The sequence below is a fragment of the Ictidomys tridecemlineatus genome, chromosome 4 (genome assembly GCF_052094955.1).
Source record: "Ictidomys tridecemlineatus isolate mIctTri1 chromosome 4, mIctTri1.hap1, whole genome shotgun sequence".
In the NCBI taxonomy this organism is placed as follows: domain Eukaryota; kingdom Metazoa; phylum Chordata; class Mammalia; order Rodentia; family Sciuridae; genus Ictidomys; species Ictidomys tridecemlineatus.
In genome coordinates this window covers 139,932,191-140,076,369 of record NC_135480.1, presented here as the reverse complement: position 1 = coordinate 140,076,369, position 144,179 = coordinate 139,932,191, and the positions used below count along the sequence as shown (strand labels likewise).

General features: G+C 35.8%; 2 protein-coding genes across 6 annotated transcripts; one reads left to right on the top strand and one right to left on the bottom strand.

The window, feature by feature from the left end:
- Nucleotides 1–33,666: 33,666 nt before the first annotated feature.
- On the bottom strand, nucleotides 33,667–74,386 carry Abhd17b (abhydrolase domain containing 17B, depalmitoylase). Of its 3 annotated transcripts, XM_021725626.3 has the most exons (5): nucleotides 74,253–74,339; nucleotides 65,144–65,178; nucleotides 41,425–41,894; nucleotides 37,912–38,091; nucleotides 33,667–35,202 (listed from the first exon to the last, which is right to left on the bottom strand). In XM_021725626.3, the coding sequence occupies exons 3-5, from the start codon at nucleotides 41,889–41,891 to the stop codon at nucleotides 34,983–34,985; spliced, it is 867 nt and encodes a 288-aa protein (XP_021581301.1). In that variant the 5' UTR covers nucleotides 41,892–41,894; nucleotides 65,144–65,178; nucleotides 74,253–74,339; the 3' UTR covers nucleotides 33,667–34,982. The 3 variants fall into 3 exon arrangements, with proteins under 3 accessions (XP_021581301.1, XP_005324159.1, XP_040141605.1); XM_005324102.5 differs by lacking the exon at nucleotides 65,144–65,178 and having other exon boundaries at nucleotides 74,253–74,386; XM_040285671.2 differs by lacking the exons at nucleotides 65,144–65,178; nucleotides 74,253–74,339 and adding an exon at nucleotides 74,024–74,105.
- A 572-nt stretch (nucleotides 74,387–74,958) lies between these two features.
- On the top strand, nucleotides 74,959–137,163 carry C4H9orf85 (chromosome 4 C9orf85 homolog). 3 transcript variants are annotated; one of them, XR_005733909.2, is made up of 5 exons: nucleotides 74,959–75,431; nucleotides 109,803–109,909; nucleotides 129,277–129,353; nucleotides 134,298–134,411; nucleotides 135,327–135,391. XR_005733909.2 is itself a non-coding variant. In XM_005324103.5 (4 exons), the coding sequence occupies exons 1-4, from the start codon at nucleotides 75,330–75,332 to the stop codon at nucleotides 135,463–135,465; spliced, it is 462 nt and encodes a 153-aa protein (XP_005324160.1). In that variant the 5' UTR covers nucleotides 74,966–75,329; the 3' UTR covers nucleotides 135,466–137,163. The 3 variants fall into 3 exon arrangements, 1 of the variants encoding a protein (XP_005324160.1); XR_013438072.1 differs by having other exon boundaries at nucleotides 74,961–75,431; nucleotides 129,271–129,353; XM_005324103.5 differs by lacking the exon at nucleotides 129,277–129,353 and having other exon boundaries at nucleotides 74,966–75,431; nucleotides 135,327–137,163.
- The last annotated feature ends 7,016 nt before the right edge of the window (nucleotides 137,164–144,179 follow it).

Sequence of the window (144,179 nt, the reverse complement as noted above, 5' to 3'; positions counted from 1 at the left end):
CTGGCTTCAATATATTTAGGCTCTTTGAGCTATGGCATTCCCCAAAACAAGGGGCATTGAGTTCACTCACCAGACATTTGTTGAGCTACTACCTACAGGTTAAGCACAGTCAACAAGATGGACACAGAACTTTCAACAAGATGGAGAGGGCCTTGCTGTCATGAAGCTCACACTCCAGAGTCAGATTTCTCATGCTCCCAAAGGGCACATCCCAAGCATGTGCTGTATTTCATCATATAGAAAATACTCACTACTCACAAGTGACATTTCAGAGTGAATGTGTTTTAATACCAATACTGAGATTTTCCTTCCACAAGGGATTCTTTCTTTCTTTTTTTGTTTTTTTTTTTTTGGTGGGGGGATGGGGTGGGGAGGTGGAGGGTACTGGGCATTGAACTCAGGGGCACACAACCAGTGAGCCACATCTCCAGCCCTAGTATTTTATTAAGAGACAGGGTCTTACTGAGTTGCTTAGTGCCTCCCTGTTTCTGAGGCTGGCTTTGAACTCCCAATCCTCCTGCCTCAGCCTCCCAAACTGCTGGGATTATAGGCCTGTACCACTGTGGCCAGCTATTTTGTTTACATTTTTATTTTTTGTGGTACTGGAAACTGAAAGCAGGTGCTCTACCCCTGAGCTACATCCTCAGCTCTTTAATGTTTTTGTTTGTTTGTTTTGTTTTGTTTTTGAGATAGGACCTCTCTGTTTCTGAGGCTGGCCTCAAACTTGTCATCTTTCTGCCTCAGTCTCTTGGGTTGCTGGCATTTCCAGGAGTGTGCTACCTTGCCCAGCCTATAAAATGCACAGCTGAATAATATTAAAAAACAAGGAATTAAAAACTTAAAACTCGGTTCCATTCCTCTGAAGGAAGCCTCCACTGCCATTAATGAGAACCAAAGCCTTCGCAGTGTGCTAGGCCCATCAGCCTTGGATTGGTTTATTTTGATTCTCAGAAAGCAACAGATGCAGGAGCTGCAGGCACACTTCCTGAAGGATCCTTTTCCATCCCACATATTCTAGTGGCCCTGGCCTCTAGCTTCGGCCTAGAGGAGCAACAGGTGCAGAATTGGTTTATGGTGCAACAGAAGATATACCCGAACTCTGAACGAGGTATCACCCATTTGCATGACGCCTCAGCAGGCCCTCGCACTCATCCTGGGCACACTCAACCTGGGCAGGCCCATCCTGGTCTAGCTTCTATTGTACATGCCCATCCTGCAAAGATGTCCACTACCCCAGCCCAAGAAGACCCAGAAGCTTCTCTATTCAGGCCCAAGCAGGTGGGAACCTCTGGGGCAGTGCCCAGGAGAGTGCCTGGTGCCTCAGGGAAGAGGATGAGGAACTAGAAGCTGCCTTGAAGAGACTCTCCACTGCAGAGCCTGAGGAAGGTGACCTTGAAGAGCAGACAAATCAGGTCCAGGAGATTTCTGAGTGGATGAGGGTTCTGCACCTGCCACATTCCACAAGTCCCACAGGTTCTCACTCTGGCTACTATTTCATCTAATTGTTGTCCCCACCTATCATTTGAGTCACCTGGGAGTGTCTGGGTCTCCAGTCTAGGAGTAAAATGGGTGTTCCTGGGTGCACTTCCTTCCTTTGTTGCTGCCCCCACCCCTAGCCAATTTTATCACTATCTTTCCTAATTTATGGGGATCTCAGTCTACAACCCAGTGCAGCGGCTGCCTGCATCTCCAGGAATGAAGGACCTCTGCTTTCCCACAAGGATTTTCCCACAGTCCTCTACTGACAGCCATATCCACATCAGATCCCCATCCCCCACCTGCATTTTTAGATACCATATCCAATACAATTTCATCATTTTGAAATAGTTTGGAGCTTTGTCTTAATTTAGGTATCTTTTCCTCTTATTTCCTTTTAGTCTTTGCTTTGTTACTTGTTTGAGGTTATTTTTTCTGTTTGATTTTCCTCGATTTTCAATAAATTTTCTTGTTTTGCTTCAGTAGAAAAAAAAACACTTAAAACTCTGATATGAGTCATGTATTGCTACCCACCATAAAGTCTCTGCAGAGGGAAGACATAAGAAAGACCTATTGTGTGTGTCACATTGGTCTTTGAAGTATATAATGCTGAAGAACCATTTCTACTAATATTTGATGAACTTCGACAAATTTGCACTAAGGATTAGGCCATGTGAACTGTCTCAACAGGAGGTTTAAGCAAATTAAACAGAAAATAGTTTCCTACAAGGGGGACGTTGGACTAAAGTGTACTCTTGTTATAGATGAGTAAACTGGGACTGCCAAGCTGGCTCTAACACACAGAATTCAGGTAGAGGGAAAGTAGTCGCTTAGGACATGGGAATGGGGGTAAGTTCACAAGGAACAGTGATGACTGGTTGCTAGATTTCAGCACCTCATCAGTAAAAGCTCACTTCCTCCACATGGAGAAAAAGTCAGGGGAAAAAAAAAAACTGGGAAAGTAGCTAGGAGTCATACTTCAGCTGTAAAAAACAGGAAGCAGCAGAAAATGAATGTCCTTGTGGCCACCACAAAGGGCAGAAAGGAAGGAACCAGTACAACCAACAAATAAAAATGGATCTATGAACGATAGAGGACAGAACCGGGAGTTCAGACTCTGGGGATAAAATAATGAGTAAGTCTCTGTTCTGAAGAATTCTGAGTTTAGAAGAGGAAACAGATTCCAGGTGCTGTGGTGGTGCACACCTGCAATCCCAGCAACCTGGGAGATTGAGTCAGGAGGATGGAAAGTTCAAGGCCAACCTCAACAAACCAAGTGAGATCCTGTCTCTACATAAATAAATAAATAAATAAGGGTTGGGTATGTGGCTCAGTGGGGGAGCACCCCTGGGTTCAATCCCCAATAGCAAAAAGAAAAAAAAAAAGAAACAGATTAATTCCACTGAGTGAGAAAAGGGGATAAGAGTCAAATTGAGGAAAACAGTGAGCCCCAGGGGAGGCAGGTGAATAATTCAGTCAAATTACACAGGCATCTTACCCAGAGAGTATACTGCAGGTACTGAGGTATAAGTAGGAAGTAGGGAAGATCACAGCATTCCAACCTGGAGAACACCATGGGCAAAGGTAATAAACTGAAATTACATAATAATACTGAAGCTTAAACACCAAGGGGGAGTGGCAGATGGAGATTGTGAGGAAAGCCAGAAAAGCATTTTGTTTTGTTTAACTTCATTTGGAAAACACTTTTAAGCTTACCAAAAAGTTATAAAAATAAAAAGGATCACATAGAACATATGCTTATGTTCATTTATTGCTAACATTTTTCCCCCATTTGATTTATCCTTCTCCCTCCCTCAAGAGGGTCACAAATTTAAGGTCAGCATAGGTAATTTAGTGAGACCCTGTCTCAAAACTTAAAACAATAAAATAAAGAAGAGCAAGGATCTAACTCAGGGGTAAAGTGCCCCTGAGTTCAATCTCCAGTATCAAGAAGAGGAAAAAAAAAATTGCTTTGACTTGCTCGATATAGAAAAACAAACTAAAATGCAAAAAAGCAAAAGATGTTTTCAATCACGAATTCTTTCAAATTAAGTAAAACAAATATATATGGAAAGTAAAAACCAATTTTATTTCTATTTCCATATTTAATATAGTTTTAAATAACTGGAATGAAAAATCAGCATCTCCCAGGCGCCCCCTTGTGGCTTGACTTCATGATATCCCCAATTTTGGACAGAATTGACCTGGAGAATTTTATGAAAAGTTCCTAAGGCTGCATCTCAAAATATCAGAGCAGCAGAAGGGCTATACATTTTTTAAAGCTATCCAAAGTGATTTTGTTGACCAGGCATTGAAAACATACAGCTTAAAAAAAAAGTTTTTTTCCCCCTGAAATTTCAGAAACAAAGTGTTTAGAGCCACAAGGAAATGTAAGAGAACATTTTGTCCTTTTGTTTCATTTGACTTGTGAAAAAGTTGAAACCCAAAACATGAACTGGCTTGCCCAAGGTCACAGAGAATGCAAATGTCAAAATCAAGAGCAGAACCCAACGTCTCCTGGCTCTAAATTCAGCATGATTAATTGGAACAATGCTGTCTAATCCAATCCATCTCGACATGTTTATCCCATAACCCACTGAGAGTTCTACAATGTTCCCTAAACCCCACATCACCTCTGACTGAAGAGAGCACCGCGAAAAGTTGGCAACCAATAATCTTCGGAGATAAACCCTTTCCTTCTTAATGTTTGGCATACCTTAAAGGTTGATTTTAAGAAGGTACAGGGAAATAAGCAGGAGAACTTGTAGGACAAACCACTTAAACAAGTTGAGTTTTGTCTCCAGGAATTGTACATAACTGACACTGGGGAAGTGCACAACAGGGACCCTGCCCTACAAATATCAAAGCACAGCTGTCGTTCCACATTAAACTTTTGTTTCTTTGGGTCTTGATATTTGAAAGTAAGCCTAAAAGCACAGCTTTCCTGAGGGAGGATGGGGAAAGTGTAACAGAAAAAAAAAAAAAAACCCACTTTCCAGTCTGCCTCTGGGCATTTACCAGCTGCAGAAAAAAAGGGAGGAAGGGAACACCCAGGCAAGGTGTTCAATGAGGAATGGAAATTGTAAAGCAGAGAAATGGTCCTGACATCATTTGTCTGACCCCATCCTTAATTACAGTTTTCTGAGATTGCTTTAGGTCCTTTGCGTCTAATCTCCATGTGCATATTTACTTATTCCCCACCTGGGGTGTAGCTCAGTGGAAGAGCACCTGCCTACATGCAGAAGGCTCTGAGTTCAATCCCTTTTACAAAAAGTAAAAATTTTAAAAAAGAAGTTCATCTAAAACCTTGCTTTCTTAAAAGTCAGATTGGTGGCATGGGTGTCCCCTAGGAGGTTGTTAAAAATGCAGAAACTTGGGGCCCCACCCTGGACCTACTGAAGCAGAAATAGCACCTTAACAAAATCCCCAAGTGGTTCATATGCAAGTTAAGGTTTGAGAAATGGTATTCTAAGAAATAAAATTTCAGAATCCTATGGGTGGGTAAGAAACTGAAGTTTACCTAGGCCAATTCTGATTTTCTCAAATGTATTGAAATCTAGGGTCTCTTGGAACATTTCCATGATTCCACATAGCACAGGTGCTGAACATATACACATTTTAAGTTTGAGGATTATAGCAGAACCCAGTTTCCTTCTCTTTCTTCCAATCTCACACTTAATTTTATATGTGGCACTACATTTATTTTCACATATGATAAAAAAAAACTGTATAGCAAACAGTTCAAGCACTGCCACTTCAAGAAAAATATTTAAGAAGCCAGAAGCTCTCAGTATGTGGACTAGAGCAAATTATTAGATATTCTTGAATGTTAGTTACTTCAGCCAAAAAAAAAATGGAGACAGTATTCCCAGGCATGGTGGTCCATGCCTGTAGTCCAAGCTCTTCAGGAGGCTGAGGCAGGAAGATGGCAAGTTCAAGGTCAGCCTCAGCAACTTAGAACCTGTCTCAAAACAAAATTGAAAAGCTGGGAATGCAGCTCATTGCTTGCCCGGCAGATACAAGGCCTTTGGTTCAATCCCCAGTACTGGAGGTGGAGTGGAAATGGAGGAAATATTGTCTGCTTGTTAAAGGATCAAAAATTCCTAGTGTGTAGAAACAGTGCTGCTAACTACTGACTAGTTCAAATCAGGACTGTGATATCAAGAGCATCATTTCTCTGAAAACTTTCTATTTATCCTCACTACCTCAGCTCTGGACCAACATAATATTTTTTTTCCAGACTTCTTTTTTCGTGATCCCTGTCTCTACTACCCTTCAAATAGTCATTTAGCCTGAAACTAGAGGGATTTTTAGAAGAGTTCCATATTGCTCACAAAATTTGCCTACCTTGAACTGCTTAATGGCTTTCTAAGAAGGCTCCTTAAAGAAAGCCCCACATCCTTCCAATAACTCAGTCCACACTCAAATGAGGCCATTGCCACTTTCTCTATAGTCTCTTGTCTCGCCACCCTCTAGTTATACCTCTGTTGAAAATTAGGACCCAGATAACTTAATCAGAAAACATTATCTGTCTCCCACTATTTCTTCTTGGGACTGTTATTTCTTTGACACTTGATTTCTTGATTCCTTTTTGGATAATAGAAAATATTATAGTCAGGCTGGAGATGAAGCTCGGTGTTAGAGCACTTGCCTAGCACACTTGAGGCCCTGGATTCAATCCTCAGCAACATACATACGAAGAAGAAAGAAGGAAGAAGGAAGAAGAAAGAAAGAAGAAGAAGAAGAAGAAGAAGAAGAGGAGGAGGAGGAGGAGGAGGAGGAGGAGGAGGAGGAGGAGGAGGAGGAGGAGGAGGAGGAGGAGGAGGAGGAGGAGGGGGGAGGAGGAGGAGGAGGGGGGAGGAGGGAGGAAGTAGGGGTGGGGACGACAGTGGCTAGGGATGTGGCTCAGTGCTAGAGTGCTTGCCTAGCATGTGTGAGGCACTGGGTTCCATTCTCAGCACTGCATAGAAACAAATGAATAAAATAAATGTTCATTAACATCTAAAAAAAAACATTTAAAAAAAGAAGAAAAAGAATAAGGAAAAAAATACAGTCTGAATAAGTGGCAAGCACATATTCAGTTCCATATTTTAAAATAGTTAGTCCCAAATAACCATCAAAATGACAAACTTGATTTTAAATTAAATCTTGACCCTCTCCACACTGGGGCCTGATGTTTGTGGAGAAAAAGGTGCATCATGGCTCCTTCTCTTCCTTTCTCTTGTGTTCCTACCTTCTCTAAACACCCCCTTCCAGCAAAATCCGGTTTCTGACTCCACCAGGGGGTTTAAGGGGAAAAAGGGAGGTGAGGTGGTGGGAAGATTAAAGTTATTTCTCAATGATTGAGATATCAGAAGCAAAATATAAAAGTCAAGCTGCTCCCACAGCTGGCCTCTCCTGACTGCAACTGGAGACAACTCCTGCCATTTTGCCTATAGACTTTTGTTGGAGGGGTGGGTGAGTTACCTTCATATTTTTTATTGGTTCATTATAATTATCCATAATGATGGGATTCGTTGTTACCTACTGGTGCGCGCACACACACACACACACTATATATATATATATATATATATATATATATATATAATTTGGCCAGTGTCATTCATAATTTGGCCAGTGTCATTCCTCAATATGTCCCCTTTCTCTCTCCTGTTTCCTTAAAAGTATGACTTGATATGAGTCCACCATGTTCCCTGAACTCCTCAGGATACTTATCAAATTCTGACTCTTTGCACTGAAGTTCTTCTCTTTTGTCTGGAAGTAAGAGTAATATCCCTTCCTCTGCCTCTTGGAGGAATCAGAGGAAACAGTTCTCCCTCCAAATATCATCTCCATAGATCTTTCCTACATCTCTGTTATCTCAATCTTTTTATTTTTATTTTTTTATGGTGCTGAGGATTGAACCCAGAGCCTTGTGCATGCAAGGCAAGCACCCTACCAACTGAACTATATCCCCAGCCCAAAGAGTGAGTATTTTTAACTAAAGATCTTATATATCACAGATAAGAGCTGGGGTTTGTTTCATACATGAGAAAATTAGAAAATCCAGTAAACATATGAAAAATACTCAACCTGAGAAATGATGCAGAAATTATGAATTAAAACGAAGAGATACTATTTTCCCCTTAAGGTGTGACAAGGCCAAATGTTGAGACAATAGAAAAAAGGTTTAACCATGGCTGGTAGCAGGACAAGTTGGTCCAAACTATTTAAGAGAGAACCTATTATTACCTTGTGAAGGAAAAATGTATGTGTATCCTATGATTCAGGATTCATTTTAATCATATTTATATATTTGTTTCTATAGTATACCTAGAAGAGCACACACTGGGTGTGGTGGTGCACGCCTGTAATCCCAGTGACTCAGAAGACTGAGGCAGCAATTTAGTGAGACTCTGGCTTAAATCAAAAAATAAAAAGAGGCTGGTGCTGGAACTCAGTGACAGAGCACCCCTGGGTTCAATCCCCAGTACAAAAAACAAAACAAAAGATATAGTGAAGAAATGATACATGTAGCTGGGTGATAGACACATGATTGCTTATTATATTCTTTATAAATTATATTTTATATTTATAAATAACATTAATAAATGATTTCACATGTATAAAGCATTTGATAAAACAAATAAAACATTTGATAAAAAAACAGCAGGGGTGTAGTTATTTCCCCCTTTATTATAAAATTTCTTTGCCATATGTCATCATCTCTGTTACATCAAGGTGCTTGAAAGGGCTTATGATTTCTTGAGTCCAATTCTGAGAAACCATTTTTCTCGTACACTAAATCTGATATTATACGGTTGGGGGAAGTGGAAGATAAGAACTGTGCTCCAAGCTGGCTCTGCTGTTTACCAGCTGTTTGCTCTTAAGTGCTGGCCTGGCTGGGCAACTGTAATCCCAACAACTCAGTGAGACTGAGTCAGGAAAATCACAGGTTCCAGGCCAGCTTGGGCAACTCAACAAGACCCTGTCTGAAAGTAAAAAGTAAAAGGGGATGGGCATATAGCTCAGTGGTCGAGGCCCTCATGTTCAATACCTAGTCTCTCCCCGCAAAATGTGTTTGCCTCAGTTTTCTTGTCTACAAAATAGGACTAACAATGCCATCTTACAGGATTGCTATGAGAATTAAATGAGATAAATAAACATGCACCATGTTCTTGGGACACAGTGCTAAGAACACATTAGTTTCCTTCCCCATCATGAAATAAATAGGTAAGAGTGAGTATTCAAAATGGCACACAACTATTGCCATTCCTTGGAAATTAAATTTAAACCTATGCATTATTTTAGTCTGCTCATTGCTTCCTTGGACAGATATTCACTGAGTGGCTACTACTTACATGCTATTTTGATAATAGATAAGTAGCTTCAAACACACAGATGAAAAACGGCGTCTCTTTCAACCTCAGGGCTAGACCTAATGGAGAGAAGTCTGACCCAGGCCGTGCACTATGTAAGAATGGAGTTGCAGAGACTTAGGCTCTGGGCAAGCAAAATGTTTAATAAGTAATGACAATGTGACCCTTGGCGCCAGCATGCTACTTAAGGCCATTCATACTCCCCATCATCCGCTGAGTCATTGCTAAGCCAGGGAAACATGAGTTCCTGAAGTTACCTGGAGGGTTGGTTATATCATCTCTGGTTAAAATGGATCCTGAAATATATGTCACCTCCTGGGTGGGGAAGGAAAGGTTTTAACTCCCGGGAAGTGAGACAGTACTTTGTTCCAGCTTACAAAAAGAAGATCTGTTAATCTATCAGACTCCATTTCCAGAATCCATCTCCTGAATGACTTAAGGCAGGGCTAAGGAAACAAAAGCATATTTTTAATTGATTGTGTCTTTCTTTGAGCTGAGATCCAAGTTGCCTAATAAATTTTTAAATTCCCAAAGAGCTAGTTGCATTCAGAATGTCTCCAAAAAAGATGTTCTAATTTGAGATGTCATAGGCATCACAGCCATAAATCATCACCAACCAAATTGCGGCTTTGACTAATTGTGGGCTGTATGAAAGGATGTCCTTTCGCCCTTCTCATCTGCTTTCTCTTCTTCACTTTATCAGGTATCAGTTCTCAAAATTAGGACTATGAATCCAATCTATCCTCCTATTAATAATTCAGATGTTAGATCATAGAAGTACCACAGGGCTTCGGAACTGGCGACTGCAGCTCAGAGTTGCCTTCATTGCTCAAGGTCATACATCTTAGCTCAGGGTTTCTCCAACTGCAGTGAGCATCAGCATCACCTGGAGGATTTGTTAAAAAAAACCAGACCACCACTGGGCCCCATCCCTGGATTTTATAGCCCAGCATATATGGAATGAGGCCTGAGAATTGACATTGCTAACAAGTTTCCAGGTATTACTGATGCTTCTGGTCCAGGTCCAAGAATGACTCATGAGAACCAGCTGTGTAGGTAAACTAGAGGCCAACTCTCAAGTAGTCAAGTACTTTTTTTCCCAATGGGCTCTTTTTCTAGGGAAGAGTCTTTTGTTGTTTGTTTATTGCAGTGCCAGGGATTGAACCCAGGACCTCCTGGATGTTAGGAAAGCACTCTAACAATTGAGCTACACTTCCAAACCCTTAGAACCCAATCTTTTCTTTGTGGGTGGGGGGTACCAGGGATTGAACTCAGAGGCACTTGACCACTGAGCCACATCCCCAGCCCTATTTTATATTTTATTTAGAGACAGGGTCTCACTGAGTTGCTTAGTGCCTTGAATTTGCTGAGGCTGGCTTTGAACTCGAGATCCTCCCGCCTCAGTCTCCCAAGCCACTGGGATTACAGGCCTGCACCTCCATGCCTGGCTAGAATCCAGTCTTTTAATGCTAGGTTGATTTTTTGTTGTTGTTGTTTCTGCACTAGGGATTGAACCCAAGGGTGCTCTACCACTGGGTGACATCCTCAACCCATTTTATGTTTTATTTTGAGACAGGATCTTGCTAAATTGCTGAGATTGGCCTGGATTTGCCATTCCCTGTCTTAGCCTCTGGAGTCACTGAGATTACAGGTTTTACACCAACAAGAACAGTTTGTTTTGTATTAATCTTTCACATTGGTTGAATATTTCCAAACTAGGCACTTCAAAACTAAGCATTTTGGTAGTGAAAGTCCATTCATGTGGCAAGATAGAATTGCAGGTTTATGACAAGCATTTCAGAGAGACCTATTAGCTGCAACCTGATTTAATACATTCTTCAAAATACCACTCCTCATGGAATGTTGGGAAACATTGGTAATGGTGTCAAAGGACAAAATTATTACCATTTAGTTTAAAAATCTTAAAGAACCTTATTTTCAATTCTAGAATCAGATATTTCGTTCCATAAATAGACTGAGGGCTCCTGTGAGCTGAGCGGCAGAGGTTGGTTTTATAGATAAGAAAGAGCTGAGGGCTGGGGTTGTGGTTCAGCGGTCGAGTGCTCGCCTAGCACGTGTGAGACCCTGGGTTCAATCCTCAGCACCACATAAAAAAAAAAAATTAAAGGTTTAAAAAAAAGAAAGAAAGAACTTAAAAAAAAAAAAAGCAGAAACAAAAGGTGGACTGGTCATTCTGAAGGTACATTTCTTGTAAGGCAGGATCAGGCAAACAGAACAAAAGAAAACTAACCAACTGGTTAATATGAGGTTACTTCAGGTTACCTGTTTTTTTGTAAGGATTAAAGCAGAGAGAACTTCATTATCATGTCAGTTGAAACTAGTCTCTCTGGGAAATTTGGTTGTTATCTCTCATTTTTCCTGGTTTCTTGGATAGTCAGATAACAACTTTGTTTTAGCATGACTTTTAGTATGAGAAATTTCATTTTTATTTTGAGTCTGGTCTATTGGGATTTGCCTCAGAAGCTTAGTCCAAAACAAAGGCTTCCTGTAATATTTAATTTTTGTGTTTTTCCAGTTGCTTTTATTTTTTTCCCATATTTTTATTGGTACATTATAAGCTGTACATGTGGTGGGATTTGTTGGTACATATTCACACATGCGTTTCCCATAATTTTAATTTAGCAGTAGAAAGATATAAAAGAATTTATTCTGCTCACTCCTAACTACAAAATGAAAACTTATACCTCCACATTTGATTTTATTTTTCTTTACAATACATTTTCAAAAAAGAATTCTCTGTTTGGCATAATAGTATTTTGCAAAAGGAGTATGGCTGTTTTCATTTGCTATTAGCAATTATTACATTTGAGAAAAAAGAGGTTAGAGAATGGGAAATCAATTTCCATATGATTAAATGTCTTCAATGTATTCGTAAAATGAAAGTAAATATTTTAAGGGGGAGGAAAAAAAAGCAAGTCAAAGGTGTCTGTCAGGCTGTACTTGGTGTACTGTTCAGGGACACATAAAAATTAGAATGGGCGGAGCAGCTAAAACTCTTCGTCTAGTAGATATGAACCCTGTGACACAGAGGTGGTCAGAGATCTGATAACTGAGCAAATGAGGATGGAGCTCAGGGCTCCTTAATCCTGGATTCAGGGTTTTTGTCACTGTGACCAGTTCATCATCATCATTTTTTATTTATAGTTTAATATTTTGATGAAGCCAGGAAATAAAGGGCTAGTGTTGAGTAATAAGACACCATGGCATACTTTGGTACTCCTTGGTTATTTGTCTTGATATGAACTGTTTCACATCTGTTTAAAACAGTTATCCAAATATTTATTAAAGATGATAAGGCAGACAATTCAACAGGGTCCATAGTGATAGGTATGGAGACTGAGGCAGGGGGACAGGGATTGGACTCAATTCTGACTCCTCCAAGGACAAGTGGGATTTGGAGCAAGGTGGGGGCCAACAGGATGGAAATTACCAAGAGGAGACATCAAAACATGAGTAACCTGACTTGATAGGATTATTGTTGCAGGCAGGCCAGGATGATGATGATGTCTTCACCCATAGAGGGTGAAGACACCAAAGGTTGGGGGGATTCTCACTAAGCAAAGTGGGTTTTTTTTTTTTTTTTTGGTTTTGTTTATTTTTAAGTCCTGAGGATTGAACCTAGGGCCTAGCACAAGCTAGCCCTTTCTCTTATTTATTTGTTTGTTTGTTTGGGGGATACAGGAATTGAACTCAGAATCACTGGAGCACTGAGCCACATCCTCAGCCCTATTTTCTATTTTATTTAGAGACAGGGTTTCACTGAGTTGCTTAGCGCCTCACCATTGCTGAGGCTGGCTTCGAACTCTCAGTTCTCCTGCTGCAGCCTTCCGAGCTGCTGGGATTACAGACATGCGCCACTGTGCTCGGCTCTCTTTTTTATTTTGAGATAGGCACTTGCTAAATTGCCCAGGATGGCCTTGAACTTGTGATCCTCTTGCCTCAGCCTCTCAAGTAGCTAGGATTATCATCAGCATGTGCCACCAAGCCCTGACCACATTTAGCAAGAGTTCTTTCTCACACTGGATTCTACAAGGACAGAATGGGAACCCAGGACTGGGCCTAGTCAAGCAAAGAACTCAGGAGCCTGAGTGAAGTTTGGATCAAACTTTGTCACACCTAAACCAAACCTTAGTTTATGGTAAGACTAGGACAATAGTACATTTTATAAAGTTCCTTTGGTCCAAGGAACATAGTAAAACTCTCATTCTGAAAGGAGAGACCCAGTAAGCGGTCACTAGCTGGCTAAGTAGACAAGGAAAAGATCTTTTCTCACAGCTGTTTAGCTACAGTTCAAAGCTTCCGTATCTGGACTTATTCAGTGACACAGACATTCTCACATGGCAGGGATGTTCAGTTGCCTTGGAAGGACACCGATGTGTAATAGATCAGATGTATTTGCAGCCAAGGAGCAGGAAACTGTGCCTATCAGGAAGCCCATGACCTCTGATAACGAACAATCCTCACTGATAGAAGGTGTTGTCCCAGGAAGAGAATGGAAAATCCCTTTCAAAAGCTACTTTGACCATGGCCAAAATTTGTAATGTGTCCTTCCTCTGATGATTTGGAGCTCACTTTAATGGGCCTGAAAAATCTGAGAATAAATCATTGTGAAGTGATGACATAAATTATGTATGAGTACCAATTGAATATTCAAGTATAATGAGTTTATGGAATACAAGAGAATGTTTCTTTGGCGACACTGCAATACTGCTATTGTTGGGTTTAGGGCCCAGCTGATTGCTTATAGGGAAGCTTTGTGTAAACTTGGAAAAGGCACCCCTGGGTGATGCAGCTCAGCGGGTACATGATTTGGCAGGCAGAGCTTGGGCTGGATCTTAGCTTCCTTTTGTCCCATTGGCTGAGTGCCTTTGTGCAGTGCACAAACTGCATTCCCTTAAGTGGTAGCCTTGGCTCCTATTTGAAGTCTTTAGAAAGATTTCAAGGCTTGAAGCACATGCATTGGTTGTTTGAGAGTATATCTGAAACATGTAGAAGTGATTTGCTCCTTCCCGTACCACAACATAGTTTGTTTGCAAGGTGTAAAGTGTCAATTTTTGACACTTAAGCTTAAAAGTGCCATGAAAGCAGGTAGAGCTTTCATGATAGAGAATTGAGATCCTGCCTTATTGGGCATGAGTACCAATTGAATATTCAAGTATAATGAGTTTATGGAATACAAGAGAATGTTTCTTTGGAGACACTGCAATACTGCAATCCTGCACATCTGGTGGGGCCACCCTTCCAGAGCCAGACATAAACAAGTCAACACTAGAAATTCTAGAAATTTAGAATTCTAGCACCAGAAATGACTAATTTTTCTATCTGCTGTACTGTCACTGAAAGGGGAGAGCTGTGTTATGACGAGAACAGAGTTAAAACCCTCCATAGTACCCACCTAAATGGACCAAAACTTGGGGGGGGGGCATTAGCAATACAAATTACATGGGCTTGGCCAGGTATGGTGGCACCCATTGTAATGCCAGGGACTGGAAGACCGAGGCAGGAGCACTGCAAGTTTGAGGCCAACTTCAGCAACTTAGCAAGGCACTAAGCCACTTAGAGAGCTCCTGTGCCAAAATAAAAAATAAAAAGGGCTGGGGATGTTCAACGGTAAAGTGCCTCTGGGTTCAATCCCCAGTACAATATATATATATATATATATATATATATACACACACACACACACACATAGGTTTTAATGTCATAAAACTACTTTTAGTAGTTTATGGTGCAGTGAGGGCAGAACCACAGGAATCTGAACCACAGGAATCTCTATTTCGAGAACAAAATGGATAGATACACATCATCCTATTTCTCCTGTTAAGTACAGCCTCTATATATTTTTTAAATATTGTGTATAAAATAAAGATGGAAAAAAGGTGGGCTTGATGAGGAATTTCAGGGCTCAAGGAAGGACATGGCAATATGGATTTTCTTCTTGCTTCATCTACCTAGACTGGCTGTAGAGAAGCAGGCAGTCAAAACAACAACAACAACAACAACAAAAACCCTAAGTAAAGTCTACTCTTTCTCTAGCTACAGGACAAGGAAAGGGATGGCCTAGTAAAAGAGATCACTTTTAGACATAATTGCTCTATTTTAGCCAAATACAACAGAAAAAAATGTGACCCACCCACATCACAGCAGCCAAGGCTAAGTGGGCAGCCTGGGCTTATGCAGCTGCTTAGTTGTGTAGACCATCCCAGGTATTTTATCACAGGGATGTATAGCCGACACACATGTACTAAGCAAACCCAAGGTAATAGAATCCATTCTATCAGTATATCACTGAAGTTGCCCAAGATTAATTTTAAGGACAAACTTTGGTTTTCATAGCTTTTTATACCTTTCGTGAATATTTTCTGGTCTCTAAGTATTTAGGTGGCAAAATTAAGATGAATGTGTTTAAAAATAAGTTAAATGTCCTCCCACCCCTGCAGTACTGGGAATTGAACCCAGGGACACTCTAATATTGAGCTACACCCAGCTCTTTTTATTTTTTTGAGACAGGGTCTTGTTAAATTGCTGAGGCTAGTCTCAAACTTGTAATGCTCCTGCCGTGGCATCCCAAGTAGCCAGGATTATAGAGATATACCACCACACCTTCAAATTTTTACTTTTGCAATGCATATACTATTTAAAGTTGTTTAAATTTAACATTGTAAAGAAAATTACATTCAAAATTATTGTTTTCAATTAAATACAACAACCATATATAGCACTGATTCCACCTTTCCTTTTCAGCTTCTAGAATCAAATGACCTAAAGGGATGAAAGTTCTCATTGTTTGAATATTTTTCAATGTATATATAGCAAAGAATGTAGCTAATTTTCTTATAAAAATGACACGAAAAGTGCTGTGTTCTTTATAAATCTCTTTTTCATTTTTATTCATTTATTTTTGCAATGCTGAGGCTCAAACCCAGAGCCTTGAGAGTATGAGGCAAGAGCTCCACCACTTACATCCCCAGCCCCTAGGTTAACACACATCTCTTTTCCAACATTATCTGCTCAAGTCCTCATAGCAAAGCAACAAGAAGACACTAATCTTCTCTTTATTGAGAAGAACAAAGAGATGCAGAAAGACAAAGGTTTGTGCTGGGTTTCTACCACCTGGAGCAGTCAACAAATGATTTGAGTCTGATTACCCTTTCCACTTTGATCTCAAAGTGCACGAACTCCATCTCATTTTGAGGTTATTAATTTATGAGGAGAAATATCACTTTTTTTTTTTGGTATTAGAGGTAGAATCTGGGGGCACTATAACACTGAGCTACATCCCCAGCCCTTTTTAAAATTTATTTTAATTAGTTACACATGACAATAGAATGCATTTATGCACTTTGATATATCATACATAGATGGGATATAATTTCATTTTTGGTGTTGCAGAATCATATTGGTCATGTAGTCACATATATATCTTTCCTATCCCCACATCTCCTCCCCTCCCCTTAATTCCCTTTACCTAATCTAAGGTAACAATATTCTTCCCTACTGTGCCCCCACCCATTATGAATTAGCATCCATATATTAGAGAAAACATTTGGCCTTTGGTTTTGTGGGATTTGCTTATTGGGCTTAACATGATATTCTCCAACTCCAACAATTTACTGGTAAGTACCATAATTTCACTTTTTTTTAAATATTTATTTTTTCTTAGTTCTCGGCAGACACTACATCTTTGTTTTTTGTATGTGGTGCTGAGGATCGAACCTGGGCCGCACGCACGCCAGGCGAGCGCGCTACCGCTTGAGCCACATCCCCAGCCCAATTTTCACTCTTTTTTAAAGCTAAGTAATATTCCATTGAGTATATATACCACATTTTCTTTATCCATTCATCTATTGAGGGACACCTAGGTTGGTTCCATAGTCTACCTATTGTGAATTGAGCTGCTATAAACATTGATGTACTATGGTAGTTCCATTCCCAGTTTTCTGAGGATTCTCCAAACTGCTTTCCATAGTGGTTACAACAATTTGCAGTCCCACCAGCAATGTATGAGTGTACCTTTTCCACCACATCCATGTCAACATTTATTGTTGCCTGTATTTGATGATTGCCATTCTGACAGGAGTGAGATGAAATCTTAGTTTTGATTTGCATTTCTCTAATTGCTAGAGATACTGAACACTTTTTCATATATTGTTGATCAATTGTATTTCATCTTCTGTGAAGTTGTCTGTTCAGTTCCTTAACCCATTTGTTGATTGGATTATTTGTTTTTTTGGTGTTAGATTTTTTTGAGTTCTTTATATATCCTAGAGATTAATGCTTTATTGGAGGTGCATGTGGTAAAGATTTTCTCCCAATCTGTAGGCTCTCCCCTCACATTATTGTTTCCCTTGCTGATAAGAAAGAAGCTTTTTAATTTGAATTGATTCTTGATTTTACTTCTTGTGCTTTAGGAGTCTTGTTAAGGAAGTCAGATCCTAGGCTGACATGGTAAAGATCTGGGCCTATTTTTTTCTTCTATTAGGCACAGTCTCTATTCTAGTGCCTAAGTCTTTGATCTACTTTGAGTTGATTTTTGTGCAGGGTGAGAGGTAGAGGTTTAATTTCATTTTGCTACATATGGATTTCCAGTTTTGCCAGCACCATTTGTTGAATAGACTATCTTTTCTCCAGTGAACATTTTTTGGCACCCTTGTCTAGTATGAGATAACCATATTTATGTGGGTTTGTTTCTGTATCTTCTATTATATACCATTGGTCTACAAATCTATTTTGATGCCAATACCATGCCGTTTTTGTTTCTATAGCTCTGTAGTATAGTTTAAGGTCTGGTATTGTGATGCTGCTGCTTCAGTTTTCTTGCTAAGGATTGCTTTAGCTATTCCCCCAGCCCTTTTTATTTTTTATTATTTTTTTTTTTTAAAGAGAGAGTGAGAGAGAGGGGGACAGAGAGAGAGAGAGAATTTTAACATTTATTTATTTTTTCTTAGTTCTTGGCGGACACAACATCTTTGTTGGTATGTGGTGCTGCTGAGGATCGAACCCGGGCCGCACGCATGCTAGGCGAGCGCGCTACCGCTTGAGCCACATCCCCAGCCCCCCTTTTTATTTTTTGAGATGGAGATCTCACCAAGTTTGCCTAGTCCGTCCTCAAACTTGCAATTCTCTTGCCTCATCTCCTGAATGCTGGCTTTATTTTAACCAAACTAAAATCTCTTATTCAATGACAGACTAAAGTGTTCCATAGTAATCACTTTTCCCCAAAAGTGTGCTTTGTGATTATATCCCCTTCATTTTAACATTTTGTCTATAATACCAAATACAAGAATGGTCCCTGCTTTGGGGGAGACTAAAAATTTGGGAGGAACATGGACATACCATTTACTGTATTTCTATACATACTTAGTCTATTTGAGCCTTTGGACATTGTTATTAAATTCCACCTTCCTCTTTTTATGAGAGAGAATTTTTTAATATTTATTTTTTTAGTTTTCAGCGGACGCAACATCTTTGTGTGTGGTGCTGAGGATTGAACCCGGGCCGCACGCATGACACGCAAGTGCACTACCGCTTGAGCCACATCCCCAGCCCCCGCCTTCCTCTTAAACCACAGACATCAACTATCATTATGTGATCCTAGTTTAGAATAGTATCCAGAATACTCCTAAATAGTTTCAAGCAGAAGCACAGTGTGCAGTTACAAATCTCTGAGTCCTCTTTGTACATATGCTACATAATCTTCTGGGAAGGTACCTCTTTTCCTTATCCCTCCATCCCAGCCAGTCAGAAAGCTCAACTAGAAATGGTCTGAGCAAGAATATATTAATCTGCCAACTTCCTCTCTCCCAAGCAAAATAAACAAATAAAAACATCATCCCCTCTACTCTATTTCTCCCCCCACCCTTCTCTCATACAAATGGGCCTTGCCATTTAGTATTTTCCTGGTCTCCTCCCCTGCCCCACCCCCACATTAGATGGGAGGAATTTGGAGAACAGGCTGTAATCCTCCGGTGGGATGTTCAGTCTGTTGTTTTCTCATGTGTTCACAAGAAACGATCTGGGAGAGTCTTCAGTCCTTTCCAAGACACTCTGACCTGAATCTGATAAGACTATAGCAAACAGTTTGATTTGAATTGGATTTTGTTTTATATAGTCTTCTTCAGTCTCTAGGTTCTCTGAAGTGGCATTTTTAAAATGCTAAAGCTTGGGCATGGCTAACTCTGAATTTCAAATGATGTAATTAATATTGGACATGATCGTGAAAAGGCACTGTCCTTGCATGCCCTCTTACTGTACTTGCCAACTGAGTTGAAGTTTGGCAATAGAAGAAAATGTATTCTCAAGGCATCGTGGCTGCACAAGCTTCTTAGAACATGCTGGCGGGTGGGAACAAAATGCAGTCAATTGATGTAAATAAACAATCTGACTAGCCCCATCTCGCCCAATACAGCTGTGTCTGAGCAGATTGGACCCTATTTAACTTCATGGTGGATCAACAAATCAGTTACTTTCTGATACCAGAAATTTCATTTTCACCATGAGTAAGCATGGGTTATTAAGTGGTTATTGTGTATTTTTATTTTAAGATAATGATACAACAGCTTGGTAAAATTTAAGATAATGATACAAAATCTAATGTTGACTGAGCACAGAACATTTTGAATAGGATTCAAGAGAGGAGAGGAGGAAGAAAGGAAGAGATAAAGGGTAAAATCAAAATGTCAAAGATAAAACACGTTTTTTTTTTTTTTTATATGTGGGAAGAAGAGAAAAGAGCTACAGAGAATAACACAGAAGCCAAAACTTCATGATTACAAATTACATTTCTTCAGCAGCAAAACTTTTTCCTTTTTATTAAAAAGCACTCATCTTTTCTTAACATACAGGTAAAGTAGTTGACTAATCCCAATACAAATCAATACATTTGTGCATAATATGGAAAGAAAACATTTAGAAGCCTATCTGCAGAGGCTGGGGCTGCAGCTCAGTGGTAGAGCACTTGCTTAGTGTGAGGACCTGTGAATTCCCACACTGCAAAAAAAAAAAAAAAAGGTAAAAACAAATAAACAAAACCCCACTGTATTACTATATATCCCATTCCTCCTCAACTCTTCTGCAATCATGACATAAGGTTTTGCAGTCAACTATCTCTATCTAAAAGTGAATGACAAAAAATTAAATTAAGTATATTATCTTTCTTTTTTGGTATGGGGGAATTGAACACAGGGGTGTTTTATTCATTGAGCTACATCCTTAACTTTTTTTCAAACAGGGTTGTCCTACATTGCTGAGGCTGACCTGTTACTTGTGATCCTCCTGCCTCAGTCTCCCAAGTCTCTGAGATTACAGATGTGTACCATCTCACTAGTCTAAAAATTGACTATTTTCTTATAGAATGTAAGAATAAACTATAGGAGAAATTCAGTTTTCTCTGATTACCGCTTTTTCCCTGATGTCTCATGGGAAATGAGGAGTCAAGACATTTTTTTCTTGCCTTCATGTGCTGTTAGACCAGTGTTCATGATACACAATATTAACCTAAAGTGAAGTGGTATTAGGAAGGCAGATGATTTGTCCAACTGTTTTATATTTTTAATCTTCCTCCCATTTTGTTTTCCTTTAAATCTTTGAGTATAACTGTTTCAGTCTCATCAGCTCATTCCTTCATTTCTGTCACATTTGGTACTATTTCTATAGTTTTTCTCCTACTTAATGGTCAGAATTTGGTACTTTTTTCTATGTCTAGTAAGAAAATTTTTTAACGGATGCTGAACATTACCATATTACTTTGTGTTGATGTGTTGTTGCCCTTTAAAAAAAAAAATTGAGCCAGATGTGGTGGTACACCACACATTTTTAAACCCAGTGACTCCAGAGGCTGAGACAAAAAACTGTAAGTTCAAGGCCAGCTTGGGCAACTTAGCAAGGTCTTGTCTCAAAATAAAAAAACAAAAAGGGCTGTGCATATAGTATAGCTCAGTGGTAGAGCAGTGCTAGTTTCAATTCCCAATTTAAAAGAAAAGAACAAAAATAAAGTTAATTTCTTTAGGTAGGCAGTTTTACTTAAAAACATCACGCTATTTGAGGGTTGTTTTAATTTTTCATCGTACTGGGCATCAAGTCCAGGGCCTCACACATGTAAGGCAAGTGCTCTACCCTTGAGCTACCTAACCTGAGGCTTGTTTTAAAGCTTTGTTACAGTGGGTCTGGTGTTACCTTTATTTTACACTAATACAGTCTTACTGCTGAGGTATGAACTCTCCTTTGATAGCCCTAAATGTTCAGAACAGTCTGGGGCCTAGATGGGTGGAATTCATATGTCCCTGAGCCCTGTGTCAACTCTTTGGCCTTTGTTATTTTTCTGCTGGTCTTGGCCTTGTGGAGTTTCGCCCTATACAAACACATAATAGTACACAGTCAAGAAATCAGGAAGGTCCTTGTGAAATTTTTTAGGGCTCCTTCCTGTGACATAGTATGCTCCCTTCCAGTATTTTGCTCTACAAATCCCTAGTTGCCTCACCAAACTAGTATTTGTCTCACCCTACTGAAATTAGTGCCCTCTATTTGGATTTCCTTTCCTTGTGTCAAGAGCCTAAAAATTCCCTCTAAGTAGGGTTGCCAGATTTAGAAAATAAAAATAGAAAATTATAAGTACTTCTACTAAAAATTTTTTGTTGTTGTGACCTGAAATTTCTTGTATATCTGAGATTTAACTAAATGCCCTGCATTTTATCTCGCAACCCTACCTCTAGTAAGAAATCCACAATTGTGAGGCTCACTTCAATTGTTTCTCTTCTCTCAGGATCAAAATCTTGAACATATCATGATCTGAATGTTGAAATACAATTGTTTCTTACATATTATCCAGTTTTACAGTTGTTTGCAAAGGGAGAATATTGTTACTCCTTTTTGGTTTGAATGTAAGTTGATAGGACTCTTTAAATTTAATGCAAACAAATAAATGGGACAGCTGACCCTTCTAGAATTGTTCAGAGGAATCATTAAGAGTAAAGAAGTGTGTTACTTCTCCTTGTGCCAGAATTGCTGTGTAAAATCAAGCTAAATTATAATCCAGAGCATATGCCTGCTATTCAGTGTTTATATTTGAAGTCAGCTTTTCTTTCCTGCTTTATGGTCTCCACATGTACCTCAGTTTTAGCTACTCTGGGGAATGTCTACCTTTCTGGGAAGCCACAAGGGTCCTTCAAAATGAAGTCCTTGTACTTTGCACATCCTGTGTTTTTTAGAAAGAGAATCCCAAATATGCCCATAACAATTGTGAAATGTAATGAAGGCATACTTGAGGGTTAACTTTATTTATAGACAAATACAATGATGATTCTTACATCTTGAGGAACTAAAATAGTGTTTAACAAGCAACAGTTATATATAGCTTTCTTGAAGGGACTCATGAAGATGAGAAGACAATAATATTTATTGAGTACCTACCATAAGCCAAGTGTTAAACATTCAGCAGTGTGCTGGAGCTGGCTCGGGTGCCTCATGGGATTAAGAGAGGCAATTGTTAAACTGTCAGGAATTTTGCCAGCTAGTTGCTAAACCACCAGTAGCTTGAAATCAGCCATGGAAGGAATATTTATACCATGGAAATAATCAAATGCTACTTATCAGGACATCAACTCCAAGATCTGATTATTAAATATTTACCTCCACAATAACATTTTTCACTTTATCTTCCAAATAACTCAAGAAGGTGTGTGTCAAGACTGCAAAGTTTAAAAAGAATTAGATTGCATAAGAAACGTCTAAGCTTACCCCGAGTGCAAAAGTAACAAGATCAATTCTATGTGAAATTCCTCATCTTTTGTACTTACCTTCCTATACCTTTGAGCTAAGAGACTTATTATTATTTTTGCATTAACATTGACTGCGTTGTCTTGTATCAGTAAGTGAACATTCTGAATTGCCATGCTTAATCTCCAAAGTATTGGAGGTATAACAGTCTCTGCAGTCAACTAATTCTACCTCAGCCAAAGTATGGTAGAGATACCAAGCATAAAGACCTATCAAGTGGCTGCTAAAAAAGGGGTTTGTACTGCCACCATTTTCCTGGAACTTAACACTGATACCACCAGATGTGCTTTGTTCAACTGTCTACCATCAAAGAGATGAAAAAATGAGAATGCATATAGTCGGTTGATTTATTAACTTAACAGCACAGCAACCTACCATAAAATTAGCTGTCTTTATTTTTTCAGCCTTAGATTTGAGTTATTTTATCACCTCTGGACCCAGAGGGATAATCAAGTTTTGTGTCACAGATGATCCTGTCCCTAGGGATAACTAAATACATTTTTTAATTTGAATGCTTCATTATAAAGTGGAAGAAAATTAAGGAGTACTTTAAAAAGGGTAGAAGAGGGGAATAATCCCATTTCACATGGGACATGTCCCTTAAAAACTGGGTAAAGGGCTTCAGACTTTTAAGTTGAGTTTAGGTTGAGTTTATTGTTTGTTTATGGGGAAGGACTGTAGAGATGTCGTAATGAACCAGGTGCTAAGTATCCTTCTAGTCTCTAGAAACATGACTCGGGTAGTATGACTACCTGTATGACCATTGGCCTTTCAATAGACTGAAGTGATTCCTGAAGCAATTCTAGATTGAGGATCAGGACCTTATCATTTTCTTTAACTTAGGAAGAAAGAGGAGTAAGTTCTTAAGATCAGCTCTTTTTTTGACTTTGGTGCTTCTAATTGTTATGGAGAAAACATGTTAACTACAAATAGATATAATTCACATTTTCCAAATCCATAAGCAAAGATAGTCCATGATTATGCTTTGTGATAGGGTAGAAAAAAATGCCCCCCCTTTTTTGTCTGTGTTTTGGGGGAGTACTGGGATTGAGCCTAGGGGTGTTCTACCACTAAGCTATATCCCCAATCCTTTCTAAAAAAATTTGAGATAGGGCCTCACTAAGTATCTAATGCTGGCCTCCCACTTGCAATCCTCCTGCCTTAGCCTCACAAGTAGTTGATATTACAGGCAAGCACCACGATGCCCATCTAATAATGATGATCTTAAAATCTAGCATTATAATTCTTTTTAGGGAGTGTTTTAGTTCACATCTTCCAAAAAGCAGATGGGATTACATATGCAATAGCTTTAGTAGTGGGTGGGAAGATGTGAAAGTTAAATGGGGAGGGTAGAGTAAGCAAAGAGAGCCTTCAGACTGTGATGAGATTCTGACTTCTATAAAAGGGAACCAGAAAGGAATAATTTTTAGAATGGGCCTTGGACTGCAGCACAGTTCTGAAAGTCTGGCCAGGTCAAGGTCAATGGAGTATCCCTAACCCAAGTACCCATGGGGTTTCTATAGCGAAGTCTTAGTCAAGAATGGCCCACTCTAGCAGCCTCACTGTATACAGTCACCTATTGGAAGTAGCTTGGGGGAATAGTCTCAGTGTGAATGCCACTATGGAGATGACAGCTGAACAGCTGGAGGCTGTCAGTAGATTCTGCTCTGGCAGCAGATTTCCTTAAAGGGACAGAGGGCTGCATTTCCCTGCCTACCATGCTATAAAATTGTTTTTAGAAAAATACCATGAGGCACTGCTTGGGGGTAGAAAACAAGAACTTGGGGTACAAACTCACAGGGGAAAAGGAAGTAAAGACATGCTAAAATGTCACCTAGGCAGATAGAATCAGAAATTTGGGAGCATAGTTCAAGAATACAGAGGCTGTACTGGGTTGGGGGCTTAGTGGTAGAGTGCTTATCTAGCACATGTGAGTCACTGGGCTCACATTCTCAGCACTGCATATAAATAAAGGTCCACTGACAACTAAAAAATATTTGTTTAAAAAGTTTAAGAGGCTGAAGAATATGGCAGGAAATGGCTGAATGACTTTTTACAAATAGGAATATTTAATATTCAAAGTTAAATTTTCTGAGTTCCAAGTATAAATTCCCTAACACTCTAAACTTTCAATAAATCTGACATGTACAAACACTTCATGGGAGTGTGTGTGTGTGTGTGTAAATCAAAGAAAAAAGCTGTATTCTGTCTCCAGTTCAACAAAATACAAAATGAATCACTGTACATGGAAAAGAAAGATGATTCATACTAATTAATTTGGTAGAAAAGAGACTAGTCAGTCACTAGAGAGCAGAATTCCTTGGAATTCACAGAAACCTTGGTGGGAAGGTGTTGAATATTTTGGATAATGTAATGAGCACATTGGACTCATTTTTCTAGCTCTGCTGAGTCCATGCAGATTGAGTACAACTGCAAAGCCTTCATGCTAAACCATTACCAACCTACAGAGGTGTACGCAGTATCAAATAAACAGTCCTTTGATGTTAAGCACCATTGTGAAAATGGAAAAGTTAAAATAAAAATAAACTTGGTCATTTGTATTGAATACTCTTTAGGATGTATAAATTCTTTATCTTCCATGAGGACTTCTCATGAATTTGAGAGTTCTTTAATAGAAGTTGATTAATTTTAAGTGACAATCATTCTTACTTTGGTGATTTGTGTAGCTTTTTTGGTAGGGTACAGTTGGGAGTAGGATCTCGTTTTCAAAACTATCCAAGGTAAAACAGTATTGTAGAATCTCATTAAAACAAACAAAACAGGGCTAGGGCTGTAGCTCGGTGGTAGAATGCTTGCTTACATGTATGAAGCACTGGGTTCAATTCTCAGCACTGTATAAAAATTTAGAAGAAGACACTGTATCCATCTACAACTAAAAAAATTTTTTAAAAAAGATGTCAGCTGCTAGAATCAGAAATAAAGCATGTACAGGTGAAGTTTAAGTCAAACAATAAAATTTACTCACTTGTATATATTTTGTATCACAATATGTAATAAGAGGATTATTTTCTCTGAGAAGTAGTTTAAATTGAAATGCTTCCCCTTTCTCCTTCTCCAATTTGCAATCCTCCTGTCTTGGGCTCCTGAATTGCCAGGATTACAGGAGTATGCCACTGTGCCTGACCCAGAATTTTTTTTTTAAAGGAAAAGTGAGCAGTAAGGATTTGCCACTATAGGTTAAATCTTCCATAACCAAGGGTTTTTCATTTCAGTTGCTCCAATGTTATTTGTCTTGCCTCCAGCCTTGGTTTTAACTCATAAAACCAAGAGCATGTTTGGGAACGAGAGGACATTTGGAGAAGCATCATGAGAGTAGGACAGAATTCAACAGAACAAAAGGTACATTGCTTTCATATACTGTAGTTCATCTACCGGCGCCAATTTCTTGAACCTTTCAAAGACACTACAGTCCAGATTCTCCAGTGGCTTTTAAGATCTCTCTCTCTCTCTCTCTCTCTCTCTCTCTCACACACACACACACACACACACACACACACACACACACACTCTCTCGTACGTATATGGCCAAAGTAAGAAATGGGACAACTTTAATCACAGAGTTTCAGATTCAGTGTTCTCTGAATCTGTTCATTGGTAAACTTATATATTATCAATAAAAATTTCTCTAAAAATTATCTAAAGTGATTCATGGCCTGGCACTTTTCATTGATAAACAGATCCACATGACATAAACAACCCCTTATTTATTTATATATTCTTTTAGAATACTGAAAGTATTCAGTGAACAGAAAGGATATTATAATTACTCACCTTTGATAATGAAACTGGCTCACAGACTAATGTCTAAAATTTCAAAGCTACCCTTTGTACCCCTGGTACTTTTAATGTTGCTACTTTCTTCTCAAATGTCATAACTTAAAGAAACACAAGAAAAATATAAAGTCAAAACTTTTGACTGATGACTTAAAACTTCAAATGAGAAACAAAAAGAACAAGGCTTACCTCTTTGGAACACCTTCTTCCTTTGTAATGAATTCAATTGATAGGAAGCTTTCAGTTACCAGGGGAGGGATAAAGAGAGAAAAAAAATAAGAAGGTCATTTTCTCTCCAAGTTAGCTTCTTTGAAGGCAGATCCATGTGGGAAGGGTCTGCATCCTGGGGATCTTCTTTTCAACTCTGCAAGGCATACTGTTAAGAGAACTACCTAAAACTGTTAGGCTTAAAAGGGACAGGACACAATACTACTTCTCCTGTTTTCTGAAGTGAGGCTTTGAAATCATGATTCCTGAAAAACACTGGCATAGCCATCAATAGCTATTATTGAGCCTATATTTCTATTTATTTATTTGTCTATTTTGGCAATACTGGGGATTGAACCCAAAGCACTCTACCACTGAGCTATTACATCCCGATACTTTTAATTACTTTCAGACAGTATTTCACAAAATTGCTGAGGCTGGCCTCAAATTTGCAATCCGCCTGACTCTGGAGTAGCTGAGATTACTGGCATACCATTGTTTGTGACATTCCTTATGTTCTTTAAGTAATTATTTTTTGCAGGCAGACCCTAGATGTTCCTAAGTGTATGCCTGTATGCATGCACATATCCTACATATTAAGGGGATTAAAAAAAAAAAAAACAGTTCAAATGTGACCATAATGAGAACTTAAGTTGTGAAGACAAGATTAATTCCTAGTCATACTTCCCTCAACACAGTCTGTTTCCAGCACTTCAAAAGAATTCCATACTGTTAATTTATATTCAAATTAGGTATTAATGCAGTATCATTTTTTAAAATGTTGTGCTCAGGGTATCTCATGAATTGTAAAATGGTCCTTATTTAGGTGTTTGGGCTGTATTGTGTATCTACCTTGCCTTTTTCCTAATTATGTGTATTTGTTTAGAAGCATTTATTAGACTTAACACATTACATCACTTCCTTCAATTCTGCTTCTTTCTGGCACTGATGAACCCAGTTACTTCATATTCAAAGTCACTTTAAATTCTCTTCCATAGTCCTTGGTATTTACAATTGCTTGACTTTTTGTCTTTGATCCAGAGAGAGCACTTTCAAACCCATCTGTCAATCATGGCTGTTACACTGGGCTAAGCTTAACCCATACTAACTACCACTTTGTATGCTCCATGCCAGTTTCTTGGTTTGTGATGAATTGTTTAGAAGTTACTGTTCTAACACTGGCAAAACTTGCCAAGAGTATGTTGCTCTGTTCTTGAAAATTCTTGACTTTGTTTTTTCAAAGAAATATGGAAGACAAGACCAGTAACATTCACCAGAAGAACAGATTCCTAGCAGCCAATCGTAGAAATCCACATCTGCTGGACAGAATCCAATTAACTGGGTGGACAGTAACTAATTCTTATCTCAGAGTGGGAGGAGCTTTGGTTGAAGCTGTCTGGCTGTAGCTCATAGCATGTCCTTTCAGGGCTTCAGCAAAGTCATTTTACTCTTAATTGGTTTTACTAAATTATGTCTAAATTATCAGGTTTTCTAGATATGTTTGAGTAGAAAAAGCAAACTGGAACAGCTGAAATAAACTCATAATTGTCAGGTAGTGTGAAAAGACAACAAAGGAAATTCAGAAAGCAAATAGAAGACCCCCAAAAGCAAAGCAGCCTAGTTCCCATCCACATGAGAGCAGATGTGATTTTATAATGCTTGAGTTAAGAGTACCAAAGAAAAGAGAATATTTAAAGAAATAATGACAGAAAGCTTCCCAAATCTATTGAGAAACAATAACCTACACATCCAGGAAGCTTCATGAACTGCAAAGATTAAACGTGAAGAGATCTATAACTGACACACATATATTAATGACGAAAGTTAAAGACAAGGAGAAATCCTGAAATTTGCAAGAGAAACCCAAAGCAGCACTTACAATGGAACCTTAATTAACACCTTATGTCTCATCAGAATCAATGGAATATAGAAAGCAGTGGGAAAACACCCGAAATACTGAGAGTAAAAAACCTGGCAACCAGGAAAAGGGTGGTAGAGCACTTGCCTAGCATGAGTAAGGCTGAGTTTGGTTCCCAGTACCACATAAAACAAACAAACAAACACTTGGCAACCAAGAATTCTATACCCTGCAAAGATATCTTTCAAAATGAGGGTGAAATGCTGAGATAAACAAAAACAGAATTTGTTGCTAGCAGACTATTTTATAAAAAATACTAAAAAAGTTTTTCAGTCTAAAAGCAAGCAATTCCACAGTAATACAAATCTAAAAGAACAAAGAGCATCATTGGTTAATTATGTAACTTTATGAACATTTTTCTCTTGATTTAAAAGCAATTTCAAAAATAATATGCATATAATAAATTGTTTTGCCTATAACATAAAATATATATGTAACATACTTGTCAACAGCAAAACTAAGATTAGTACAAACTGGTAATGGGCTAAGCAAATTACTATAGATAGTAAAGTAATAATTATAATAATGCATGGTTGCATTTGTAACATTTTGATGTAATATATAGTCATTGGAGAAAATACTTTAGTTAGACTTAGTACTTATTCTTTTTTTTTTTTTTTTTTAAGGTATTGGGGAGGCCAAAGACTCTTCCCACTCCTCTTTGGCAGTACTGGGATTAAATTCAGGAATGCTCTACCACTAAACTACCTCCCTAGTCCTTTATTTTGAGACAGGGTGTCACTAATTTGGCCAGGCTGACCTTAAACTTGCAAGCCTCCGCCTTAGCCTAGGATCAGTCTTGCACCAACATGTGTGGCTAATTATATTCTTGATAACATCACATATATATATATATATATATATATATATATATATATATAGAGAGAGAGAGAGAGAGAGAGAGAGAGAGAGAGAGAGGCTAATTTTCTCTTTCTCCCTCCCTCCTTTCCATTCTTTTGTTTAGACACAGAAAGTTCAGACAGACTCAAAAGGGCTTCAAAAAGGAACAAACTCTCATATTTTGGTGAAGTAAAATTGATGGCCTTTGACTTTTACCAGAGTTGTTAGGCATTTAAATAACCTACCATATTCCATAGGGATTTTGGAAATGAATGGTACATTTTAAAATTTTAATTCAGATTCCACTATATCCACATACCTCCCTGCTACTCTCCCTTCCTCTATACCATATACTGCTATAAGCAGTTACTTTGGAAAAAGTAAAATAGTAAGATAGATGAAATTTGCATTTTATCAGATAAAATGTGATTTATTAAAAACAACATTTTCCTCTATTTTTCCAATATAAGAATGCTGTTCTTGAAACATACTAATAAAACTTTTTATGAGAAATGTTAAATTGTACCATATACATTCAATACATGGTCTACAAGAAATAGAGGAAAACAAAATAAAACAATTAAGTCCACCTTGCTTCTTATTGAAGAACCATTTTAATAGTTTTCAGCTCAATGACATTTGTAAAGACTCTATTCTTTACTTCCCATTTCCTTTTCATTTATTATTTTTTAATGCTAATATCAAGTGGGTCATTTCCAGCATAAAGGTGTTTGCTTCCTTCAGAGGAAAAATCCATTTAAAAATTGGATAAATACCTTCTTTCTCCCTTCTGTAAATTCTGAGAATAATGAGTATCATATGTATAAATTGTTACTGAACATCTGGGGTATACTTTATTAGAATGCAGTATGCTATCATGGTATTTAAGTATATTGCTTAAATCAACATAACAAACTATATCCACTTAGTAATAACTACTTTGATATATTTTTCAATATAATTGCTTAAATTCTCAGCTCTTACAGTAAACAGGCTGCTGAAATAAACACTATTCATTCGACCATGGTCATCATTCTTACTAGATTTTAACACAACTAAATAGCTGTCACTGTACCTAATAAAAACAATTACCTTAAACACACAAATCACTAATTTAAGAATTGCAAAGGCACAACCCACCAATTTACCATTCAATAAAAAAAATAGCTGATGTGGAAGAATCTTGGAGCAAAAATAAAATTGGAGAGCAAATAAATTTATGCTGTTTTATAGTTCAAAAGTATATTGTTCCAGACCTGAGTGTCAACTTAATTCTTCTACATCATACTGTCTTCCAGAAAGCACAGGGCAAATGATCCTGAGGAATATGCAGAGGAAATCTGAATGTAATATAAAATATTAAAGAACTTACATGTAGCACATCTAGTTCAATGTCCCACATAAATCTGGAATTTCTTCTGAGACATGAATAAAGGATGCCCTTCAGCGTCTGCTGTATTTCTGGTGGTAAGATACTTGTTAACTCTCAGGAGGACAATCCTCCTCTTTGGTGGACAAATAATCAGTTTTTCTTTTGGTACTCAGCTTGTACCAGGGCACTTCCTCCCGAGTTGCTGGGTATGCCACCATGACCAGCAAAGTCTTCCTTAAAGGGTACTCTCATCTGCCATTTTGTAACTTTCACCTAGTTCCACTCTGAGATCCAAAGGAATAAAGTGTAAATTTCTCTCAAATATTTGAGTATAGTTAGCTTCCTCAGTCATCCTTCAAAGCCTTTGGGATTTTGACTTGGTAAAACACTTCAGGATTTTCTCTAATTTGTGATCATTCTTTCACAGTGTCTTAAAATTACATTAATGCTGCAACATGATTTGTCTATCACTGTTCATATTATTTCTTCATAATGTATATTTACAACCCTAAATTAAATCAGTTTCTAAACAAATGGCTTATATGTTATTACTTTTCTTTAAAATATTTTTTTTAAGTTGTTGATGGACCTTTGTTTCATTTATTTACTTATATGTGGTACTGAGAATCGAACCCAATGCCTCACACATACTAGGCAAGGGCTCTACCACTGAGCCACTACCCCAGGCCCTATGTTATTTCTTTTTTTTTTTTTTTTTAAGAGAGACGTGAAAGAGAGAGAAAGATAATTTTTGATATTTATTTTTCAGTTTTCGACGGACACAACATCTTTGTTTGTATGTGGTGCTGAGGATCGAACCGGGGCCACACGCATGCCAGGCGAGCGCGCTACCGCTTGAGCCACATCCCCAGCCCCCTATGTTATTTCTAACAAGGAAAAATCTCTACTACTACTTCTTTTCCCACTTATACTCTATTTTACAGTGCTGGCAAGCAAGGGTTTTGTATGGCTTAGACATTCAATAATTGTTAATGAATGAGCAAATACTAAGTAGCATGATTACTACAAAATAGACTTTTGAGATAAAATTTGTAAGAACGGACAAAGAAGGTAACTTTTAAAATGGTCAAGGGAACAAGTCAATAATAGAGATGATTATTGTAAATCTATATACATTTAATGTCAGAGCACCCAATTTTATAAAACACTATTAGACAAAAAGGGAGACATGTGTTTAAAAACAAAAATGGAGGATCTTTAACACATCCCGCTTTCATCAATGGACAAATCATTTAGACCAAAAAAAAAGAAAGAGAAAAGAAAAAGGGCTGGGGATTTGAGTCAGTAGCACTCCTGGGTTCATTCCCCAGTGCCAAACAACAACAACAAAACACAAGAGATCAAATAAACTAAACATGTACAGAACAGTCCATCCAACTAGTGCAAAAAATGCTTTCCATGAGTGCACTGAACTTTCTCTAGAATAGGAAATATATTAGGACACAGTCTTAAAAAATTCAAAAAAATTGAAATCATATTCTACATCATTTCTGATAACAAAGGAATGAAACTAGATAATAATTCAATGAAACTAGATATCAATAAGAAAAACTTCAGAAATTACATAAATACATGGAGACTGAACAACTCATTTTTGAATAAACAATGGGTCACCAAAGAAATCAAAAGAGGGCTGGGGATGTGGCTCAGGCAGTAGCATGCTAGCCTGGCATGCATGCAGCCTGGGTTCCATCCTCAGCACCACATACAAATAAAGATGCTGTGGCCACCTAAAAAACAAATAAATTAAAAAAAAAAAAAAAGAAATCAAAAGAGCTAAGCACCAGGGTGCCTCTTCAATAAATAGTGCTGGGAAAACTGGATACCCACGTGTGGAAGACTGAAACTTGAACCCTATCTCCCACTCTAGACAAAAATAAACCCAAGACAGATCAAAATATAAGCCTAAATATAGGACCCCGAAACTACTGGAAGTAGAAACATTTCAAGACACTGGCACAGGCAATGATTTTTTGGCTTGAACCTCCCAAAGTACAGGAAACAAAAGTGAAGAAACAATCCACAGAAATAGATGGAAAAAATGCTCAGTTTCATTAGTCATCAGGGAAATGCAAATGAAACCTACAAAGACACCATATCACGCCAGTTAGAAAGGATATTAAAAAGAAACAAAAGAACAATATAAACAAAAATACAAATAAATAAAAAAACAAAACAACAAAAAAAACCCCCAAATATTAGTGAAAAGATAAAGGAACTCCTACACATTGTTGACAGTAATGTAAATTAATTCGGCCATTAAGCAGAATAGTAAGTAAGTTCCTCAAAAACCTAAAATCAGACCACCATATGATCTAGTTATCTCCACTTCTGGGTATAAAGCCCAAAGAAATGAAATCAGCATACCAAAAAGAACCCTGGAATACCTTTTGCTTATTGTAGTACTATTCATAATAGCCAAGATACAGAATCAGCCTAAATGCCCAATCCACACATGAATGGATAAAGAAAATGTGTTTTTTATATGTTTCATATATGTACACACACACATTATTTGGACCCAAAGAATGAAATCCTGTTATTTGCGGCAAAATGGATAAAACTGTAACACATTATGTTAAGTGAAATAAGCCAGGCACTGCCATTGTCTCTCTCCTATGCGGAAGCTAAAAAGTTTGACCTGAAAATAGACTAGTGATTATTGGAGATAGGGGCAGAAAGGAGTGGAAGAAGTAAGGTGATTTATCAGTACATGCTATATACATGTATGGAAATATCATACTGATCCTACTAATATGTACAAATAATAGATGCTAATAAAAAACTCAGAAAATTTCAGAACTGAGTCTTATAAAGGTGAATGGGCATTTTTCACTCTTGTGTAGGAGTAAGGAGGATGGAAGAAGGCAAACAAGCACAGCTGACTGGTATATTTGTTGTTTTACTGTTAATTTGACACATCTGAACCAAAGCATTCACAATACTTGATATACGTTGTAGAGAATCATATACTATAGTCTTAGACATAACCACAGAACAAGCAGAACATTAAAACTACATAAGGCCTTAAAAGATATCCACAGTGTGTATTATTTCAATATTCATTCATTTACAAATTAGACTACATACCGTTAATTTTATTTTTATTTTTCTTTCATTGTTTTATTCAGGCAGGATTCATTCAAGGAAAGGCAACTTAGTTTTTGTGTGTGAGCTTTATTTTTTACTATACTGGTTAATATAAAACTTATGAATTAAATGTTTTATTACCTCCTGCATACAGGAGTAAATCCATGAAATTCTTAGATAGTAACCCAAATGAGTGGGTCCTATTCTTAAAAATAGCCAAAGTGAAAAAAGTCCAAATAGCCAGTCTGTTTGTGGTATTGAAGAACAACTAATGGACTTTCAGGTTTTCATACAATTCTACAAGATTAGTCAAAATTTGAAAACAACGTTGCATTACAAATCAGTCTTGAAACCCTAAATGCCTTTTAGGTAACTAAATAAAATTTTAAGTAGTTGCCTCACAGTATCAAACTTATAAATCCAAACTAGTTAAAATTCAGTGCCACTATGACTGCATTTACAAGGTAACTAATTGGTAAATTAACAGATGGCATAAAAATTAAGACTTACTTCATTTTTTAGGATAAATGTATTATAACGAGAATACAGAAAATTCAATGTATTTTACAATAAAATAGCCATTTAAGCTCCTATCCCTGTACAACAGGGTTAGATGAACCCTATTTAACTTGATGTTTTAAAATTTTATTTTTACAGTTTATTCTATTATGAGTACTTGAATTGCTTTAGATATACAGCTTTTTTAAAGAATATTACATCATTTGTATATCAGGATAAGATTTAGTACATTGAGATGTTTTAAAAATATTTATAAATTTGTTTCTGATATGCAAAAGCATCTGGCAATACTTTTACAGCATTTGATTTTACAGAACTAATTAAAATTTCATACAGTACTCATCTTGATGTTTAAAAAAAATTCACAGAAAAAATATAAATTACACAGCCTGACTGCATGATACTGTTATTTCCAGTTTCTATTTCTGGTAATTAAAACCTTCATTAAGTCTGTTAACAAATCATTACCTGTACATTTTTGAAGGCAACTGACATGATTTGTAAACAAAACCTTCAGGTTTTATATTATTTACCAAAGAGTGCAGTTCAGCAAGAAAAGAAAACCCAGTATGCAAATTTACAGAATATTTTACAAATTTACCAGTTCCTGTGACACAAACTGTTTCAACCTTTCAAGGTACTGTCCATAAAGTTCCACATCATTATGTCCTGCTCCTTCAACCCACAGAGGCTCCACAGGTCTTTGGCAACGCTCAAATAATGCGAGGCCATGTGAAAAGTCAATAACTTCATCTTCAGTCCCATGAATTATTAATACTGGAGAGGTTATCTTAGAGATTTTGTCAATGCTGTAGGGGAAAGAAAGAGGGGTAAGAAGACTCAATAATATGGCTATGTAAAAAGAAAGAAATTTTCTTGTGCTATAACAGAAAATTCAAATATTTGATCTCTAAGATTAAATCAGATTTTAAGATTCAAAAGTTGTCTTTTATATTAAGTCTAACTGAGGAAAGTGACCTTCATGTACTTCTGCTTTGGTGGAGTCATTCAATGCTGTCATCCTTTTGCACTGTTCTAAAATACTGATTTTTGTTTTTAAACTCAGGAAAACTTAAGCTTTCAAAGACAGAAATTAAGAACAATTTCAAGTATGTGCCAATTTTATCTCCTTCTGCACTCATATTCTCCCTCCTAATTTCATACTAAAATTACAACAGAACATTTTGGGTTTTGTTCTTATTTTGAGGGAATAAACAAACAAAGATAGGAAGAATGTTAATGCACCAAAATTTTAAAGCTTTAAATAAGTGAATGTGAGAGAGAACTGATTAAAAGGATAGGAGAAAGCAAATACAACTTTAAGCAGACAGAAGGGTAACGTGAAGAAGCAACCCAATTTGTAACAAAGAAGGCTAAGGAATTTGCTATGGAGATAAAGGTGGTGGATTAGAATATAGAGAATTTGTTCAGTTTGTTAAAACATATCCTCCTCTTTCATAGGTCCCCTTTACCTCTCAATTGCAGCTAGGTGGTAAGCCACCTTCCCCCAAGACTGAAGGTTCTGTGAACTCAGAATTGTCAGAGTTTAAGGTAGAGGAGGTATCAGTCACAGAATACTCATATATTCTGGCTATTATGAACCCTACTTGGTTTCCAAGAATACTGGAAGCTAGGCCTTCACCACTCAAGGGGCAATTTTAAAAAGAGCTTTCTTTATTGATTAGATTAGATTAGTTCTTTAGTTTTTCACTCGTATATATGAGCAGATAGCCAAGAATTATTAGATATTGGAAGAGAATACCTCAAATATAAGATAGAGATCAAAATAAACAGAATTTTCAAAAGACAACTTGGAGGAGTCAGAAAGAGAAGTAACCTTATAAAGAAAAAAGTTTTTCAAGAACTTTTGAGAGAGAGAAAGATAACATTACGGCCTTAAAAAAAGAAAATCACCAGACACAGTGATACACGTTATAATCACAGTGGCTTGAGAAGCTGAGATAAGAGGACTGCAAGTTTGAGGCCAGCTCTGCATTTTAGAGAGGACCTAAGCAACTTAGTGAGACCCTGCTCAATAATAATAATAATAATAATAATAAATTAATTAAAAGAGCTGAGAGCTGAGGATGTAGCTCAGTGGTAAAGCACCCTTGAATTCAATCCCTAATTCAATTAAAAAAAAATCTTGCAAAGAAAGAAATTAATCAGTGAAATAATTCAAGGCTGAATTTGCTAAGAAAAATTCTTTTATTATGTTTTACAAGAAAGATGTTTTAAGTATAAAGGAATTAAAACTTTTAAAAATAAACTGTTTTAAAATAATTTACAGCCAATGCTATTTCTGCTTATGTGAAGTAAAAACGGGAGCTAGACAGAAATATAAGATGGCAATGGTACAGATGCCATCACTTCCCTACTTCATTACTACCATTCAGCTAAACAGAAGTAGCATAATGTATATACCTAAAACAAAACGAAACCAAAAACAATTAAAAAGCCACAGTGGTAGAGTGCTTACTTAACATGCAAGAGGTCCTGGGTTCCAGCATCACAAAAATAAAGCAAAATAAAAATTTAACAAAACAAAATCCTTTCCCCCCTACCCCCCACAGCCTGCTTGAATGATAAGATCACATGCTCCCATAAGCTTCCCTATTAAAATGATCACATTCTGGCCAACATAAAAAGATTTATCCATAGTTCTTCTAAAGAACCAAAGGATAGATTGGCTTTTGGCCTGTCACACACAAAAAAAAATCTTTTGTGTTGCTGCCAAGATAAGAAAGAAGACTGAAATTTGCCAGTTTCTTCCTTTTTGTCTTTCTCCCCTCTGAGTAAAACAGGACATCAATTTTTCTAACTATGAAGAGAAGCAGAAGAGAACATCTGCTTTTCTCGAGAAATATGAAGAAGCTGCCTTTCTTTCAATCCATTTAATACTGTATGTTTGCAAATTTTGTGATAATACTTAATTCTAGTTCATTTAAGACAACCTTTTTTTGTAAATTAGGTGTCATTAACTAGAAATTATTCACTCATTTTTCCTTCTACCTAGCCTTCTCCAGTTTTTTTTTTTTTTAATCTTACTCAATGGCATCATCATATGTTGGCAGCTCAAGGCAGAAACTTTAGAGTCTTACTCAGTTCTGTCATTTTGCAAGCCTATTCCCTTTTCTGCAATACTACTGCCATTACCCAGGGTACAAGGCCCTCCTTGGTACTTCTTATGTGGATTACTATTACTCAAACATTTCAGCCTGCCAATACCCTTTTCACATTAGTTTTTCACAATTTCTTTTTCTTTTTTACTTAATTTTTTAAGATATTGATGGAACTTTATTTTATTCATTCATTTACATGTAATGCTGAGAATAGAACCCAGTGCCTCACATGTGCTAGGCAAACACTCTACCACTGAGCCACAACCCTTCATAATTTCTATGTGATATGAAACAGTTTATGGCTGAATAAACTGTATCATCAATGCATGCTATGAAAGAAAAAAAATTCCCTTAAATGCATCTTGGAATTGAACTATTTTGAATATTGCCACTTACTTTGGGAATGCATCAAAACAGTAGGTCTTCTTTGTATCAGGAAAAGCAACTCTCATTCCGGAGGTCAAAGGAGAATGAAGAATAACAGCAGCACTCTCATACCGAGCAGCAAGATCCACAGATGGTACTGTACCTATACTTTGGCCATATATGATCACATTTTCAGGACGAATGCCATATCTATAAAATTCAAAAGTTAAAAGTTGGACAAGCAATGTTCCATCATTCTCTAAAGATTTGCTATTAGAATGAAAAAATTAGACAATATCAATTTATATTTAAAATTGAACTTTCTTAGTTATCACCATCATGTTGTTGTTGTTTTTTAACTTTTTCTTTTTCTGTAGTGTTGGGGATTAAACCCAGGGCTTCCACATGCTAACAAGTACTCTATCACTAAGCTATACCTCCAGCCCTATCACCATCATTTTTAATGCTACTTAGTAAACTCTATATTCTCAGCTTATTTCATCTATATTCTCAGCTTATTTAATTGCCCTTGGGATCAATCCCCAGTACCCCACCCCTCCCCACACACATTTATTAAATCACTTATTAAGCTCTACTAATTCAAATCTGGCATATTGTTGTCCTATAGAATACCTTATGTTACAAATGTTGTCTATATAATACCTTAACAAAAGTTCTTTATTTATCTAGATATTGAGAATGAAAATGCTACATATAGTTATGGTCTGGAATGAGTATAATGAACAATTTTAGTCAAAATCAAATTACAATTTATCTTAAAGTTTGATTACCTGTAAAAATAGACTAATGATTGAAAAGATCAACAGATAAAATAGAATTCCAAACACCATGTGGTTTGGTTAATTATGAACAGACTTCATTCTACAAGTCTCAGGAGTATTTTACCCCTTTTAACACTGCCACAGATCTAAAAATGTGAACTCACTGATTCAATAAATATTTATTGGTTATCTACTATGTTCCAGGAACTGTATTTATCCACAGTATAACTGTCCCAACTGTAAACTACTTGAATTGTAGGTGAAGTGATACAGGAGCTAATGAATGTAAGGTGAAGGGTTATAGTGACCTTAAATATGTCTTTCCACCTACAATGCAGACAGTAGTCATTTCTGGTAGCCAAGAGCCATTTGCCCAGCAAGCACCATCTAGTCTTTTGGAAAGGTAAGGGAGCTTTCTGAGAATCTGAACATTCACCAGGAAAGAGCAAGGCTAAATACCCATGGGTTCTCTTCCAGGAGCACAAGACTATTTGAATTATCCAGTTAGTGACATACCTTCACATAGTTTCTTACACAAACATCTGTGATATGACCCAGAAGTGGGGTTTCCAGCTACATCTGACTCTAAATGTCACTCAACTCAGAAATGTCTTTTTATTTACAATTTACCCAGTTGTACATACTCCATAGAAAAGAAGATATTAGGAGAGAGAATGTGTGCAGTCACAGCACAACTCCTAACATTGCACTACTGCTGTCAGATGAATAGAAGCACTGTTGGTGGCAATTATAGATTGTGGGCTCAAATGAGTAATGGCAAGAGTAGCAGGGACATCTCCTAATTAAGCATGAACAATTTCAGAATAGTATGAGTTAGAAAGGACTTTAGAGACCATCTAATCTAGTTGAGTTGCTTAATGAGCAGATGTTCAAAGTTAATGATAGACTTATAATTATAACCCAGGTAAACCTGGTACAGTGTTCTTTCCACGAGCGCACACATACGCAGAGCTCAAGATTTGTGAGAGAAGGCTTAATGGTGAAAACCAGGCCTTTTTTTCTGTTGACCCATCAAAAGGTCAGAAACTGGGATTATTTTCCCAGTTGAAAAGTTTCATTTATTTATTTCCCTCTTCCTGACTACTTAACATTTTACTTTTGGCTGGTAAAAGAAATACATGGCATGTATTCTAATTATATACATTTTGTTAGAGGATAGATTTTCAGAACTACAAAGGATTTTGGAGATCATTACACTCAACTTTTTCAGTAAAACGACGAGGAAACAGGCTCAGAGGAGTTGAATAAATTTCCCAAGACTACTAACTCTTTCAACTATGCTTAGTTAGGGTTCAACATGAAAAAACATACAGGAGAGCTCAAACAGTATGTGGGATTATTTAAGAATTTATTCTGCACTTGTTCCTCATTAATACTTGTTATCAAACGTGTTAAAATTAATTATTCAAGACAGGCAATCATTTTAGAAAGTTTCCTTCAAATTGGTATCTGGCCAGGTGCAGTGGTGCATGCTTGTAATCCTAGCAACTCAGGAGACTGAAGCAGAAGGATGACAAGTTGAAGGCAAGCATCAATAACTTAGCAAGTCCTGTCTCAAAAATTTAAAAAATATAAAAGGGCGGAAGATGTAGCTCAGTGGTAGAATGCCCCTGGGTTCAATCACTACTACCAGAAAACAAACAAAAAATTGAAAAGAAAAAAGAAAGCTGACTAATCAAAAGAGGGAATATTTTTCGATAGACATATACTCATGTTTTGTTTCAAAAAAGTTGTCCTTCTATGTTAAGCACCAATAATAGAGGCTATCTACTTTACCTTGGCACCTTCAAAATCATTATTATAGATGAAATTGACCAAATCATGCTATGTGCATATATAACTATGACAAAATAAATTACACTTCTATGTGTAAAAATAAATTCCATTATTTTATATATATATGTATACGGTACACCAATAAAAATTAATTCAAAAAGGATTTGAACCACTCTCCCAAAACCACATTATCAAGCTATACCTTATAAGTATAACTTTGTTATATGAATCATATCAATTATTTCAGTATTTTAAAAGATTATAATACTTTGTGAAATATTCCAATGGTTGATTTTGAAAAGTGGGTAGTATTTTGTTTACTTAAGGCCTAATGAAACTAATATCAGTACAGTTGAAAAAGAGTTTTATATTTCTAAAAAAGTTACACTTATTAACAAACAATGAGGAGGTTCTTTGACACCATTAATATTTTAAATATTAAATTAGAAATAGTAAGTTTTCTTTGTGTTTTAGTTCTTTAGTACAATACTCTGGAAGTCAGGCAGCTTATTAATATATAACATCAGAAAACTTAGATATCTATTTATTGTACACTAACTGCATTGATAATAAATAATTTACAAAAACTTAAGATTATTTCTCCAAAGTTTAGGAGTCCAGAATGTAAAGTAAAATCTCACCTTTAAATAATATGGAATTACTGTTTTTTTTCTCATTCCCTTAAAATGCTGAAATTTTGAGTAATTATTTGTATATCATGCACCAATAAGTTTTTTAAAACCAAATATTCATTGTTGCATTTAACTTTAAAAATTCACACATACATGCATTAATACATATACAAATCTGAGCTAAAAAAAAAGTTTGTTATTCTATAAAATTTAAAACTGAAACCTAAAAGTTGAACTATTAATATTGGTAAATATAATCTTTATATAATATTTCAAGGAATATGTAGTAAAACCAACTATTGTGTAAAAAACAATTCCCAGTCGAAATTTACCTTGTCCTAAGACTAAGCCAGGCAGCTTCAATATCTGCATAGAGGTTCTTCTCTGTTGGCTTCCCAGAACTTGCACCATATCCAGAATAATCATATGAGAATATATTACAATTAATCCGTGATCCCAGTCCTATGTAAAAGCTGCTCATCTGACCAAGATCAACAGCATTTCCATGTGAAAAGAGTAAAGTATATTTGGCATTGGGTGAGCAACGCACAAACATACAGGCAATTCGGTTGCCTTTACTGGTTCCAGTCATGAAACATTCGATAGCATCTTTTTCTCTAGAAGAATACTGCCAGTCTGCTCGTTCTGAGAGGTGTAAAGTCCAGCGGCTTCCACTTTCATCACACATCAGTGTGTAAGTTGGATCAGGTGGCAAAAATGCTAGTTTAGAAGCAATTTTCCCTGGGCAAGGAGGACAGCAGAAGAGGCAACACAGCTCACTAAACGAAAGATTATTCATCTTCTGAAAAAGAAAAGGAAATCACACAGGTTTTAATAACTGAATGTGGACTCTGTATTCTCAGATTAAAACAAAGACCTGAACAAATACTACTAGTGGTCAACATCTAGTACTATAATTCCAAGTATCCTTCTCCCAAGAGCTTTTTGGCATCTTCCTAGGAATACATTAAACACTGAAGTGAGCAAATATTCCTGGCCAATAGGCAGACTCAAATATTTTATGTTTCAAATAGTGATGATCATTATTCTCATTTAACAAAATATGAAAGGTGCAGAGGTATTAATTTACAAATAATATAGATGATATAAATTATCTTTAGGTTAGTTTGTACTTTCTGTTTAATTCAGTGTACATCATTATACCAAAAACGAGAGGAAATCACTTCAGGAGAGTGACTAAAGAATTGAGAATACATGAAAATATATGAAAAGGAAAGAATGCCCTTTTCATTCAATACTGAATCAAAATATACTCTATAGTAATATAATGTGTTGATTTCCCAGTGCAAACACAGTAAGTAGAAAGAAGCTGAAATAGTGCAAGAAGGGGGGAAACAAGGCTAAACATGACATGAAAGGTTTTTAAAAAATGAGTAAAGGAAGGACAGAAAAAGGCAGATATTATAAACATTTTTTTTTAAAACCGGGGCATTCTACTACTGAGCTACATTCCCAGCCCTTTTCATTTTATTTTTTATTTTGAGACAGGATCTCACTGAATTGCTAAGGTTGGTTTCAAATGTGTGATCTTCCTGCCTCAGCCCTGTGAAGAAGCTGGGATTACAGACATGTATCACTGTATCCGATTTGGAAAAACCTTTACTTGATGTTTACCTGAATTCTTTTAAACCAAATACAGTCTGAGTGTTAGCCTAGTTGGAATAAGAATTATAATAGAAATAAAAATTATGCAATATCTACAGTGCTAACTTTAACTAGCTTCCTGAAATATGTGCTGAGAGGGTTCTGAGGGCATGCACAGGGCTTAGCAAGACAAAGAATATGTTCTATTCCAGAAGAGTTGACCTGATATATGAGATATACACACACACACACACACACACACACGAGTTACAAAGGTATGATATTTCAAGGCAGTGTGTTTAATAATCAATGCTGACCTACAACAGTCAATTAAAAGCTCAATTAATAAGTAAACTATATATAGCTAAACTATTCCTATAATTTACTTCTTAACCATGAAGACTCTTACATACTAAGTTAGTTTTAAAATAAATCTAGCTGGGCTGGGGCTGTAGCTCAGTGGCAGAGCACTTGCCCAGTATGCATGAGGCACTGGGTTCAATCCTCAGCACCACATAAAAATAAAATAAAATAAAGGCATTCTGTTCACCTACAACTACAAAAAAATTAAAAATAAAATAAACCTGGCTAACAGAACATACATAATGCTGCAGATGCTTCTAAGGATTTAAAACATCAAAGGAAAGAAGCACACAAAACTGCGGTGCCAAGGTCTTGTGTAATGAAAAAACAATGTGGCCATTCTTAATGGTCGCAAAAGAAATTATTCTTACCTCCACTGCCCAAAAGCCAGAAAACTACAGCCCATTCAGTGATAACTCACAAATTATCACTTTCCAAATAACAGATCTGAAATAGGGTAGAAATATAGACCTGCTTTTTTAGAAAAAATTATTGCCTTCTTCTCTGTAAATTTGAAAGTTTTACTGTTAACTGAGTTGAGCAAGTTACTGAGGGAAAACATTTTATTCTTGATATTAAAAAAAAAAGCATTGACATAGCTTGTTAAATTTAAACTTCAAGTCCAACTTACAAACTTATCTGAATGAAAATATTTACTAGTTATCCTTGGGAAAATAGCAACAAACAAAACTAACATAAAACAAACAAACAAAAACCTGAAATGACAAGGCAGTGACTCATTCTTTAGGAAGATAAGTCTTAAGAGACAACAAATTGAATTTATAGTAGAAGCAGATTTCTTTTTAATATTTATTTTTTAGTTGTAGTTGGACATAATACCTTTATTTCACTTGTTTATGTTTGTATGTGGTGCTGAGGATCCAACCCAGAGTTTTGCACATGCAAGGTGAGCGCTCTACCGCTGAGCCACAACCCCAGCCCAGAAGCAGATTTTTAAACGAGACAAATTAAGGATTTAAAATAAGTTATAATAAATCCTTTTGATGGGGCTGGGGATGTGGCTCAAGCGGTAGCGCGCTCGCCTGGCATGCGTGCGACCCGGGTTCGATCCTCAGCACCACATACCAACAAAGATGTTGTGTCCGCCGAGAACTAAAAAATAAATATTAAAAATTCTCTCTCTCTCTCTCCTCTTTCACTCTCTCTTAAAAAAAAAAATCCTTTTGAAAAAGAGAAAAACTACTTACAAGATGAAGCAGGAAAACTGTTATAAAAGAAAAACCCAACTGGAAATTCTTAGTTTAAAAAATTATTAGGTGTTGTTGGACTGGAAAGGCTATTGATGGATTGGAAAAATGAATTGGTATAGCAGCTGAAGAACACATTAGTTAAGTTGGAGGATCAGGCCAGAATTTCAGGGTGATAAGAGAAAATAGAAAATAAAATTTAAAAGAAATGCCAATATGTATGCTATAAGAGTCTGAGGAAAATAAAAACAAAAACAAAAACCCAGAAGATAAAAAGACTTAAGATCTTCTTAAAATTAAAGATAATTCTTATTGAAATAGCTCCAAAAGTGAAAAAAGGATATCGAAGACAACTCTCACAGCTAGACACACTATAGTAAAACTGAAAAACACCAGAAACCCAAAAGTTTCTAAAAAGGAAGCATGGATCTCACTTTCAACAGCAACACCAGAAACCAAACACATTGGAAGACAATTTTAAAAGAAACTAAAAATTTTAAACTTATGCTTTTCACATAACTGAAATATCATTTTATTATAAGAATAAAATAAAGATAGCTATAGGCTTACCATAACTCAAAAGCTTATCAAGCCAAAGACCTTTTTTGAAAAACACTAGCAAGGAAGGGAATAAATTCCAAGAGAATTCTTTTCTAAAATTATGAGAAATAAAGGAGAATAGCTAATACAATGTGCAAGTAAGTAATGAGCAATTTTTTTGTTGGGTATAGGGGTTACTGGGAACCAAATCTGCGGTGTTTAACCCCTGAGACGTATATCCAGACCCTCTGAAGAGAGTCTCTTATGTTAAAAGCTTAGGCTGGCTTTGAACTTGGGATCCTCCTGCCTCAGCCTCCCAAGCCGATGGGATTACAGGCATGCACAATCATGACTGGAGAGGAAATATATTTTTAAAGGTAGTAAAATATATCTCTAACAATCCAGAATAAAAGTTCTAGAGAATACCAACATGGAGAGAAATGGAGTATAATTAGGGAATATTAAGAGATGAAAATGTGCTGGGGAATCTGACTTGTTCAGAATGACAGTGATAAACAACTCTTAACAAGTCAGCTAAAAGTAGTAAGAAAATTATACTTTGTAGGCTATATCTAATGTAGTTATATTAGCTTAATTTTTTCAGAGTACCCAACACAAGAAAAGAGTAAGAGAAAATAACAACAAAAAAATTAATGGTAGATAACAAAATGAAGAACCAAAACTTGATTCTTAGAAAAGGTTTCCATTGTGACTATTTGCAAACAGTATTAACAGAACATCTACTCAGTGCTAGAGACTATTCTAAATGCTTTTTAAAAAATATACTAACTCATTTTATTCTTTCAACAATACCCTGACATAGGGACTATCTTTTTTCCCCATATTTTTTATTGGTGCATTACAGGTGTACATGATGATGAGATTTGTTGTTGTACATATGCACACAATATAACAATATAATTTGCCAATAACACTTTCTAGCACTTGCCCACTTCCTCCCTGCATCCCACCCCTGGTCCCTTCCTCTACTTCTACTGATCTTCATAGATACTATGTTTATACCCACTTTGCAATTGAGAAAACAGAGGCACAGAATAGTTATAGAACTTGCCAGTAGTCACATAGCTGGTAAAATTCTGGAAGCGATAAATGGAATGACTCTAGAGAATGAATTCATAATCTCTATTTTGTTGAAAGGGTCCTCAAACAACACTGACCATAAGGAGGTAAATGTTATAAGTTTATTTTTTGGATGTCCCCCAAAGGCCCATGTGTTAAAAACACTGATGACCAGGATGGCAATATTGGTATGTGGTGAAACACTTAGGAGCTAGGGCCTAGTGTTGGTTGTCTTTAGGTCACTGGGAGTTTGCCCTTGAAGGGGTCCTTGGAATCCCAATCCTCTTTGCTTCTCTTTCACATTCTGGTCATGTGAAATGAGCAATATGGCTTTTCTACGTTTCTGCCATGATATGCTTCCTTACCAGAGTCCAAAAGTCAAAAGGGCCAACTAATCATAAATAGGAACCTTCAAAAATGTGAGCAAATATAAAAACTTTTCTCTTTATAAGTTGGTTATCTCAGGTTATATTTGTTATAGTGACAGAAAAGTGACTAACAAAATGCTACATGTAAAAGGAGAAAGAGCTACAGGAAAAAGTTTTTTAAAAAGGCAACTCAGTGGCAGCAAGAGCTGTAATACCAGTGATTTGGAAGGTTGATAAAGGAGGATTGCAGGTTCAAGGCCAGCTGCAGAAACTTAGCAAGACCTTAAGCAACTTAGCCAGATCCTGTCTTAAGAAACACCAAGACAGTGAAGACAATCTATTGAATGAGAGTAAATACTTAAAAGGGCTGGGAATGTAGCTCAGGGGTAAAAGTTTCCAAATTCAACCGAGTAACCACTCCCAAAGAGTACCTGTCAATAAATTAAATGAGCTCAAATGCATAATTTCTTGAGTAATGCAAAAGGAATAAATTGGCACAAGAAACAGGAGGCAAGAAAACATAAATAACCATGAGAATTTGAAAAGAAAATTTAAAAAGCCACCTTCACCTAAAACAGTTTCCAAGAAGTTATTCCAGAAATAATAAATGCTCAAAACTCACTTCCTGAAGCTATTATAATCTTTATACTAAAAGTGAGTAAGGACTGCACAAAAGTACAGAAACAATATGTAAAATGCACATAAAACATGAAGTACTATAGTTGAAAGAATGACACTTCCAATGTTAAACCAAAGTAGTTTTCCACATTAATAATTAAGACTAAGAAAAACCTATAGATAACACAGAAACAAAAATCATGATCTACAGATGACATGACTATCTAGATACAAAAGTCAATGAAATCAATAAACTTTTAAAACTAATAAAGAGTTCTCAGCAAATTTGGCAAATACACACATTAGGGGAAAACACTACATTTCCATGTTACCATTAAACAACTAAAAATAGAATAAGTAGTATTGTAGAAAATCTTTCTGCAAAAAAGTTTTAAAAAACTTAAAAACATGGAATGACTTTATAGTAATAGGAATGTTAACTCTCTCAAAATTAAATTCAAGATAATTCCAATCAAAATTCCAATTTGATATCCACATGCAAAAGAATAGAATTACACTCCTACTTTACACATATGCAAAAATCAACTCAAAATGGGTCCAAGACTAAACAGTAAGTTCTGAACTATAACATTCTCAGAAGAAAATAAAAGCATAGATCTTTGGGAACCTGTACTGGGAAATGATTTCTAACTATGACACTGAAAGCACAAATAACAAAGAAAACAGACAAATGAACTTCTAAAACTTTTGTGCTTGAGAGCATACCACCAAGACAGGGAAGACAACCTACTGAATGAGAGTAAATACTTGTAAATAATGAATCTGTTGAACAGACTTATATCTAGAATATAAGAATTTCCATAATTTAACAATAAAAAGATGACCTATATAAAAAAAAAAACTCAACAAAAACTCTAAATAAAACAATTTTAAAATGGGCAAAAGATCTGAACAGCATTTCTCCAAAGACAGACACATGGCCAATTAAGCTTGTGAAAAGCCGTTCAACACCAATAGTCATTAGGAAGATACAAATCAAAACCACAATGAAATATCACCTCAAACCCACTAGGATGGCTATAATGAAAGACAGTTAATAGCAAGGGTTGGTTAAAATGTGGAAAAACTGGACATTTTCTGGGTAAGTAAAATGATGCCACAAAATCAGTCTGGCAGTTACCATTTCAACAAGAAATTAACTTAAAAATAACTTCCGGGTATTCCAAGAGGAATGAAAACCTATGTCTTGAGAAAAACATGTACATGAATGTTCACAGCAGCATATTTATAAAGACAAAAAGTGAAATAAAATAACGCAAATGTTTGATTAATGGGTAAACAAAATGTAGTATATCCACACAATGGAATAAAAAGGTATGAAAGGTTTTAAATGTACATGTTTAGAAAGAATGCACAAAAAAATTGAGGAGACTATTGCTTATGTTTAGTATGTGGAAACAAAACAGAAGCAGATAAATGAAAATCTATGCATCTAAGTTGTGGGGAAGGAGACCTATTGTGAAAATTAGGATTTACTTTCAACAAAGGATTCTTTTTCTTTCTTTTCTTCCCCTCCACCTTTTAAAGTTTGCTGCTAGAGAACTCACACCCTGAAAATTTCTACCACTGAGCTACCTACCCTCCTCTCATCCTTACACTTCACTTATAGCAAGAGGAATTTCCTAAAATTATATGAGATAATTTAAGAATCTGCTTCTCCTGGTAACTTTTTCCTGCGCACTGACAAAGGAAAAAGATGAGCATCGGTTCTTTTACACCCAACAGAATGATCTACTACTATACCTCCTTCTACTCTAACATAAATTACTAACATTACTCATGTCAATTTCTGATGTAATTATAATTTACTGAAAAACTTCTTTTCGTCTCCCTATTGTTTCTTGGTAATAATGCAGATTAACTTGGCAAACTCTTATAAAATAGGTTCAGAGAAAACATTAATGAAAACTTATCTTTCCTTCATTTTGTGTGATATTCTGAAAGCTGTGCTCTAAGTAAAATCTACGTTGAGTCAATATCTTATCCTATTTACAGTGTAGGTAATAAATAATAAATAGCAAACTTTGCTAATACTAGATTTTATGTTAAAAAATACATTGTAATGTCTAAGATGTATTACTTTGGACCTGGTCTCTATATGTATAAATCTGGGAAAGTAATTTCACATACTGTTTTATGTAATGTCAGAACTTATGTCACAAAGAGAAATCTGAAATTAAAATTTAACAAATAGCTTCTAGAATTTCCAATGTTCCCGAAAACAAGCATTTCCTAGATTTTTAAAAATAAACAAATCTCTAATAAATTCAAGAAAAAAAAATAATTAAAAACATGAAGACTGCACAAAATGTAAAAATGGTTTGTCTGCTATTGTAAGGAAAAAAACTCATCAATTTTGATATTTCTCTGCAGTGATGGGGACTGAATCCCCTAGACGCATGCTAGACAAGTGCTCTACCACTGAGCTACAGTCCCAGTTCCACTCATGCTTATTTTGATTACAAATATTAAAACCTGATCTTTTAGATGAACAGATGAAGAAAACAGAAAAAAAAATATACTTAAAACAGAACCTACTAACACCTGATGTGAACAAACAGAGATGTTTATTAACAAAAAGAAAAGACCAGAGTAGACTAGAGTGACAGCAAAGGCACTCAATTCTGAAAATGTAAACAAAAATTGGAATTTAGGTCAATTCTGTGGAAAGGGGGCCTGGAGCCCAACATATCTCAGTAGAATGACCTAAGGGAATCTATGATAATAAAGGTGATCAATATATAACAACTCAGTAGTCTTGGTATAAAGATCAAAAGAAAGGCATATCATGGTTCATTTCAGTTATTATCTAAGGACATCATTTATGTCACACACTGTCACCTCAAATCTATTATGTAACAGGTAACAGCATTCACCAAGAAGTGTTATGGTCTTTACAGAGCCATACATTTACAATTTAATACACACAGAGAAGCTGAACCCTTCAGTGAAGTTTGTCGAAATGCTCCTTTTTCAGTAAAGCTGGAACATATAGAATATTCACAATAATTTATAAGTTTTAAAGAAGGTATCATAATGTTTTAACATAATGTTTTAACACATTTTCTGTGTTATGGAGAAATAGAGCTAGTGAAACTCCTATGTCTGTGAGGTAGGTTGTACTTCATTCTTCTTTTAGACTGTAAAAAGAATCAGCAGCAAAACCATTCAGCTGCCTGTGAGATCACAGAATCTGAAATTCTGGTGACTTTTCTAGCAACATTCAACTCTGCCTGAAGAAATGCTGCATAGACTACTATATGGGAATAGAAACAAATGGAAAAATTTTAAAGAGTACAGATTTTTTATATTTCAGTTTGAAAGGAGAAATTTTTTTGTTTTTATATTTTTTATTGGTTGTTCAAAACATTACAAAGCTCATGATATATCATCTTTCATACATTTGACTCAATTGGGTTATGAACTCCCATTTTTACCCCAAATACAAATTGCAGAATCACATCGGTTACACACTCACATTTTTACATAATGGCATATTAGTGACTGTTGTATTCTGCTACCTTTCCTATCCCCTACTATCCCCCCTCCCCCTCCCCTCCCCACCCATCATCCCTCTCTACCTCATCTGCTGTTGTTCAAGTCTCTCCCTTGTTCCCCCCACCCCTTTCCCCTCACATCCTCTTCTATGTAATTTTGTGTAACATTGAGGGTCTCCTACCATTTCCATATGCTTTCCCTTCTCTCTCCTTTTCTCTCCCCCTACTTGTCTTTGTTTAATGTTAATCTTTTCCTCATGTTCTTCCTCCCTGTTCTGTTCTTAGTTGCTCTCTTTATATCAAAGAAGACATTTGGCATTTGTTTTTTAAGGATTGGCTAGCTTCGCTTAGCATAATCTGCTCTAATGCCATCCATTTCCCTGTAAGTTCTATGATTTTGTCATTTTTTATTGCTGCGTAGTACTCCATTGTGTATAGATGCCACATTTTTTTTATCCATTCATCTATTGAAGGGTATCTAGGTTGGTTCCACAGTCTAGCAATTGTGAATTGTGCCGCTATGATCATTGATGTGGCAGTATCCCTATAGTACGCTCTTTTAAGATGAAAGGAGAAATTTTAACAGAACTATTTTCTTCTTTGAAAAGGAATCATACTTGATACTAAAGTTACATTGTAAAATACTAGGAAGATTCTATACATACTCAAAGCCAATGAATTACTTGGGGTATTTTGTTGATGAACTTGACAAATACCCTGATAATTCTGAGTTTAGTTTGGAGAAGTTTCTCAAATTGGAAAAATGTACTCGGTGATTCTAAGATTACTTTTCCACTAGTGAAAAAAACTGGTAGAAACAACTGAGGAGAAGATAGCAAGCATCTAACCAAGAGACATCAAAATAGTTCAGTCCTTGTGTAAGTTACAAATTATTATTTTTTTTTAAAGATTTTTTTTTTGAATTTTTAATGTTTTATTGTTTAGTTCTCGGCGGACACAACATCTTTGTTGGTATGTGGTGCTGAGGATCGAACCCGGGCCGCACGCATGTCAGGCGAGCGCGCTACCGCTTGAGCCACATCCCCAGCCCCAAATTATTATTTTTTAATAAAAAGTTAAGCAGTGAGATCAGAAATAAAGAAGTTGTATCCATGACATTACAGAAGAAGAAAATAAAGGCTGAAGAGCCTATGTACTATACCATGTAAACACATTTTGGGTCAGAAGTTCACACAGTTTAATGCAGATATTTCTATACTTTTGTCTTTCCTTAGTTTTTAATACTTTTTGAAGAGGCTGAGAGTATGGTTCAGTATGGCTGGGAGTATGACTTTCTAAAGATCATAACACTTTTTGGGTATATTTTGGTGAATGCTGTTACCTGTTACATACTAGATTTGAGGTGACAGTGTGTGGCATAAATGATAAATCCTTAAACAATAACTGAAATGAGCCATGATATGCCTTTCTTCTGATCTTACCTAGCATGTGTAAGGCCCTGAGTTAAATCCTCAGCACTGCAAGATACACACACACCCCTACCTATCAGACATTATACTATTTAATATGGAGTCACAAACTATGTGTAGCAATTTAAATCTGTTAAAATTAAATATTTTGTTCATTAGTTCCACTACTCACATGTGCCTAGTGGCTACCAAATTATACAGTACACAGTAACAATTCCAAATCCTACTGGGCAGTGCTGAATTAGAACCTTAGAAGCCCAGACAACGCAGAAATAGAGCTCAAATACATCACATTCATACGAACTTCAAAAGTTCATTCTGTATACACAGGCAATTTTGATAGATTCTGTGATGAAGCACATGTAACCGAGATTACATACAATACTGTTTTAGAAGACCAAACTTGATAAAAATATTATAAACTTATTTCTGATAAAATTCTAATATAAAAGCCAGTTTTATAAAAAATAATGTAAATTAATCAAGATATTTATATGCTTTAAAATATGGTTTTGATTATCAAAAGGATTTATGTTCTAGGCAGGTTATATGTAAGAGTTACAAGCAAACTATAAGAAACTATTTTGTGACTGTTAGCTAGCTCTTTTCTGAATTAGCCCAAATAGAATTCTAAATACTTTTATAATCTTTTTTTTAAAATATTTTTAGTTATAGGTGAACACAATGGCTTTATTTTTTTTAATGTGGTGCCGAGAATCGAACCCAGTGCCTCACATTTGCTAGACAAGCACTCTACCACTGAGCCATCTATTTAACACATTTCATACCACATGGTATCTATCCATAGCATAACAATATGATCAAGGCTTTCATGCATTTCAGAAAACTTAAGAATTATTGATAATATGTGAACACAATTTTTAAAAAGAGGCTCATATTACTGGTACCCCACTTTTTTTTTTTTTTTTTTTTTGCTTTATAAATGCAATATCCTCTGAATTCTCAACTTTTTTTTTCTCGCTATTCTGATAATATATTTCAGGTATTTGCTCCTTGGGCTTTCACTGCTTCTTCACTGATTTTTCTTATGAGGAAAGAACTAAATTGAGCTTCATTTGTATTTGTTGACTCAGAGAACTGATGTAGTCTGAAGAGGAGGATCAACTGGCTATAGGCTTGGGATGCCCTTAACTGTCTGAATAAAGATAGATTTCTGGGAATAGGACTGAATTCCTTTCTTCTCACTCACTCATACCTGCCTATGGGGCAACTAAATGTGTCCTGTTTACCATCTTCTATGAGAATAGAAGAAACTTTATAAATATTCTAGAACATGATACAGCTTTAATTACTTAGTCCAGTGAGGCAATTAGGGATTCTACCCAGCAAATTCTTCTATTGAGAAGGTTTGCATTTGCAACATCCCCCAAAACTCATGTGTCAAAGGCATACAATCACCAGTGCAACATAGCTCAGAGGTGGAGATTTAAGGCAATGATTGGATTGTGAGGGTTCCTGGATTAATCCACTGATAGCTGAATGGACTACTGGAGGGCTGAAACTAACTTGAGGAAGTAGGCACTGGGGTTGTGGCTTGGAAGGGTTTCTCTTCTCTCTTTCCTCCTGGCTGCCATGAGCTGAGCAATTTCCTTCCACCACGCAGTTCTGCCATGATGTTCTACCTCACCTCAGGCCCATAGTATTAGGACCCACTGATCATGTACTGAATCCTCTGAAACTGACCAAAATAAATCTTTCCTCCTCTAAGTTGTTCCTGTCAGGGATTTTGGTCACAGTGACAAAGAGGCGAACACAGGAGGCAATACCTCACTTTATTTTTCTATAAAAGGAGTAGTGTGAACTAAATACTAAGGTTTCTTCTATAATGTGTTATGACTAAGATTCTTCTCATAAGTTTCAAATTCATCACTTCATCATTCACTGCATGTAAAAGAATGAAATAACTTGCAAAATTTAATATTCCCACTCCATTACTAAGAAACAAAGAACTTAGTTTATAGCACATTAATTTATATTTCCCAAGTTGTAATTTTGGGGATGGGGCAAGTGGAGAATAGGAAGGTATTCATAACCGGATAAGAGGTTCCCATTTCCCAGAACTGTTTTCCAAAATGAGTGTTTTCTGTGTCTCCTATGCACTGCAGGGAAATATTTTGTTTTTCAAATTGTGAAAAAATATACATACATCAAAATTTGACCATTTTTTAATGTACAATTCTGTGATGTTATGGGTACCCAACTGCTATGAATGATTATTACCAGCTCTCTCCAGAACTTTTTCATCTTCTCTAATGATATATCCAATAAACAGTAACTCCATTTTCTCCTTTGCACAGTCCAACAACAACCATTCTACTCTCTCTCCAAATGTGACTACCTTAGGTACCTGGCATAAGTAATGGAATCATATATTTTGTCCTTTTTTTTTTTTTTTTACTGGCTTAGGGTCCTCTATGTCTTTAAGGTTTATACATCTTGTAATATATGTTAGAATTTTCCCTTACTTTGAAGCTAGAATAATATTCTATAATATGTATATACATCATGTTTTGTTTATCCAGTCTTCCATTGATGGGCATATTTTTGGCTCTTATAAATAAAGCTGCTATGAACACAAAGAAATATGTAGTCAAGTCCCTGCTTTTATTTCTTTTAGGAAGGAAACAATGTTTTGAGCAGCATAAAAATATTTTAGTTTTACTCTAATGTAGATTTACTTTTCTGAATTATTTCTTACTTCACATCAACTGGAAACAAGATAGATAGACTGTATCTAGCCAACTTGTATATACATATAAAATGAAGCTAAAGTAACACTTCAAAGTAAGTTTAAAAATCTGAATCAAAAATACTTTAAATTTAAATATTAAAATTAGGAGAAATGAAGTATTCAAAATACTTGTTTAAAATTCTAAGGCAAAAACTTCAAATATTTCAGCTTTAAAAACAATTAAGCCAGGGTGTAGTTTAATTGGAGAGTACACATTAGCAGGCAAAGACTCATGAGTCTAATCTCTTCCCTAGCAAATTCAGAAATTTTATATCTTTAGTACCCAGTGAATTATCACTAAAAGATTAAATTGCAGTGTGTACATACATCATTAAAAGGTATCTTCTAAAAGCATGGAATGTATTAATGGTCCAGAAAGTCCCGTTTCAAAAGGAGCTAGACTTCTTGGGCTTCAAATTGTTTCCTCTTCAATCACCAACTATTTTCTAACCATTAAGTCATGTTTGTAGTTGTTTTGAACACTATCATTCCTACATTCAACTCCTTAATTGTGCATACTTAAATTTAAGTATATCTAAAGCTGACAATGGCTTCCGCAGAGATGTCACCCAAAAATTGAAGTTTGTGAAACCAAATCAAACAGTATTGTCACTGATTTGTGGCAATGAATATTCTAAATTTGTAGGTTTAAACTTTGGTAAGTTATGAAAGCCAGCCTAGTGTTTCTTTATCAAAATGCATTTACTAATAAATCTTGTTCAAAGTACTTTTAGTCCTTATAACAATCTTACAAGATAGACATCATTATCCTTCCTCCTCTGATTCCATTTACAGATGAGGAAATACAGGAAAAGAAATTCAACTTCTATAGGATCACGATACTAGTAAATGGTGAAGACAGGATTTATATTCAGCAATTCGAGTATACAATGAATGGCTTCTTGATGCTTAGTTATATTGATATGTAGGAATGAAACTTCCTTCTACTGAAAGATAATTTGAGAACACAAAGACTCCAAAGATTTCAGTAAACTACAACAACAAAATTCTACTATTGGATTTTTAAAAAGGTGGAACAACTGCTCAGAATATGTGACAGGATGTATGTGGAGAAAGAAGTGAGTGGCCTTGGCAACTAGAGGCAAAAAAAAAAAAGCAACAAAACCTAGACTGGGGTTGGGTCTGTAGCTCAGTTCTTGCCTAGCATGTGTGAGGCACTGGATTCAATTCTCAGCAATGTACATAAAGAAATGAGCAAAATAAAGGTCTATTAAAAATATTTTTAAAAACCTGGACTGGTGTCTACACAACCACAGCTTCATTGTTCTGTTCTCCAAAAGATTCTAAAGTGTGACTTTTTTTTTTAAAGGAAGAAATCAATATATTATTGTGATCTTCAAATATATAAGGATTCTTGGAAGTCTTTGGATATATGCCTTGATATTACTAAATATCTATTTTATAAAATGTACCTGAAAATAAATGCCAAACTGTGATACACTCTCAAAAGTGTATCAGTTTGCAATAACACCTACACAACTACTCCAAGTATATTTCTCACTTAGATTCACTCTGATATATTATTGAATGTGAGACTGCTTCGATGCTGATGGGTGGCACTGAATCTAGAAATCAATCTGGAAGAACTAAAATCTTTGAAGTCTTTGTATTCTCACATCATCTCTCCATAACTTCTTAAAACAACTGCAGATTATGTTCACTGACTTCGTACATAGCAACTCTGCATTATTACAATCCCCAAATTTCTATTATCAAATTCTGATATCTGCGCATTACTTTTTCTTGCTTTACCACACTGACTGGGGTTCCAATACACTGTTCCTGGTGAAAGAGGTGACAGTAGTCTTTTTAAGGCTAACACTTACTGTAGAGTTTTGTATGGGCATTTTTTTCTTAGTTTTTAGTTTCAAAGAAGTAAATACCATATCTTCCATTCCTGGAATAATTCTACTTTGGTGATAATGTATAATCTTTATACATAGATAGCCTTTATTTACTAATATTTAACATAGGATTTTTGTACTTATACCATGATTGAAAAAGGCCTTTACTTGTTTTCTTTCATACTTTTCATTAGGTTTTTGTATTAATGTTATATTGGCCTCATAATTTAATTGAGGAGTACACTTTCTATGCTAAAGAAAAATTAGTTACATTTTCTCATAGGCAATAATCAGATTTACTCATATTTATTTACTACAGATTTTCTGTGCTTATCCTCTTGCTATTTTTCCCCTTTATTGCTCTTTAGAATTTCCCCCTTTACTTTAGCCTTTAAAATTGCTATTTGAGCTATAGCATTGAGGACAGAAAAATGGATAACTCACAAAACAAAAGCTGCCTATTGAACAGAAACTAATGATTAGTCTTAATATATATCAAGCATATACTACACTTTTGTGATTTATGGACTTAACATTGAGTTAAGTAATGGAGGACAAACGCAGACACCTATGCCTGGAATATGTGTATATAATGGAAATCTATCTATCTTAACAGGGTTGCTCTGAGAACTAAGTGAAACCTGTGATACAAATCTGAAATTAAAACAGAGAGGCTGGGCTGGGGATGTGGCTCAAGCGGTAGCATGCTCCCCTGGCATGCATGAGGCCCGGGTTCGATCCTCAGCACCACATACAAACAAAGATGTTGTGTCCGCCGACAACTAAAAAATAAATATTTTTTAAACATTCTCTCTCTCTAAAAAAATAAAACAGAGAGGCTGTTCCAGGAAGAACTGAGGTTTTATCAGCTATTATTAACACAATTCTACCTCAAAGTAGTGAATATCTGGCCTTGAATGATTTGTTAGAAAGCTTAGCAGGCTCCTTGAGATACATATTATCCAAGACTTGGAAAAAGGGGAGAAGAGTGGGAAGTGGTGTTAGTGGAACCAAGACACTTGGAACCAAACCAAGCACACCAACTTGGAATCTGAGCCAGCTTATAACCCTTGATTAATAGCCTTCCTCCCCAGCTGGATGAAGACATGTGGCCATGCTGCCCTATTTCAGGATTCTACATATTGCTCTTCTTTTGAACTCTCTTGTTCTAGTCTATTATTTCTGGTTTCTGTCCTGTTGCTTTCTACTTTCTACTGTCAATTCTGAGGACTTAGTTACATGGTTTACTTGACTCAAAATCACAGAAATCATCTACACAAATCCTACATTAAATCCAGGCTTCCACATGGGTAGGAAGAGAGAGAGAATGATGCACAGAGGGCACTAGACAGAGTCAGGCAAACTGGCTATCAGGTGTACCTTAGTTAGAAGGGATTTGTTAGTCACCAGGCTGAGAATCATCAGCCCTATCAGAGGCCTTGTGTGGCTTTTAATTAGAAAGAATCTAAAGTCATTGCATATGCTTACTGGTAGAAAGCATGACCACAATTCCACTTATTAACTCTGACAGGATATTTAAACAATTCTATTCCTCAATTCTAACCAGAAAATAACCAGGGTAGCTAGGTCCATTCTTTTGGTTTTAGGTCTCATTTTCGACTTTTCATCTTCTTGAGAACAGTCTCCCTTAAAACATTACAAGCCATGGACATGGCAGATTGCTGAGCAAAGAGAAGTCTGTAGAACTTGAGTGAAAGCAAAGAGCTCACTGATGGTGAGATTAAAACTCATCACTGGGGTTGGGGTTGTGGCTCAGCTGTAGAGTGCTAACCTAGCACATGTGAGGCCCCAAGTTTGATCCTCAGCACAATGTAAAAATAAATAAAATAAAGGTATTGTGTCCAATTACAACTAAAAAAATAAATATTAAGAAAAAAAACTCATCTGACCAACAAGCAGCCACTAATGAGCAGCAGTAGGTGGATAAGCTATACACATGATAAGCTCATATAAGAAATCTACCCTAGAAGTTTAGGAGGGGCTTTGAGAAGCAGCATAAATACATGCTCTTTTAGTGAATGCTGGGGCTACCTGAATAGACATTATGGATCCCATGATTACATACTATTTAGAAGTTTTAGCCTTTGTATTTCTCCACAATGTTAACAGTATATTTATGTATTATATTATATTATATATTATATATAATATTTTCACAGGGTTTCACAGGTTGCCATGAGAAGATATTCTGAAAACCAAGAAGTTATACATGCCTAACGCCTATTTTCTAGTAAAATGGGTAAGGATACTGTATTGTCTTTCAGCACTGTTTTGCATTTTACTCAAGATTCTTTTGCCACACTAGAGTGGAGAATCTTAGTTGTCCCCTCCACATTGTGTGTGTGTGTGTGTGTGTGTGGAGGGTGGGCGGCAGGGGGTCATCTGGGGATTAAACCCAGGAATGTTCTACCACCGAGCGATATCCCTAGCCCTTTTTATTTTATTTTTTATTTTGGGACAGGGTCTTGCTAAGTTACTGAGGCTGGCTTTGAACTTGGAATCCTCCTACCTTAGCTTCCCATGCAGTGGGATTACCCACATGCACTACTATGCCTGGCTCTACCAATCTTAATCAAGAGACAATTGTTCTCATTTCTATTCTTTCTGCCCTCTTATATCAGCTTTAGTCTAGGTATTAATGAAATTGAATCTAGGGGTAGATGCAGGGGACTATAACCCAGTATAGATATTTGAGGTAGAAAAGTGCTATATTATCTTTCGTTGTAAAGTCTGGGCAATTTGAAGAATGCATCAAGTTCCTCAGCCTCTGTAGTCACTTTTTCAACATTCAAATGCTTCATAAACTGTTTTTTATGAATACCCTATACTTGAGAATATCAGGATTAATATAATACTAATATATATTAATATATGAATATTAATTTTAATATATATATATATAACTCTCAGATCTGACTTGGGATAAAACCTTATCTGGGTGTTTCTAAGCTCAAAATTATTTAATCAACTTTAATCCAAAATCAGTTAACGTGCCAACAGCTTCAGGTCAAACCTGAGAATCACCTTAGACAGCAACAATACTATGAAAACTGTAATTTCTTGGACCTAGATATGTTACATGTTTATCTTATGCTTCTTAAGATTTACCACTTGCCACTCTATAACAGCTACAGTATTTTAATTTCTATAGAAGTATTTGGAAAGCTAAAAGAATCCATCCCTTTTACACCTATTTAATCTGTGGTTAAAATGAATATCTCCAGTATTATATGGCGACAGCATTTTTGTTTCAAAATAAATCAAACTGGATCTTAATCTATTAACATCTTGATTTTGTAAATGCTCATTCTCTCCCAACTTTGCTTCTATATGATTAACACTCTTAGATAGGAATTTCTACTTTGTACTCCCAATTTCAATTTCTTGTGACAATGCACACAACCCAGATTGTAATTCTGGTAACTGACTTCTTATTCCTGGCCTAGGAATATGTCTTTATACAGCATGGAGGTTTAACAGAACTTGGTAAATTTCTTACTCTACCCACAAAAATCCCTTCATAATCCTTATCTGAAGTAGACTTAGAGATACTTGCAAAGGGAAACGGTTAGAATTCTAGTCTGTGAATAAAGCTGTGATGCTGCTGGATTTCCTTGTAGAAGATCTCTTTAAAAGGTAGTTAAGATTATCATTAGACGTCAACCAATGAAATGGAATACATACATTTCTCTTTTCCTCAAACACACACACACACACACACACACCTTCCTCAAGACATAGGACCAGCTCTTCCCTTATCTTTCTAAAGATAAATGATAGGATTCAAACGCAAACAGGATATAGAAAATTGATCTCAAATCCAAATACACATCTTCCTTTTGGTACAAAGACCAAATGAAAGTAAACTGCAAAAACAGGTAACTCAGCCCATTTTTTTCTGAGTTGAAGAAGCTCAATTAAGTTAAGGAAATGTCTTGTCTCTTCTAGGAGGCCTGGGGGCTGATTACATGGAAAACTTCTAAGAATAAGGCTTAAGATGTCCAATTGTATATTCCTAGGAGGAAAAGGGGAATTATAAAAAAATTTATATATTGATCTGTTCACATTCTTAAATACCATATTTCACCCTATAATTGGGGAAAAAAAACATAAAATCTGCAACGATTATACTGTAAAGTATGGTAAGGATCAAGAAAAACTACAGGTATTTCCTTCCTCCTAAGGAGCAGCTCCCAAGAATAAGCAATAAATTAAGAACAGTTTGCTTAGAAGTTTTCAACTACCTTCATATTATTAAACTTCTTATAACTCTATTCTACATTAGCTACGAAGTCACCTGCAAAGTAGAAATTATGTCCTAATAACATTCCTCTTATTTACTAATCCCTTTCCATACATACATTTTAGGTAGCGATACAAGATGACAACATTTATGTAGTCTCAATATAAGTATAAGATTCTCTAACTTTCTTTACACAAATGGTGTGACATGGCAGTCCTTACTAATGTAGCCTTTAGTTGTCTACTCTTAGTTTGACTACATAAACTGCCATCTCTACCACTTCCTTTTCCTTCCTTTGGCTGCCAGCTGCTTTCCCTTAATCATACTTATCTGTAATAAAGACTTGAAGAAATAGGGCTGCTTCAGAAGATATGAAATAAATACTTGTCACTTGTGCTCAATATCCTAGCCGGCCTCAGAAAGCCAAAACTTTGCCTTTCAGAAGAACACTTACCTGGGTTGAAAGTGAAGCTCAGTGATAAGAGTACCAGTATGGGCAAGACCCTGGAGTTCTATCCACAAAAGAGAATAAAACAAAAAAATCCCCACAAATCTAAATGTTTAAAGATAATAAGAATAACGTATTTAACAGACTGGGAGCCAGTTAATTCTTCAAGACCTTGTGAAAATCATTTAAGAGTAGAGTTTGTTTCCTCATTTGAAAAGTAACCAAGCTAATATTCATTCTAGTCTCTAAAATTCTAAATTCACATTCTACTTTGTAAACTGGTAATTAATATTTTGAATATTTTAATAGCCACATAATTAATAAACAATATACTATTAACAAATTGAGGACTCTATACAGCTTTTTTATCTTACAAAAAAAATAAGAGCAAGGTAATGTGAAATAGCTTCAGAAATCAAGCAAGAAAACAGTTCAGTTGTTAGGAAAACTTCGTAATAGAACTTTAGGGTTTTCCAAAAACAGAGGGAAAACCCTTAGTAGACCAACACATGTAAAGGTGAGAAAGAACTGAAGCAATGAAAGAAAGGGGGGAAGGGATGGGAAACAGTGGCATTAAATAAGTGAGAAACAATCTTTGTTCAATAATGTATAGAAAACCACTATAGTTCTTTAAGCCTGGAGAGAATAAAGTAGTCATTTAGGGCACTGCATATAGGGACATCAGGATTTGATGCTACTGATACTTTATAACTCATGTACTGTTAAATAATTTTATGTATTTAAACTTTAAGATTTCACATCTAAGATTTTGAAAAAAAAATCTCAAATACATTTCAACCTGGTACATGGAAGTGTGTTAAATATACATTGCTGCCATGCCTGTAATCCCACTGGTTCAGGAGGATGAGGCAGGAGGATGGCAAGTTTAAGCCAACCTCAGCCAAAAAAAAAAAAAAGGAGGTGTTAAGCACTCAGTGAAACCCTGTCTCTAAATAAAATATATAAAGTAGGGCTGGATATGTGCCCCTGAGTTCAATCCCCAATACCAAAAAAAAAAAAAAAAAAAAAAAAGTAAATAAGTATTGCTAGGTAGAAAATTAACATATGGCTATTATTCATACTGCAAAATGTGTAAACCATACCCTTTAGTTAAATACCAATACTTGACTACATTTAAAATAAACTGTTTTCTCCAAATTAGTAACAAATATAAATTTCTACCACATAAAATAAAGACAACCATGATTTGATGGATATTTGAATGAATATGAATTTTGTTTTATATTCTCCTTTTAAAAGAGGCAAGTAGCAATAACTCAGCAAAGACAGTGGGTTTTTCTTTTAAAGACAACTTCTAGGGTAGGTCTGGAAGGTACTTTAGCTGACAGAGGACAACACTTCTGAAGCTGTAAGCCAAGTAATACAACAGGAGAACAGTGGGATGGGGGAAGAAAAACAAAGGTTTATAAAAATGGTTAAGGCAACTTCTTTGAGATGTAATCTGATAGCTTGTGTGTTTAGTATTTGGAAGTCAACATGTCTAGTATATCTCTAGCACTCTTTAGGAAGAAGAAAGCAAATATTCAAGAAAGGTGTTCCATTCATCCTTACAAAGGTCATTCATTAAGATACTAAATATTATACACTATTTACAGCATGGATGCGATAGGCATATAAAATTATCAAAGAAATTTTATTTATTTATTTATTTATGCATGCATGCTGGAGATTGAACTAAGGGGAACTCGGCCACTGAGCCACATCCCCAGCCCTATTTTGTATTTTATTTAGAGACAGGGTGCCACTGAGTTGCTTAGTGCTTCACTTTTACTGAGGATAGCTTTGAAGGAAAAAAAAAAAAAAAGTGAATCTTTTAGAGGCATTACTAAAAACAAGCCAAAACACAATTACCAAGGCAGGAAATTTTCATTCATCTAAATATCTTAATATCTAAAACCAAAAAACTAATTGGAAAATCATTCAAATTCTGTCACCCTTAGTTGGAAAGGCCCATACAATTCTCTGCATATATTGAGATTTCTACCCTTTTGTAGTAGTAATTCCTAGCTTTGAGAAAACAAAGGTTTGATCAGGGTAGAATGAGACTAATGAAGAAGAGCTCAGTATGTACTGAGTTGATAAATGATAAAATACTTGAGAGTAAATGCGAATTTCTCCCATTCAAATGTTCTCTAAATCTATGCTTCCTTTTCTAGAAAGTCTAAAAAAGTGATTTTTGGTTTAAGAACTCCTTGCTATGTTCCCTCCAGACTTATAATAAATTCAAACTTCTCCACAGGTTCTCAAAGACCTTGCGTGAACCTACCTTAACTTCCCCCTCCAACTTTAATACTCTCCTCATTCACCAGTATTGTTGCATTCTCACCATCTTTCAGTACCTTGAAAGCACGAAGCTGTTTCCACATTAGAACTTGCACACTTGCTTTGCTTACTCCCTATTCCAGTCTCAAATACCACTGTTTCAAAGAGATCTTCTGAATCCCAAATCTAAATTATGCTATTTTTTCACAGTACCCAGGTTCTTTCAATTCATAGTTAAAAACTGTGATCCCCCCATATATTCATCTGTGGACTCACTTGATTAGTGCCTACTGTCTTTACTAAACTTAAAGCTCCCTGAGGTCAGTAACAACAATTTCTTCGGCATTTGTACAAGTAGCATCTGACCAATACTCTTTTAACTACATTAAAGAATGGCAGTTAAAAAAACAGACCATTAAGATGAGAGTAATACCCACACATACAACTTACTAATTTGCTAGAAATCTGTTTACTTGGTTAATGCCTATTAACTGTAACATATAAAACCAATTCTTGCTTGGAGTGGTGGTGCACGCCTGTAATCCCAGCGGCTCAGAAAGCTGAGGCAGGAGGATAGCAAGTTCAAAGCCAGCCTCAGCAAAAGCAAGGTGCCAAGTAACTCAGTGAGACCCTGTCTCTAATAAAACACAAAATAGGGCTGGGATATGGCTCAGTGGCTGAATGCCCTTGAGTTCAATTCCTAGTACTCCTGCCCCCCACCAAAAAAAAAAAAAAAAATCCTGATTTTAGAGCGCTTGGTCCTCGTATATTATTTTGATGAGATAATTTAAGTCTTGTATTGGCAAAAACTAACCATTCTTATGTTTGAACATTTCTTTTTCAGATGATGTAATAAGATTCTTGCAATTCTTGTGCTATTGGAAAGGACTTCATTAGTGAAAAATTCATTTTTAAACGATTGTGCATTAAAAAAAATGAATATTTTGTTCCTGTAGTTTCAGATACAGCCTATGTTCTTAAATAATGTGATACTTTTAATCGATGCCCTAAATACCACAAAAGAATAATTCAGGCTGAGAAGTAACTTTCCTTACCATCTATTAGGGCGGTCAACTACAGGTGCTGAAGACCTCAGGCAGTAAAACATTCTTAGGGTCAAGTCTGAGACACTTAAGAGATAGCAAGAACTCTATGTTTTCCCCCTTCTTTTCCACCCTCAGCACAACACAGGAAATACTAGCCTGTGTTCTGCTATTTCCACCTTCTTAGGACTTACAGGAAGCAAATGTTGGTATTTACGGTAGCTAAGTGCTCCTGAACACTGAATGTTAAGGCAAGGGCTCTACTATTGAGCTACTACCCCAGTCTCACTCTCAATTACTTCCAGTGCCATCTTAACTAGCAGAAACAGAATTTAAGACTAATTATATAATATATATATATATATATAATATTTATATATTTTTTATATTCACAGACATACACACATACCACACACTCTGCGAGAGCTCTATTTCTTTGGGAGGTTGAGGCAAGAGGATTCCAAGTTCAAAGCCAGCCTCAGCAACTTAGGGAGACTCTGTTTAAAAATTTTAAAAATTAAAAAACTAAAAGGAGAGGTGGGGGGCAGGTGGCTGGGATGTAGCTGAATGGGTAAGTGCCCTGGGTTCATTCCCAGGCACCAAAAAAACAAAACAAAACACATATTTCTCAGAACTGCTTCAGTTGTCACTTCATTAGTTTCTTACCAGTTTGGCAATGAGTAGAATCCTCAAAAATCAATCTAGAACAAAATGAAATATAAAAAAAATTTACAAAATGAGGGAAATACAATAATTTTTTGAACACAATAAAATGCTCAGCCATAACTATTTTGTTTTAAAAAAGTAATAATATACCATATTTTTGTAGATAAACTTGCCATTTCGTGACTGTTTCTTGGAAACAAAGGTCCAAGATCTGGTGCTAGCTAGTCTATGTTAATGTTTTCATGATTCTTTGGCAAAATGAAAACAATTTTGGACAAATTAAATGTATTAAATTAATTTTAATCTATTTCTACTGAAGGGAATAGAAGGGATGCCTTTTGTTCACATTATATTCTTTCTACTTTGCTAATGCTAAAATGTATTTTTCATGAAAAATGAAACCTTTGTAAAAAATAAAACAACGGTAATAGATGTCAAGTTTCATTTCTTTTAAGTGATTTCTACCAGACAAAACTTAAATTAGCTTTCTCCCACCTTTTTTGAAATCTAACTGGTTCCAAGACATTAGGTTTTAAAACTAACTGGGTTTGGAGCTAGACATAAATTCATTCAAATCACAATTTAGTTATAAGACTTCAGACAAACTCCTCTGGGTCTCAGTTTTCTCAACTGTAAACTCTACAGAGTTGCTGGGAAGATTAAATGAGATAAGCTTTTAAGTTCTGCACAGGCTACATAGAGAAAAAAAAAAGTTCTTTTACTTCGCAGATATATTATTTTATCTTTTTCTGGGCCCTAGAAATCCAAATCCAGATCGTCTTTTCAGTCCTGGGGAAAAGTCTCACATGCTTTTACCAATCCCAATACACATATTCTGGAGAATTCCATTACGGCAAATATCTTCAGAGACCTAATAACTAAACAGTTATTCTATCAACAGACCCATTTCCTGTATCTTCAGTCTCTCCTCCTCTAGTTTCACCACTTCTGTTTATATTGAAGACTTTCCATTTTAAAAAAATACTGTGTGTGTATATATAAGTAGATAAACAGATATATGCCTACATATCTGTATCTAGAGTTTATCTCATATATCTCAAAACATCCTTTAGAATCAAATTACTTTACCTCTCCATTTCACAGTTACTCCATCAGGCTCAAAATGTGTTCTGGTCCAGTGTCTATCCTTACTTGCTCATCATTTAGACTCTCTGACAACCTCTTATAATTTCAAAATACACTGAGTTCTGTGCAACTTTTACTTTATGGCATTTAACACCACTTTCCTTCATTAAGCATTAAAACTACTGTTCAAACTTGGTTTCTTGGTTGCCTCAATCAAAAATTCCATTTTAAACAGATTGGTATTCTTTTGTCTTTTTATGCCAGTCAAACCCAGAGCTTTAAATACCACTTCCACACTACTAACTCCTACATCTAAAGATTGCAATGATGTCCCCGGACATCTCAGTCTGTAACCCACTACCCTCCCCGTCCTTAAACCAAGGCCTGTTTTTTGGGGATGGGGAGTGACTGGGCATTGAACCTAGGGATGCTTAACCACTGAGCCACATCCCTAGCCCTTTTTATTTTGAGACAGGGTCTTACTAAATTGCTCAGGGTCATGCTAATTTGTTTAGGCTGGCTCTGAACTTCCATTAAACCTGCCTCAGCCTCCCCAGTTGCTGGGATTACAGGCATGTGCCACCATGCTTGGCTGAAGGCTCATTTCCTAGGTATTCCTTTCCAATTCTCTCAACCACATTTCTGCTCAACCAGTTTTCATTGAGATCACTCACTGACTAATCACTCACTGACTAATATCTACCTCATACTCTTCTAATCCATACTCTACATTACTGCAATGTGATGTCACTTTTCTGTTTAAACTCTTTGGATGGGCCTTACAAGCCCTGTTGAATAAGCATAAATTCGTTAGCATGCCATATATGATTCCCTCCTACCTCCTGTTCCTGTCTTCTATCTTAGTTTTGAACACTTCTCCATTTATTCTACTGAACATACTGTGTTCTTTTCCACTTCTATACTTTTGCACATACTGCTAATTCACTGTTGGTAAAATCCTCCAACTCATCATTCCCCTTTCAAAAAACAAAACAAAACAAAAATCAAACAATTTTTGAATTTATGTCTAGCTCCAAACCTAATGTCTTAGAACCAGTTAGATTTCAAAAAAGGTGGGAGAAAGCTAATTTAACATTTATTTAACCCTCTGTTAAAGTTTAATTTCTTCCTCTAGGGAAAATAAAAATCTCCTCTGAACCATGCCTATGCTGACTGATTTAGATAATCTCTTCAGAGATTTTTATGTTTGGGATTGTGTATTTATGTTATGTCTTTCTTAGGGATCCTAACATATAAAAAATTGAAAAACATTGCCCTAGGGATTCATATCAGAATGTCCTTTATTAATGCATGCCCTCCACACTGCATTACTTTACCGCCCTAAATCTTTAATTAGTAAAAGTAACATTGAGGTTTGTTAAAAAGCTATGTAAGGTAGCATCAACCCAGCTACCTAGGTGGCTGAAACAAGAAGACTGTTTGAGCACAGGAATTCAAAGTGAGCCTGGGTAACATAGAAAGGACCCATCTCCAAACAAAAAACAAAACCCCAAATGTAACCAGATGTTACATTTGACAACCCAAGTCACTGAATAGTTTTTCCCCCCATAACCAATAAGCAGAGAATAATTTTTTTCTTTGGGGGTTGCAGATGTTAGAGGGTAAAAAATTATCAGCATACTAAGCAGGATACTAATCGAAAACAAAATATCTAGGTCAAAATCTGCAGGTGGTATTTTTTTGAACAGTTTATTATAAGGAGTATGTCAACTAATTTTAATTTTTAAAACACACAAAGAACAATCCAAACTCAGAAGCCAAACAAGTTTGCTGCAATTGATAGCAGTCATAATAAAAAGAATTTCTTTCACTGCATGTAGATTTTTAAGAGAAAAGGCTTTACAATTGACTACTGACAATTCTAATACTACTTCTAAGACACTGGGGGAAAGCTTCATGGGAAAACTGAAAACAAAACCACAACTAGAATATCCATTTCATGTTTCCTAATGATTTTTCCAAAGGTTATGACAAAACAATATAACATAAGCTGTGTTTTTACTTTTATGCCTTAAAGAGTCAATTTTAGCACTACTGTAGAAAGTACAAAAGCAACACAGAGGAAATGTAACCAAATATAATCAGATTCAATCCTAATTTGCTTTGATTTTCAAGTAGCTTCAATTCCTTCATGTACAAGACTATACATACCCACTGCCTTCATTACAAAGATATGTGTAATTAATAAATGTGCTAATACTTACAATACAATCTGAAGCTCTGGTGTAAGGACACTATAAATATAAAACACTTGCTTGACAAATCTGCACAAGATGATTTTTCTAATGAAAAGAGGTTAAAAATGCTTAAAAAGTAAAAAAAATTTTAAAAAGAATAACTATATGCTAATATATTACTGCACAGACTAGTTTGACCCATCAATATTTTAGAATGGGTGAGATAAACTTATCACAAATGATGGCACAGATAATTATGAGCATAATATATACTAAGAAAATAAAAAGTGGTATACGAGAACAAAGTGGCAGGGGTGGAAGGTGGCCCTTTCACTTGTTATCTCTTAATCTTACTAATACTGTTCTCAGGCTATCATCCCTTTGCACATAAGGAAATTAAGCCTTTAGGTTGTTAAGTTATTAACTTGTCTGAGTTAACACAACTTGTAAGTGGGAGAGACATAACACAGGTTTAACTTAAAGACTGTCTTCTGTCCACTGTTCCTGGATTTGGCTAATGTCTGCCCAGCTACGATTTCCCTGACTGCACATCATTGCTCATTTTTTCATTCTCCCCTATTTATTGAGGTCTAACATGATCACCCTATTGAACAAGTCAAATCAAAAGTGACTGGTACATACATCATAGACACCAGCCCATTTTTCCTTTCGCATTTTTAAATGTTAGCTGTATGTAAAAACTAGTTTAGTCATTTTTACTTTTATCTCCTTAGAAAACAAAAAGGTCTTATATCTAAGTCAAATTTACATATAAAATGTATTCTAAAATTTGAAATAAAAATTAAGTTTGAAATTATGATTGTAATTTTAAAAAATTCTAGCCAAAATGAAAAGAAACTGCAAAGTGTAGGTTGCAGTGATTAGTATTTAAAAGAACCTGCCATGTTCCATGACTTTTAGAAGCTGAATGTGAGGTATAGATGAAACCTAAGAATCAAACAGTACAGCTTCATTATCCTTGATCTAAAATGTGTGGGATCAGAAGTCATTCCAATTTGGAATATCTGTGTGGCATTATCAGTTGAGCATCCTTAATCTGAAAAATCAGAAATCCTTAACTGCTCAGATTTTTGTGATACCCATGGTCAGCGTATATTTTGAAGCAATGGTTTGGGGTAGGGAGAGGAGAGAGTTAGAATGACAGAGTTGCAAAGTTTTAACTTTTAAATTAAAGGGATATTAAAAACTAAATACATATTACCACCACAATTTTATCATGGCATATTAACAAAAAAAAAAGACAATTTCAGAGAAAAAAGAGTTAATTTTAATTAGCAAACTGAATTCACAAGCACATCAGTATATAAATAGCTCCATGTAAATTTAAGTTCTAAATGTGAATAAATAAAATTGTTAAAGTTTTATTTAGAAAAAGGACAAATCATAAAATGATAAATGTGGCATTAAAAATCTTTTAGTCACTAGAAGATACCATATTTAAAGTAAAAAAGACAATCCCCAAACTGGAAGAACAGATCTTTAGAGCCTGTCAAGTACTGTTATATAGAAAATAGAAAAATTTTTACAATTTAATAAGAAAAGGTAACCCTGAGCAGGCAATTTATAGAAAAAGAAAATGAATGGCCAACAAATAAGTGAAAGTTTTAGCAACTACACAAGTTATTGGGTGATGCAAATAAAAACTGCCATGATGGGCTGGGGATGTGGCTCAAGCGGTAGCACACACTCGCCTGGCATGCATGCCGCCCAGGTTCGATCCTCAGCACCACATACCAACAAAGATGTTGTGTCCGCCAAAAACTAAATATTTTTTTTGAAAAATTAAAAAAAATAAATAAATAAAAACTGCCACCATGTGCCATTTCATACTCCTTAAAATGGCAAAAGTTAGGCCTGAAGTATTTGTAAGGCAGAGAACACATCTCTTGTCCACAATCACTTTGGAGAGAAAACTGGCAGTTATCTTAAAAAGTGGAATTAGCTCATACCTGGTGTTTAACAGACGACTACCAGATTTATATTCCAGAGTCATCTTTCTCAATTACAGCTTTCTGGTTGTTTTAATGAATAGGGGTACTACAAAATTAGAAGTCAAAGAGCCAGGCACTCTTCTTGCATAAAGATGTTACTCTGTGTCCCATGACTTTTAACTGTTCTACAGACTTTCAGAGAGGGGTTGAGGGAGAGGAAAAACAACAAGAACCCTAAAGTCAGATATTTCTCAACAGGACTTGCAATCAACATTGCTTTAATACAGGTGATGATTTTAAAGAATTCAATTACTGTGTTAAAAAGATTCACTTTCTTTGATTCAACTTTACTGAAAATAGTTTTAGAAAATCATTTTTCACCAACAGTGCTGCTTTTGGTATCTGAATGTCCAATTCAATATAACAACTAAAATATGCACTGGTAGCTGCTGTATTGACAGTGTTACTATCCATTGATGCAAAGTACCCAAAACTTCTTCTAGTAGTGCTTCTAATTTAATGCATACACAAATGACCTGAGAATCTTATTAACCTACAGCACCTGAATCAGCAGCATAGGATCTGAGATTCTACTTTTCTAACAGGTTGTCAGGTCTTAGCATCACACAGCTAAAACTTGAGTATAGTTGAACTGAACGAAGCATTTGCACAGTGAAATACATACTAATGTATTGTAATTAACTGCTAATATGTTAGAGAGGACATTGTTGGTATAACACTTGAGAGACTGGGTTTGATACCCAGCACCACATAAAAAAATAAACAAAAGGTATTGTGTCCATCTATAACTAAAAATACTTGATAAAATTAGATGTAGGGTCAAAAATATAAAGAGATAGTTTGGGAAAAGTATTATTAGGTAATTTCATTGTTGTGAGAATGTCAGCATATACTTAAAACATCGCTAAGATGTCACTAGGTGATTCAATTTTATGAGATCACTATTGAGTTTGCTGTCCATTATTGACCAAAATATTATGTGGTACATGACTGTATACAAGAATATTCCTTAATTCTTGAATAGCAAACAATTGAGAAGCAACTAAAATGATCAACTACAGAAAGCTGGTATAGTCACATAATGGAGTACATACCATATTAGCAATAAAAATATACTAGAGCTATCTGAATAAAAAAATAAATCCTGGCCTAATGACAAAAAAGCAAACTACATAAAGATATAAACATTATATTTAAATAGTTTTTTTGTTGTTGTTGTTTTGAGATTGGATCTATGTTATCCAGGCTGGTCAAAATCCTTAACTGATTTTCTGCCTTAGCCTCCTGAATGCTGAAGCTATAGGCGTATACCACCACACTCAGCCTAAATCATTTTAAAACAATCAAAAACAAAGTAGTGTTCTGGAATATAAAAGTAGATAGTTAAGTATAAACAAGTAGATAGAAAGGATGGATGTTAATTAAGTTAGTGGCTGAGGTGAAGAGAATAGAATTTAAGAGGATTTACAAGGTAAATTGTCTCATTTTGATTTGTAGCTTTATTTCTTCAATTGAGTGATAGGTAAATGGAGAATCACTATATTGTGGGTCATCAATAGTTATATTGCTATATTATTTCTCAGTTCACCTGGATTGAAAATGTTGGGCCTATATGTGTTGCGAAAACACTGCTCTAACGCTAGCATTCAGGACTAAAGGTCAGAAGACACACATTCAAGTCTCAATTCTGCATCTCATTAATTGTTTAGCTTTAGGAAATTCAAGTAATTCTTTTCTTTAGTTTTTACTCGTTTCACCTCTAAAAAATAAAATTTAAAAAAGCCATAAAACCACTTTTCCACTCCACCTCAGAAGATTGGGTTTCAGAGACAAACAGTGCAATGTATGTGAGAGTAGGAAAAGTGGGAGTAATTCTGAGAATTAAAAGAAAAACCTTGGTTAGACAAGAAATAAAATCTATCAGCAAATAAACCAATCAAGTCAATGAACTATTTTTTTGTTATCACTGATTCTAAGGATATGACACCAATACTAACATGGAAGAAATTTTGAGTTCATCAGATGGTAATTTTAAACAGAATATAATGTCGTACACTTAGAGTAACTGTTGCTTATAAAGTTCTCATTGCCTTTTCTATAAAGTGAGCAGGTGGCACATTTTATTAGCTCTATATTACAGATGGAGAAACTGACTCAGATGTGAGATAGCACTGCCTGGAGTTGTATACCAATTCAGTAACAGAACTTGGAACAGATACCACTTGCCTAGTTCTGTGTTCACAAAGCTAACTAAAAAAAAAAAAAAAAAAAAAAAATTGTTAGGATGCTGTATAGTTATTGTCCCAAGAAATAAAACATTCTTTGTCAACTATCATTTCATACACATTTCAAAATGGGCAAAGATACTCAAGGAAACAAAACACATATCAACTAGAGGACTGAACAACAAGAGACAAAATTAAAACCACCTAGACTGCTGAAAATCTAATCCTATCCTTGCCAATTAACCTTATTAATGCTAGAGTAGGAGAAAAGAGAAGACAAAATGTGGGTGAGAGAGCTTTTCACTTCCTCCTGGATCTCAAATAATTTATCAATTATGACACAGAAAAGAATTTGTATCTTTAGAAGTTTAACACGCTTAACTTCGCTGAAGTAAGGCCACTACCACTTCTTCCAAAAAAATTTCTCCAACAAGCATGAAATTAGGCAGTCTTAGATTACTGAGTACTAGCAATCCTGGTAATTATCAAAATAATGTCTTGATTGTGACTATTACCCAAGTTCCTAAGATAAACATACGAAGAGACTAATTCTTAATGGAGAAAAGTCCATTATTGAAAACCTTCCTGTCAATGTAAACATATTAATTTTATTACATGTTCTAACTTTAGAGTCCAAACGTAGTAGTTTCAAATGCTGACACAAGACATCCAAAATCCTATTTACCGAATACTTAAAAAAGCCAATGAATCATCTTATGGATCAAGCATTATACGTTACAGAAAGTGTTAGAGGAATACCTTTCAGAAACTAAATAGCTAAAATTTAAAGGTCACCCTCTCTATATTCCGTTATTCACCTTTTGATTACCACACTGATTTAAAGCATCAGGTTCAAAGAATTTGGTTCTGCCAAAGGCAGAAATCTCACACTGGATCAACATTTTTTTTTAAAAAAAAACAAGAAGCCGAGTTCTATTAGAGCCTCTCTACGAACATCCTCCACACAATACAACCCACAACTTTCTTGTTTCAGGGGTAAAATAAAATTTCAAACACAAACTCTTAATTTTCCAATTCAAAGTTGATCCCTGATGAGCATATTCTAGAGCAGATGAAAGTTCAACTATCTAAAGAAGAACCCTGCGACGGCCCGGCCAGAATACACAAATCACCAAGCTCGGCGCAGATTCAATCTAAAATCGAGGCTGGCACGATGAGGACCTTGAGTAGAAAGCTGCTAAGCACCGGCAAATCTCAGAGAGCGAAGGAGAGGAATGTAAACCTGACCCCATCTTTCGGTCCACTGGGAGAAAAGCAAAGGAAGTGAAACAGGACCCTTCCCCGCTGAGGAGGACCCAAGACCTTCCCAGGGCGTCCGTCTCTCCCTCACCCCTAGACTCCAGCAGCTCCGCGGAACGCAAGGACCCTCCCACCTACCCCTTCACCAATACACCAGAGTCCTCTTCAATACACCGACCCGACCCGGAGTAGCTCTTCGGCCTTTGCCGGCGCGGAGAGGCATCTCGGTCGCCAACAACAAAGACGCCTCCCGCTCCCCTCCCCCGCCGGCCCCGGCCCGTCCCTCCCGCGCTGCGGCTCCCGGCCTAGCGCCCCCTCCCCGAGCCCGGCCGCAGCCGCAGCGCGTCCCATCCGCGGCCCCACGCACCTGCACAGAGGCGGCCACGGCCGAGATGCCGAGCAGAGGGGGTCGGGAGAGAACGTCTGCGACGCGTTGTCCTCCACGAGGCGCGACCCGCGCTCCGGCCACCGGACTCTCCCAGTCCGCGGACGGGCCCAGGCGAGGAGGGGGCACGAGGGCTGCAGTCCCCGGAGCCGGGACGAAGGACCGCGGGGTCTGAGGGAGCCCCGAGTCTCTCCTCGCGCCGGCTCTTCTCCACACAAGCTCGCGTTCTGCTGACTAACGGCCCCGGCTCGAAGAGCTGGAGCGGCGGCCGCCGGCGCCGGCTGCTCTCGGGCCTCACGTCCCGAGCGGCCGTGGTCGCAAACGCTGCCACCGCCTCCTTTTCTGGCACTGTAGACAACACCCAGTCCCAGCCAGGTCTTTCTTCTCTTCAATTCTCCTTTCTTTCTCCTCCTCAGCCCGCCAGGCGCTGGGCTTGCTCTAGTAGCGGGAAAGACACTGGATAGGAACGGAGGGGGGTAGCCGAGCCCTTTCCACACCAAGAGTTGGTCACTGACTGGAGGAAGGTGCCAAGCTGACCCGGGCTCCAGGCTGCGATCGGGTGTGGGGCGGGACGAAGCCCTTCCTCGCCCAATTTGCACCAATCACAAGCCGCTCAGTAGAGTCGGTAGCGCAGCCGACTTCCGGAGAGGCTGAACGGATTCGGCAGGAGGCGGGGATTGCGGAAAGGAAGAGCCAATAGGAGTAGAGGAAATCCTCCCCTCCGCCGTGATGGACTGCCGCATTCGGGTCACTGGGAGAATGCTCATTTCGAAGAAAGTGGGACTTGTTCACCGGGTTAGAGGCAAGGGTTGCGCGAGCGGAGGGGTCGGGGGCGCTGGTAGAGGCTGAGCCTTGTGGAGTTTCCTGCGCCAAGTGCTGGGAGGGCAAGAGGATGTCCTTTCACCACGACGGGGAGTCACGTGTGCCGACTGGGGGCGGAAAGGCTGGATAAGTTCCTTCCGGGTCACGAGAGAAGCGTCAACACCTGGGGAGGAAGCTCTCTGGTCTTCCCTGCAACTTTTTAGGTACACTATACTTGAGGTGGTTGTGGTTTCGGGGATGAGTTCCCAGAAGGGCAACGTGGCTCGTTCCAGGCCCCAGAAGCATCAGAATACATTTAGCTTCAAAAATGACAAGTTCGATAAGAGTGCTCAGACCAAGGTAGGAACCTGCCTGTTGTACTAACTCTGACTCCAGGAAGAAGTGATTTATTGGAGGGGAAGTGAGGAAATCAGTGCAGTGGGCGAGAACGAGTGTGGACCGCAGCCCAGGGTTAGTCTTGGCTGCAGTGCAGCCCTTTCTAAAATGTTATTCCCACGCCCTTTGTTTGACCTGGATATGTTGTCTCCTCGTAAATACATGTCACGATCGACACACTTAACTAATTGCACAGAGTGAACCGGGACCCTCGTTAAACCTAAGGTGCCAATGAGAAAACTGAGTCGTTGAACGCTCCCAACTGGATCCTTTCTCGTTTGGGGTAGGAAAACAAGGATTATGGCACGAGTGTCTCTTTCAAAATTTGCACCAAGTTTATGCAAGCAATAGCCTCAATGTCCTCACCAACGTGATGGAAATTTCTCTTTTTCTTAAGATTGTTTTGAAGAGCAAATTATTTCATTTGTGTAAAACTGGTACCTTTGGTCTTTATGAAGTCTTTTACTTCTTTAGCAGAACTTCTGTAAACTGGTAGAAAATTCAGACTGTTTCGATAAGCCAGAGAAATTGGGTTGTATGTAACTACTAATTTACTGTGGTTCTCTCTTCCTGCACCTTTAGCCCTATGGAGAGCAAGGGTATATTAGAGACCAACATTACATCAGATAAACTTTGATATTTAAACTGGAATTCAAATGTATTAGGTTTGAGACTTGAGTTATTTAATGTTTATCTGAGCTTTAATGTTGTCTCAAGTGAGAAATCTGGAAGGATTGTTGTAATGCTAAACTAAATGATCATAATAGGTGTTCAGTAAGTAATTAGTTGAGTGAGAAAACAAAGTCATCTGTTTATAGTAACCTATAGTCTTATTTTGTTTCCTCTGCCTCTTCATTTACTGTACAAATATTTAATGAGCACCTTCCATGTGCAAGGCCCTATGCTCTTGGTTGTGCAGTATTCACAAGTGTTGACTCTTTATAGAACTTAAGAGTTTTCTGCATAATATGGGCAATAATTAAGACAAGATATATGTTATTACAAATTGTGATACATATTGGTGAAGTGTAAGACAGTTTAGTAAATTGTCCTCTTCTTTCTCCCACTTAAATTGAGCAAATTTTCAGAAAGAAAATCATAAACAGTATTTGGAAAGATTTTTCCAAGACTGTGCCAATTATCAATAGGTTACACCAGAATAAAAAAGCTGCATTAGCCAGGAGTGGTGGTGCAAGCCTGTAATTCCAGAGACTCAGGAGGCTGAGGCAGGAGGATCCTGAGTTCAAAGCCAGCCTCAGCAACTTGGTGAGGCACTAAGCAACTCATTGAGACCCTGTCTCTAAATTAAATACAAAAAAGGACTGGGGATGTGGCTCAGTGGATGAATTCCCCTGAGTTCAATCCCCAGTACCAAAAAAATAAAAATAAATAAGAAAGAAAAAAGAAAAAGCTGCACTATACCAAAAAATGTCTACAGTTTTGTCACAAGGATTTTGATTTTGATTTCCTTTTCCTCTTTAAAATTGTGAAGAAGTCTCATTTGTCAGTAGGTCAGACCACCAGATTATTTGTTATTGGAAGTTCTAACAAAAATAGCAAGAAATATTTTACTAAGGAACAACTGTCTAATAGAGAACTAATAAATAATATACATAGTTGGCTCAAAAATCTTGTGTCTAAAGCTAAGACTTTCCAGAACCATCTGACTCTACCTCAGGACTGGTAAGAAATTTGTGGTAATTCCCTTTAAAGTCAGAAGTGATTAGTTTTACCTCATAACTTACAAGGTGAAGTGTAAGACAGTTCCGTAAATTATCCTCTAAGGACTTCTCCTTTCTCCCACTTAAATTGAGCAAATTTTCAGAAAGAAAATCATAAGCAATATTTGGAAAGATTTTTCCAACACTGTGCCAATTATCAATAGGTTACACCTATTGTATATTTTATTTAACCTTATATCCCCAGCATCTAGTAGACTGTGACTGGTACCAGACACTAGATGTGGAATAAATGCATGGATACAAAAATTTCACTGCAACCTTTTAAAAGGCACAGTAAAAAAACTGAAAAGAACTCAAACGTTGTGCATGATACTTCTCTTTTATTCTCCTCTGCCAAGTGATTTGTCAGGACTTAACTGAAATTAGAAGTTGGGTAATGATAGATGTTTTTTGGGGAGAAGTATATCCAGATAAAGCACCCATTCTCATACTTAAATATATTCTAGAAAAAGAGAGAAATTTTGTTGTGGCACTTCAAATGAACAAATTTCTACCAAAGGGTCAGAGTAAGAAAGATAAATTTTGGCTTATTATGAGGAAATTATCTAACAGTAAAGTAGCAATCGCCTTTTGTAATCTTCTGTCACGGGAGTTATTTTAAAAAGGTCCTGCCGCCGTGGTCATTGGTCAGCAGTGTGCAAGTGGTGGTTGGGAAGGGTGAAAAAGGGGATACGCTTAAATTTGGTAATAAAATGTCAATTCTGTCAAGTTAGCCTTGTTTCCTCTACTGGAGAGATAATGATACGTAGTGAATTTTGAACTAAGAGAAAAGACCTTTTAGCTCCAGGTCTATCATTTGTTTTGTTATGTCAGGCAATTTGCCTATAGCTTTTAATCTATAATTCTGGGTTATTAAAATATTTTGTCTTACTTTCCTCTCAGGATCACTGTGAGGATCATTTCAAAAATTTTTAAAGAAATAGGGATATGAATCTGCACTAAGCATAAAGCAAGTGATAATTTATTTTGATCTGTAGTTGCTTAAAGCCTAAAAAATTTTAATTAGAAAAGAACTTCAAGATTGTTGAAGAATGTGGAAACAGTAGAGAAGTATAAAAATCATGAAAGTGAAGATTGCTGTCCCCAGCCCTAGTCCTGTTTAGGTTTAATCGCTGTTAAGTTTCTTGTGAGTGTTTCTAGACAATATGTACATCTGTAGTGTGTACATCTAAGTGTGTATGCAATAAAGTATGTTTTCTTTCTCATATAGCAAAGTGAGTGTATCAGAGCATGGAGATTAAGTTCTTTGTTTTTAATGGGTGAATAATGTAATATAAACAGGAATTTACTTAATTACTTTTCTGTTAATAAACATTTGAGTTCTTTTTATTTTTTTATTGTGGCTTTTAAAAGGTTGCAGTGAAATTTTTGTATCCATGCATTTATTCCACATCTAGTGTCTGGTACCAGCCATAGTCTACTAGATGCTGGGGATATAGGGTTAAGTAAAATACACAGTCACTATCATAATTGAAGCTTATAATTTGGTGGGACAGGTGACAGACATTAGTCAAATAATCTTTCAAGTATGCTAATACCAATAGCAGTAAGAATTATGAAAGAAAAGTCTAAGGAGCCAAAGAGTATATAGCAGGATTAAGTTTGGAGTGTTTAGGAAGGTTCTTCTGAGATTGGAAGTATAGATAATATTTAACTGAATGAAATGGGAAGAGCATATGTCATCCTCTGGAGGCTGCTGTTTGTTTTATATGAATAGTCAGCATTGTTTTTAACTAGTATTTCCCAAAGTGTATTTTTTAGATCCCCAGAGACATGAGATTTTTGTAATAGGGAAATAGTAAATGTCATTACTTTGGAAATGCTATATTGCTAGATTTCACTATGGGGACAGGAATAGTGTGCATTGGCATGAACAACTGAGATGTTCTGCAGTTTTTTAGAAAATTAAGCTAAAACTTGCTTGGCTATGAACTCTAGTTTACAGAATACTTGCTGAATTAATTTATTGTGGAACACACTCATTTTGGAAACTGATCTTCACCTTGCTATGAAGATAGAAAATGAAAGTCTGACTATACTCTAGCTTTGGAAATACAGTGATATTAATAATAGCTAATATTTGTGTACTTAAGTGTGTTATGCACTAAGCCAACCTGCCACACAAGATCTAATCTTCAAAATAACACTAGGATAGATGCCATAATTATCCTATATCACATACTGGGAAATTAGTGCTTAGGGGAGTGAATTATGCACCGAAAGTTACATAAATTATCAGGTAGCTATCCATTGGTGAGGTGGAGTCTGTTTGAGGAGACCTTAGAGGGCAAGTAATTGAAAAGCCCTCTATTATATAAGTGTGTATGGATGTCTTTTTCTGTATTTTTGTGTGCAGTGGAGGCCTTGTGACTGAGGTCAGGATAAAGATGTGTGAACTTTATTGCTGCTCCTTCTGTTACACTTTGAATATGTTTTGTTCTGCAGAGGTTTGTGTGCTAACCACTTGGTCCTCAATGTTGTAGTGTTGAAAGGTGGTGGAACTTTTAAAGGATGAGTCCCAGTAGAAGGTGATTTAAGTACTTAGGAAGGTGTTGATCTCAGAAGTGATTGTTGTTGGTCTTGTGGAGTGAGTGAGTTTTCCTAATAGTTGAGTTCTTATAAAGTAAGACTATGTTATGTGCTTGGCCTCCTCTGCCTGTGGCTGTTTCCCTTTTTGCCCCTCTGCCATGTTGTAGTGCAACAAAGGGAACCTTCAACAAAGGCGGAATAGATGGGGCCTCCAGATCTTGGACTTTGAGTCTCCAAGACTGTGAGCTAAATAGACCTCTTTTCTTTATAAAGTACCCAGCCTGAGGTGTTTTGTTATGGAAACAGAAAATGGACAGAACACTGCCTGTTTGTAATGTTTAAAGGAAAGAGTCTCTCCTCATTGAATGTGGTTTCTGGAGTATCATATGCAGGTTGGGGTGGATCTTACCTAATAAGCCAGGCTTTCTAGTTAAGATTCCTTTTGCTCACTTAACATAAAAGAAGATGCTAAATCAGTCTAATCCCTCAGCTTCTGGTTTGCTTCAGACAAAAAGTTGTCTTAAGTTTAAACAACACAATTATACTTATTCAGCAGAATAGGAGTTTATGTTTACGAGGTTCTTTATTTGCAGTAGCCAAAATGGGGAAAGCCCCCAAATATTCATTATCAGGAGCTATATAAGCAAATTATGGCAGATACATACCTTGGAGTGTTTTTTCTTTTTCTTTTTTGATGGTACTGAAGATTGAACTCAGGGATGCACTACAACTGAATTGTACTCCTAGCCTTTTTATTTTCTATTTTGAGATAGGCTCTTGCTAAATTGCTAGACTGGCCTCTTGCCTCAGCCTCCTGTACTCTGTTATTTTCTAAAAAAGAATTACTGATACATACAAACTGTGAATGAATATCAAAAACATTATGTGGAGGGAAAATAAAAAAGAACATTCTGTATGATACCGTGTGTGGAAATTTAAACTGCAATTGCCTTGAGTGGTAGGGGGATTGACTAGAATAGGCATGTTCTGGGGTAGTGGATGGGTAAAGATCACAAAGTGAAAACATTTATCACACCTGACTGAATTGTACAGCTCAGTCTGTATATGCCACTCATGTAAATTTTGCCTCAATTAAAGATAGGTATTAGTTGGGCATGATAGCACATGCCTATAATCCTAGCAGTTCAGAATACTGAGGTAGAAGGATCCCAAGTTGGAAGCCAGTCTTCAGCAACTTAGGTCCTTAGTAGGTTAGCAACACTCTAGCTCAAAAAAAAAAAAAAAAGATTTGGTGTAGCTCAGTGGTAAATTGCCCCTGTGATCAATCCCTCATACCAAAAAATAGGTATTTCAGCAAAAGAACTGAGTTTGCTTTTTGTTTAGGGAAAGTTATAGGAACACTACCTTATCAGTACTTTTGAAAAAGAAAACATTTTTTCTTCAGGAGTGTAACAAAAACAAGTTAACACTCTTAACAGGTATTGAATATCTTAGCTAATCACAAATAACAATTCTACTAATTGTCTTTCAGTTTTTTCTATTCATAAAGTTTTATCTACAAACTCTAATGATACTTGAGTTTGTCTCTCTGTAAAAGTACAGATAATAATTACAGAGTTGATTTTGTACATTAAGTTACTGAGATTGGATTCTGTTTTTTTTTTTTTTTAATCTTACTCTAAGATAGTTTTAATCCTAATTTAGTTGCCCATGATACCTGACACTGTAAAATGAATGAATATATGCCTGTAATCACAGCAGCTTGGGAGGCTGAGCCAGGAGGATATCAAGTTCAAGGCCAGCCTCAACAACTCATCCGGGCCTTAAGCAACTTAGTGAGATGCTTTCTCAAAATTAAAAAAAAAAATGAGGGAGGACAGGCTGGGGATGTAGCAGAATAGTAAAGCGACCCTGGGTTATATCTCTAGTACCAAAATAAATAAATGAAATGAATAAAACTTTGCTGTGTAAAAACCTCTATATTATTGAAAAGGTTCTTTTTAATCCAGGTACTTTGGAATTGGATTATAGGATGTTATTGGATGTTTGTCCCATCTCCACCAGCTCAGGAATGTTAAGCTGTAGGGAACTGCCCCCGATTGGTTCAAGTAATCCTTGGTGTGAGTAACTTTCGTGTGAATGATAAAGTGCTAGTCCTGGGAATAAGTTTTATTTCTCAACCAATGGGTGTCAGCAATTAGGGGGTTAAGCCAGTGGGTTTCCATTGAGCAAAGCAGTTGAGCAGATGTAGACTCCACATTAGTTTTTTTTTTAATTTTTTTTTAAATTTTTTATTTTTTTTATTGTTGGTCATTCAAAACATTAGACTCCACATTAGTTTTGAGATGACTATCTTAGGTAATCTAGAGATCATTCTAGTGATATAGAGATCAGTCTCTTTTGATATTAAATGTATCGCCTGCTTCATTGATCTGGTTTTAGATTCAACATACCTTTTCAACTCATAAAGTGACTTAATTTATGACATGCACAGCATTGTGAGATATATATATATATATATATATATATATATATATATATATATATATACACATATCATACCTAATGAAAGTCACAGCACTAATAGAACTATTTGCTTTTCCCTTGTGTCTTTTTCATTGTTTTAAGTGCTGCATTCTATACTATTCTTTACCTTTCGTTTTCTCTTTCATACAAAATGATTCCTAGAGATTTCCATATACTTTCATTCCCGACTTGCTTCTGCTTGAAGCCAGTAAAACACTTCTGCACATTTCTTGATGTTGACACCTGCTACAAACAATATAATTGTTTTTCTGCATTAATCAAATATTTTAGACACTTCCTTTTATATATAATGAATAGCAACTGAAATTAATTTGTCTTGACTTGATCTGTTGGGTTAGGTAATGGTACTATGTTCACTATTGAATTAATTATGATATTTTATAATTATCTTATCAATACTTATTTCTACATAAAGTTAAATACTACATTGTTAGAAACAAATAAGTCTCAGAATTCTTCATCCAGGCATATTAGTTCATTGGAGAGAGGGGAAGTTATAATTTTTTATGAATTACCCACCAAAATGGTCCTTTGTCCTTTCAGAAAACACTGTGCAGAGAGTGGTACAATTGGACACAGAACTGGACTGAGAGTTACAGTCTGGCATTTGTTATTTTAAGCCATAGGGCTCTTTCCACACCTGCAGAAGTGTTATTGTAAGGTCATAGATAGGTGCACTGAGAATCTTCTTTGTCCTCAGAACACCCCTGCTGCTGGCTCACTTCATCCTCAATGGTCAGTTCTCTCATTTTTTTTTTTTTAAACAATGGCTTTTGTGAGATGAAGAAATGAGAAGGGGATAAAGCAATATAACATGCTCAAGGTTTCTTTCTCAACTTTTCCTAATCACTCTAGTCCAAGTAGCATTTAAATGTATTGAATGAAGTAAATAAATATTCTTTCTCTGATCTCCTCTGATGTGTGCAAGGCAGTGTACATAAAGGTATTTGGAATTAAAATTCTTTAGCTGTTAAATTAAGCAAAAAGGGAATTTGTTGGAACAATCCTAAGCTAGACTTATGAAGCTTACATAGGGTATTTATTTCTTTGGCTATTCCTCAGCCCCTGTAATAGAGATTGGACCCAGGGGCACTTTACCACTGAGCTACACCCTTTTTTTTTTTTTTTTTTTTGCAAGACAGGGTCCTGCTAAGTTGCCCAGGCTGATTATGCTGTCTTAGCCTCCCAAGTCGCTGTAGTAGCAAGTTTGCATCACTCTGCCTCATTTGGCTGATTTTTTATTGTCTAAGATTTCCTAGTCAGCCATCATTACTGGGAAATCTTACCCCATTTGGATTGCACATCTCCTAATCTGACGCAATCTTCCAACCCTATGGAGCCCCTCCCTTACCCTTCCATTTGCCTTCATGAATTTATAGTTTATTGTCACTAAATAGAGACATATACTTAAAATTTGTTACTTTCTTGCCATACCCGATTCTTCTGGGAATACTGTTTCTGAATAGACTTCTTAGGTGATATTTTTTTGCCTCACATCTTCACCTCCTCCCAGGTGGAACCTGACTCCCATTTGTTGTGTTAGTTCATTTCTTTTCACTCAAATGCTTTAGCTCTTCTGAAATACGTATCATCAGAAGAGTATCCCCTTTATCCCAGTACTAACCTTCTCATTACATGTCCTCATTAGTGACTGGCTCACTGCCTTTTCACATTTCCTGTCATCATACTTAGTAATTGCTATATACACCTGGATAATCCATCCAACATCTATCTCAGCTGTTAGACATCCTCCCACCTCAGAAGTCTACTCCCAAAGGCAAACTCTAACCTTATTGCTGCTGGTAACTGTTGTAACTTATAAACTTAACAACAACAAAGAAGTATCACCATCTACTGGTTTGCTTATGCCTCAACTATAAATTTGTGTGTGTATGTGTACATATTTAAACCGCATTAGGTGCTCTTGTCCGTTAATATTTCTACTTTCCACGGTATTTCATTCATGTTCTTACTTCTAACTCAGAGTCTGGTTTCATCAATATGACTATTCTTGACAGAATTCTAAGCCTACTTAGATCTAGATTTCTATTATTTTACCACCACACCTACCAAACTACCTATACCAGTACCTATATATCCTGCCTTCCTATTACAATAGATGAAATGCCATTCCCTCTTTAAGGCCAGCCCCTTCCCTTATATCCTGGAGTTCATCCTCTCTTGCCTATCTAAAGACTTAAAGGTGCAAAACTCCTTTGTTGTTCATATACTCTTATATAATCTTTCCATCTTTAATGACTTTATACCATTTCTTTAAAATTTTTCCTTAGAATCTATTTTTCTAGCTGCCACCCTATTTTTTTCTTCCCTTTATAGAAAAGTCCCTGCTTTTCCGCTTCTTTATGTGCCCTCCCCATTTTTTTTCATCTCATATTGTTTTTGCACCCATCATTTCACTAAAATCACTCATGATGAGGTCATGGATGTCTGTGATATACAAGATCTTTAGTAAAAAAATACTCAGTCCTTGGGCTGGGCTCAGTTGGTAGAATGCTTGCCTTGCATGCACAACACCCTGGGTCCAATCCCCAGCACCACAAAAAAAACCAACAACGACAACAAAAAAAAAACCAAATAAACAAAAATACTCAAACCTTTTTGCTCAGCAGTGTGAGAAGCCTTGGGTTCCATCTATAATAACACTAAACAAAACAAAATTTAGTCATTTCAGGTGAAAAAAAATGTGTCAATGTAGATGCATCAATAGTAATTTAGTCCACAACCTACCACGACATCTTTGTGCTTGTAATTCCTAGGTTTTGAACTCCAGGTCAAACTTTCTTCTGAGCTGCAGAGTTGTATGTTTAAGTATGTATTTGACCTCTGTTCTTAATATTTCTAAAAGGGATCTCCAACATAAGATGGCAAAGAAACTCTTTTTTTTCTTCTCTCAAAAATTTTTCCCCCATGTTCTGTAACTCTGTAAAGCACTCTACCATTTACTCAGTTCCTTAAACCAAAAATAAAAGTATCATCCTAGACTTTTGGCCTTTCTCACATTCCATGTTTCAGTTCATCAGCAAAATTGAACTGTTGTATTGTTGTATTGTTTTAATTTTTATAGCCTTATTACTTTTGGACATTATATTGTTTATTTTATTTATAGCTCACCTTAGAATATTATAAATAAAGGAAAGGATTTTTTTTATCCACAATACCTAGGGGTTTGTACATACAAGGTATTAAGTAAGTAGTTGGTGACTGAATAAATTAAATAAATATAATTGTATTTGGGGCTGGGGATGTGGCTCAAGCAGTAGAGCGCTCACTTGGCATACGTGGGGTGCTGGGTTCGATCCTCAGCACCACATAAAAATAAAATAAAGATATTGTGTCCACCGAAAACTAAAAAATAAATGTTAAAAAAAATTTCTCTCTCTCTTTAAAAAAAATAACTGTATTAAATGCTTTGACAAGAGGAGTACCATTATAATTAAAAAATAATGGGTGAGAAAGAGAATAACATAATTATTTTCCTCAAAGAGATAGTGGAGCTTGGTGATGTGGGATCAAGGAAGAATGAACCAGATGGAAGACTGGATGCATGTGAGTTTATATGTTGTTGATCAAAAGTTGAATGAGTTTAGCTTAATGTGAAAACAAAGGGAAATGAAAAAGGAATCAGGTAAAATTATTATACTGGACAATCTTAGAAACAGGGCTTTTCTTCATTTATCTTTGAGGGAAGAGACACATTGAAGGTGCCTCAGAAGTATTCCATTCAAGAGAGAAAGAGAGGCAATAGGTGAGTCTGTGAAGTTATCCCCTCACCCCAGTGATTATTCCAAAACAAGATTACAATTAGGCACTAATGCCTTTTGGCAAAATGAATGTATTACATTATGTGGCGACAAAAGCATAAGAAGGAAATCTCTCTATTATTAACTCTCTAGGGCAATTCTAGTAGTTGAATAAGACCTTTTTACCAAAAAGGGTAATCAGGTGGATTCATATTAGGCTACAAGTGAAAATTCGAATACTATCAATTTAGGCCATCATTCTTGTAAGTAGACACATAGTTGGTTTTGTTTTGGCTTTGGTCAGTTTACTGTGAAAAATAAAGACATTTTGAAGTATTTGTATCAGGTAGAGAAAAAAATCCTTTTCTGGTAAGATTTCAGATGTGAGGTTTTTTATTTTTTGGCCCAAAGTTATCAAGTTCTCATTCAAGACCATATCTACTAAAGGCAACTTGGTTTGGCAGAAAGATACTGATTTTGGAGTCAAAAGATGTAGGTCAATTTCTCTGCTATTTACTGGCTGTGTGATCTTGGACGAATATCTTAACTTTTCAGAATATTAATGGGTTTTAACTGTATTTCAAGTGTTAAAGTTTTTGAAAATGCCCATAAGGTGCCTGACATATAGTGTTGAACATTTCATAAATGTCAGTTCATTTCTTTATCTTGCTAAGACGTACATCATGCTCATGTGCTACTGCCTCAGTGATGCCTTTCCTGGTTGATCCTGGCTGGAATGTCTCTCTACTTCCCTGTGGCATTTGTTAGCCTCACCATACATAGGATGCATGTCATCTTAGTTATTAGTGTACATGTCTCGGCTTCTTTTTCTTATACACATACATAAACACTATCTACTAAAGACAGGGACTCAAAACATTTTTTAACTACTTATGGTGTATAATATATACCATGGAGCAACGATCCTATGAGGTGGCATGAAAGTATGGAAATTGAGTAGTTCTTATTGGCATAATATAATCGATTACTGATCTGTAATTAGGTTACCTATCGTTATTAGGTCACTATCATGTACCAAACACTTACAAAGATGAGTATGATATAAATTCTTCATTCAGAAATCTCATTTTAGTAGTTAATTTTAAAAGTGGAAAAAGGTAGACATAAAGCATTTTCACTTACTAAACTTTTTTATTGAAATATAACTTAAGGGAGCTGTGGCTGTGGCTCAGTGGTAGTACACTTGCCTGGCATGTGTGAGGCACTAGGTTTGATTCTCAGCACCACATATAAATAAATAAAATTAAATTTAAAAAAAAAGAAAAGAAATATAACTTAAATTGCCGGGCACGGTCACACATGCCTGGAATCCCAGCGGCTTGGGTGGCTGAGACAGGAGAATCACAAGTTCAAAGCCATCCTCAGCAACTGCGGGGTGCTAAGCAACTCATTAAGACCCTGTCTCTAAATAAAACAGAAAATAGGCCTAGGAATGTGGCTCAGTAGTTGAGTACCCCTGAGTTCAATCCCTGGTACCAAAAAAAAAAAAAAAAAAGAATAAAATGAAATATAACTTAAAAACATATAAAAAAGTATGTATATTATAATGCAATCCAACAAATTCTCACAAATGAACACAGTCATATAACTGCCACCTAGATCCAGAGAATGCCATCGCCTTCTCTTGGTCAGTATCATCTCTCCTTATCAAATATAGCCATTCTCTTCAAAAATATGAAGTATTTTAAAATAAGTCATAGCTTTTGGGGAAGAAAGGAGAGGGATATATAGGTACCTGGATGGCCAGCCTTTACAGAAATAATGTTAGTGAATATGGAAAAGCTCCTTGATGGATCGATCATCTTTCTACTTCATATGTACAGTACAATCTCAGATAATCCTTCTTTGGACTGAAAGAAATCAGTGTGATTTGATTTTTCAACAGTCCCTGTAGGGTTTTGGGTTTCTAAAAATATCAGGTGTAAGCTTGGACTTTCCCATAGCTTTGGGCTGATTATCTCAATTCCTTCCTAATTCTCTTCTCTTTTATCTGCTTATTCATGAGGTGGAATGACAGTTTTAGAACTTAATGGAGGACATTTCTTTGATATCAGGTTTATTTCTAGTTGGAACAATTGGGTCTACATTGTAATGTTAATGTAATTATTCAAATTGTTCTTTTGCAACTAAGTCAGTAGCTTTTTGTTTGTTTGTTTCTGCAGGAGCTTTTTTGTTTGTTTCAGCAGGGTAATTAACAAGAAAGTATTTCTTCTTGCAGGTAATGAAGCTATGTATGTGTAACAATTTTCAAGCTATGGTCCTTTAGCAGTAGAATTAACTTGGTGTTACTCAAACTCAGTTTTGAAGGCCATTTGAAATTATTAAGTCATTCACAACATCATGGATATGAAATATTAATTGAGTTTGGGATTATTTTACATACTTTGTTCTGTAAAGATTCATATATTATTAAATGCTCAGCCCTTTCCTACCAGGTGTCTGACTTGCTTGTTTTGAAATTACTCATGTCACTGAAGTCATTGATTTGCATAATATATTTGCTAGCATGGTATATACTTGTGTATGTTGAATGTTCAGTAGACCATCATTAACTTTTATCGAAAGACACTATGGAACATGATATCAAGTTTCATGTGAACATCAATGACATAATAGTGCTAGATATAGTCTTCAATAGAGTTAGAATAGTCCTGTGGGATAACTTGTCATGTATTATCTATATAAAAGAATATTATGGCCAGGCTCAGTGGCGCACACCTGTAGTCCCAGCAGCTCAATAGGCTAAGGCAGGGGGATCAAAAATTCAAAGCCAGCCTTAGCAATTTAGTGGGACACTGTCTCTAAATAAAATACTTAAAGGGCTGGGGATGTGGCTCAGTGGTTAAACGCCCCTGGGTTCAATACACAACGGGGAAAAAAATAAAGAATATTATGATTGCTTTTACATACATAATATTTGAATTTATATTCATTATTGAAGTCAAAGGAGACAATGGACTAACTCCCTTGTGTACTGTGTGGCTTGGGGAGAAAAGGGACAAAGAAGTAGAATTCTGTAAAACTGAACCCATATCTGAGGGGATTGTTTTAACTTAGTTGGTAGCTTATGACAAAAATCAGATCTTTTATAGGAAATAAACAAGTTATTTAAATATCTGAATGTAGAGACCCTTTAAACTGTCCTATCTTCATAATAAAAATTCAAAGAAATTTAAGATATAAAGTAGGTAGTAATAGACTTGTTCAAATCAAGGAAGATGAGGAAAAAATGATTAAAATAAAGAAAAAATCATTTTCCCAAAGTTGAAGAAAATCTTAGACCCTGTCAAGTGCTTTACAGGAATATTGCAGAAAAAAAGATATTACCTAGACATAACAGTGTGATGTTTTTGAACTCTAATGATAGAAATTCCTACCAGTTTCCAGGAAAAAGAAAAAGATAGAGATTACCCATAGGTCACCATAACACTACAGGCATCAGATTTCTCATTTGCTACTTGTAAAAAATAGGGCAAGGTCTACAAAGTGCTATAATGGGAGCATTTTTAATTTAGAATTCTTTATAGAACTAAGTTATAGCTTTTTTTTTCTAGAACTAAAAAAAATCATTTGCACTAAATTTTGTCAAAAGAAAAGGTGTGTGTGAGGGGGTACTATCCAGAAACACTGGGTCATACACTCCTGCAATCCCAGTGATTTAGGAGGCTAATACAGGAGGATCACAAATTCAAGGCCAGCCTCAGCAATTTAACAAGGCCCTGTCTCAAAACAAAGATTAAAAAGAGCTGGGGATGTAGCTTAGTGATAGAGTGCCCCTGTGTTCAATTCCTAGTGCTTGAAAAAAAAGGGGGGAGGGGGATTTTTTTTTTTTTTTTTTTTTTTTTTTTAGGAATTTCTCCAGACTATAAAAAGACATGTGGAAGCTGTGCACAGTGATGAATGCCTATAATCCCAGTGATTCAGGAGGCTGAAGCAGGAAGATCACAAGTTCAAGGCAAGCCTGGGCAATTTAGGGAGGCCTTGTCTCAAAAAATAAAAAGGACTGGGGATGTAGCTCAGTGACAAAGCATCCCTGAGTTCAGTCTCTAGTACAAAAAAGAAAGGAAAAAATAAAAGACATAGAAGCAGAAATAGTGATAAATCATGAATCTAGTAAAACTGAATTGATTTTAAATAAAGATTGATAATATGGCAATGAAATGTAATGCTTTTGTTAAAATGAATCATAAAATAGAAGAGGTAAATCTTTTAGAAGTATAATATCTAGACTCATAGCGCCAGATTTCAACCAAGCCTAGGAGTTAAAAATAAATACAGGCTAAAGATTTTGTCTGATTGGGGGTGGTAGAGACGCCACATAAGAGAAAAATCAGTGTTGCCATCAAGATTTTCAAGTCTGACTGCCTATTGTTGCTTGATATTTGTGCTAGGCATTGTGGAGACGAAAATAAGAACAATTCTAGCTTTCATGGTGTTGAAAGTCTAGCAGGGGCCATAAAATCACTGTACAGAAATAATAGTGAGCAAACTAGTAATTTTACTAAGAGCATCTTATAAAACAAGTTTTTTTAATTAAAAATAGCTGAATTAAGGGTTTGAAATGAGTTTTCAATTAGTAAAAATTTGAACTGCAATATTGTTCAGATACTTGAGCGTTTAAAACGTGGGATTTCTCATTTTTGATTGAAGCAGTTCTTTGAATCACCTCATTCTCTATGAGACCCAAAATCAAGTCACATGCATGTCAGGAAAGGCTGAAAAACAGTGGCCTGAGATAATTATCTACACATTATCCACATTATCTTTCCTGCTTCTGCTTGTGGTTAAAGCCATTTCTGATCTTAACTTCTGACTGTAGAGGTACAAGGAAGGTTTGAAGGAAGAGAAGTTGCTGTTATAAATTATCAGTGCATCACCGTAGACTTTGATCTGAAACCTTTTGAGGACTTACTGTATTTAAGATTAACAGTAGCCACCGAAAGCATAAAATGCCTCTTCCATCTGTCACACCTTATAAATTTGTCATATGTAATAGAAATACATTACTCACATCAGATTGGAGTTGAATGAAATTTGATTTAAAAAAAAACTTAATCTGGAGGCTATCAATTAGCCTGGGTCTGAAGTGATTCCCATTCAGTCCATATCCTTCTGAAAGCCCAGTTTAAGAAGCCAACCAGTTAATCTCTTACTTTAAATATCATTTTAACTCTAAAAATGATGCTTTCTCTTCCGACTTATTTTATGCCCGTTAATTTAGTCTTTCCAACTATATTTTAAGTAACATGAGGAAGGAACTATGCATCATAAATCTTCTGAATCTTTGAGATGGCTGGTGTACATACCAGCTACCCTTACTCCTTTTAATTGTTTCTGTAGGCAGCAGAGAGATGGTCATGATACATGCTGTGCTTAATTCTAATCTACAATATATTTATAGTTTGGTAAGTTGAAAGGAGACCTAAACTTGGAGTTAGAGCAACACCAGTAGTAGACTCCCCCCGACTGCTAGTGTGGCTACTGAGTCACTTTTTATGTAATCTTGGGTGAGTTACATCAACTTGCTATAAGTTAGAATAACAACAAATACAATAACCACTTTCTTCCCTCTGTACAGGGATGATTTGAAAAAACCAGGATTTGTATAACAAAAAAGAATTGTATAACAAATTCAGATTTTAGGACGGGTTATGGCTCAAAAGTAGAGTGCTTGCCTAAATAAATAAATAAAATAAATAGATAAAATTCAGATCTCAGAAAAACTATAGAAATACAAGGTAGGACTATATTTTGTTATAGGTGATTTGCATTCTTTGCTCAGTATATTTTAATTTTATATTCTTGTCATCAAAATATCTTTATGTTATTTCTCTTTTAAAGATAAGAAAATGCTCTCAGCTGAAGGTTAGGTAAGTCATATGTGAAAACTGAGCTTTAAACTAAATGAATCATGGTACAAACCTAAATTTTTCCTCATGTGACTTGACTCCTGAATCCATTATCAGTATAAATAGATTTTTTTTTTGATGTGTTAATATGACCAGAGCAGGGCAACTATCTTTGAAGAAGTTTACTAGCTTCAAGATGTAATTGTCTTCTTACATCTGCCCCAAATAAATGACTTAAAACATGGTTTTATTTTAAAAGATAAAATCATTTGGTTTGTGGATATTACCAATTAATATGCTTGAAAATGTTAAATCCACAAGTTCCTAAATATGGTATTAGGGGGAAAGAAATGTTCTTTTTTTATTTATTTATTTAGTACATGTTAAACAGTGGTCAGTCAATTGTTTGTCTTAATATCACTAACTTAGGGCATAGCATACTGGTTGGACAAGATCTCAAATTGTGACTAACTTCTAATGAGTGGTTATAAAAACATTTGTGTTGCCTTGTGACACTACACCATTGCTGCTTGAATAGGGCTTTTTGCATTCCAGTTGAATTGTACATATGTTGGCCTGTATTGTTCAACAATTAGGTATCCTTCATTGTTTAGATAGGTGGTGATAGAAAACTAAATCCTCCTATCTTAGAACACTGCTTAACAAACATAATGGTTTCTTTCTAAATGAGGTTTTCTAACTTTGCAAGTTTTCTTTGTGCTTTTAAACAAATAATGTACTGCATACTATACATCAGTTAAAATATCAGTGTTAGAATAAGTCAGAACACTATACAAATTGAAATGTATACTCTGCAAAATGGGGGGGGGGCTTGTTTGTTTGTTTGTTTGTTTTTGTTTTCTAAAATTTAAAAGAACTTGAAGGCTGTAGAGGAAACACTTTCTACTTGTAACCTAATAGCATGCCCTAAACTAAAAAGCATCTTTTTACGGGTGCTACCTGTGCTGCTCTCGATTAATTTTGTGACCTCAGGCAAATCTCTTAATTCTCTGAGCCTTAGGTTTCTCATCTGCAAAATGAGGATAATTATGTCGACTCTTAGCCACAGGAATGTTGTAAAAACAACAGGGAGAATTTTTATAAAGGATTAGACATGTGATTTATAGATTTATGGTAGCAGTCTTTTATGTACAAATTATTTAGCTTGCTATTATTTTTATGATAAAAACCAAAAGACCTGATATATAGTAAACTATGTAAAGAGCTCTTTCCCAAATACACTGACCAAAATACAGCTATGTCTATGCATGTGAAATCACTGGAAGATTTGTGTAAGAAAAAGAACATTGATCAGAAACATCAAATCAGGCAGGGATTTAAGTGACAAGGACAGCAGAAGACCCCTTGAGAAGACAGAAACGCACACACATATATATAGTTTTGATGTACCTTACTGGGAAATAATATATCAGAAATTTTCTTCCTTGTCCTTCTCCAGAATATTTGTTACTTACCTGTTAAGATATACTGTCTTCTGTATGTAATAAGAGCATGTGAACAGTGGAAGCAGAAACAAAGACTGAGAATAACTGATCTAGAAATTACCCACATTTCCTAGTGTGTTTCCTAATTTTAGATTCCCTAACTAATTAAGTTTTGGTCTGACATTTGATCTTATTAAGAAATAGAAAAGAATGAAGAAGGAATAGTTTTCCATCCATTAGTGTACTTTGATTGGACTAAATTCCAGGAATAGGAATAAATTCTATTTTTCTAATCATGAGGAAGTCAGTAGAAATAACAGATGTTTTCTATATTGTGCTATGCCAGGGTCAAACGGTGTCTGAATTAAGGAACTTTATAAGACAGATTGAAAAATCTGGGGAAAATTACATTTGGGGCTGATGTCCTTTGTTACAAATGTTAGAAAAGCTTTTTAAATGATATATTAAATAATAGCCCTTCTGGATTACTGATTTATGCCTCTAGCATGGCTTTTCCTGTCGATTCTGGGATTATTTTGGGGACTAAGATATTTGATACATTCCTCAAGCATACAGGTAATCTAGTATATATATATTTTTTTTTCAAAGATTTCTTCAAGTCACTTGTTTAGTACTCAAGATACATCTTGCCAAAGAATTGATGCTCTCAGTAGTGAAACTAAAAGTCAGCTATTGATTTAGTCTCTAGAAGAAAAGTTACCTGGAATAGTAGGGCATAATATGGAATTTAGAGTCATGGGTGTTGTCTTGAATAATAATTAATAGACATAATAGTTTAGGCAGATTATTTAATCTGTCGGATTTCTTTGTATGTAGAGTAAGAATAACATGTTATCCATCAAGGTAGTTAATATAATTAACTGAGAAAATTGATTTTTAAGTGATATCAATGACAAGTATAGTTTGGTAATAGCTGACAAATACTTAGAACTGTACAGAACACTTGCCAGGTATTTATTTCCCCCCCCCTTTTTTTTAAGTGCTGAGAAATGAACCCAGTGGTATTCTACCACTAGCCACACATACACCCAAGCCCATTTTATTTTTTATTTTGATAGAGTCAAAGTTGCCCAGGCTGGCCTTGAACTTGAGATTGTCCTCCCATAGCCTGCCTAGAAGCTTGCTACAGGCAAGCACCACTACACCCAGCTATTATTATTTCTTATCTATACTAACTAATGCTGTTTCAGTTGTGATAATCATAACTTTCTTTCTAAGGTAAAGTATATCACCTTATTAAAACTTGTATTCCCAGTAGCAGAGGTGAGGTTTTGTTAGCAATGTCAGTTTGTTTCATCTGCTTAGAAGAGAAGTTCTTCAATTTTGTGTGCTTAAGAATCGTCTGAAGGCTTGTTCAAAATGCAGAATCCCAGATGCCAGGAATTCTTAATATCTTGGTGTTGAGCCCAAGAGTGACGTTCTTAGCAAGCCTTGAAGGTGATTCTGATATACATGGTCCTCAAACCACACATGAAAATACCAGGTAGTTACCTTCCCCCATATAAATGTGCCACTCTACTGTACATAAGTAACTTTCCAAGAATCAGACTTGTTCAGTTTATGCTTTTAAGTGTACCTTGGAAGGTGAGGATGAGGGAGAGAGATGGGTTGTTATGTAAACTCACCCTTTATGGGCTCTTGGCATTAATTGTGCCTTGCTCTAGAGCATTGTCCATCCTTTAAGTGTCATCTGTGCCACAAAAACTCCTAACTGACAAAATCAAACATATCAAGGAGTGTGCTTGGAAATCTGAATTTTAATGTACTCTAAAATTGGGATTTCAGAACTGGCTTAAAAGTCACTCTTCCCAAACTCTCCCCAGTCTTGACTTTGCCCCAACACTGTATTAGTCATTTTATCACTAACCATTTACTGGCTATAAGTCATTTTTCATCTTCATCATCTCCCATGTTTGTGTCCATCTTTCTGTCAACCCTGCCACAGCCAACTGTACTGTTTAAGGATATCATTTCTAGATTACTTCAGTAACTTCCTAAGTGATCTCATCCTTTCTTTTATCTTTAATTGCTGCTCAAAATCTTATCCAGTCATATCCCTTCCCTAAAGAGGCCAAATTCTTCAGCTTGGCAAACAAGATCTCTTATAATTTAGCTTATTCTTCCCATTGTCTTCATCCCCTTTTATCTAGCCCTTCTAACTGTTTGCAGTTTTCCAAATAGACTATATGCTTTCTCATGCTCCGTGAGGGCTTCTGCGTGTACTGGCACTGGATTTGCTAGGTATAGAATGATACCAAAGCATACTTTGTCATAGTAGTTTCCACACTGCTGTATTTATCTCAATGGGAAAAAAAAAAATCAACAGACATTATCAATAGACAATCAACAGACATTATCCGTGAAAGACATTGTCTGTTTATTAGCTCAAGAACAAGGATCCTACCTTTTTTTTTTCCTAACCTGTATCCCACTATCAAATATATGCCTAGCCAATAATAGGCATTCTGTACATCTTCTGAATTCAGTGCAGAATTTGATGAGAAGTACCACAGGTAGTTTTGGAGGATTGCTTGAAAAGCAAAACTAGAATAGGAATGAAGACTTTAACACACAAATATGGAGGGAAGGAGGAAAACTTAGGAGAAAGAAGAATGCAGGTTTTATACTACCAGATTTATTTACTTGGGAGTGTTTAGATGCTTGAGAGGAAAACAGGTCATAGGCTCAGAATGGAAAGTAGATATCAAATTGTGTAGAGCTCTGAATATCTGCCTAATAAATGCCTTAAGGAATTTGTGTTTTGACCAGAAGAGAAACATAGCCAGGTATCTGTTAAAATGTGTCTATAGGATAGAAAATTCTGGGAAGATGGCTTAGTAGAAGGCACTGAGGATTGGTCTCACCGCCTAAGCAGCAATTTCACTGAAAAAATATGTCTATATAAATGGTTGGCACTTTGGAGTCTGTTGAAGGCTTGAAGCTTCAGGGAAAGACTGGGATAATAAATTTTGGTCAGTTTCAGTAGAGTTCATCCATTCCCATTGCAGACCTTTTCTCCTCTGAATGAAATGACTTCTAGGAGACTTAAAGACCCAACATTTGGGGGCTGGGGTTGTGGCCCAGCAGTAGAGCGCTCCTCTAGCACTTAGGCCCTGGGTTCGATCCTTAGCACCACATAAAAATAAAATAAAGATATTGTGTCCAACTACAACTCAAACAAAACAAAAAAAAGACCCAACATTTTTTTCCCTGTCTTCAGTTTTCTCTTTTTTTCCCCTTTGGAAGTCACACATTGAAGAATAGGACATTCCAAGGCAAATGCGTTTGTGGGAAAAATTAGAAAGTCCCCATATACATCCAAAGAAAGTCTGGCTCTTTATAAAAGAGTTGCCTCAGGCTAATTGTTGACACAGAAACAGTATACAATAATAATTTTAAATCAAATGGAGGAAGGGGATATCTGACCTCCAGAAAAAACACTGTTTTAGTAAGATTTTTTGCTGCTGTGATCCAAGGACCTGGCAAGAACAATTAGAGAAGAAAAAATTTATTTGAATGGACTCATAGTTTCAGAAGTCTCTGTCCATAGACAGCCAACTGCATTCCTCAGGGTGGAAGATTGTGGTCAAGGAAGCCTTGGAGCAAGGCACACAGGAAGTAAAGAGAAAGAGAGAGAGCTCCACTCTTCAGGGACAAAATATATACCCCAAAGGCACATCCCCCAATGACCCACTTCCTCAAGCCATACCCTACTTTCCTATATTTATGACCCAAGTTAATCCTTATCAGAGGATTAATGCACTAATTAGGTCAAGACTCTTATAACCCAATTATTTCACCTCTAAGCTTTCCTGCATTGTCTCACACCTGAGCTTTTTGGGTACACCCAATTTTCAATCTATAATAACCACATTATTCAGATGTCTGGTTTTCAGCAAAAAATTCACAAGACATACAGAGAAAAAGGAAATTATGACCCATTAAATGGAAAAAAACTAAATCAATAGACATTGTCCCTTAGAGGCAACTGATGGTAGATCTATTAAACAAGGAATTTTAAATAGCTATCTGAAAGATACTCAAAGTACTAGAGAAAGATAAGAAGAAAGCTAAGAAAATGATGTGAAAACGTTAGTAAAGAGAGAAAAAAACCTAAAAAGAAACCGAAAAGAAATTCAAGAACTAAAAAGTATAGTAACTGATATGAAAAATTCACTAGAGGAATTCAAAAGTAGATTTGAGCAGGAATAAAACAGAATCAACAAACTTGAAGATAGGAGAGTGGAAATTATCAAGTAAGAGGAACAGAAAGGGAAAACAATGGAAGGAAAGTGAACAGAGTCTAAAGGAGCTCAAGTGGAACACATTTATTGTGGGGTTCCAGAAAGAGAGAAAATGGCAAAAAATATTTGAAAGAATAACAACTGAGGGGATGGAGTTGTAGCTCAGTGGTAGAGTGCTTGCCTGGCAGGTGTGTGGCATTGGGTTCAATCCCTAGCACCATGTAAAATTAAAGGGATTGTGTCCATCTACAACTAAAAATAAATAAATAAGCAAATAAAAAAATAAAACTTGATGAGACATGAATGTAAAAATTCAGGAAACTCAACATGAAGAAAAATAAACACAAGGACATGTACATCGAGACACATTATAATTGAGCAGTTGAAAACCTAAAAAATCTTGAAAGCAGTGAGAGCGGTGACTCATCACACAAGGGATCCTTGATAACATTATCAGCAGATTTCTTATCAAACTTGGGAGGCCAGATAGCAGTGGACTGATAAAAAAATTAAAAGAAAAAAACTATCAACCAAGAATCCCATGTCTGACAAAACTGTCCATCAAAAATAAAGGATTAATTAAGATGTTCCCAGATAAAAGGTGAGAAAGTTTGTAACTACTAGATTTGCTTGTGTAAGAAATGCTGAAGGGAATTCTAGAGGTTGAAATGAAGACAATGGGTAGTAACCCAAAGTTTTGTGAAGAAATAAAGATCTCAGTTAAAGTAAATTCATAGACAGTTATACAAGCTAGGTTAAACAGGGTGTGTAACTCCACTCTTTGTTTTCTATTTGATCTGAGAAATAAACACATTTTTTAAAAAAAGTATTAGTCTAAGAGCTAGAATTATTGTAACAAGTGTTTATAATTCCACATTTAAGAGTTGAATCCATTTTAAAAAGTAATTGTTTTGGGGCACACATGTTTAAAGAACTAGTTTTATGACATCAGCAACTGAAACTGGTAAGGATGGAAATTAAAGGAGCAGAGTATTTGTGTATTATTAAAGTCAAGCTATATTATAAATTTGCTTTAAAACTTTAAGTGCAATCCCATGACAACCACAAAGAAAAAATAGTTTATAGAATATACATATAAAGAAACAATAAAATAATTTATAAACATTTCACTACAAAAAAAAAATCAACAAAATACAATAGGAGACGAAAATGATGGCCAAAACAACAACTATAACAACAACAAAAAATAAGGCATACAGAAAATAAATAACAAAATGACAAAATCAAATCCACACCCCCCCCTTTTTTTTTTGATGGTGGTACTGGGGCTTGAATTCAGGGACACTCAACCACTGAGCCACATCTCCAGCCCTATTTTGTATTTTATTTAGAGACAGGGTCTCACCCAGTTGTTTAGTGCCTAGTTTTTGCTGAGGCTGGCTTTGAATTTGGCAATCCTGTCTCAGCCTCCCAAACCACTGGGATTACAGGCATATGCCACTGTGCCCAACTTAAATCCCTTCTTAGCACTAATTATTTTTAAGCGTAAATGCACTAAACACTCCAATCAAGAGAAAGATTGTGGAGGTATTATTGTCTACAAAAGACTCAGTTTAGATCCAATAAGTTAAAAGTGAAGAGAATGGGGGGAAAATAGCCTGTGTTAAATAGTAACAAAAATAGAGCAGGAATGACTTTGCTAATCTCAGACAAAATAGAGTTTAAATTTTTAAAAAAATTACAGAGACCAAAGACATTATATTAATAAAAAGTTTTAGAGGATATAACAATAGTAAACTTATTTTGATCAGTTTTTTCACCACTGTGACTAAATGACCTGACCGGAACAATTGTAGAGAAGGAAGAATTTATTTGGGGGCTCATGGTTTCAGAGGTTGTAGTCAGTAGAAGACTGGCTCCATTCCCCAGGGGCTTCAGGTGAGGCTGAACATCACAGCAGAAGAGTGTGGCGGAGGGAATCGGTACATGTGGTGATCACTAAACAAAGAGAGAGGTCTCCACTTGCCAGATACAAATTTAAACCACAAATTGACGCCCCCAATTCCCACTTCCTCCAGCCACACTCTATCACTTCAGTAACCACTTAGTTAATCCCTATCGGGATTAATTCACTTACTGGGTTAAGACTCTCACAACCCAATCACTTCTCCTCTGAATCTTCTTGCATTGTCTCACTCGTGAGCTTTTAGGGGATGCCTCATATCTAAACCATAACAACATGTATGTATGTAATGACAGACCATCAAAATCTGTGAAGCATAAGTTGAAAGGAGAAGAGGGAAGTAGTTCCATAATAATAGTTGGAGACTTAAATACCTTACTTTGAATAATGGATTGAATAGCCAAACAGAAGGAAACAGAAGACTTAACAACAAACCAACTAAATATAACTACCATTTACGGAATGCTAACCACCAACAACAAAATATTCTTCCAACAACAACAAAATATTCTCATAAGTGCACTCAGGACATTAGGGATAGACCACCTCTTAGGCCATATATTAAGTACCAGTAGATAGATATCATTCAGAGTACCTTCCCAACCATAGTGGGATGCAGTGAGAAATTAGTAACACAAGAAAAACTTGAGGGGCTGAGGCTGTAGCTCAGTGGTAAAGTGTTAGCCTCGTATGTGTGAGGCACTTGGTTCAATCCTCAGCACCACATAAACAACTACAAATAAACATTAAAATAAGAAAAGTGAGAAAATTCACAAATATGTGGAAGTTAAACACAGTCTTACCCAATGGATCAATGAAGAAAATCACAAGGAAAATTAGAAAATGCTTAGAAACAAATGAAAACAAAAACAATATACTAAAACTTATGGAATACCACAAAACAACACTATGGAAGATATTTATAGCTGTAAACAAATGCTTATGTTAAAATATAAGAATGATTTTAAATTAGTGATGTAACTTTACAATTTAAGAAACTAGAAAATGAAGAAACTGTATCCAAAGCTACTGAAGGAAAGAGATATAGTACAGCAGAGATGAATTAGAACATAAAAACAATAGAGAAAATCAGAGGAACTAAAGGGTTTTTTGTTGTTGTTGAACCCAGTGGTATTTAACCACTGAGCCACATCCCCAACCCTTTTTATTTTTTTAAATTTTGATACAGGGTCTCACTAAGTTACTTAGGGCCATGCTAAATTGCTGAGGCTGGCTTTGAACTTGCAATCCTCATACCTCAGCCTCCCGAACAACTGGTGTGTGCCACTCTGCCTGCTTAAGAGTTGTTTTTTGAAGATATCAACAAAACTGTCAAACCTTTAGCTAGACAGACTAACAAAAAAACAAAACAAAACACTTAGATTACTAAAACCAGAAATAAATTGCAGAAATGAATGCCCATTCTGCAGAAATAAAAAGGATTATAAGACAATAGTATGTCTATATAGAGAATAATGTTCAACAGGAAAAAAGCATTTTGCCAAAGACATACAAATGAGCAATAAACATGTGAAAATGTGCTTAACATCACTGATCATTGGGGAATTGCAAAGTAAAACTACAAGATAGGATTGCCATAGGATCCCTATTATGAAAAAAAAAAATCAAATGTTGATAAGACTGGAGAAATTGGAACCTTTGTGCTCTGTTGGTGAAACTAAAATGGTAAAGCTACTGTGGAAAGTGGCATGGAGTTTTCTCAAAAACTTAAAACGGAGCCGGGTGCAGTGGTGTACACCTGTAATCCCAGTGGCTCTGGAGGCTGAGACAGAAGTATCATGAATTCAAAGCCAACCTCAGCAAAAGTGAGACACTAAGCAACTCAGTGAGAGCTTGTCTCTAAATAAAATACAAAATAGGGCTGAGGATGTGACTCAGGTTGAGTGCCTCTGAGTTCAATACCTAGTACAAAAAAAAAAAAAATTAAAACGGAATAATCATTCTGGGCATGTTCTCCAAACACAAAAAAATCAAAAGCAAATTGATTTTCTATTTGTTTGTTTGTTTGGTATTAGGAATTGAACTCAGGGGTGCACTACCACTGAGCTACATCCCCAGACTTTTTATTTTGAGAAGGATCCAAGTTGCCCAGATTGGCTTTGAACTGGTGGCTCATCCTGGTTTAGCCTCCTAAATAGCTGGGTTTTTTATTTACTGAAAATGTTCAACAGGTACAAAGGTAAGTGAAGCCAATTATGTTAAAACTCTCAGTACCCATTTTTTAATTCTTGTTAAGGCAAAAATTTACCTGTTGTCGAGAGAGAATTACTTCTGTGTTTTGTATTGACGATGTTTTTTTAAAAAATATTTTTGTACTCAAGAGGCTGAGGCAGGAGGTTAGTTCAAAGTTCATAAGACCCCATCTCAAAATGTAGGAGATGGAGTAGGAGCTTGCTCTGTCATGCCACACATCAATCTGGTATTACAGTACCTCCAGGAATAGTACACCCCCTGCGGGGGAATAAAACTCAGTTAAAGGAAAGAAATAAAAGTGAATTTTGGGGGGCTGGGGATGTGGCTAAAGCGGTGGCGCGCTCACCTGGCATGTGTGCGGCCCGGGTTCGATCTTCAGCACCACATACAAACAAAGATGCTGTACCCGCCGATTACTAAATAATAAATATTTTTAAAAAAAAGTGAATTTTGGGGTGTGTGTGTATGTGTGTATTATATAATATGTATACACACACACACACACATATACATAGTTGTAACTCAGTGGTGGCATGCTTGTCTAGCATGTGTAAGGCCCTAGGTTTGATTCTCAAAAGAGGGGGGATGTATTTGGAAAAGAAAATCGCCTTAATGGATTTTCTCTTACTGCTAGAAAAAGGTACTGCCACATTGTGTTTTTGCCTGTAGACAGGTGTGATTCTATTTAAGTGTCTGCATTAAGATTGTCAGTGAAAATCTAGATAGTTTGCTTGGTTGTTGTAACAACAGTAGATAGTCTGTACATAGACCCTCTCTGTATATTTGCAACTGACAGTATCTGTGTATCGACCTATTAAGAGAATAGCCCTCTGTTTGGGATGATCAGAACTCATTTTAGATTCAGATGTCTTGCAGATGAAATGTGATTGTTTATTGTTGCAGTTGATGTTTGTTAAAGATTCCAGCCATAATAAGAAAAGTAGGAGGAGGGAATCAAATATTATTTCTTTACTTCTAGAAAAAGCTATGTTCTAAGTGTATTTATTGAACAAGAGGAACATTTTTAGCATATATTTTGAATTCTCTTATTGGTATTTTAAAGATTTGTGATGACTTTAGAGTGAATGAGAGAAAGATGAGCTAGACTTCAAGGAAGAAAATAATTTTGTCTCATAGTAGAGGCATGCTTTGTTTTATGGTTTTAAATTAAATTTGTATAAATAAAAACTAAATATGGGAGCTGGAGTTGTGGCTCAGTGGTTGAGCGCTTGCCTCGCATATGTGAGGCACTGGGTTTGATTCTCAGCACCACATATAAATAAAGGAATAAAATAAAGTCCATCAACAACTAAAAAAAAAATAAGCTAAATATGTATTCAATGTATATATCTATACCGGACATTTTTTAATACTAGAGTAATATTTTGCTTGAGGGAGAATGGGATGATGTTTTTGGTAATAAAATCTTTAAAATGTTAATAACTGCTGGGCATGGTGACACATGCCTGTAATTCTGGTGACTCAGGAAGCTGAGATAGGAGGATCACAATTTCAAGAACAGCCTGGGCAACTTATTGAGACCTTGTTTCAACATAAAATACAAAGCACAGGAAATGTAGCTCAATGGTAAAGTAGTAGCAAAGTGCCTTGGAATCAATTTCTAGTGCAGCCAAAAAAAAAAAAAAGTTGATAGCTAATTTCTGACTAGCAATGTTGTACAACTATAGTTTCCTTAAATAAAAAAAAAAAGGTAAATCAATAGTAACTTTGATTTTACATTTTTCCTCAAGTGACAGTAAAACTAATTTTACTACTAGAACTTGCTTCAAAAGTATTTCTGAACTATATATATGACTAGCTCATTTACTGAAATAGTAAAACACACAAAAAGTGACTTATCCAAATAATGTATTTCAGAGAGTAATAGATGTTCAAATTGTTACCTATTATTACATTTTTAGAAGGATTTATAGGTTCAAAAGTTTTACATGAGTAAAATTTAATATTGATAATCTAGCACTGTTGACTAGGTGAGAACTTGACATTCTTTGCCTCCTAACTTGGAATAATACAAAATACACAGCAGTAGCAACATGTATGAATTGTTCTGATCAAAATACATTTTTCCCAGATGTTATCAAGACTTTGAACTTAACTTCCTCTTCATAGGAAATATAGAAGGTAAAGCAATGAGTTTGATTCCAGTATGAGAAAACAATCAAACAAATCTGGAATATGAGATATTCTCTAAGATAGTTTGCCTGGTATTTTCAAAAACAACTTTGTAAAAAAGGATAAAAGTGGGTGGACCAAAAGAGACATAAGAGCTAAATACTGATTTGATCCTAGATTTGATGCTGGAGAGCAGGGGGAGGCAGGGGGACAGCTATGAAAAATATGTGAGCAGTCAAGGAAATTTCAGTGTGGAATAGGTACACTCATTTATACTAGGGAGTTATTTTACCTGTTTCTTCAGTATGGTAACAGTATTATGGTTCAACATGAGAAAGTATCTCTAGAATATGATAAGTAGTAAGAGGTGTAGTGCCTTTATGTTCATGACTTTAAAAAGTATACACCTGGGATAGGAATATAGCTCAGTTGTAGAATGCTTGCCTCACATGCACAAGGCCCTGGATTCAATCCCCAGCACTATATATATATATACACACATACACACACACACACACACACACACACACACACACACACACACACACACACACCCATAAAAAGCAAATATGTAAAATGTTCAAGATTGTCTCTAGTAGTGTGTATGTGGCTAATGTTAATATTATTATTTAAAATTTTCTGCAAATTTGACATTTTTTTATAATAGAATGGAATGTTCTTAAAACTTAATTGAGAGAAATAGTATTTATTGAGTGGCCTTATGATATACAGTGCATTCTACAGGTCATACAACCAACCATCAGGGATCTGTACCTATACTTGATTCCTGAGTAACATTTTTTACCAGGCTGTGTCTGAGTACCATAACACAGGTTCCATTGAGAACCAGGATGGAAAACAGTTGTGTTAGAGAGCTTTGCTTATTATATCACATGATATCCTTTTGGGGAACATGAAACTTTGGATTTTAGTAACAGGAATAGGTAAGCTGCTTCTGAGAAACTGGATTTTTGGCTTGTTACAAACATTGAGTTCTGTTTTTCTGGATGCTAGAAAGGTCTGACCTCACTTGTAGCCATCTCCAGCAGGTGGTCTTCCTAACTGTGCCCCTGAGTGCTTTCAGCTTTTCTCTGTTTCCTTTAGTTTTTCCTCACTTTGATTCTCTTATCTTTTTTTTATTATATTTTTAGTTGTAGATGGACACAATTAAAAATTTACTTATAATTATTTATTTTTTTATGTGGTGCTGAGGATCGAACCCAGTCATAAGTGTGAGACAAGCACTCCACCACTGAGCTACAACCCCAGCCACTTTTATCTGTTTTTTTTTCTAGCCATATTCAAAGGATTTAAAATAATGTAGTTTATTATTTGAAAGTCACAAACTAAAAGACAGATTTTCACATTATTTTCATTAGTCCTATAAGTTCCAACTTCCAAATGCAGTACTCCATTGTCTGTTAGTCAATTTTAGAATAAGAGAATGTTTCTAGAAAATTAAAATTATATACTTTTAAATATAATTTAAGATATAAACATTTTTATTTTCTGGAATAACATTGCCATTGCTATATTTAAGTAAAATTCCTTATTTTATGGGGAGGAGTAATTCAAGACAAAGAACAACACCAGTCCATGAAAATAAATATTTAACAGCAGTTGGAATTAGCATTTTCCTTTGAGAATTTCATTTTTCTTTTTTTCAATCAAGGGAAGTAAAATATGCCATTTGCAGTCACTTTACCTTTAACATTTCTGAAAGAATTGTGATCTACAATGACATTAGTTGCTTTTGAATGGTATTCAAATTCCTTCCCTCCTGCAATAGTATCTTTCTTCTGTTAAAAGAGACTTTACATTTTACAAAATACTTTTCAGCATCAGCGTGTTGATGCACATATTTAAAATTTGCTCTTGCTACTTTTCAGGAAGTCAAAGTCCTCACCCCATTTCTGTGTGGGATTGCTGTGTTATATTATTGTGCTCTAACAGAATGCTTATAACAAGGATAATACCACTTACTCTAAAATATGTAAGCTAATGATGGCTAAGACAATTTTTAGATATTATGTATATGTTAGGTAAGTATTTAACTTTTTAAAAAGTGTTCATTCAGTGAAATTTTCCAAAGAAGTTTTTTTTTTTTTTTCTTTAGTGATAGGGACTTGAACTCAGGGCCACTTTACCACTGAGCTACCAGCCCTTTTTGTTTTTTGTTTTGAAACAGGGTCTCCTGAGGTAGGAGGATCAATTTCTAGGCTGGCCTAGAAGTTGATCCTCCTATCTCAGCATCCTGAGTTGCTGGAATTACAGGCATAAGCCACCATGTCTAGCTTTTAAAGGCTTTTATATTTGCAAAACTGTTTTCATTTTATATTTGGGCATACTTAAGTCTGACCTTAATAACCTGTGATCTCCCATCTTGAGTGGTATCTCAAATTAATTGCCAAAAGAGGGTTGGTGTCGCTGTGTCCTGCACAACAAGGGATCAGTTAGTTAACTGCACAGAGGTATGAGCCAGCTAAGAAATTAAAAGTCTGAAACAATTAATAAGAAATAAAAGACTCAGGAAAGTAGTTTCACAGCGGGGTCCTGGTGGGAAAATTGGACCTAATGAGTCCTGTCTCTAACAAAGAGTGAGGGTCTGCATGCTTTATTTATAGGGGAACACATCAAAGGGATTTATTATGAGGAAGGGTTCTTAAAGGTAAATGAGAGAGAAGCAGGAGGTTATGGTGAAGTTGGCCTGAATGGAGCCTTATCACCTTCGCAGTAATTCCTCCTCCTCCAGGCAGCTGGCACCTCAAGACTATATGGGTGCACAGATATCTCTTTCTACCTCCTTGAACCTGGAGCTGTCTGAACAATATCACAGAATTCTGCAGTATCACAGAATTCTCTATGAGCAGGACGTTGCCAAGGCAACGGAGTGGTCTCAGATTGGTGAGATGGCACAGAGAGTTCTTTGAGGGGCACACCTCCGCTTAGAGATGGCTCAGACAAGCTCACAATTCATCTGTGGCTCCCAACAGGTTAGTTATTCACTTAAGTGTGAGTGAAGTAAGACTGCCATCTCTTTTGCCCCAGATGGAACAATTCCTAGAATCAGGATTTAGCTTTCTTTGCTCACCTTTGGAATTCACTTCTGGTTTGCCAAAATAAGGTAAAATAAGGTGTATATCTTTCTTTCTGCATTTTACTTTCATTTGTTTTTTCTTTCTTTCTATGTGTGTGGTACTGGGTATGGAAGCCTGGGCCTCACACTTCCTAGGAAAGTTCTCTACCACTGAGATACATCCCCAGCCCACCCTCATTCATTTCTTGACACATAAACATCAACTTTAATTTTGTCTTATGGCCAGTTGGTCATGTGAATGCTGTACAACATCTCCGTTTATACTGCTTCACACATCACTCTCAGGACAAGTTCCCACAAAGACCTCTTTTGTTCTACTGTCAATCCACCCTGAAGAAACCAGTTTCCAAACTATGCACAGCTTTGTAAATCAAGATGAACTGGTCAGAAATTGGATACAGAAGCAAACAAAAAGCCAAATAATACTTCCTGGTTAACATGGCAGTTAACAAGCTGAGCGTGCTATGTGTAGTAAAATTGCAGGTCATAAAATGTTTTTAATTCTAAGAAAATTCCAGTTAGAAAGTTTATATCATATTCTTATTGTAATTATAGTTCAAGGTCATTAACTTGTTCCTATTATTATTGGAGTTAAGAAAATACAAGTAATGTTTTTAGTAAGATATTCTAGGCAACAGAAGGCAGTGAGAACAAATGATGAAATGCGAACTTTAGTTCTGCATATTTCTTTTTTTCTTTTCTTCTTTTTGGTGGTGCTAGGGATTAAACCCAGGGCCCTGTGCATGCAAGGCAAGCACTCTACCAACTGAACATATCCCTAGTCCCCTAGTTCTGCATATTTCTTAATTAGCTTGTACATGATCACTGAGGACCAAGATTGGGAGAAAGAGGAGTTTGGCCTGTGGGCATAGCTGTCCTTCTTTCTGAAACCAGTGTACCACACTATGGAACCAATATAGTGAGATACAGAGCTGACATTCCTGGGAACTCTACATAAAGTCAGGAGGAAAGGGATATACCCATACATAATGATAGTAACAATATGTTTTTCACCAGAGTTAAACATAATGTATTCACAGCTTAATTTATGGATTTTGAAAATATCCTTGAAATATTTTCTCTTTGAATAAATGTTTTGTACAATTATTTTTGTCATCTTGTTCAGAGCTTTCAAGAATATCAAGCACTTCTCAAAAGTTTTGTTTTCCTTCAGATGATCTAGTCTAAACACTGTGCTTTTAACTCTATCAAATATCCTTTCAAAGAATTGGCATCTTTGCAATATGTTTCTCTCCCCTTGAGAAATCTAAAAAAGAACAAAGGGAGTAAAAAAGAAAAGATTTAAAATGCCTTCTATTCGTAAGTTCAGTAATAGGCAAAGACAATGTTCCTCAGCCAAAGAGATCAGAAAATTTTCAAGAGTACTTTGAAAATATATAGTTTAGATTCTGAATCTGTTACAGAAATGGTATGATACATTTAAAATTTTACTATATATCACATTTCTACCCCACCATATTTTGAGATGGAAATCATAATTTAAAATGTTTTCTTTCCTTATAAAGCTCCTTTCTCACCAAGCTATTTACACATACAGTTGTTTTTTTCCCCCCCCCTATTTTGGTAAAGCCAGGAGAAACTTTTTTTTTTTTTTTTTTTTTTTTTTTTTTTTTTTTTTTGGTACTAGGGACTGATCTCAGAGGCACTTAACCACTGAGTCACATCCCCAGCCCATTTTTTGGTTTACTGGGGATTGAACTCAGGTACTCAACCACCAAGCCACATCCCTAGCCCTATTCTATATTTTATTTAGAGATAGGCTTTCACTGAGTTGCTTAGCACCTCGATTATTCTGAGGCTCGCTTTGAACTCAAGATCCTCCTGCTTCAATCTCCTAAACCACTGGGATTACAGATGTGCACCACCACAACCAGCCTCAAGAAGAACTTTTTGAAAATATTTTTTCCTTATGTAAGAATGCAGAAGGGCTGAGTAATGAAATGCTGCCTTGTTTCCAGCCTTCTTTCCCCCCCCCCCTTTTTTTTTTTTCATATTCCCAGGCTGGAGGTGCAGCTAGGTAACACTTGCCTAACATGTCCCAGGTCCTGGGTTGGAACCCTAGAGACTGAAAAAAAAGATAATTCAGAATGGATTCCTCAGTTTAATTCCAACGTACTGATTATATTTGAATTGTTGAAATAATATGAGCTATGTTTTCTTTTTTAATTTTTGCATTTTTGAGGTATAATTAACATATACTAAAATACATATGTCTTAACTATACAGTATGAATTTTGACCCATCAGGATATGATGTACATCTGGTCAACAGGAAACCTTTCTCAAAATACTCATCAGAAAATTGAAAAGTTTTCTAGATGATTCTGAGCTAAACCCAGTTAAGAACAATTACCTTTTAAAGAATCAGAGGATAATATACATAAAATATGTAATATGTCATAGAATGTTATACAGATTAAAGTTAGATTATTGTTTTTTAAAAAATATAAACTTATCAGGCTAGGGTTGTGTCTCAGTGGCAGAGTGCTTGCCTAGCATGCATGAGGCCCTGGGTTCGATCCCCAGCACCACATTTAAATAAATAAATAAACAAAATAAAGGTATTGTGTTCATCTACAACTAAAAATATTTTTAAAAAGTAAACTTCTCAGACTGGGGGCGTACCTCAGTGGTGGAACACTTGCCTCACATGTATGAGACACTGAGTTTAATTCTCAGTACCACATAAAAATAAATAAAGATATTGTGTCCATCTACAACTAAAAAAATATATTTAAAAAAAAAGTAAATTTCTCTCATACCTTTTTAAGGGGTTTGCTATACTCATGTGTGAAATTTTTAATTTGTTTTTCTGTTTGTTTTTAAGAAAATTAACCAAAAACTTCACGATGGAGTATGTCAGCGCTGTAAAGAAGTTCTTGAATGGCGTGTAAAATACAACAAATACAAACCATTATCAAAACCTAAAAAATGGTGAGTTAAGTTTCTTCATTACTTTAACCAGTGGCATATATATCATACTTTGTTATTTCATTTCCTAATTTCTAAAATTGTATCCAAATAAATATCAAGGTTAATTTTTTTTTTTTTAATTCCATTTGGGCTGGGGATATAGCTCAGTTGATAGAGGGCTTACCTGACATGCACAAGGCCCTGGGTTCAATCCCCAGCACCACAAACACACATAAAAATTCCATTCTCTCTTTTAGCATTTTGTCTTGCATGCATATTGAATCTTGGTTTTTAGAGATGAGAAAAAGTAGATTCATCATTTCCTGATCCAGTCTTTCACAAATAATAATGCACCACTCATAGAACCTTGTTCATAAAAAGTGAGTTTTGGCTGAGAAGAAGTTTGTGTTACAAAATGTCTCTTACTAATGAAATAACAATATTTACTATAGATTATCTTTACCAATTCTTAAAAAGAATCCAATCTTTTAATTCAATCCATAAAATTTTTTTGTAATTACTTTCAATGTAAAAATTAGCATATTCTTTTTACATTATGAATTTAATTTGGTAATCTATATAGTAGCTATTAAGAACATTTGCTCAAGCAGGACATGGTGGCATATGCATGTAATTCCAGCGGCTCTGGAGGTTGAGGCAGGAGGATCGCTATTTCATGTTTTTTTGTGTGTGTGTGATGCTGGGGATTGAACCCAGGGCCTTGTGCATTCAAGGCAAGCAGTCTGCCAACTGAGCTATATCCCCAACCCCGAAGATCACTATTTCAAAGCCAGCCTCCGCAATGGTAAGGTGCTAAGCAACTTAGTGAGACCCTGTCTGTAAATAACATAGAGAATAGGCTGGGGATGTGGCTCAGTTGTTGAGTACCCCTGAATTCAATCCCCAGTACCCCAAAAAATAACCTTTATTCATTATTTCTTTATTTAACTGTTCAATAGCTTCATCTTCCTTGAAAAAGGTGTTCTTCTTTATATTTTTGTTTATTTTTTTTTTTTAATATACTTGGAATTGAATTCAGGAGTGCTTTACCACTGAGCCTTTTTTAACTTTGTGACAGTGTGTTGCTAAATTGCTGAGGCTGGCCTTGAACTTGATCCTCCTGCCTCAGCCTCCCAAATTGCTGAGATATTATAGTGTGTGCCACTGCAGTAGGTGGTATTCTCACTTTATGAGAGAAAATTTTACTTAAACTTTGGAAGATCTGTCTAAATATATGTAATATAGCTGTTGGTGTTTATTTTTGTCGAAAAATGTCAGCGTATCTGTGAATCTAAAACTAAAGCTATGGAATAATTTGTTTACTTGGGAATATTTGATAGCTTTGAGTGCCTTAATTTGAGTGATTTATTTTGCCTGAGATATGCTGCATTTTCTTAACTTTTTATTCTATAAAATTTATTAAAATTAAGAATTATACTTTCTATGAAACAGATACTAAAACATCTGAAATGCTTTCAATTTTTCAAATACACTGAAACATCATACAACACAAAAAAATGCAAATTTTATCGTGAAGTTTTTTTGATACTTCTGAAGGTGACTGATTGCAATGCTTAAGATAGTCACACTGTTCATTTACCTCCAAGTTTGTTTAGCACATTGTAGATCTTTTTTGTCAGGCATGATATCCCAGCAGCTCCAGAAGCTAAGGCAGGAGAATTCTAAGATTGAGACCAGCTTAAGCAACTTAATGACACCCTGTCTCAAAATAAAAAATATTAGGGCTGTGGAATGGGGCTCAGTGAACACCTCTGGGTTCAATCCCTAGTACCAAAAAGAAAGAAAGAGATCTTTTCTCTTAAAAGACAATGAAACGTGCACAGGATACTGCTTTTTAGTATGGAAAGTTACAAACTTTTTAGAAAATTTTTTTTCCAGTACTAATCTTTCAGACCAGAATTTTTAGATTTATTTTGGGTATAGTTGACTCCCTCTTTAAAAGGTTTATAAATTTCTCACTTCTGTCTTTCAGTGTTTTCTTCTTGTTTTTCAGCATTCCCTTCTAGAACAAAACACCTTTAAACAAGTCTGATGAGTCTTATTCTCACTGGCCCAAATTAGCAGTAGGGAAATTTAATAATAGGGAAATTGTATGCAATATCTAATTTAGATTTTTATAAATGAATTAAGTATATTCTCTGGATAGCAATTAAATACTAGTTGTGTACTTTTAGTTAATAGGCCTAATACAAGATTTGTAGGTTTCTAAGTATTTTCTACAAAGCATTTTCTATAAAGATATTTTAAGATTTCATCAATCTCCATTTTCTCTTTCTAGCATTTTTTTCCCTAAAAGAATTGGAAGTATAGGTAATAAATATTTGCATATTCGTAGGATTTTAATAGACTAGTGTTGTGTAAGAAAGAAAATCTTTAAGAATATTTCTGTCTCAGCAATTGTTTGTATTCTAATTGCCCATCTTTAATATATGCTAGCTGGTGACACATGCCAATAATCCAGTAGCTCAGGAGGCTGAGATAGGAGAATTGAGAGTTCAAAGCCAACCTCAGCAACTCAGTGAGATCCTATCTCTAAATAAAATTCAAAATAGGGCTGGGGATGTGGCTCGTTGATGAGTACCCCTGAGTTCAATCCCTGGTACCTGAAAAATAAGTAAGTATATATATATATATATATATATATATATATATATATATATATATATATATATATATATATATATATATAAATAAAATCCTAGGTGTTTATCTTCATTATGAATGTGCTAGTATGTGAAAGATTATATAAGTTATTAGTCTTCCACAGGCTATAGAATTTCCAGACGTACTTATATGGCTCTTAGATTTTTCCCTTCTTTTCTGTGTTACTTATAATCTTAATATTTTCATGGCCAGTGCCAGGTGCAGTGGTGCACACCTATAATCCCAGGGACTAGGGAGGCTGAGGCAGGAGGATCGTGAGTTCAAAGCCAGCCTCAGCAACTTAACAAGGCATTTAGCAACTCAGTGAGACCTGTCTCTAAATAAAATTTTAAAAGGGCTGGTGATGTTGTTCAACAGTTAAGTGCCCCTGGGTTCAATCCACGTACCCCCTCCAAAAATTTTTTTTTCATGGCCAGAAAAACTTGCATACTTTAAATCCTAGAAAAACAAATATTTATTTGGACAAACACAAAGATTCAGTTAAAAACAAAAAGAAAAGGAAAGCAGTGTAAGTGGCAAATTTTTATAAGTCACACATCACTTAATGATGGGGATAGCTTACCATTATAGTCCATCCTGTATGTGGTTCATCATTGACAAAAATATCATTATATAATGCATAACTATAATTAGTTTTCCAGAAAATTTAGAATATACCAATCTTTGAAAATGGTTGGATGTGAACACATTAACTCAAACACATACAACTTTGTTCTGACTCAAAGCTGTTGAAGTCCTTGGAGTTAGGGGAGTTTGTGGTGGTATTGTCACTAGCTGTGTCACTAGCTGTGATTCAGAAGTCTTCAAGAGATCATTGTGTCAAGGAGGTGAGAGCTAAGAAGGACCTCAAGAGCTACTATTCTGCATTATATTGAGGTAGATGTGGTTAGCCGTACTTCAGCTCACAATAAAGCAAGATGAGGGAAATATTGTACAAATGCCAAAATATAGATAACAAGATTTTAAAGCCTAAAGGAAGATCTCTAAGAGTAAAGAGGCCCAAGCTAATGGAAAACAGGTCATAGCTTATGAGACTTATAGGATCTTGTAAAGGAAGAAAAAGTTATTTTTCCATCTACCCTTCTAGGTTCTCAGTTGAGGCCCTTCTTTTAACAAAAACAATAGCAAGAGAAAAGGACACCTTTATTTAACATGAGTTTTATGTGACATTTACACAGTTTTTTGTTTAGTTTTTTAGGCAGTGCTGTGGGGATTCAATTTAGGGCCTTCTACAGGCTAGGCAAGTACTCTACCCCTGAGCTGCACCCCACCCAAATTTTATGTGCCATGGGAACCTTCATAAAGAAATAAAGATTTGAAGAAATGATTAAACCCAAGTGCTTTCATATTAGGTTTGATAAGGAATGGAAAGCCATGGGAAAATGTGATAGGACAAAGTAGGAAACTTAGCTAGACCTTTGTCTGCCTTTGGAGATAATGATGATCTTTTCATCCAGGTATCATGAGGGCATGTCTTGAATGAATGTCTTATAAGGAGAAGGTCAGAGAGAATTTCCTACACCTGCTGTTTCTCAGATTCCTTCATCTTAAACTATTCAATTTGCTGAGACACCTTATTTTAGACTAACATGTTTTGAACCTTGTCAATCTGAACATGTTACCTTCCCACTAGGGACATCGTTAATTTCTTTTCTTCTTCTTTTTTTTTTTTTTTTTGTGGTGCTGGGGATTGAACCCAGGGCCTTGTGCATATGAGACAAGCACTTTACCAACTGAGATATATCCCGAGCCCCAAGACATCATAAATTTCTGATAATCCTAGACACATGGTACATGGTACATAGGAAAGCCTAGCTTTCAAATTTCAGTCCCATGACTGAAATGGTTATAGAGTGTATAACTCATCAATATCCACCTTGCTTTTTCTGTGTATTAAGACATGCCCAGGGGGATGGGGATATAGCTCAATTGGTAGAGTGTTTGCCTCGAATGCACCACCAAAAAAAAAGACATGCCAACATTATAAGGAATGTAAATCTATTGATGATGTTGCTAACATAACATAACTTGTTTTGAAATTTTAAATATTTTGTTCAAGTTAGTAGTCACCTATAATTTAAATTTGTCCTCTGTTAGGGTTTCTATAAGATGTTTACAGATGCCTCTCAACTGATAATGGTGTTACATCCTCACAAACCTGTCATATAAGTTGAAAATATCTTAAGTTAAAAATGTATTTAGAGGGCTGGAGATATAGCTCAATTGGTAGAGTGCTTGCCTCACATGCACAAGGTCCTAGGTTTAACCCACAGAACCACCAAAAATATAAATTAATAAAAATGTCTTTAGGAGTGGTAGCATACTTGCCTAGCAAGTGGATATCTCAGTTTGATCCCTAGAATTAAACATGCAAAAGAATATGTTTAGTATATTTAACCTTCCAAACATCGTATCTTAGCTTTACCTTCCCTAAATATGCTCAGCATAATTAATCTACAGCTAGGCAAAAAGTATCCAACAGGAACTGTTCGTGTGTGTGTGTGTGTGTGTGTGTGTGTGTGTGTGTGTGTGTGTGTGTGTGTGTACTACCAGGAATTGAACTCAAGGGTCCTTTACCACTGAGCTATAGCAATCACCTACACACACTTTTTTTTTTTTTTTCAATTTAAGAAAAGGCCTAGCTAAGTACCTGAGGCTGGCCTTAATCTTTCAATTCTCTTTCCTAGTTACTAGAATTACAGATGAGTGTCACCATGCCCAGAAAATACAAACTATTTCATAATAAAACATGTAATTAATTGTATAATGTATTGAAAGTGGGAAACAATCCTTGTATGGGTTTGTTTTTATACTATGATGAAATCAATAAATTGTAAGTCAAAACATTAGAAGTAGTAGACCATTTGTACTTTGTTACTGTCAAAGATGTGTCTTTTAACTGGACATGGTAGCTTACACTTACAATCCCAGATACTGGGAACCTGAAGCAGGAGGCTCACAAATTCAAGGCCAATCTAGGCAATTTAGTGTGACCATATCTCAAAATAAAATTTTTCAAAAACTGGAGTTGTAGCCAGAGCACTTGCCTAGCATGCATTAGGCCCTGGGTTCAATCCCTAGTACTAACCCTCCACCCCACCCACAAACACACAAACAAAAGTAACTTCTGTGTAATTTTATTTTTCTCGTTAAAATGTTGAATACTGGGGCTAGAGTTGTGGCTCAGCGGTAGAGTGCTTGCCTAGCACATGCCAGGAGTGGGGTTCAAACCTCAGCACCACGTAAAAATAAATACAATGAAGGTATTGTGTCTAACCACAACTAACATATGTTGAACACTATTTTACTTGTCTAAATATCACTTGCCACAAATTATTCAATAAAACAATGTATATAAAGAAATGTTAAGTAGAATATAAAATGTTAAGGGAAAAGGGGGCTCTTTGTAAGTGACATTTATTTTAAATTGAAGTAGTAATATTCTGAATATGGGAACAATTAAAGCCCTTTCTCCCATTTGTCTGTCTTCTCAAATGTCAAAACCCATACCATTAGCAAATTTCCATCATTCATGGGGATCTGATACCAGAAATTAGAGCAGAGAAAAAAAGTTTGGCATCAAAATTTTCACACATACCTGCTTCAACCATGGGAAGCAGAAATGATCCCATGTTTGTACTTGGCAAACAATGTTGCATATTTATTTTCTTCCAGTGTGCTAACATGCTGCAGGAATTTTTATAATTATGGCAGTCTCTCCCAGTTACTGGAAATAATCCTGATCCATCACCAGAGAATTTTAAAAACAGAATAGAGGTCCTAACTTGAGTTGATTGAAAGAGAGATGGGTTGAAAACTGTATTTGATAGATGGGAATTAAATTAAGGCAGTGAGAGGATAGGGGATAAAAAGCAGCTGGTGCTTCCCTTTGTGATAAGTCAATTTTAAATAGCTCTACATAGGGCTAGGAATGTAATTCAGTAATAGAGTGCTTGCCACCAAGCCCAAACCCTACAAAATAAATAAGTAAATAGCTCTGGATATTCAAAGTTTGAGGTCTTTATAGAAATAAAGTGAAAGGCTCACAAAAGTAAAAACCCTAGAATCAACAGTCACCTGTATTTTATACACTGTAACTTAGAAGTCAGATCAGTCTCTACCAGAATTCCCCACTCATTTTTCCTTAGATAGTTGCTCTTAAGGCCAGTACCTGCTACTCCCTGGTAGAAGGGCTGCTATGGTGGGATACAGATCTCCTTTGGCACTAAATGGCATGATCACTATTAGATTTCAGATTTTAATATTATTATTAATAAATGTATGAGTTGTGGTTCAGGGCAAGTCTGCCATTTTATATAAAATTACTTTTTCAGTGACCTTATTTTTGACTTTTGAAAAAGAAACCCAAAGATTAATTAAAACTGTTCATTACTATTCCTGATTTGTCCCAAATCACTTGTGAGCAGTATAAATAACTTTGGATGTAGAGCTGAATTATTAGAAAAGCAAGAGATCTTTTAAAATGATTTGTGTAACTCTTTGAGAAGGAGGAAGGAATCATGTTTTTTAATACTTAGTAGAGTGTCTATTTAACATGTGCAGGGTCCTGGGTTCAATCCCCAGCACACGTAAATAAGCAAACAAGTAAAGAAATATTTTAAAATATGTATTTATATTTTTCCAGGTACTTGAAATATAAACTGTTAAAAGATTTTGTTCCCTTCTTCAATCTTAGGCCAGAAAGAAATTCTTTGTTTATCCTGGGATTAGAGAGATTAGATGTTTCATCCTAGACAAAAGTAGAGGGAACAAAGATTCAAATGCAAATTGGTCAGATTGCAAAGGCATGTTTTCCTTCTCTTTCATAGTGATTTTTCAGTATTGTATTGTTCAGTCAAAAGACTTTTTCCCCCTCTTCAACCTGAGCCTGATGCTTCATTAATTTTTACAAATGTCACCATCTTGTTTCATGGAAGTTGTGGGCTATGTGCTGTTACCACATACTGCTGAGTACCATCCTGCTTTGTTTTCTAATATTTGTTTCTGTGGAAAGTATTAAATAGGTTTGCTTCCAGGTGCTGAATGCCTTTTGTTTCAGGCAACCAAGCAACGTTTTTCTTCTATTAAGTTAGAAATGTGGTAGGCAAATAATGCACACTTCTGTTAAAATGTCTAGCCTACTTCTTTTCCTCTTTCCATCCACTTTAAAAAAAAAAAAAATTGTAGGCCTATCATGTGTGAATGCCTGGGTTCATTCCCCAGAACTGCAAATGAATGAATGAAGGCTGTATCATCAGGAATACAGCATTAGTTCATGATTAACATCACCATAGTAGTAAAAAAGAAAAGCTGCTATAAAACAGTGGCAGGCCACAAACAGACTGAGATCTGAGCTGACAGTTGAACCTATAAGTTTTCTATTTCAGTTTTCTGTCCCTCTGGGACATTGGACAGAATCTGGAGACCTTTTTCTTTCTTTCTTTCTTTCTTCTTTTTTTTTTTTTTCTTTTGGTGTTGGGGATCAAATTCAGGGGCACTTTACCACAAAGCCATATCCACAGCCCTTTTTGTTTATTATTTTGATACAGGATCTTATTAAGTTGCTTAGGGTCTTGCATAGTTGCTGAGGCTGGTTTTTGATCCTGCCTCAGCCTCACAGGTGATGAGGATTAGAGGGATTAGTGATGCCTGTGCCTCGGTGCCCAGTGTGAATTGTCCTGTATCTTAAGTCAGTGGTTTTCAAACTTTTCAGCTATAGAATTCTTTAGTAAAGCAGAAGCTTACTCAGGAGTCCCATGAGCACAACAAGTTAAAATAACTGTCACTAATGGGGAGAAGGTAGCCCAGAACTTAAATGCTGTGAGATGAATGTTCACTGGAAGTAGCTTTGATCATTAAAATATTTCAAGTGAAAAAATGGAAAAATTGGTATACCCTGCCTTGGAATCTACATTGCTCTGGAAATGTCTGGGCTGACAATTGCTTTAATTTTTTACAACTAAGAAACTGTTTCCTTTTTTACTAAATCTTCTTATTTGTATTGGACACTTTATCCCCAGCCCTTTTTTAAACTTATCTTTTATTTTGAGATAGGGTCTTGCTAAATTGTTCAGGTTGTCTTTGAACAGTGATCTTCATGCCTCAGCCTCCTGAGTAGCTGGAATTATAAATAGCTGAGATCACAGAGGTGCACCACTATGCCCAGCTAAATCTTTTTACTGAATAAAGTTAGGCCCTTGCTTCTCACATCCAAAATTTAGTACCTCCTAATTGGCAATTTTTATCTTATTGATTCTAAGTTTTTATTCTTATTGAGTGTCCCAGTGTAGCCCTTGTCTCGTTGAACTTAATTACTTTGAACAAATAAATTCTCCTCTCCTTTTTAATATCTTTGCTTCCCATCTGAACTACACACAGATATGAGGCCAATAAGACAGTGGTTTGGGGTGGAGGTGGGGAGAGCCTTAATCCTCTTAACTGTTTCAAGACCTCCAGTGGGGAAGTGGTGAGTCTTGTAGCAGCAGGACGCTCCCTGAAGCTCTGTCTCCAGAGAACTCCTACTTTTTATGTCTACTATAGTGTGGGAAAAGCCAATAGGTTGGGGAGAGAGGCCTGCCTCTACAATGCATTAGAAACAAAAAAGTCATACTATTTGGAAGAAAATGAGCAAGGGAAATGAGATGAGTCACCATGCTTGGCACTAAATGAATGCTTTTAAAATGAATTACCTTGTGGAGAATTTTTCCTTATTTTTTCAAAACGTCTTTGAATTTATAGAGTGTATTTATATCAGGACATCTACAAATTAAGTGCCTTATTACAGAATCTTTAATAGAAAAACTGTCTAAATGCTGATAAGCATTGGTGCTTATCACAATTTATAATTGGAATGGAAATGCAAAGCCTTCATACTTGATCATAGAAATATCATAGCCAGAGAAGACTCTTGACTTTGTAATATTTCTGTAGGGAAATGGCTAAAGAGTAATGGGCAAAGTTGAGTACCATAAGAATGAAATAGCATGAAGAAAGAGAGATTATAAAAGGTTTGGTAAAAATAGAATATTTAATTTGTGTTTACTGCCTAAAGACTGATGTTCTATAAATTGTTTTATTCTTACCACTTAAATATAGCAGTTGGATTACTCTTCAGTTTATACATTATCAGATACCTCCCATACCACCATGTTTCAAATATCATTTTTTATTATTAATTTAGGATATTAGAGTAAATAGCAATGTGCTTATTATATTTTATTGACTAAGAGACAAGAACTGGCATTTTATTTTATTATTATTTTTTTTTTTAAAGAGAGAGTGAGAGAGGAGAGAGAGAGAATTTTTTTTTTAATATTTATTTTTTTAGTTCTCGGTAGACACAACATCTTTGTTGGTATGTGGTGCTGAGGATCGAACCCGGGCCGCACGCATGCCAGGCGAGCGCACTACCGCTGAGCCACATCCCCAGCCCCAAGAACTGGCATTTTAAATGTCGTATTATATTTCACTAAATTTTTACCAGTTTAAACTCCAAATGACATCTCAACAATTTTCATCAAAATAAATGCATTACTAGAAATAAATACAAAGTATCACATTACCAGACCAATGAAAAGTTGATTATTTACTGCTATAAGACATAATTAATTGATTAGGAAGAAAAATATTATTCTAAAATACAACAGAAGAAAGGGCTATTTAAGATTAAACTTTTGTGATCAGTCTGTTCCTCTCTCTGTAGATGTGTACCTGTGTAACTTATTTGAAAATTCAGGTAAGTTTGTGATGGCAGAGGTTGTTGGGAAGAAGATAGTTGAGTAGTACATGCCATCTTCCAGAATCCAAACAGAATTAAAAGATAATAAAGACACAACTGTAGTAGTTTTTGCTTGTCCATCTTCTTTCTAGCCCTCACTTCCTTCTTTGCCTCCATCCTTCATGTGCATAGTAAGATCTGCTGTTAACAGCTGTGGAAGGCTATCCATCTCCCCCACCCCCAGCAGTGGAGTCTTTCCCTCACCCATACAGTGTGACTTCATGAATTAAGGATTAGGAATGACATTGCAGAGAATATGTCTTAGATCAATAAAGTACTTTTAGCAAGGATTGCCCTCTGGGATATAGAAATAGCTGCTGTTGTAGAGCATTCCTCTTTAATGGTATTGGAAATGCAGTTTTACTGTTGAGGCTCTGAAATTAAAATTCTGACTTGAATTTTAACGGTAAAAAGGTAGAAACCAGTATGCAAGAATGCCTCTAAAATTAGAAATTAAATTCTGTTGATGGTAATTGTGAGAATTATTGCAAGAATTCTTCAGGGAATTTTCAGGAAGCTGATGCAATTTGGGGAAGCAGGGTAAAAGGGAAAGGAAAAGATCTCAGCTGCTTAAAGCTGACCTAAGGAGGTCACATATAGCTGTTCTTTAACCTGAGAACACCAATTTTTTCTTTTTTCAGATTACATCTTCAGTCAGTGAATAATTAAGATATTTTATTGAGGGGCTGGTGCTGTAGCTCAGTGGTAGAGCACCTGCCTTTCATTTGTGAGACACTAGGTTCAATCCTTAGCACCACATAAAAATGGATAAATAAAGATATTGTGTCTATCTGCAAATATATATATATATATATATAATTTTTTAATTGATATTTTATTGAATTTAACATTTTTCCAAAGCTCTGCCATACCTATTGCATTCTATTAACCACGCTGTAGAGTTAGAAACAATGAGGAAGTGGCCTTAGAATTTAGATGACTTACCCTATTCAGCTAGCAGGCAGCAGATTCACAGTTAGGATTCAGATTTTTTTTGTTTTTAAATCATAGTCTCTCACTACTCTCTTTTATTTCAATATCAGATCACAGAGGTTTGATATAAAGTCATCCTCCATGACTTGAACCACTTCTATATCTTAAATTAACCAAAACAGAATTTTCACTTATAAAGTTAAAATATGCCTATTCGAAAACCTCATATTGTGTAACCAGATTTCCATTAACCTACAACAACCAAGAGACTGAGATGAATTTGAAAGTTAATTTACTATAATCTACTTGTTTTATTAGATTAAAAAACAACTGTCTATAGGAAGAGTCCAGGGTAATAGCAAAGAATATTAACTGAGACATAGCTCTGAATTTCAGAGCAAAAAGGATTGCTAGCAACGACAGGAAACTCAGTTCGATATGCAATTATTTTAAATATTATATTTAATATACAAGACACTATGCTGCATATTATAGAATATACTAAGGTGAATCTCTGCTCCCAATAAATTTGCAATCTATTAAAAACTGGAGAGTCCGCAGGTAACTCTTGGGTAGATCACAAGAAATGCTAGGTGTAAGTATAAAGGGAAGGACATAATGTCAGACTGAGATTGCAGAGGAATAATAAAATGAAAACAGAGAGATAGGTCTAGAAAAGACATGAATTAAAAGTAGAAGGTAGTATAAACAGTGTTTGCAGGAAATCCTATGAGGAAGAAATTAAGGGAAAATAAATAAGAATCTCCTCTTCCCTCAGAAAAAAATTTGGTAATCATGAGCTCTCTCTCTGTATCCTGTTAGTTCCTTGTAAATTCATTATCCTTTTTAGTTTTCTTTTTTTTTTTTTCTCATTACTTTACTTTGGTGATCCATGAACATTGATCAGAGTTACCAATCAAAAGGAGGTTTTGTTCTTCCTTGAATGCACACATGATGAAGAAAAAATAAGAGTTGGAATTCTGGTTTGTAGCTTTACTCCTAGCCTTAGAAACTGGGTTATCACTTTTTTGTTGTTCTTTTACCAAAGTAAACGTGTATTACAATCTTGTTTATATAAAAATGATAAGTACTACAGTTTTATCAGTCCCTCCACGTGGCACTGTGTATGTGGCAATTAGCTATATATATTGGTCTCTGTGATTGTGCTTTTCAATACAGCATTTCTTGTAATAGACATGCTCTGAAAGTTAATCAGTGTTATGAAAGTTGTGTCACCACATTCAGGAGCATCAGAATATCCAAGAGTGAAGTTTTAGTCATAGTTTGCTCTTGATATGAGTGTATTATATGATGACTTTAACCCCTGACTTTACTCCTGCCTAAGATCTTGGGTCTTCTTTCATGTTTATAAAGGTAAAAGTAGTTTTCATTACTTCTATTACTCATTTACCTGTATGTGAATATTACTTGTTAACATTCATTGGTGCAGCAACTTTTGATTTAGAATTGTCTGCCCTAAATAATTTCATTCTCTCTTTTATTTTTCCCCCTTAAATTGTTCCTGGTCAGAGGTGAATATGTTGCACTCTTAAGAATTCTCATCCAATCTCATCCAAGCTTCGATAAGAAGTAGCATAACCTCTCCATTTACTTTCAAATACATAATCTAGAGACATAAGGAAGTGAATCGGAACTATGTACAGTCAGGGTACTTGAAATTTGAGAATATTGTTTCCTTATATGCATCTTATAAGTAGCATGTGGTGTAATCCTATAATATGGTATTAGAATCTTCCTCTGTTGGGTATAGATGAATTACAGCCACTTCAGGAAATGTGACTTTGTGAAACTCTACCAATATTGAGTGTCTATTATTTGTACTCAAGAGGGTGGAGTACCACAGGCCACTGTTTACCAAAGCATACCAAAGCACCTTGTCATCACATAAGTGATAATACAAGTGCAGCTGAATTATGGTATAGGTTAAAGGGTAATGACCAGGAAATGAAGGCATTGTCAGAAAAGTTGTAACAGAGACATTTTCTTTCTGACAATTACTAATCTATTTTAAGCCTGTCCCCATGGAAAATCCTAAGAGTCCAGGAGAAATTTTACCTCACTGATAGATAGTCCAACTATTGATATGTTTAATTATATAATATGAAAAGTCATGTTATTATTAAATGACTTTTAATTGAGTGGAGGTTATGAATACATTGATTACTATTATTAATAGTAAGGTGTCAGCACTTTTAGTACTATTATAAAGAATGAGACTCAAAGAAGTGAAGGTTATATGACAAGATGTATATGAGGGCTGGGGATATAAGCTCAGCTGGTAGAGTGTTTGCCTCACATGCACAAGGCCCCGGGTTCAATTCCCAGCACCACAGAAAAAAATAAATAAATAAATATATGCCTATACATATATATATATATACACACACACACACACACACACATACACACACACATATATATATATATGAATGATTATATGACAGGGACATGTCAAAGATGGGCTAGAATCTTGGTCTCCTGTTTTCCAAAGTAGTGTTCTTTCTCTTTTATTTTCAAAAAATTGTATTTTCTAGTTCTTATGGTGGTCGATTAAAAACTTCAAATTCTATCTCTAATCTTTATTCATAAATATATAATGAACAGGACTGGGGAGATAGCTGAGTGATAGAGTGCTTGCCTTGCATGAGTGAGGCTCTGGGTTCAATCCCCAGTACCATACACATAAAAACATATATATACACATACATACATATATATACACACATGCATACATACATAGATATATACATATATATTTATATAGAACATTTATTAGCTTCATTTAATTTTTCTTTTATGTTTTTCACTATAAAAAATACAGTACCATTTTTTAAAAATGTATTACTATCTCCCTTGTCAGTAAACATAGTTTGTAGAAGTGATCTGTATTTTTCTTTGACCGTATATTCCACCAAATTATTAGTTGTAGTATAGGCATGATCATGATTGTTCAAATGATTGTTTCTGGAAATTGTATTTCCCCGAGAAATGAAGTCAAAACAACTATATAATATCTCTGAATTTTTTTTTGGGGGGGGAGATTTTCAAATGTAACTATTTTCAAGGAAAAATTTAATATTTAGGTGGTGTTTTTTGGTGCTGGAATCCCTAGTGCTCTACCACTGAGCCATACCCCCAGCCCTACTTAGAGCTAATTTAAAGTTATTCCTTCATGGATTCTATAAGGAAAGAAAATATCCTGGAGTGATATTAAATTAAAGAATTTATAGATATTTTAAAAGGTATTTTACAACACTTTATAGGTTTTGTGACTACTTGGAATGTATAGTTCTTATTAAAATGATGTCTAAACCATTCTTTCTCTTTCTCTTTTTTTTTTTTTTTTTTTTTTTGGTACCAGGGATTAAACTCAGAGGTACTTGACCACTAAGCCACATCCATGCAGCCCTATTTTGTATTTTATTTAGAGACAGGATTTCACTGAGTTGCTTAGTGCCTTGCAGTTTCTCCGGGTGGCTTTGAACTCTCCATTCTCCTGTCTCAGCTTCCCAAGCCACTGGGATTACAGGTGTGCACCACTGTGCCCCGCTAAAACATTCTCATATTTAAGATCAAGATTATTTAGATAGATAAGTGTAATGTTGAGGTGGAAAAATAATGCAGAAACTGTTACTTTTGCTAGCCAAAAACTGCTACCTTTAACAGTAACCTCCTATACTTATAAGGGGGTGGGGGGAACTGTGTCCCTTTAGAAAACTTAAAATACCTTCAAAGTTTTCAGCCAGGCAAGGTGTCATGTAGCTGTAATCCCAGCTATTCAGTAGGTTGAAGCAGGAGGAGGGTAGCAAGTTCAAGGCAAGCCTGGTTAATTTAGCCAAAAGCTGTCTCAAGATTAAAAACAACAAATAAAATGGGCTTGGGGATATCGCTTAGTGGTAAAACACTTGACTAGCAAGTGAGAAGTCCTGGATCCCCAGCACCTCCCCACCACACACACACACACACACACACACACACACACACACACACACACCTACATACACACACAAAGTTTGTTCTTTTTTTGTTTCAGCTAAGACTCTTTGGAGACACACAAAAAAATATGTCTACCGTCTTCCTTTTTGAATATGTGATGAATAATCTTGAACTGAATATGCTCAGGAATATGTACCTAAACTGAGCATGCTCAGGAAGGTACTAGCCCCCTCCACACGCTTTCCTATGTATAAGTGTAGGTTTCCTCAATGAATCCCTCTCTCTCTGTCATAGGAGAGCAATGCTTCACAAATAACTCCTTTGCTGTCCTTACTTGCTGCAATTAATAAACCTCTCTCCATGCTTTTATCTTCTCGTTGTGCTCATGGGCTTTGCACTCAGCAAGAGGAGAACACAGCATTCAGTTACATGTTTAGAAAGCCTCTCACTGTACTCTCCAGGGAAAGCCTGTATTTAAAGGTTTGAAAGAGGCATACCAAGGTGCCACTTACTTTTATGATAGGGAAAGTAAAATTTTATAATTCATATTTTCACAAGCATGTCATTTATTTTAAAAAAGGACAAAATGTCAATGTAATTGTTCATATTTGCTTTACTGTGAGATATGTGTGTGTGTATATATGTATGTGTATATATATAGTCAGAACTACTATCCTAACAAAATACAAATGATTTTCAGAAAAAGTTTAAATTTGAGAAGAGCATAGTTGCTTTCAACAATAGAATTCATCCTGTTCTCAGAATTGGCTATTATAGTCTCAATGAGCAATAGGAACACCGGAAAACTTGAGTATGAAGGCAATATTATTTTGATATTGGTCAAGACTTCTCAAAGGTTGTAAGCATAAGAATTTCTTGAAGAGTTTATCAAACAGATCCTTGGGACTCATTCCCAAGATTCTGGTTACCTAAATAATTCAGAGTGTCCAGGAATCTGCATTTTAATAAACTATGCAAGTGTTTAGATTCTTAGGAGTAGATGGGCTAGAGAACTAGGACCTTTTGACTCCAGACTCCAAAACAAGTTAGCCATTTTAAACCTTTTTTATATGTAAATTTTAGCACCAGCTGTGCTGCTAATACAGTTTTATCCTCAAATTAGCAATTAAGGATTTGTTTTCCCCAGGGGTCTCTAGTATATAACCAGATTCTGATTTCTTTTGAAGCCTCAGATGAACCTAACCAAGAGAGATTTTAACATTATTTTAAAACTTTAAAAATATTGAAGGCAAAAAGCATTGTGAAGATTTTTCTAATTCATTTGAATTATTAGAACTTGATCCCATGTTCATTCTAACGGTTTAGAAATTGTTGATCTATTTTTTATTGCAGAGTAACTAAGTAAAGCTTTTTGATACACTAAAACACAAGTATACCAAAATAATTCAACCCAGACATTTTATAATTATTTTCATTTAAATCATATATCAGAGGGTTTGGTTTTTGTTTAAAATTTTTCCCATTTTGAGGCTCTTGAAGTATAATTTATGTGCAGCAAAATTCACCCTTTGTAGCACACAGTTTAAATTCTAACACACACAAATGTATATAGTTGTAAGAACAACATCACAGCCAAAATATAAAACATTTCCTGTGTGATTAATCTAACAAAATCATGCTGTATCATGCTGTGTATATATGTAAATAACCAAAGGGAATTCTGCCTTTCTGTAAATGTAAAAAACATCAATCAAAAATAAATAAATAAATAAATAAAAGACAGGAAGAATGGTAGATAAAGGAGAATGGGGGAGAGAGGAGGGGAGAAAAGTAGGGAGGAATAACAGGAACTAAAATAGAGTAAATCACATGCTTGATTTTGTCAAAATGAACCCTACTCTATGTATGACTGTAATGTTCTAATAAAAATATATGTGTATAAAACATTTCCATTACCCAAGACATTTTTCATACCACTTTATTTATTTTATTTATATATACATATATATATGTATATATAAATAAATGTATGACAGCAGAATACAATTCTTATTACATATATAGAACACAATTTTTCATATCTCTGGTTGTATACATACCACTTTATAGAGATTCCTGCTCACTGCCAGCCCTGGCAAGTACTGCTGTTTTCCTTCCCTACACTTTTACCTTTCCTGAATGTCCTCTATATAGAATCATATAGTATGTAGAGTTTTGAGTATAGCTTCTTTAGTTTAACATAATTATTTGAGATTCATCCACATTGTGTGAATTAATATAGAGATCCATTTTATTGCCAAGCAGTGTTCTATTGTAAGGGTGTAACACAGACTGTTCATTTACTCTTCTGTGGAGGGATATTCAAGGGTTAGCAATTGTATATCATGCTGCCATAAACATTCATATACTGCATTTTGTGTGAATATAGTTTTATTTTTCTTGAGTAAATATTTAGTAGTGAGATTGCTGGGTTGTATGTCAAGGGTATGTGTATTCCAAACTGATTTCCAAAGAGGCTGTGTACCTTTTACATTCTCACCAGCAGGGAGTAGGAGTTTCAGTTCTGCATCCTGGTCAGCACTAAGGATTGTTAAGTTTTTGCTTTTTGTTTCAGTTTCCCCTTTATTTAGCCACAAATGAATAGATATCTCTCATTGCAATTTTAATTTACATTTCTTTGATGAACAGTGAAGATAAGCATCTTTTCATGTTTCGTTTCACATCTTTCTTTGAACTTTCTGTTCAAAGACCTTGAAATCATGTTTTATCTTGTTTTCTTATTACTGAGTTTCAAAAACTCTTTGTATATTATGGATATGAATCAAATCTGTGTTTTGCACATATTTTCTGCCAATATCTGCCTTATTTTATTTGTTTTTTCATTCTCTTTTAGTGTCTTTTGTCTTTGTTTATTTTCTGAGATGGGGTCTGGCTGTATTGCCCAGGCTGGTCTCAAATTCATGGACGAAAGTGGAAGACACCAAGTGTCCTTGAAGAGGAGAAAGTTTTATCTACTAAATCAAGATTATGGATCATGGTTTTATTATCATAGCTAAAAACTCTATCTAGCTAAGAATCACAAATAGTTTCACCTATGTTTTCTCCTCCAAGTTGTATGATTCTGTTGTGAGTTTATAATTTATTTCCTTTTAATTTTAGGGATGTCTGATTATTTATGCATCTTCTGTTAAAAAGACCATTCTTTCTTTATTCAATGGTCTTTGTACTGTGTTGAAAGTCAGTCAATTATATATAGAGTATGGGTTTGTTCCTGGATATTATTCTGTTTCATTGGTCTATGCGTCTGTCCCTTCATGAATGCACCTTGAGTACTGCAGTTTTCTGTTAAGTCTTGAAATTATGTATTGAGAGGCTTCCAACCTTGTTTTTTAATTATTTTGCCTGTGATAGTTTCTTTGCTTTTTCATATAACTTTTAAAATCAGCTTTTCACTTTCTACATGAAACATATGAATATAGTTTTCTTTTGTTTAGTGATCCTATATATTATGATTTTATTAAACTCATTTTAAATTTCTAGAACACTTTTGGAGATTTCTTTGGATTTTCTACATAGACAATGATAATTTTTTTTTCCCTAAAGAAAGACAATTTGATATCTTCTTCCCTAATCAATCTGACATTTAGTTAGCTATTTCAGATTTTATTGTACTACCTAGGACTTCCAATATTATGCTGGAAAGAAGTGGTGAAATCAAATATTCCTGCCCTATTCCTGATCATGTGGGAAGGCATTTAGTCTTTTATTATGAAGTATGATATTTGTGTGGGTTCTTCTTTTTTTTTTTGAGAATTTTAATATTTATTTTTTAGTTTTTGGCAGACACAACATCTTTGTATGTGGTGCTGAGGATTGAACCCGGGCCGCACACATGCCAGGCAAGTGTGCTATAGCTTGAGCCACACCCCTAGCCCTGTGTGGGTTCTTTGTAAAAATTTTTTGTCAGCTTTAGGACATTTCATTCAATTATAGTTTACTGAAAAATATATAACCAATAGTCGTGAAATTTTGTTGGATAAAGCTTTTTTTTTTTTTTTTTTTAATTTAGAGACAGGGTCTTGCTAAGTTCTTGAGGCTGGTCTTAAACTTGTGATCCTCCTGCCTCAGCCTTCTGAATCTCTGGAATTATAGGTATGTACCACTGCACCTGGTTACATGAAGCTTTTTCTGTATCTCTTGAGGTCATCATGTGGCTTTTCTTCCTTAAAACATAATTTGATGAACTACATTTAATGGTTCTTGAATATTGAATTATCTTTGTTTTCCCAGAATACACCCCACTTGGCCAACATATATGTTACTGGGTTTGATTTACTAATATTTTTTCAGAGATTTTGCTTGTTTGTTTTTGTGGTACTAGGGATTAAATTCAGTGGCGCTCTGTCAGTAAATATATCACCAGCCTTTTGAATTTTATTTTTGATTCCAGGGATCTTACTAAGTTGCTGAGGCTGGCCTCAAATTCCTGATTTTGTAAGTGGGGACTTACGGGTAGACCACCATGCCTAGCTGATAATTTTCTTTAATGCACAAGTATTTAATTTCAGTTGTCATATTTACCTACTTTTTTGTTTGGTTACTTATTCTCTTAATGTCATATGAAAGAATACTTTACCTAACTCAAGTTTGCAAAGATTTCTCCTTGATTTTTTTTCTAGATTTTACTTTTATTCTTAAGAGTTTATATGTGTAGCTCTTCTATTTAGGCCTTTGAGCCATTTTGAGTTAATTTGTGTGAAGTAGAGTGTGGAGGTAAACTTCATTCTTTTGCACCTGGAGATTTACTTGGCCCTGCACAATTTATTGAAAAGACTATTCTTTCCCTATTGTATTATCTTGGCATCCTAGTCAAAAAACATTTGATCAAAATGTGAGGGTTTATTTCAAGACTGAATTCTATTTTGTTGATGTATACATCTATCCTTTGGCAGTATTAAACAGTCCGGTTTACTGTAGGTTTGCAGTGTGTTTTGAAATCTGGAATATGAATCCTTCCATTTTATATTTCCTTTTCAACATTGTTTTGGCTCTCTTGAGTGCCTAGTATTTCTTTGGGTGCCTTGGAGACATTGTGGTCTCAGTTATGGTCTACTACAACAAAGCAAATATTACCATAAAATGAGTCACACAAATTTTTTGGTTTTCCAGGTAAAAGTTATGCTTATACTGTATGGTAGTCTGTTAAGTGTACAATACCATTACATCTAGAAAAACATTGTACATACTTTAATTAAAAAGTACTTCTTAATGGAATCATCATTTCACTCAGTTATCCCACTCCCCAGTATATATCCAAAGGAGTTAAAACCAGCATACTACAGTGACACAGCCATATCAATGTTTATAGTTGCACAAATCACAGTACTAACCTATGGAGCCAACCTAGATGCCCATCAACAGATGGATGGATAAAGAAACTGTGGTGATATATACACAATGGAATATTACTCATCCCTAAAGAACTATGACTTTATGACAATTGCTAGTAAATGGATTGATCTGGAGACTATCAGGCTAAGTGAAATAAGCCAATCCCAAAAGACCAAAGGGCAGATGTTTTCTCTGATGTGTAGAAGCTAACCCACAATGGTGGGGGCAGTGGTAGGGGGGCGGAGTAGAAGTTCTTTTGAATAGACAAAGGGGAATGAGGGAAGGGAGGAAGGATAGGAATAGGAAAAACAATGGGAAGAATCTGACATAACTTTCCTGTGTACACATATGAATACCATACAGTGAATCCCACCATGATGTACATTCACAAAACTGGGACCCTAATTAGAATAAGATATATTTCATGCATGTATAATTTTATCAAAATGGACTCTGCTGTCATGCATAACTAAAAAGAACCAATAAAAATAAAATACTTGTTTGCACTAAAAAAAACCTTAATGATCACATGAGTAGATTTAGTATAATTCACATGAGCCTTCAGCAACTCATGATCTTTTTGCTTGTGGAGGGTCTTCCTTTAATATTGATGTCTTCTAACTAGTCATGATGATAGGAGCAGAAGGTTAGGGTAGCTGTGCTAGTTTCTTAAGACAAGGAAGTTTGCTGCATTGACTGACCCCTGCTTTCACAAAAGATTTCTCTGAAGCATGAAGTGCTGTTTGATAGCATTTTACCCAGATATAAGCAACTTTCAAAATTGGAGTCAGTCCTCTCCTACCCTGGAATGGCTTTATCACCTAAGTTTATGTGACACTCTTAATCTTTGGTTATCATTTTCACAATGTTCCTAATCCTTGGTTATCATTTTCACAATATTCATGGCATCTCCATCAGGAATAGATTCCATCTCAGTAAATCAGTTTATTTGTTCATCTGTTAGAAGCAACTTCTCATCCATTAAGTTTTATCATGAGATTGCAACAGTTCTGTCACATCGTGAGGCTCCAGTTCTAATTCTAGTTCTCTTGCTTTTTCTGCCACATCTGCAGTTGCTTCTTCCACTTAAACTCCTGAAAGTGTCCATAAGGGTTGCAGTCAACTTCTTCCATATGGCTATTAATGCAATATTTTGAACTCCAATAAACCATGTTCTTAATGGCATCTAAAATGGTAACTCCTCTCCAGAAGGATTTCAATTTACTTTTACCTAGTTCCATCAGAGGAATCACCATCTGTGGCAGCTGTAGCCTTATGAAATGTATTTCTTTAATAATAGGGCTTGAAAGTTGAAATGTCTCCTTCTTATATGGGCTACAGAATGAATGTTATGTTAGTGGGCATGAAAACAACAAAAGTATCCTTTACACTTTTGTCAACATTCTCTATTGAACAGGTGCAATGTTGATGAGCAGTAATATTTTGAAAGAAATCTTTTTTATTTTTATTTTTTTCTGAGCAATAGGTCTCAATACCAGGCCTGAAATATTCAGTAATCCTGTTGTAAACAGTTGTGCTGTCACCAGGCTTTCTAGTGCCATTTATAGAGCTCAAGCAGAGTAGATTTAGTATAATTCTTTAGGGACCTAGGATTTTTGGAATGATAAGTGAGTATTGACCTCAACTTAAAATCACTGGTTGCATTAGTCTCTAAAAAGAGACTCAACCTGTTCTCTGAAGCTCTGAAGCCAGGTACTGGCTCCTCCTCTTCTGCTATGAAAGTCACAGAAGACATCTTCCAATATGAGAATGTTTTGTCTATGTTGACAATCTGGCCTGGCACTGTGGTGGCGCATATAACCCCAGCGACAGTAGGCTAAGACAGGAGGATTACAGTTTAAAATCGGCCTCAGCAATTTAGTGAGCAACTTAGCGAGATCTTGTCTCAAAATAAAAAATAAAAAGGGCTTCGGCTATGGCTCAGTGGGTTAAGTGTCCCTCGGTTCAATTCATAATACCAAAAAAGAAGAAGGAGAAGGAGAAAACAGTCTGGTGTTTGTTGTAGCTTTTGTAGTCAATTATTTTTGCTGGATCTTCTGCATAATTTGCTATGGTTTCTGCATCAGCACTTGCTGCTGCCCCTTGAACTTTTATGTTAAGGAGGTGGCTTCTTTCCTTAAACCTCAGGAACCATTTTCTGCCACCTTCAAACTTCTTTTGCAGTTTCCTCACCTCTTGGAACTATTATAGAATTGAAGCAGGTTAGGGCCATTGCTGTGAATTAGTTTGGGGATGGGGGAGTTTTGTGGCTGGTTTGTCTTCTATCCAGACCACTCAAACATTTTCTGTAACAGCCATAAGGCTGAGTCACTTTCTTATTCCTGTGTTCACTGGAATATTAGTCTTAATTTCCTTCAAGAACTTGTTCTTTATGTTCGTAACTTGGCTAACTGGTACAAGAGGCCTAGCTTTCAATCAGGTCAGCTTACCATGTCTTCCTCACTAAAAAAGGCTTAATGATTTCTAGCTTTTGATTTAAAGTGAAAGAGCTGTGACTTTTCTTTTTACTTGAACAGTTCAAGGCCATTTTTGGGTTATTCATTGGCCTAATTTCAATACTCTTGTGTCTCATGGAGTTAGGGAACCTGAAGAAGAGAAGTGAGACAGGGAATAACTCATTAGTGGAGCAGTCAGAACTTACACAATATTTATCATTTCAGTTTGTTGTTTTATATTGGTACTATGGTTGGCATCCCCACACAATTGCCATCATTACATCAAAGATCTCCAAAACCAGATCACCACACCAAATATAAGTATAATGAAAAAGTTTGAAATTTTATAGAAATTACCAAAATGTGACACAGAGACACTATGTGCTTGACCCAGGGTTGCCACAAACCTTCAATTTGTAAATAACAGTATCTGTGAAGCACAATAAAACAAAGCACAGTAAAATAAAGTTTCCCTGTATGAACTGTAGGATCATCCTGCCAATTTGTGAGGCGAACGTGATAACCACTACACTATGGAAACACCTTATCCTGCCAATTTGTGAAAGGAAAAAAAAAAAAAGCCAGGCAGAATTTTTATAATGCCATTGAGTCTCTATGTTAATACAGGGAGTATTGCCTTCTTGCCTATATTAAGTGTTCTATTCTATAAATATGGGAATCTTTCCAGATCGTTAGGTCTTTAGTTTCTTTCAGTGATGTTTTGTAGTGAATTATTTTGTTGGTAGTGTATAGAAATGCAATTGATTTTGTGTGTATATATATATATATATATTTTTTTTTTTTTTGGACCAGGGATTGAACTCAGGGGCACTCAACCATGAGCCACATCCCCAGCCCTATTTTGTATTTTATTTAGAGACAGGATCTCACTGAGTTGCTTAGAACCTTACTAAGTTGCTAAGGCTCGCTTTGAACTGGTGATCCTCTTGTCTCAGCCTTGAAACCACTGGGATTATAAGCGTGCACCACCACACCCAGATGACATGTTTTAATAACACTTAGAAAGCTTTAAGAAAGTAGATAAACATCAATACTGTTCTGCAGCTGTAACTGTTATCTAGAAAAGCTGAATATGTAATTTTAAAATAATATAAAATAAATATCTGAGATCGAAATGTAAGAGTTTTGATTTTTAGATTCTCATCCATTCATTTAGTTATACCCTTAGTTCATCAACTGAATCTTAATTAGTAAAAGTTAATATTTGATTTTTCCCTTTCACTTTTAGTGTTAAATGCTTACAAAAGACAGTGAAGGATTCTTACCACATAATGTGTAGACCATGTGCCTCTGAGCTTGAAGTTTGTGCAAAATGTGGAAAGAAAGAAGACATTGTTATTCCGTGAGTATTTCCTTTTACATTTAGATTTTATTCTTAGTAATTGATATATGAACTTTCGTTTTTTGGAGTAAGGGGGTTACTGGGATTGAACTCGGGGGCACTCAACCACTGAGCCACATCCCCAGCCCTAGTTTGTGTTTTATTTAGAGACAGGGTCTCACTGAGTTGCTTAGCACCTCACTTTTTGCTGAGGCTGTCTTTGAACTCATGATCTTACTGCCTTAGCCTCCTAAGCCACCAGGATTACCAGGGTGTATCACTGCACCAGGCTAAATTTTCTTTTATTGAGACATTAAGTAACTATTGTCTGAAGCTACAACCTATCACACTAATGTAGACATTTTTCTACCTATAGAAAAAGAGTCACTATTTTGTTAAATTTTTCTATTATTACAATAAAAGTGACTCTTTATGTTTTTAAGAACATCAGATGTTTAGCTGTGAGGTTCACATTTATTGAAAAAGAATTGCTCATTATGTAACAACTTTCCTTCAAAGGATACCTTTTATTAATTTCTTAGAGCCTATTCTATTGCAACAGTATTATAATTAGTTGAATCCTAAGTTAGTTTTCAAGAACCTGTTCTCTGTACTTATTTTATTAAGCTCCTTTAGAAATGTAGTGGTGGTCCCCAGCACCACAAAAAAAAAAAAGAAAGAAAGAAAGAAAGAAATGTAGTGGTGGGCTGGGGCTGCAGCTCAGTGTGGTAGAGTGCTTGCCTCATACATGTGAGGCACTGGATTCAATTCATAGCACCACATAAAGATAAATAAATAAATAAATAAAGGTATTGTGTCCTTCTACAACTAAAAGAGTATTTTTTTTTTTAAAAAAAGGAAAGAAATGTAGTGGTAAAGGTCTCTTCAACCTGCATGGTTGAGAAATAATTAGAATGTTTTTTCTTCTATCTTTAGGTTTAATAAAGATCCAGAAAAGACTGAAAATAATGAAAGTTACAAACATACAAGAAACAGCAAAAGCCATGAAGAAAGTGATGCTGATTTAGATTTTGATATTTATTTAGATGATACAGATAATAATCAAGTGGATTAATGACTCAAGTTAAAGAATGTGAAATTTTGACCAACTTTTGCATTTGAGAGGCTTACCAAAAATATTGTGAAATCCTAATGAGGAAATAAGAAAAACTATAGAAAATACATAAAATATATGTATGAACAATATAAACTGTGTAAAATATTTGAATAATTATCAAACATTATAAAGCTTTCATCCAGAGTTTTTTATAACAAATTTTTTAGGTTGCATAAATTAGAATAATATCAGCAAAAATACATATTGTGGTATCCTGTTGTAGTTCATGAGAATTACTTAAAAGAATGTATTACCGGGGCTGGGGATGTGGTTCAAGTGGTAGCGCGCTTGCCTGGCATGCGTGCGGCCCGGGTTCGATCCTCAGCACCACATACAAAGAAAGATATTGTGTCCACCAAAAACTAAAAAATAAATATTAAAAATTCTCTCTGTCTCTCTCTCTCTCTCTCTCACCTCTCTCTCAAAAAAAAAAAAAAAGAAATTCAAGAATGTATTACCTAAATACATAAATGTATTTGTTATCAAAATAAATGAGACTCAGAATCGGTGGTTATGTAAGAACTATCTCATGTAAAAATAAGATGATATTATTATAAATAATATTAAAAATCAGTAAATAGTCCTCTTGATAAAAGCTCCCTTACTTTGTTTTTTTATAATAATGTATAGCAATTTTCCTTTGAAAGCATTTTTATTTACCCCTTCACACTGTTGTACCTTTTTCCTCTTGAGAACCAGGAAAAATGCATACAATTTATATGTACAGTTTACTCAATAATTATAAAAGGGAGTTTTACACTTAGACCTGCATGAAGAAACTGCTGGGACCAGAAGCTCCCCAAGAAGCTCTCCCTCATCACAAGTTCATCCTTCTTCCCGGAGTTGGCACTAACACTGAATTTTTTGGGGGTCAGCAGGAATGGGTTGCCAGGGATTGAACTCAGGGGCACGTGACCACTGAGCCACATCCCCAGCCCTATTTTGTATTTAATTAGAAACAGGGTCTCAGTGAACTGTTTAGCACCTCACTAAATTGCTGAGGCTGGCTTCAAACTCATGATCCTCGTTCCTCAGCCTTCCAAGCTGCTGTGATTACAGGCATGTGCCACCACATCCATCTCTAACCTGAATTTTGATAATTATTTCCTTTGTCATTTTACTACTACTAAACAATATAAATTCACTTTGTCTGATTCTTAAACTTTCCTATCTTTTTATTTTGAAACATTTCAAACCTACAGAAAGGTAGCAAAGTAGTACATGAACCTTTATATAGTCTTCACCTAGATTTCAAATGTTAGCATTTTACCATGTTTTCTTTATAGCTTCATAAGTGGACATATATTTATTTTTAATTTGTAAAACCATTTGAAAATCAGTGCTAAGTAAGGATTTGATTTTGAACTGTATGTGAATAGACTTGCAGTATGCATACTATTTTGCATCTTTTTTTTCATTTTTATAAAGTTTGGGAGATTGACTCATGTTGTTACAAAAGTTCATTTTATATTATTCTATGGAATTACATAGCATAGTTTCTTTATCTTTTCTAATGTTAAGACATTTGAGTTAATTCACATTTTTCCTATTGTAAGCAATATTGGTATAAACACTGTTATATGTGTCTCTTGGTACATATGTGCATTTCTGTTAGGTATATATCAATAAAAGAAATCAGGTGTATGCAAAAAGAAATCAGGTGTATGCATCTTCAATTTTCCTATATAGCATGAAACTTTTTCCAGAGGTACAGTTATTCTCCCTTCACTCAGCAACATATTACTGTTTCTGTGCTCTGCATCCTTTCTGATGCTTAGTATCAAAAATTTAAATTTATGCCAATTTGATATGTGTACAACAGTATCTCCTTGTGTTATTGTTAATTGTATTTCCAGAATTATTAATAACTCAGATCCCCTTTTTATGTTTACTAGTAATTTTTTCCTAGTAGATAATGCTAAGAAATAACTTTGTTAAGTATAATAATGTTATTTTTAAAAAGGTATACTGAATTAATAATGTCAATTTACCTTATTTTGTTGTAAAGAAAGTAAATATACAGATAACATCTCAGTTGCGTCAAAAAATGTTACCTTGGGGCTGGGGATGTGGCTCAAGCGGTATCGCGCTCGCCTGGCATGCGTGCGGCCCGGGTTCGATCCTCAGCACCACATACCAACAAAGATGTTGTGTTCAACGAGAACTAAAAAATATTAAAAAAAAAAATGTTACCTAGGAATAAATAAAAAGTCCTCAAGAACTGTCAACCAAAATATAAAATCTTATCAAGATATTAAATAAAGAGGAGCTGGGGTTGTGACTCAGCGGTAGAGCACCCACCTAGCACGGGCAAGGCACTGGGTTCGAGCCCCAGCACCATATAAAAATAAATAAATAAAGATTGTGTACAATTACAACTAAAAGAAAAAAGATTTTGAAGAAAACAGACAAAAATAAATGAAGCTCAGGAGGCTAAGGCAGGAGGATTATGAGTTCCAAGTTCAGCCTCAAGATCAGCATCAGCAACTATGAAAAGGGTAGGGGATGTGGCTCAATGGTTACACATCCCTGGATTCAATTCCCAGTACAAAATGAATAAACAGAAATATCATGTTCATGATTTAGATATCTCAATATTCTAAGCTTCTAGTCTCACAAAAGTTTCTTTATTAACTTGTGTGGCTTTCCTTTTTATATAAATTTATTTTGGTATCTATTTTCGTCCCTTTTTATATATAGATTTATTTAACTTTTGTGATTAAAGAGCCAACTAACTTATGATTTGATTAGCATAAATTCTTTCCCATGTGAATGCTTGTAATTCCTCAGAGCATCACCTAGTAACATATATCAATAGCTGCATTTTATTCTTTAATAGTAAGAAAATTTGTTGTGTTTTGTTCCCTTTGTTTTATTCCCCTGGTACTAGAGATTGAACCCATGGGCACTTAACCACTGAGACAAATCCCAAGCCTTTTTTTTTTTTTTTTTTTTTAATTTTGAGACGTTGTCTTGCTAAATTGATTACAGCCTTGCTTGGTTGCTGAAGCTGGCCTTGAACTTTCCATCTCCCTGCCTCAGCCTCCTGCTCCTGGGATTATGTATTTGCCCCATCACACCTGGCTTTTGCTTTGTTTTGTAAACAGACTTTGTTATACTTCCTTTATATTTCTTTAAGAATTATTCTAACCTCAAAACTGTTTTTTTGTTTTTTTTTTGGAACTCGGCACATAAAAACAAAATGAAGACCTTGTTTTATTTTAAAATAATGAATATCAGTTTAATATAGTGAATTAGCTTATCCCTCCTTAATATTTTAGCATCACATATTCTAAAATATTACAGTACTTTATTACAGAAGTTCTGAATTCTCATTAAATTCATATGATGAGCTTTTAAGAAAAATCTTATTCCTGGGATATTGTGATTCCTTTGTCTGAATTATTGCCCCATATTTTCCCTCCAAGTCCTTAGGTGATTCTGATCATCAGCTACTGCATGCAATTGGTTGCATGTGCCAAAAAGCCATTTTCATCCCATCTGCTGCTTTTTAGCTACCATAATACCATACTCTATTGTCATGTTCTCTCTTAGCTTCTCTTGTAACTGGTGCTAGCCAGCTCCACTGGGAGATTCTAGGAAAGATTAGTCTTACTGGCAAAAAGAAAACGTTTTTTTCTACCATGTTCTTCCTGCCTAAATGTGGTTGTGAGAAGACATGATGTCTAGAACTTGTATCCCTAAAGAGGAAGTTGAGCTGCCGAGACAGTAGTCCAGAGCCCTGATGTTTTTAAGCTGCTGACATAATGAATCCTTGTGAATTCTTGTAAATAAGTGCCTATTTGTATAAGCTGTTACTAATCAGAAATCTGTTATTGGCAGTAAAATGAATTCCAGCTGATAACACAGCAAATTTGGTAAGCCTTGTTTTATAGAACCCATTGTGTGCTATGACAACTAGGTTAGTTAATATATCCAAAAAAAAAAAAATTCATTGTTTACCTTTGCTCTGTACAATTCTGATTAAATCACAACTAATCACATAGTAGCAATAATTAGAATATCAAATATATAGTATTCATAAATTCTAAGCATCTTGCATCTATCAACACATTTAATGCTACTACCAACTTTATGGAAACAAAGCACAGAAAGATGAATTTCTACCAAGTCATATAGCTGAAGTGATAGAACCAGGATTCAGTCCATGTTCACTGGACTGAGTTGTTTAGTGCCTCGCTCTGCTGAGGCTGTCTTTGAACTCACAGTCCTCCTGCCTCAGTCTCCTGAGCTACAGAGTCTGCTTTTCAACTACTGCATTGTACAACTCCTTTGTCACATACCAAAGACTTTTCTTTTTTTTTTTTTTTTTTTTTTTTTTTGAGAAAGGTCTGGGTTAGCATGTATTTTAAGACTTCATAATTATTATTTAAATTTTTCACTCAAGAGCACTACCTACTTCTACAGAAGCCGGGCCAATTTTTATTTTGGAGATACACACCTGTAGATTTTGAAGAACTTACTGATAGAAGAGCAGTCCTGGGTGAAAATTAAGACAAATGTTCCCCACAATTTGGGTCAGAAGGAGGGATCTATCTATTGGTTGAGACAAAAGTGACTTTAAGCTAAAATGTACCCTGCTTAACTTATACTGATACCAAAGAGAAGGAGACATTGCTGGAGCCCGAGTCCTGTTGCCCAGCTCTGCACAGCTCTGTCTATCTAGAATTTGCTGGACACACTGCATTCCCATAAGAGCACTCTGCCATTCCCCAATGTGTGTCGCTACTCTTTACTCAACTCCAGGACCCTCAGAGACCAGATGCCATCAGAGACCCTAGCCAAAGATTTCACTCCAGACACCAGATAGGCCAGCCTAAATGCCAAAGACTTTTCTAAAGCTAGAGCATATTAGACTGCATGGCATGATAGGTTATTTGGTGACTAAAATTTCTGTAATAATACAATAATACCTAACATTAATAGATAATCATTGAAGTGTGTGCATGGCACCGTTGAAGATAGTAGGGATACAACAGTGAACAAAACAAAGATCTCTGTCCTTGCAGAGATAACATTTGGATGGAAATAGACATTAAATAAAGTAAGCAGGTTATGTGTTAGTAGGTGAAAAGGGCTATGGGAAAAGTGAGTCATAGAGGGTGATTGGGAGCCTGAGGGTGTGATGGACCAGGGTTGAGGTGCACGAGTGGGTGGGGGATGGGATGTGCTTTTAAATTTAGGCCTCAGTGAAAAAACATCATTTGTACAAAATCTTCAAAAGATGGGAAGAATGTTCCAGGCAGAGGAATCGATGGCTGCAAGAGCTCTAAAGGAAGACTGTGGTTGATGTGTTCAAGGAAGGGAGTGATTAAGTTAGTCCCAAGAGATTAAGTCAGAGAAGTGATGGAAGGTCACACCATAGAAGCCTGCTTTTAAAAGATTTGTTTTCCCTTTTGTATTTGGTTTTCAGCCATTTGAATGATTCGTAAGTATTTGTCCTATGTAAGGTTTTCTTAGGTTTTTCTTTTAATTTTTTTTTAGTTGTCAATGGACCTTTATCTTTTTATTTACTTATATGTGGTGCTGAGGATCGAACCTAGTGCCTCACACTTTCCAGGCAAGTGCGTTACCCCTAAGCCACAGCCTTATCCTAGTTTTCTTAGTTTCTGAAATCTGTTGGTGTCTTTAATGTGGCTCAATAGCAGAGCACTTGCCTCAAATATGTGAGGCACTGGGTTCGATCCTCAGCACCATGTACAGATAAATAAAATAAAGGTATTGTGTCCACTATAATTAAATATATATATATAGAAGACTTAAAAATTGTCAATTATTGTTTCTCCAAAGTCTGTTGTTTCTATTCTTTCCCCTTCTGAGACTTCAGTTACACATACTGGTAGACCTTTTTGCTTGTCTCCAGTGTCTGTCTTCCCTGCTTTCTTTTGTGCATTCATTTTTTCTTCTCTGGGCTGTAGCTGGTATATTTTCTATTTGCCATTTTTGCGTTCAAGAATCTTATCTTCTAGAGAAATAGAATTAATGTGTACAATTTTCTTTCAAACCTATTTGATAAGTTCTTAATATCAGACACTGAATTGTATAGTTCTAAAGTGTACGGGGGGTGGGGTGGGGGTGGGGCTACTGGGGATTGAACCCAGGGACACTTTACCACTGAGCCATGTCCCTGGACCTTTTTACTTTTTTAAATTTGAAACATGGTTCCACTAAGTTGCTTAGGGTCTTGCTGTGTTGCCAAGGATGGCCTTGAACTTGTGATCCTCCTGCTTCAGCCTCCTTAGTCACTGGGATTACAGGGCTGAACCACTGTGCCCAGTAGTCTGTCTGTTTTTGGTTTTGTTTTTTTAATAGCTTTATAATTGAAATATTTCATCTTTGCCTATTTTCTCTTTTCTTTGACATCTTAGTCCTAGTTAACTTGAGAATTACTATGGCTTGGATGTGCCTTGAGTGTATCACCCAAAGGTTTATGTGCTGGAAACTTGGTCCACATTGTAGTGTTGTTAAAGTGGCAGAATCTTTAAAAGGTAGGACCCAGTGCAAGGTAATTGAGTCAGCTCTTGCAAGAAGTTGATATAGTTCTCACCAGAGTGACTTGTGGCAAGGAACTGATTGTTGGAAATCTAGATCACTCACTATTGGTCGCTTCTAAACACAGCCAGTTCCTTCTCATTTCACTTCCATGTTGTGACTCAGCCAGGGCCCTTGCCAAGACACAAGGGTCTGTAAGGGCTCTGATGAACTTTCTCTTAATTAAGCAATAGAGAGATTCCTTTAACAATGAAAGGTTTAATTGGTGATGAGAGTGGAGAGAAGGAGGGAGAAATGATTTTGATGCTGAAATTCCATATAAGGATATCAAGAGTCATACAAGAGGGACTGGGGATGTGGCTCAAGTGGTAGCACGCTTGCCTAGCATGTGTGAGGCACTGGGTTCGATTCTCGGCACCACATAAACAAAATAAAATAAAGATATTGTGTCCACGTAAAACTAAAAAATATTTTAAAAAATCAAAATATTCAGCACACTTGTGACATTGTCATGGCAAAAGTTTTTTAAAATCCCAAGGATGCAAGAGAAAATCAAACATGTTTACTGATTAAATTCTCAAAAAAGAAGAATAAAACATTTAAAAAAAAAAAAAAGTCACACAAGAATTTTGGGCAAGGTACCAGGCAGGCCACTGCTATCTGAATAAGCGTGTACAAAAGAAGTGAAAAGAAAGTGGGTCGGGGAACGTGATGGCCATCATTATCCAAAGTACGTGTATAAAGACACGAACTGGACTGGGGATGTGGCTCAAGCGGTAGCGCGCTCACCTGGCATGTGTGTGGCGCAGATTCGATCCTCAGCACCACATACCAACAAAGATGTTGTGTTCGCCGAAAACTAAAAAAAAAAATAAATATTAAAATTCTCTCTCTCTCTCTCTCTCTCTCTATCTCTCTCAAAAAAAAAAGACACGAATTGTTGTGAATATACTTTGTGTACAACCAGAAATATGAAAAATTGTGTTCTATATATGTAATATGAATTGTAATGCATTCTGCTGTCATATAAATTAAAAAAATTAATTCAAAAAGCACAGAGCAGTTTTCTAAGGAAATAAAGTTAAATTTCCACAAAAAAAAGAAAGAAAGAAAGTGGGTGGGGCAATGGCAGTGCAAGTGGAAGGGTGTGATATTGGCCATGAATCTAATGTGATCTTGGGAGATGTGTCATGTAAGATAAAGACCTGATTTTGATAGGTTAAATTTTATTTTGGTTTTTGTAAAATTTGAAGGCAATTGAGTCCTATCTGTTGGGATAAAATAGACTAGCAAAGAGTTTCTCATAAGACACGTTTTCTGAATCATAGGGAATTTGACAGTAGCCAAAGAAAAAATATTATATAGAATTTTTAAATGAAAAAGACCATCCAAGTCAAGTTAGAAACAAGTGACACAGAAGAATCCTCATCAAAGATCAGTAAAAATAAAACTGGAATTAGAGAAGGGTATTCAAATCAGTTCTGTAATGTATTAGCTGTCTGAGTTTAAATCATTAATCTGCTGAGCTTTCTTCTTAATTTCAAATTCAACCCACTATACAAGTTTGATGGGAGGAACAATTCCCTCTGTGTAAAAAGCAGCAAATACAGAGAGGTGGCAAGATGTGGTGGGTAAAAGAAACCCTCCCGCCTTTTAAATGTTTATTTTTTAGTTGTAATTGGACACAATACCTTTATTATTTATTTTTATGTGGTGCTAAGGATCGAACCCAGGGCCTCACACATGCTGGCAAGTGCTCTACCACTGAGCCACAACCCCAGCCCTCTGAGATACCTTTTGAACTAGAAAAATCTAGGTTCAAATAGGTCCTTTGGTCAAATAGCTTTAGGTTTGCCTTTTGTTATCTATGAGTTTTATTTCATTTTATTTCTGTGAAATGTTATAATAGCAACTTTGTAATGTTTAAGGGTTAAAAGCAATATTGATACATGGTAGATATTCTGCAAATTGTAAGCATTCTTATTTCACATATAAATTATTGTTGCAGATTCAGAAATATGGATGAATATATTCCCAATTTGCCAAATTTAAAAATATTTATATATTGAACATGTTGAATCCAGTTTATATTATATGTAGGCTAATTAAATACTTTATGCAGGAAAAATTTTAACATCATGTGGGGGTTACATATGACA

Coding starts and splice junctions, on each gene's coding strand:
- Abhd17b (XM_005324102.5), bottom strand. CDS start 41,891: ATGAATAATCTTTCGTTTAGTGAGCTGTGTTGCCTCTTCTGCTGTCCT. Junction 38,092..41,424: donor TGGCTTAGTCTTAGGACAAG/GTAAATTTCGAC, acceptor TGAATTTTATAG/ATATGGCATTCGTCCTGAAA. Junction 35,203..37,911: donor TGTTTTGATGCATTCCCAAA/GTAAGTGGCAAT, acceptor TTTCCCCTACAG/CATTGACAAAATCTCTAAGA.
- C4H9orf85 (XM_005324103.5), top strand. CDS start 75,330: ATGAGTTCCCAGAAGGGCAACGTGGCTCGTTCCAGGCCCCAGAAGCAT. Junction 75,432..109,802: donor ATAAGAGTGCTCAGACCAAG/GTAGGAACCTGC, acceptor TTTGTTTTTAAG/AAAATTAACCAAAAACTTCA. Junction 134,412..135,326: donor AAAGAAGACATTGTTATTCC/GTGAGTATTTCC, acceptor TTCTATCTTTAG/GTTTAATAAAGATCCAGAAA.